The sequence below is a fragment of the Xiphias gladius genome, chromosome 8 (assembly GCF_016859285.1).
Source record: "Xiphias gladius isolate SHS-SW01 ecotype Sanya breed wild chromosome 8, ASM1685928v1, whole genome shotgun sequence".
NCBI lineage: Eukaryota > Metazoa > Chordata > Actinopteri > Istiophoriformes > Xiphiidae > Xiphias > Xiphias gladius.
Window position 1 is genome coordinate 26126442 of NC_053407.1, and position 136489 is coordinate 26262930.

The 136489-nt window shown below is 43.0% G+C and overlaps 8 protein-coding genes and 1 non-coding gene across 20 annotated transcripts in view; 6 read left to right on the plus strand and 3 right to left on the minus strand.

Annotated features, from left to right (window-relative positions):
• Positions 1-3406, minus strand: part of LOC120792784 (rhombotin-1-like) — a 5742-nt gene extending 2336 nt beyond the window's left edge. The window contains exons 1-2 of the mRNA XM_040132116.1: positions 3015-3406; positions 1835-2048 (exon numbers count right to left, since the gene is read on the minus strand). Of these exons, the coding sequence (XP_039988050.1) occupies positions 1835-2048; positions 3015-3036 (236 nt within the window). The 5' untranslated portion in view covers positions 3037-3406. The remainder of the gene's footprint in view (positions 1-1834; positions 2049-3014) is intronic.
• A 13025-nt stretch (positions 3407-16431) lies between these two features.
• Positions 16432-24519, minus strand: LOC120792778 (ras-related and estrogen-regulated growth inhibitor-like protein). The gene is made up of 5 exons (XM_040132108.1): positions 24468-24519; positions 21198-21254; positions 20747-20820; positions 18763-18911; positions 16432-16738 (listed from the first exon to the last, which is right to left on the minus strand). Exons 1-5 carry the CDS (start codon positions 24517-24519, stop codon positions 16453-16455), a joined length of 618 nt encoding a protein of 205 aa, XP_039988042.1. The 3' UTR covers positions 16432-16452.
• A 23529-nt stretch (positions 24520-48048) lies between these two features.
• On the plus strand, positions 48049-51431 carry rpl27a (ribosomal protein L27a; the record flags this gene model as incomplete). The annotated part of the gene is made up of 5 exons (XM_040132301.1): positions 48049-48183; positions 48867-48930; positions 49046-49121; positions 49741-49915; positions 51252-51431. Coding segments are annotated over 5 exons (579 nt in total), but the record flags the coding sequence as incomplete, so codon positions are not given.
• Positions 49374-49502, plus strand: LOC120793859. Its single transcript, XR_005708054.1, has one exon. It is a non-coding gene; the product is annotated as a small nucleolar RNA SNORA3/SNORA45 family (small nucleolar RNA).
• A 115-nt stretch (positions 51432-51546) lies between the features above and the next one.
• Positions 51547-57685, plus strand: akip1 (A kinase (PRKA) interacting protein 1). 8 transcript variants are annotated; one of them, XM_040132654.1, is made up of 6 exons: positions 52494-52698; positions 53986-54178; positions 54295-54369; positions 54467-54586; positions 54787-54888; positions 55404-57685. In XM_040132654.1, the coding sequence occupies exons 2-6, from the start codon at positions 54020-54022 to the stop codon at positions 55449-55451; spliced, it is 504 nt and encodes a 167-aa protein (XP_039988588.1). In that variant the 5' UTR covers positions 52494-52698; positions 53986-54019; the 3' UTR covers positions 55452-57685. The 8 variants fall into 8 exon arrangements, with proteins under 8 accessions (XP_039988595.1, XP_039988596.1, XP_039988589.1 ...); XM_040132661.1 differs by lacking the exons at positions 52494-52698; positions 55404-57685 and adding an exon at positions 51547-51719 and having other exon boundaries at positions 54787-55190; XM_040132662.1 differs by lacking the exons at positions 52494-52698; positions 55404-57685 and adding an exon at positions 51789-51925 and having other exon boundaries at positions 54787-55190.
• On the minus strand, positions 56316-60685 carry LOC120792906 (nuclear receptor-interacting protein 3-like). The gene is made up of 3 exons (XM_040132304.1): positions 59055-60685; positions 57943-58129; positions 56316-56548 (listed from the first exon to the last, which is right to left on the minus strand). The coding sequence occupies exons 1-3, from the start codon at positions 59220-59222 to the stop codon at positions 56316-56318; spliced, it is 588 nt and encodes a 195-aa protein (XP_039988238.1). The 5' UTR covers positions 59223-60685.
• Positions 60686-61207: 522 nt separating this feature from the next.
• On the plus strand, positions 61208-74189 carry znf143b (zinc finger protein 143b). Of its 5 annotated transcripts, none has more exons than XM_040132652.1 (15): positions 61208-61705; positions 64834-64949; positions 65814-66002; positions 66246-66326; positions 67283-67479; positions 67702-67770; positions 67867-67983; positions 68170-68245; positions 68649-68774; positions 69589-69768; positions 70018-70245; positions 71156-71304; positions 71949-72101; positions 72551-72719; positions 73816-73926. In XM_040132652.1, exons 2-14 carry the CDS (start codon positions 64844-64846, stop codon positions 72698-72700), a joined length of 1821 nt encoding a protein of 606 aa, XP_039988586.1. In that variant the 5' UTR covers positions 61208-61705; positions 64834-64843; the 3' UTR covers positions 72701-72719; positions 73816-73926. The 5 variants fall into 5 exon arrangements, with proteins under 5 accessions (XP_039988586.1, XP_039988582.1, XP_039988583.1 ...); XM_040132648.1 differs by having other exon boundaries at positions 61209-61705; positions 72551-72679; positions 73816-74189; XM_040132649.1 differs by having other exon boundaries at positions 61209-61705; positions 64837-64949; positions 72551-72679; positions 73816-74189.
• A 1179-nt stretch (positions 74190-75368) lies between these two features.
• Positions 75369-83295, plus strand: wee1 (WEE1 G2 checkpoint kinase). The gene is made up of 10 exons (XM_040134258.1): positions 75369-76323; positions 77018-77232; positions 77709-77775; positions 78462-78634; positions 79073-79341; positions 79907-79996; positions 80138-80223; positions 80321-80491; positions 81208-81353; positions 82049-83295. The coding sequence occupies exons 1-10, from the start codon at positions 75835-75837 to the stop codon at positions 82203-82205; spliced, it is 1863 nt and encodes a 620-aa protein (XP_039990192.1). The 5' UTR covers positions 75369-75834; the 3' UTR covers positions 82206-83295.
• Positions 83296-84572: 1277 nt separating this feature from the next.
• On the plus strand, positions 84573-119178 carry swap70b (switching B cell complex subunit SWAP70b). Its single transcript, XM_040131887.1, has 12 exons — positions 84573-84858; positions 86969-87109; positions 97550-97723; positions 99599-99826; positions 101259-101405; positions 101524-101632; positions 102843-103024; positions 109111-109218; positions 110067-110233; positions 112922-113120; positions 114477-114573; positions 117838-119178. Exons 1-12 carry the CDS (start codon positions 84763-84765, stop codon positions 117945-117947), a joined length of 1758 nt encoding a protein of 585 aa, XP_039987821.1. The 5' UTR covers positions 84573-84762; the 3' UTR covers positions 117948-119178.
• Positions 119179-136489: the final 17311 nt, after the last annotated feature.

A 136489-nucleotide genomic window follows, 5' to 3' on the forward strand; every position in this document is an offset into this window, starting at 1 on the left:
AAAGGGGCTGTTCAGACAGTCTACAAACATTTATTTTTATCTGAAGTGTTCATAGAGAGTGTTTGAAGTGCCTCCAAGAGTGTTAAGTGTTATAAACTTGCTGCCCTTTTTGGATGGCAGATAGATACACGCATAGTAGACACTTCAGTAGGGCGTTTCCTCGCATTGGAGTAGTGTGCTTCAAGCAATAGTTTGATATTTTCGGGAAAATGCTTATTTGCTTAACTCAACTGATACCGCTCAATATGCAGCTGGAACCAGCAGGCGGCTAGCTTAGCTTAGCGCAAAGACTGGCTCCGCCAAAGGCAACGAAATCCACCTACCAGCACCTCTGAAACTCGCAATAATAAACACATAACACATTCACACAATACATGTCGGTTGTTTAATAAAACAAAGTGTAAAGACAACAATGTGCAGTTTTATGGGGTTTTATTCGACAATCTCTTTCTTGGCTGGGGGGCAAGCGGCAAAAAGTAGGAGGTGACTTGCCCCTGCCAAGACATAGTCCGGCACATAACGCCCCGTAAAACAGCGATTTGCCAATAGACAGAGCCAGGTTAGCTGTTTCCTCCCGGTTCCCAGTCTTTATGCTACGCTAAACCATCCAGCTGCTGGCCCCAGCTACATATTAACTGTACATTGCAGAGAGTGGAATCAAGCTTCTCATCTAACTCTAAGCAAGAAACCGAATAAGCTTATGTCTCAAAATGCTGACCTATTCCTGAACATCCTAAAACTGTTGCACTTCGTTGCATTATCGCGCGTTCACGTCTGTTTTTCCCTCTATGACCACCGGACCCTCGGTTCACTGGATTCTTTCTCTTTTCACCGTTTATTGTCTGGTAAACAAGCAAAGACTGGCGTGAAGGTTCAGCAAAAAGGTTGAGTGAGCGGAGAAGGCTGAGCAATCATAAACCGCGTGCTGCACTGTTGTGGCTTTGATTAAGTCCTTTGACAAACACTTGAAACATGCTGAAAGGTCAACAGTCGTCTTATCCTGTTACTGTACACTGAAAAGAGTTAAGTTCTGGCCCCGACTGTGTAAGCTCACTGTTGACTGTTGCGTTTCTTATCCACTTTCTTGAGCCCTTCACCTTCAAACTAGTTCGGTTTTTGTAATGAATGTGATATTTGTCTTTATAATACACGGATCCAGCAGCCAACCACGTGTCCTTACACGGGATGAACTATTGCCAGCTTGTATGTCAACTTTAGTGCACAGTTCAGAGTCACTATATGATGACTCAAAACAGACTCGAGTAGCACAACCAAGCATGGGTAAAATATGCCTGGACTAAAATTAGATTTATTTGTTGAGGTGTTTTGTAGTATTTCTAAGAAACGGGACACTTCTTCTGTGAGGTTTTGCCAAGTTTGGTCTAAAAACATCTGTGAACGGTTGATTATTTTTTATGATTTTGTACAGTTTGGCTTTCTTTACTGTTTTTGACTGAAAACTTTACTAAATTAAAAGGGTCATCTAGTAAACTACATTTGAAAGATGCTGCTTTATTGTTTTTGTGTCGTATCGGTAAATGCATTATTTTATTTGTACATTTCTCAGTACCTTTCTCTCAGACTGAAGTTAATACGTCTGTTCCAACAGCTTCTTTGATAACCTACATTATCAGATTATTCTCTTTTACTTGGATCCTGAGTGGATCTATAGCCACAACAGTCTGCTTCATTTAGCTCTTTTCATCTGCCTAACCCTTAGTTGTCCGCTGCAAATTCTGCACTTCACCTCTGCGATGATTTGTTTTGAAGCCGCACGATGCACCCAGTCGTTTTCCCCACCCTCCCGATACACCCGTCGAAGGGCCAGGGTTACCTCAGGTAGTCCCTGCGGCAGAGGATGAGGTTGGCCCGGGTGTAGAGGGTGGAGCCCATCCGGCCCAGGTGGCAGTCACAGCAGGCGCACTTCAGACAGTCTTCGTGCCAGTACCTGTCCAGCGCCTGCAGCATGAAGCGGTCCCGGATCCTCCCGTTGCAGCCGGCGCAGCCCCTCGGCTTCTCTCTGGACTGGAGGGACACGAGAGACACACCTGGCGCGGAGACGACAAAAACGGACACAGAGAGAGAGAGAGATGGGTTTAATTTGAGAGCTCGGGAACATGTCGAAGGTCCATCGCGGTTAATAACTACTTTTATAAGAATATGGAAATATTAAAGGCATAACAGTTTTAATGCTGTCGCGGGAGATGCAAAGTGCTTTAAAAATGTCTAAAGCACTATAAAGTCATTATGAGGTACATATAGCCCCAACTTCAAGTTCCCATAAGAATAGATTTTCTGTTAGGACAGAGTAGCAGAGAGTATATCTCATCATTAACCTTAATAAAAGTTTTTCACAGACTTAAGTTTTGATGCTGAAATTGGGCGAGCATCTGTTCTCTGCAGTGGAATAAAATTAAAACTTAATTTTTAATTAAAATGAAAATTTGTTTTTAATTTATTTCTGGCTGCACAGTTGCCCACAATCTTCCAAGTCATCGAAACCTTTTCCTCTGCCTCCTTACTTCATACAGCAGAACACGGAAACACGCACACATTCGCTCGGGGGTCACTTTATTAGGTACACCTCTACAGTCTATTGCAATTCAACAGGACTCTGCCATGAATTCTGCCTTTACCTTTAATTAATTACAGTCTCTGTTTGTAATCGTTCATTTTTATCATGTTTATTATTAAGGTCGTCCTTGTACCGGACTACATTATATTTAGAGGTGCCTGTCATTTTGTGTCCTACCTATTTACAACTGCGAGCTGGGCAGAACATTGGAAACACCTATGTCTAAAGTCCGGTACAAAGCCGGCACTAACTACGACCTCAGTGCTAATACATTTAATTAAACCAACACCCCCCACGACAGTGTCAACGAAAACTGAGCGTAAAAGTAGACTTCCCGGCCCGCACAGTGGCACCGGAGAGCGTCGGGTCGCACCGGCGTGCCTCACAAAGTGGCCGCTGAGTGCAGGTATTTCTATCAGAAACATATCTCTGTACTCACTCTCCTCCTTGTCCAACACCATCCTTCTGGAAAACGACGAGCCAACGGCAGGAGAGGCGCCACCCCTTCTCCTCCCGCGTGCAGGATCAGACCACGAAGAGCGGCCGCGAACGCAGGGGGGGCTTCGACTCTCCGGACAGATTACGGTGTCAAACTCCAGCTCCACTCCTCATGGTCCCCGCGGAAAGCCGAGAGGAACAGTGGCGGGGCGCGGGGGGGGAGGGGGTCGCTTTCTGGGCGCAAAAAAAAATAGCCCGTGGATGGGTGAAGACAGCGTCCCCGGGTGTCACCTTGCCGGCGGGAGAGGTGTCCTCAAACCGGGAGAGGCTGCGCTCGGTCTTAGATGATGTCAGTGTATAAGCATTCCTGCATCTGCACGGGCTGCGGCTGTTCCCCTCAAATGAGCTCTTGTGCACGGACTGAGCCTCCACACGGCTCCCTCTCCCTCCCTCTCCCTCTCTCTCTCTCTCTCTCTCTCTCTCCCTCCCTCCCTCCCCGGCAGAAAAAAAAAAAAAAAAAACTCCCACAGTCAAATGGTTTTTTCAACGCTGCGTGCTAATTATATAAAGTCATTATGCTCAGATCTGATAGTAACCGCCCCCTCCCTCCCTGAATCAATTATTCAATAGACAGTCACACACCGGGACAGCTCGGGCCTGAGGTGTTTTAGAATGAGCTTGTTCAACTCCAAGGACACCAATTATCTCCAGGGCGCCCTGTAGTCAAAGCTGTGGCTTTCCAGCACGGCAGAAGCAGCGCCTTTCGCGCGTGCGTGTCTGCGCGTGCGCGTGCGACGCGCACTCCCGCGTGCGCTCCCGCCTTGTTTGTGCGCTCGTGTTCTCCTTTTTCCAAGTAAAAAAAAGTAATTATAGCCTAGACGAGGGTAAGAATACACAATATGGCAGCAGCACTTCAGGATGAAGCATCGTTTTTGAAGCGTTTAGAAGTTGCAACTACTGGTTTTATCGATGTTAGTAATTAATTGTACTAATGCTCCGCAAAATTGGTCATAAAGCCGTTGATAGCAACAGCGTTTGGGTTGCCAGCTTTGAACGAAAAAATACCATCACGGACCGGAGTGAAAGGCCCAGTGGTCATAGTTTGTTCGTACAGCCCTTCTCGAAAACCAGAACTAGAGAGAGAGAGATTTACGCACAACCAACACCAGAAAATAAAGATGGAGGAATGAAAGACACCGAGGTAAACCAGTAAACAGGCATGAGATGAAACTCCGGAAGCAGCCCTGTAAAAGACACGCTAAGACGTCGGGTAAACACCGTGTGAAATGACTGATAGGCTAATCAATATGTGTGAGCATTTGCCTTCTGTAAAAGGGCTGGTAAGAGGACGTGGACCACAGTATATATTTCAACAAGTTATTTAGCATTTATACACCCAATAGTGTTTCTTATTAATGGCTTATGGCTATTTCATAAAGTATTATTAGATTATTTATTCATAATTAACAAAGCTGTGTACATTCACCTACTGATGCCTCTGGACTCACTGTCAGTGATGTTCCTGGAATCAGGTCTTTCAGCATCATACACCCTCTTCCAGGTGACCCGGCCAGGGGTGATCAGACGCGAGTCTGTGCCCCGATGACCAGCTACTAACGTGATGGCGCCATGGCTCTCGTCTTTTGAGCCACATCCATCTCGTGTCCCTCTCTGCCGCGTCACTGCGGATGGCCCCCCTCTTTCTATCTCCCCCTCGATGCCCAAATTGCTGAAAGCTCCGGGGAAAGAAGGGGCTGAGAGTCCCCTGCATCCAGCTTCGACTGGGGGGCACCTCGCTCTCCATGCAATCTGCTGATAGGTACTGGCCAGTCCTGCTGTACTTGAAGAGCTTCCTTTCATAGGCCTCTACCCGTGGGACTATCAGCTCCAGCGACAGGGCTTTCCTTCAGTGGATTCAGACACGAGGACAATGTCTGGCCGCAAGTTGGTGGCGGCTGCAGTACGGTAGGGGATCTTCAGCTCCCGTTCCACGTCCCCCAACAGCTGACAGTCTCATGCTGAGGTCAGGATGCCTGCCGATGTTCTTCTGGGCAGGTTTTGGCTGCTCCCCAGCTCAAGGGAGATGGCCTGCTCGGAGGGTCAGGACCACCTCGCCCCCGCTCAGCTCCTGCGCTGGTGGCTTCAGCAATGGTCCCTCAGGACCTGATCAGTCCTCCTCAGTGATATTGTAGTATTTACGAGAGATGCCATACTGTAAAGCAGCTGTAGGTCACTATAAACGATAGGAATCAGTAGTAGTCCACTTATACTAAGGGTCTTTGTAGAAATAATTTAATAATAAGATAAAATCACTAAAGGCTTTAATGGGTGATCTGTGACCTATAGTAGAACCGCCACACTACAAGTCCTGAATACTGTAGAAATACTGGTGATAAGACCAGTTAAAAAATGGCTATAAAGTTATATACTTATTAATAGACCTACCACACGATGCAGGGCCTCATAAGAATATTGCAGGAAATACCGTAGATCAAATCTAAATAGCCTCGGAACTCAGTGTTGAGTCCCAGACCTACTGTAAGTCCCTATATTGAGGATTTAGGAATAAAAACACCACAAAGTATGGCAAGGTCATTAGTTAAAGTTAATATTGAGCACCACAGACACATTATTAGTCCCCGTAGATAGATTATTGGAGCATTACAGTGATTTTCATTGGGGTTTTCAAGGCCAGTACTCACCCCAGTCCATAAACAGCAGCCTGCTTCCGCATAGATCATCCGGCCTTAAATCCTCCTCATTATAAGTTGTGGCATAAACAACTGTTCTAACATGGCCCCTGGATCAGGTCACACTAATTAACCGGCACCATCGACCCACTATTCCCTCATTATCCGCCCTCTCATCTGATCGCATGTAGACCGTCAAGACAGCTAACGATCAACAGAGCAATTAATCAGCTGATGAGGTGCAAGTGAAGCTCCAGGTTCCCTCTTCATTTGTCAGACACTTGGGAGCTAATTAGTTCAATTATTAATGCATCTAATTAGATAGTTTCTCTGGGTAATCATGGTTACAGTCTTGTCCTCCATGGGCCGCGTTGATAAATGGATTCGCCGTGCATGAGACCCCTCTTGTCCTTTATTTTGACACACATCAACTCCGATTCAACGGTTGGCCCGGACTGAACATTACAGGCTATTCACCGGCCCGGACCCCATCAGACTAATTGCGCTAAAAGCAGTCTGTGGCTGACATTAAAGGTGAGCTGTGGTTAGGGCTCTAATTAGCAGTCTGTGAAAATAGGAAGCCTTTTTGGCCATCTGCTGCAGCTTGCCTTGCCATCATGTCCTCAGTGTCTCGGTGTGAAAAGGGCAGGGACAAATTTAGAAAGATGCTTTGTGGAAGGGCTGTTTGTCAGACATAATGCCATGAGACGTCGGGTCACTGGGAGCACATTTTAGACAGTAACAGCTGAATTTGGAGGAAGGAATACTAGAAAACTGCTGCAATTTGTGGCTGGCTGCACAAGGTTTTGGAAATGAAACCACAGGCTGCTGTTTCTTGTCAGGCCAGAAGGAGAAAACCAAAGTTATTTTGACATAGAATCAATTTTTCCACCATTTACATTCGCTTTACTTTTCCATAATTTTCTAATACGTGTTTTAATTGGATTTTTTCTTTTCCAACTGGAAAATTTCGGATGTCAGTCCTATTTTGACTGTTGTCCTTGTTAAGATGCAATAGACGTGGATGTGAGACTAAACTTTGTAAATTTGTAGAGATTATTTTCTGGAGTTGCTTCTACTTTTTTAGTGACGCTGTCGTTCAGTGCACCTCTTCATCCCAGACTGAAATATCTCAACAGCTATTGCATGGACCTCCATGAAGGTCCCAGGAGGATGAATCCTACTGACTTTGATGATCCCCTGAGTTTTCAGCAGGTAAAGATTTTTGTTTGTCCAGTAATTTGATTTATGACCAAACAGATGCAAAAAATAATGACACTCCCATCAGCCTCAGCTGTACTTTGTGTTTAGGGCTAATATATAGCAAATGTTAGCATGGCAAGATACTAAACTGAGGTGGCGAACATGGTAAACATAATGCCTGCTTTACATAAGTGTGTTAATATTGTCATTGTGAGCATGTTAGCATTTAACTGCTGTGCCTAAGTAAGGCCTCACGGAGCTGCTAGCATGGCTTTAGACTCTTGGCATTGCTTTTAATATAAATACTGTACTTTTTTTACTTGATTTTTTATTATTACCTAGACTAGACTTTTATTTTTCCTTGAAAGCTGAGCAGGCGAAAGCTCCACACCAACTGAGTCACTGGACCCGGAGTTGGGACTGTTTTATCAACTGCTGTTTCCATGGTCAATAATGAACTGTCAAGCTCCGATTTTCTCTTATTTTCAATTATATAAAAAGTGTTGTCTCAATAAGGATCAAATCGATGGAGCCTTGACCAAACCAAATGAAAACATCACATTTACTGCGATCAGTTATTTACTCCCTTAAATTTGTTTTTCATCCTGGACTGAATGGCCCAAAATGGATCCTTATGAAGGGAGATAAACAGAATCTGATATGCACAGCCATTCATTCGGGATGAATGCAAAGAAGAGCAAAACATACAGCAAAGATACCCTCACAATTTGCATTTTCATCCTAGCTTCACATGCAAAGTGCTTGACGAGGCAACCTTGGCTGTTGGTGATAGAGCTTGCACCTGAACTCCCAGGAGGTTAGACCTGGAGGGGGTGGGGGTGTTGCTTCCCTGGACTGGACGGGACAATTTGGGGAAGAAAAGCAAGTGACATTGTAACACAATCTGCAGTGGATGTGTGTTTAAATACGCTGAGCAACAGACTTTGGCTGATGTGAGGCATCCATGCTTGTTTGGTTTGAAGGCACTTCTGTATTATTAAGCTCTTAAAGTAGCAAGTCAGAAACTGGTATTTACAGTAACTCTGTGTGACATGAACACGGCACCACGACCACTAGTACTATTTACCGCTACTTAGGTGCCCTTGAGCAAGGCCCCTTAAGGGGTCGGTATTCTTCAGCTGAAGTGCTTGTCGGACGGTTGAACAGCGTCTGAGGCCTGCGCACAACAATTCCAGTAATTTTCTCCAACCGACAATCCAGGGTGGCCAGATGTGTGGAGGAGAGTAAGTTTGCCATGTTGAAACTTCACCTACTCTCTTTTTTTTCACTTCTCTTTGTACCATTTCTTCCGTCGCTTTTCATGCGCGCAACCAAGGACCACACACTACAGAAGATGCCTTCCAGGGGACACCGTCCATATCTACATTTTTATTCCATCTATCCCCTCCTAGCTATTCGCTCCGCCTTTGAGCGAGGCTGTTTTCGGGAGGGGCATGAACACTTTTGCCTAAAGATAGGTAGATAAGACAGCACGTATTGAGCACACCGACACCCTTCAGCCCCGGACTGCTCGGAGCTGCTCAGTGGCCAGCGGATCAAACTGTGGTGGCACTGGACAGTTTTCCGGTGTGAATCTGTGTAACTGCGTGAGACAGAACGGATGCTTAAATCATTAGGTATCGTTGTGGTTTTTGAGCTCATGGACGGCTTAGGGCTTTCAATTTAGGGAAGTCAAGTTTTATTCTTGTAGTTTAATTTACTTCAGTATAGAAAACATGCCGTGCATCTACCGTAAACAGAGTGAACGTTAGGGTTGCCTGTCTTGTGTTTTAATGCAGATTTCCTGTCATTATCTACCTCAACGACACCTGTTGTGGCTTTACAGTTAAAGTGATTCCACGGCAAGATGCCGTTTCATACCGGGCGCCTCAACAAGCTCATGGAGACAATGTACAAATCCTTACAAATCGTTTTTTCTTAAGTTCAAAAACCTGCCACATACAGCACTGCAAAGTCCTTTTTCATGGATCATATTTTGGAAAGCATCTATGGCACTTTTTATGACATTTCTGGCAAATGTTCCCCCCGCTGCAGATGCAGCCTGCCGCACTTGAAGGGGACGTCTTTGATCTGCCAGTCTAAATCCTGGCAACACAATGTTAAATACAGTTGTGCAAGCACAAACCTTTCCAGGACTGGAACACATTGCAGTGTAGTGTGGCTCTTAACACCTTCTGAATCTGAATGAGCCAGGCCCCTAATGCTTCCGTGAGGCTGTACAATGCCTACATTTGTGGGGATATTTCTGATTAACTGCAACTCTGCCTCCGCTGCAGCAACAGTTTCACTGTGAATAATATTTCGAAACAGGCGAATCACAAGCCCGAGCTGAACATTAAAATGACTACCTCAAACACATACGGTACATACGGTATCTTACACTTTACAGGGATGACGAGACTCAAAAGTGGCTATTGAATGTGCATCATGTCTCTGTCGTTCCACTTCACACCACTTACGAACAGCCACTTGCGTTCCACTAACTAGCATCAGCCTCTTGAAACAGTCAGATACAACTTTTATAGGTTTCACACGGATGACCTGTCGGTTTTCCTCACACTCGACATGCCGACTTATTTGTATCGGGTCTCTGACAAGAGCAGGAACAGGTTACAACCGTTGTTATCATTATTAGTCACACCCATGAAGGGATTACCGATCGGGCCAACCGGGCACCGGCCCAGGGGACCGAGGGGTCGCGGAGGCCCTGAGCCAGGGCCCCAGTTCGAAGCGATTGGTGATATTTCCTTTCACCTGTCGGTGGAATGCATTGTGTATAGTATGTGTGAGTATTCATAAATAGCATATGTCACCGTAAAAACGCCGTCATAATAATATAGCTAGATGTCATTTAAGCGAAGCACTTACATTTCAGGATGTAAGATTCAAAGGTTTTATCTGACACATGTTCGTACAATATGTGCAGTTAAAAGTGTGGAGGCTGTGCTAAAGAGGCTAGTGGGTTCCAATAATAACAGCTACAGTGAGAGTAAACCTAAAATTTGAAAAATATTAAGGATAAATCTTAAAAAAAAAACAACCCTAAATTCAACTAGACCATTAAAACATTAAAGTGTATTTTGCCCCGGTGTGTAGGTGGATGGTATGAGTTCTCTTTTAAGCTAATGTTTTGCCTAGCTTGGAATTATCCCACTTCAGCCACATTGGAGAAATAAATCTCCATTTTTCTTATTCACTGTGATGTAAAGTGACATCGATGCTCCGATTCAGCAACACGAGCGTCTGACAGCCTCGCTGTGATATCCAGTGCTGCATCAGGTTCGCCTTACTTGCTCAGTTTTGGCAGCACGACTGCAAGAAGATGCCGACATTTTCTGAAACTGAGTCAGTGTTCAGAGCTCAGGCAGCAGGACATCATAATTAGTGCAACAGGAGACTGCAAGACACCGAGTACGCCACAGATAATTCCTATAACATATAATTCCGTCCACAATGCATCCAATTTTTTAAATAAAGTGCCTTAAAAATATGCCATGTGTATAATAAAACCAGATGATCCAGATGTATCTCATCAAAAATGTTAAGTGGAGGTCTCGTGACACCAAAACCCACAAAACTAAACGCAGAATTTCGTTTCTATGGCTCTTTTTTTTTTTTTTTTTTTTTTTCCAGAGGATGCGTCACATTTTTCCTGGTGCGGACAAGGTTTCCATTTTCGAAGCAAACTCATACAGTATAATGCGTACGTATACGGCCAGCAAGCAATCACCGTGTGCACTCATGCCGCGTGACCACAGTACATGAGCGAGTCTTACCAGTTCAGATTGACTTCAAATCCTGTTCCAGAGGCAAAATATATGTTTCAGTGGGGATAATTGAATCTGTATCCTTTTTTTAGTGGATTTAAAGAGGAAACAAGTGATCGTCTTACTGCACCGACACATTGTTTGTAGTTCTACATTTTTAAGGAAAATGAGCTTTTCAGTCAGCACTACAACAACTTGAACTACTATTTATTTTTGCAGTCATGATTGCAGCCACAGAGACGGTTGGTGAGAACTGAGCGAGGTACCATCTGATGTTGCAGACAAACTGTTCCTTCTCTGGCGTGGATCAGTTTCTGTGGAGGGTTCAAGTCTTTGGAAGCCATCCAATCCCCTGTCAGTCTGACTAAGCTGCCGAGTTTTAGATTGGAATGGGGATGTGCTCACCAGCTGTGAGATTAAGGGGAACTGATCGATGGCCTTTCTGATTGGCTCTCGCGGTGTCCCAGCAGCATCCAATCCCCTCGGTTCGGATGGTTGTCCTCGGCCGAGCCAAAACCAATTCTTCCTCCACACAGGGGCCAAATAAGATCACTGACCTGAAGCTACAAGGCCACGCTTGTAGGCTCTGTCTCCATCCGTCTGCACTCCTCATTTCTCTGGAAAAACAGAGACAGAAAGAAGGAAAGAGGAAAGAGGGAGATGAGTTTATTTGAAGCGTATTTTTCACCATCACAGATTTACACTTTCCTTTTTTTATTTAATGTGCATTTTCCTGACATCTTTTTCTATTAAGTGCTAATGGCAGCAGTGTTTCTGCACTGCTCTTTCCACACATTACCTGGCGGCTCAACTCGGTGGGTGGCACCGTGATGTCTTTTTTCCTTAGATTTCCTGTTCACCCACGGTAGCTGTGACTGCTCCTGCCGGTGAGCATATGTTTCTTTCTATTCAAGGCAAACCGCTGTTGCTGCCGCTGGAAATGAAATATGCATGATTTCCAGTGTGGCAAAGTTTTTTTTTGTTTTTGGGGGGGTTTTTTTTGTTTTTTTAGAGGAGAAAATGTCAGATCTTTCAGGAACCGAGCAGGAATTCGTCTCTCTGGAAATGTCAGGGATCGCTGGTTTAAAAAAACTAAAGAGCCTGAAAAACTTTACAACCAAAATACACGCAAGATCGAAATAAGCTGCAAATTAGAGGATTCCTCCATGTGTGTGAGTGCCTAAATGTGTGTCTAAGGAGACAGGGGGCTCTTCAAGAAATAACCTCACGATGGAGCTGAATAGTATTTGAGAGAGAAACGTGTTTGCTTCATTCACTGATTCCTAACAAGTGCCAGAAAGCCTCCTGCCGAGATCCCGCTCCCCTGTGCCACCTGCGCTGCGATGACGGCGGCGATGAACATGAGTGGGGCTGCTGTGCTTCCCGTCTGCTCTTCGCCCAGCGTTCCCTTCTTGGATGTGCGGAAGAGGCCATGAGCAATGGGAAGAGACAGCTTTGTCAGAAAACACAAAGATGTCTCTCCTGATTGTTGTCGTCCATCTGCACAGGAAATCCGTGTTTGCTGTGTTTGAACTGCGCTGGGTTAATATGATGCCGATCTGGCAGGGTCAGATTTTAAGGCCAAGTTTGTTGCAAGGACGAAACCTCAGACATTCTTTGGAAGCGACATATGGTTCTGCATCATATACTGTACGATTGTATGTATGGTTGTGTTTAAGCAGCCCACATTTAACCTCATTTCAGTGTTATTACATGTGTTACATTGTTTTATCCGTTCGTTTTCTCTGCAGCCTTTTATGCCGCTATCTCGCCCAGGTCTCTGTCACAAAAGGTTCCCGACCTCTCTGGGACTTACCTGGTTAAGTAAAGGATAAATAAAGTCACGGAAAATAAAGAAAAACCTCTTGGGCCCCCTTAGGAACCCCACAAATTTTCTCTTTGCAGACTCTGGACTTACAGAAAATACCATTTTTCCCCGCCTGCAGTACTTACGGCTAATTAAAAGAAAAAGCCGTGTACATGGGTGGAGAAACATGTCGAACGCACAAGCTTCCCGACCTGTCACAAGGCGGTCACTGAATACTTTGATGAAAATGATGTGAAAACACTGTACACTGTGTGCTCAAACCCACTGAGCACCTCTGGGAGGTTTAGGAGTGACACATCCAAAATTTTATGTTGGTTTTCCTTTCATTTGTCCCTCACATGTATCTGAGACTTACTCTCAAGCCTCGATTCCGCATTTTCTTCACTTTCATTTATCTCTAAAATTTGAGTTGATTGAGTGTGTAATAGGTCAGGCCCCATGAGCAGGAAATCAGTAAAAATAGAGAGGGGGAAAAAAAAGAAAAGAGCACATCCTTGTAATCTTTAGAGAACTGCGCTGCCATCTAGTGGAAAGCTCGGGCACGTTGCTTCGTTTTGGAGAATTCACTGTGATAATGGTGCATTTCTCACTTCTCCTGCCTCCAAACCTGCTATTTTTAGCAGTTGCACACAGGAAATTCCTCTTTTCTGAAGGCTTTAGAGAAATGCCTCCTCTCACGGTCATCTAATTACAGCTAAGCTCAACTCAAACTCAAACAGGCATCTTATTAGGGCCATGTTTAACTTTAATTTCCTCGGGAACAAGCGATGTTTTTACAGTATTTAAAAAAGGAACGTTCACTTACAAAACACTGGGTACATGTTTTACTTAGCTCCTTTTCACAATGTGTGGTGCATTCTTTCTGCACGGCATCATGGTGACATAACTGGGTTTGGGAAGAACCACAGCAAAGCATTGAATTGAGTTCATGCCCTTCATTGGTATTTGTCAGTGTTTCTTTGTTTTGCTACAAAGTTTTATATAGTTTTACAAGCCTTGAGTTCACATTCAAGATATTTTTTAATTCCTCTGATTCTGCGAAAAGAACAAATACATACAAGAATGGTTACACGTGCTATCAATATATATATGATATATCAGATGAGATGGTTACATGCTTTATTGTACTGGTGAATACATTTAAAAGATGCCTTTAGTCATGGCTTCCATGTGACAATGGGAGCAAAGCAGGCAACTGCCCCAGGGGCCCCCGACAGCAACCAGCGATTGTTTTCCTAATCACCACGCCAGACAAATATTTCCCTCGATGACTGATTGAGTGCTTAGTGTGTAAAGTGTCAGGAAATAGTGGAAAAGGGCCCATCATTATTCCCACAGGCCCTGGTGAACATACTTTATTGCAATTGCTTGTTTTCTACGAGCAACCAAAAACCAAAAACCAGTGAATTTTTAGGCATATTTGCATTTTTTTAAAAATGACCTAAACGATAAATCAATTATCGAAATTGTTGCCGATTAATTTTTTTGTCCATCGAATAATCGATTGATCGACTAACCATCTCTGCTCTAGAGCACCAGGTGGTTTCTGGGTTCCTGGGGAACTAATGAAATTGCCATGTACCGCGGAGGCAGGCCCTGGGAGGTTGAATCCGGCCATGGGTATGACATGTCACGATCGACAGGGTAGTAATCAACTAAAAAAAAAAAAAAAAAAAACTGAACTGAAGAGACATTTTCCACACGTCAGTGCGCAGAAAGGCAGTTTAGCAGTAACCGCACGGCTGCTTAGCCAATGACAGGGCAAAGCTGCAAACAAGGTGCTTAAAGCGGGGCTTAATTAACGTGCCGTGTTGAAACGACCGTGTGGGACGTCGACACGTGGGCCCCGCCACGCTGCCGGCGGCCGGCGACGCGCTGACGAGGGAGGCCGCGCGGTTGCGCGGAGGCTCAACAAATACGCCGGCTCGAGGAAGGAGTCGGCCGGCGGTCCGGCTCGCCAGCCTCCTCCGCGCTAAGACCCGGTCCCGAGATGAACAGACGAACCTGTCTGGTGAGTTTTGGCACAGGTTTTAACGTGGGAAAGCAATAAACCAGCCGGGAATTGCGCTTGGAAAAGCAGCTGGATCTACTCTGGGCGTCAAAAGTAATGCTTTTTATTTTTTATTTTTTTTTAACTGTGTCTGTAACAAAACCTACTAGGTGATTCCTGGTTACACTCTCAGTCTTGTCTACTCGCTGTTTTTTTATTTACATGTTTTTATTTTTATTCTGTTAGTTTTAGGTCATATTTATACATAGTCCTCCTACAGCGGACTGAAGACAACAATGGACACTGAGCTGTATTTGAGAAATACAGCTCCGACCTACAGAGGTGCTTTCACTGTCTGGGTCTGATTAGACCTGGTTGGGGGGGGGCTGCAAGTACAGCCTGTGACTAATGAATCTACCTTTGCCTCATAGCTTCGCTGCACCTGGACGGGACAAACTACACCTTCATCATTCTTTTTTTGGCACGTGTGGTTTAATCACCTCATATAATTGTCAGCCTCACTCAACCTAACTTCAATCTGGGCAGAGCCCTAAGCTCCAGAATAATCTGTTGAAACTCAAAAGGTGTGTGGTGTTGATACTGAAAAAGCTTTAGGCGCCGGTGGGGTCAAAAAGGGTTATATTCTGGTACCCATATTTAAAAAATGTCCAGCGGTTCCCATCCCTTTTGTCTCGTGCCCACGTCGAACTAAGCAGTGTCGACTAGGAACCCACATGTGCCGGCGGGGGGAAGAAGTATTCAGATCCTTTACCTGACTACGTCTAACAACACCTCACTGTGAAAACACTCCACCACATGTGAGAGTCCTGCACATAAAACTTTACCTTGAGCAACACATTGTAACTATTATAGGTCAAATTAACAAGAAGTATCAAAAGTAAAAGTACTCACTATGTAGAAAAATGGACCCCGTCAATGTTTTGGTATTATATATTATATTTTTGGATCAATACTAGTTAGCATTTTACTGCTGTGGTTGTTTATCTCTAAAAAGTCAGTTTTTTATAAGCCCTCTTCAGCTTCGCGGCAATTCCCGGCTAAACCAAGCGGGTTTTTTACGCTGCTTGTTCAGCTTGAGGAGAAGGAGGATTTTCTCAGCCCGTAGAGGAGAAATTCAGCCTTCACATTTATCAGAAACAATTTCAAACCCAATTTCACAAAATCTGGAGATACACGGTTCTCACCGGACAGGCGGGAGGGGTGTGAATAATTGTAATCTGAAAAGTGACTAGGAACTGTAGCTGTCAGACAAATGTAGAGGAGCAAAATATAAGTTGTAGTGGAGTGGTAGTATAAGGTTGCAATAAAAAGGAAATATTGAAGTAAAGTACAAGTAGGACACCTGGAATTTGTACTTTAGTGCAGTACTTGAGGAAATATTCTCAAGTTGTGACCAGTTCAGTTGAAAGGTGATATTTTTGTTTGTTTGTTTGCTTTGAATATATTTTTGAATGCTGAAGAAGTAATTTTGACGAGTAGTTTAAAAAAAAAAAAGACTTGCGAGCCTTTCCTAGGGTCCCGACCCCCAGGTTGGGAACCACTGCCCCATTCAGCAATAACCCTCTTTGTTTTGATCACAACAACCTAACTGCTCCTTTTTCTGAAGAGCTGCCTCGACTCAAAGCACAGGCACCAAAGCAACAAAAAGCAACAAAGCACTCGCCAAATGTGTGTACAGGTCTAACGTTTGCCGGTTATTTCTGGAGTTGCAGGCCCGGGGACACCCTCCAAACCTTCCCGCCGAGCATCCGTGTTGCTCAGAGTCTGAGCACAGGGCTGGTGTTTGGACCGCCGTGTATATACTCAACAGTTTTTAACACGCAGCACGCAACCTCCTGGCCAAGTTCCCTTTAGCATGGATCCGTGCACGCAACATCCCAGTCCCTCCACCCGATTATCCGCTGACCCCACCGGAACCTTCACACCGATTTCCTCCTCTTGCCGAACACATTGTTGATGAGTTTGGCCATAGACTTGGAGCCGCTGTAGCGTCGCCGGTCGGCTCGGTACTTCAGGTGCTCCATCACCTGCCGGATGAGTTGCGTGAAGAGGTTGGCGATGTCCTGGTAGCTCTCGGCCGCCGAGACCTCCTGGAAGTGACAGCGGTTCTCCTGCGCCAGGCAGCGGCCCTCGTCCTCGCGTACCTGCCGGGCGTGGCACAGGTCCTGCTTGTTGCCCACCAGACACACGGGAACCTCCATCTCCCTGAAACAGAGACATTTCAGTGTGGATCGGTGAGCTGAGGAGGATGTGGAGCCATTAAAAGCTTCAGTTTCCTGGGAATTTACTCTCTGCTGAGGAGTCTTTTTAATTTTAAACCTCTTTAACCCTGCGTGACCCATCATTGCAACATTTTGTCTGTAAAACCACTGTTCAAACAAAGACCCAAAGGTTTAAACGACAGTAAAAGTAATTCTGACCTTTGGGGAAATACATACAGTTAAAATGATGCGAAAAACATCCAGAATATTTCCATTTAATAAAATTATGCTGCCTCAAACACCATGGCCTCCTAATCAGTAAAAGTATTGTATAGCTTGAAGTGAGTGTTGGAAGAGGCAGATTCAGAAGTAAGAAAAACACATCTTTTAACTAAAGGCAATTAGAAATGGAAGAAACATTCAAGAAGCTAATGTTTGCAGCACTTGCACTGTACCATTTCTGATTTATAAATTCAACATCGTTTTTACTTCATATAATAATAATAATAATAATAATAATAATATATGCCCATAATGTATTTCTATATTGTGTTAATACTGTATGGTAAACTGTTTTAATACATTATATGAGCTGCTATATTATATTTCTATTAACCCAGACAAATATTTGTTACACTAGATGCTATGGTTTTACTCTTACATACAGCTTGCTGCCACTATGTCCCTTCACGTGAGACAGTACTACACTGTTAGTGGTAGGGGGTGCTGTGTGTTAAATTGGCCTTGTACTGTAATTGTTCTTGCATGGTTTCTATTGTAATTTCTATTCCCATCTTCATTTTATATACTTACAAGTATTTACTTTTTACTTCCTCTGTTTATCTGCACCTATTTCTGTGCATGATTTGCTACATTAGCTGAATTTCCCCTCTGGGGATCAATAAAGGCTTATCTCATCTTATCTCATCTTATCTCATCTTATCTCATCTTATATACAGTGTATAGTATTGTAGTGTTACTATATTTTCTTAACCTTGAGATACTCTTTAGAGTTATTTATCCATTTTTCTCTAGAACTGACTTCAATAATTTCCCTTCCATGCGATTTTCTGATTGTAAATTTTATATGCTCCTTATTCCTCTTAAATACTACTCATGTAATACATTTATTTATGTGCTGCTTCCTAAACAGGTCAAAACTGCATGAGCGAACCACCGAATAAAGCACCTTCCTTGTACGGTAAGAAACTTGCCCTTCCCTTATGTCTGTAAAGCAGACATTTTGGCTTATTGCATTCGATAACATGCACATAGACGTACAGTAAGTGAGTCCGGTATTTCCACTGCTTATCTCCATCACGTACTGATGGCGGATCTACCTTTATACTCATATACTGACTAAATAAATCTCCGAACCCCCCATGTCGTCGGGATACTTTGGCGCACGACAGGCGGCTCGATGGATGTGGTTGGCCCACTTTTGATGCCTGTAGGTTTGCAGGGAATCCCTCACTCGTCATCGTGAATCATTTATCAGTTTGTCAGGGCCAATCAGGACTCCCAGCATTCCTCAAAGTCAAAACTGCATGAGGATAGCTATTCAGCTGCAAAGAAAGTAGGGCAACCGCACTCTGTTCTGTTGTCCTACAGTGTTTACAGCACGTTTTTTCCTGGGTGACGTTTTCAAATACATTATGTTTTTACTCAGCTACAAAGATTCATTTTGTCTGATAATGTCAGACACAATATTCCTAGTTGACTTTTAAACAGACTTTTAACAATGTTTATACTTGATAACCCAAAATTTATTATAGTAAGCCCCAACTGGCCCCCACGTCACTGGAAAATTTGAGAAGATATTTGCAAAAGCTATTTAGTCCCAGTAAAGGATACAGTTCATGTACCCTTGCAGTGTTGGAGCATCTCCAAAGTTACTGGAAATTGCTCTGATCCACAATGTCTCAACTTCCTAAGACCAATTAGTGGTTTTTTGGATAAGGCTCTCCAGCTTCTGCCCACTGTTTGAACCACCTCATCGTGAAACACCCGCACTGCGTTGCTTCTGACCCTTTGCAGTTGTCCGCGCGCGCCTCCCGAATCTGCCGCAGAATGTTCTTGGCGTTGATGAAGGAAGTGCGGTCACTGATGTTGTACACCACCACAAAGCCATCTCCCCAGGTCACGGGCTCCTCCAATATACACCTGGCCTCCGAGCTCTGCCAAGGACAACACATGCTTTTACTCTGGAATCACGTTGACCAATGGTCAACAACTTGGATGTAGATATCTACAACCAAGTTTCAGTCGTTTTTGGATAACCATGACCTGGATGACTGAGAATCTTCCCAGGTACTGTGTATTATCATTGTTGTCCCACTTCTTCCTGTTGTATTTTTAGTGCTGTTACCCTGAACTACAGCAGCAACACACGCAGAGCTAGATAGATAGATAGATAGATAGATAGATAGATAGATAGATAGATAGATAGATACTTTATTGATCCTGAAGGAAATTGAGGCATCCAGTACCTTATTCAGTACGGACAATACAGGAAAGGGCAAACCAAACAACTGCAGTAATAACAACTAAGCTGACAAAAAGGCAATAATAACTAATTACAATCAGATGAAGACTAAAATACTAATAATAATAAAATAAGAATGGGAAATTATGAGTAATAAGTGGACAAAAGACTGAATAATAATAACAAGCGGATAATAATATAATATGACAAGATACGCTAGTAATCAGCACATGAGACATACTAACTGCCGTAATGCTTAAATGGGAACTCTGCACGAATGTGCCGAAGGTCGTGCAGATAGAGGTCGAGTGCAAATGTGTAGCTTCCATTTGTAAAGGTGAACGTGATAGTAGGGCTGACGACGCCAAAAATATGAGAGTCAGGTCTAAACAGAGGAAATATGCCTCTGGACAGTTTCAGTGACCTTGAGGAGAAATTAGCAGTGTAGGAAGGACAAGAGGACCAAGGACGTGTCTGAGCCCTCAAACAGCGATGCCTCAGGACTGTAAACTCCCACTCATCCCTCTCTCTCTTTTGACTACGTGCTTTCTTTATGCAGTCCGGGTCAGGAGGGCAGGACATCGACTGTGTGTTTCTTAAGAGAGGGCGGCGTTACAGTGAGTTTAACCGAAAAAGACAACGACCAGCTCTTGTTCTGCTGAGCCTCGGGGTATTCCAATAAAATACTACCTCCGTAGTAAAAGGCCTCTCGGGTCTTCTGCCCCGGTGAAGGAGAAGTAAGCAGGTTATACGGCTCCTTTTCTTCAAAGAGGCAGCCACTGGCATACGTCGCCTCGGGATACTCTCGTAAACCCTTTGGATTCCCAACTTTTAAGTGCTGCTGGGGTCGTACACGCGCCGTCCCAATGTAAACATCTGACAACGGTTCAGTCAAGGTCACGGGCATGTGCTGCAGCTTCCCCAGCAAACTGAGAGCCAGCCAGGGTTCTATTGTTTTTGTGTGAAATTCCTTGTAGCTCCAAAACAAGAAATGATTATGTTTCCACTTCAGCTGAATGGATTCTGAAAATTTCACCTTACTTGGGCTTTAACAATGTTTTCAGCCTCCCGCGGATTAACTGAAAAATAATGCTAAAAATAAGAGGGCTTCTCTTGGCCCCTGGAGGAGCAGGTTTTTTTCCTCCCAACACTGATGATTTGTCCACATTTTTAACAACAGTAACGTTGCTGTAGGTAGAATAAACATTGTCTGAGCTCAGACCTGTAAACTATGATAATCATAACTCAAGCAAATTGCTGGAATATGACATTTGCCTTTCATTTAGAAGATTTGTGTGTTTTCTTGAAAAGGCACAATTCCCATCTGTCTCAGATTCTCATTTGTTTAACCTATTCCTTCTCAGGCGCATCCATGCACTTAAGTGCATACCCAGTTCACCTGATGAAATGCAGGAGGAAACCAAGGAACTCAACTGCAGCTAGAAAGCAGATAAAATACACACACAGTTAACTATCCAAAGGTTTGGATGGGTTAGCCACATTAGAAGTGTTGGAGATATGCCGTACCTGAGAGCAGGGGTCAAAAACTTCCAGGTTCAGCTGCCTTCCATCGATGGACAGCCTTTTATGGTACAGGGAATCTGTGGTGAGGATTGAAACGGTCAAAAATAAATAACAAAGAGCTGATTGATGTCACAATTCCACATATATCAAAACGATCTTTGTGGTTTGTATGGATTTTAACATGTGATAACGATAGTTACAGCAGTTACGAAATGGAATTGTGCCGAGAAAGTTTCCTTTTCTGTTAAAGAAATAGTTTGACATTTTGGGACATCAAAAAAAGCATACTTCCCAAAAAGGCAAACTGTCCCTTTAGAGTGCTCAGGTGAGATTTACGCGCCTCTAAGTGACTGAGCGGCAACATCCATGGTGTCTGTAGATAAAGTATGTCCCCCCCAGGAGCAAAACCGAGCACCCATCTTAGCACCACCTCATCAAATCTGGAAACACTTACTGGTGTTCGAGGCGTATTCGCCGATGAAGCGCCTGGTCAGGAACCGCACAAGGACAGCTGGAGCGAATAGACAAAATGAAAAACAACAAAATGAATCATGGCATCGTTACGGGGGAAGAGCCTCGTTCACTCCCGCACGCACAACACAGTGCCAACAGTCTCTGGGATTGGAGAGTTGGAAACTTTAGCCTCACGCGAAAGAGGCTGCATGACTTTGTTGGAGACTCTGTGTACATATTTGGCAAGGTGAATGGTTCTATTTCCCCCTCTGCTTCGCCTCCAGACCGAGAGCAACACATAAAACTGACTGCCCGGGCCAGTTTCGCTCCCACAGACAATCAGCTTCAGTTAAGGACTGAAGTTTCAAGCGCTGAACTTCTGAAGAGCTTGTGGCCGGCGGTGGTCATGAGCCTCTGGAGGGATTAAACAGGGGTTATACTTAGGCTAAGGGGGAGGCACAAAAATGGATATGGCACTGCAAGTTACCCATGCATGGATGCTGGAAAACACAAAGGAAAACTTAAAGACACAGTAGCAATTGTTTTTGGCCTTCTTCACAGTAACTGATGTATTTAAAGAGCAAAACAGCGAGAGAATTACAAGTACGCAGTGAAAGCGGCAAGCAGAACGGCAAAGGGCAGAAAAACATCAAATACACACGTGCACGTACGGCCTCCAGAGGCTAAGGCATCTCCACAGCAACAGCTCCGCTTTACTGCTGGGATGTGAGAATGGAGACGTCCCATTGTTTTATGAAGCGCTAACGCAGCACAGAGCCAGTCACTGACACTACAAGCAACACGAGCCCCAGCGGCAACGGGGGTCCTGCAATTCCCCTCTCTGCCTAGGCGGCATTTTTTTCCATACTATACAATACAAAAATGAATCTGGAACGTCATAGATTTAAGGTGTAGTCACATACACTGTTGAAAGTCTTGGAAAATAAGCTGGCGGAAGCTTGCGAAGTTGTTCAGGCCAAAACAAGGATCCATTTTACTTATTACTTATGTAAACAAAGAAAAGTGGCACCAACTATCGGCGCAGTAAGGAAAGCCAGAGTTAAAGGCTTGATCTGGTCACTTGCAACGTAAACAAAACCACTGCTGCTGGTGGGGCATTTCAGATCCCCTCCAGTAGAGCACAGACTGGTTCATTTAACCCTTTCCTTGGGTTTTCCCTTCTCCAACCTCGAAATCAAACCCTGTGACAGATGAGTTTTAGGAGGCAGAAATAATCTCAGTGAATCTCAATGAAAGGAGCCTATAAACCATAGTTTTCTTCTGGTGATGTAACGCGAAACCAAAGACCGGCGAAAAGAATAGCTTAAGTTTGTTACGGGCTTCGAAACATGCCGCTTAACCAGTTGTTAACCTTGCTAGCCTCCAAAGTTCGTGAGCTAACGTAGCCTGTAGAGGTGCCTCGGCCAGAGAGGAGTCTTGCACTTAGTCAGACCTGGAGATAAACGCTCTCGAAAAAGTGGTGATACTGCAGGTCGACCTTTTTTCACTCGCGGACCTTTGTCTGTCGAATCCTTCAAGGACGAACTCTGACGCTTAGGCACCAGTTAGCTACCGGGGAACTCATGGTGTGCGTCTGAGAAATGGGAGCCACTTTGTGTGTGGCTCCGACAACACCTGCTGAAGTAGGCACCTTGGAGCGAGGCATTTAACGGTTCCTTAACAAGACCGTGCGCTTTTTTTTTTTTTTTTGGAGCTGAAACGATTAGTCGATTAATCGACTACTTGATCGACAGAAAAATAATCCGCAACTGTCTTGGTAATCCACTCATCGTTTCAGTCACTCATCAATCAAAAATACTGACAAAATGCGACAATTTCCTAGGTTCCAGCTTCTCGAATCTTGAGAATTCACCGCCGCTCTTTGTCATGAATCCCAGTAACCGGGTACTTTTTCGGTTTTGGACTTTCAGTCGGACAAAACAAGACATTTGAAGACGTCACCTTGGGCTCTGGGAAGTTGCAATCGGCATTTTTTTTTTTTTCACCATTTTTGGACATTTCGCAGACCGAATGGTTAACTGATTAATCTAAATAATACTCAGCAAATTAATCAATTCTGAAAATGTTCAAGTTGTCCTCAATAAATTCAGATTATAACACAACCACCACACACTCTGACATCCTGTTTGAATATTAACAAGTCCAGCTCATCATTGCTCTGTGATAAAGTGCCTTCCGTGCATTTAGAAAGTTTTCTCTGAAGTGTTCACAATGAGACATCGGACTTGATCCGTTTTCATCCTCTATTTCCATCTGTACTTCAGCATACGCTCACTGCTTGTTGATGAAGCCTCCGATGAAACTAAATTATGTAGGACAGGATCTTGGAAAACACAGACCCGTGTTACAGATAGCATTTGTAACTAATCGCAGTTTTATATGTTTTAACTCCCATGATACCTAATCAAAGAAGTAAGTCTAGGATCACTGCCCTTCAGTTTAAATTTAAAGTAACTAATTTGAATGTCAGAGTTGAAATAACTAGTCGAACAGCCGATTAGCTGATTTGAAGAAAAATGCCAAATATTCTCTGATTACGGGCTCTCCAATGCTGAGTCCCGCACCGGTTGGACAAAACAAGGCAGTTAATCATGACACCCGCCAACTGCGGGAACTTGACTTTTATCAGTGTTTTGTGACGCTGACCAAATGATCAATCAAAACAAGAAAATAGTCTGCGGATTAGCCAATAACGAAAATGATCGTCTGCTGCAGCCCTGTTTGGAAGTGATCTTTTTTTTTTTTTTAACCCACCTCAGTTATGTAAAACATCTGGACAAACTGATAGAGTAGAGTCAGGTTTCAAGATGAGTTGAAATTAATGCATCTCATTTGTATGTCTGGATGGGAAAACAGGCAGGTTAACTGCTGTGTGACACCATCCAGTTTCTGACTTCTAATCCAGTCCAGTCCCAAGACGTTATCTGAAACTTATTTGACACCAGATTTGGTAAATCTTGCCGATTTTCCAGAGGTTTCCTACACTCGTAAATTTTGTCTGAAAGTCTGAAAATGTTGTACTGTGATTTAAATGTAGAGTATAAAGAAACTTTCCAGGACAACCAGTGATTTATTATACATCACAAAATATATCTAGCGTTTGAAAAGCACTGTAGTGGCCACTGACTCTGCACTGAAAAGAAAGCAACCAATAGCACTGGGTAAACGGCATCATACTCAGTACAGAGCTGCTGCCTGAGGCATTTTTTCCTACAGCTGTTGGAAGCAGGAGCCACTTCCAGCCGCTCACCTGATTTCCCAGCCCCCGGGCTTCCCAGCAGGGCCAGCTTGATGTCGTTCATGCCTGTGCTCTGTCAGGTCCTCGGCTGGCTGTCTCTGGTCTCTGGTCTCTGGTGTTGTGTCTGTTCCCCGGGCTGGCGTCGGCACGCTGAGCGCTCCTTACAGTCCGGGCTGGCGGGGTGTACGGGACTGGCCCCCCTCGCCTCCTCTTCAGAGGGCTGCTTCACTTTTTAAAGCCAGAGGGAGAGATGGGGGGTCGGGGGGGATCTGTCTGAGTGCCAAGTGCTCTTTTACTCTTGCTCACACCTCTCTTGTCTCTGTTTTCTCTCTCTCTCGCAAGTACCGAACGTAGCTCACTCTGCCCGTTTTTTTTCCCTTCAATCCATCTGTTTTCCTCCTTTCTTTCCTCTCCCCTGCCTACACATCTCTCTTTTCTGCCTCTCCCCCTTCTGCGGAGAGGTTACTCAAAGGGCATGACTGACGAAACCTGTTGTGCTTTTCCAGCTTTAACACTATAACTGCACTGTAGTCCGGCTGTTGCTTTTCAAAAAGAGTGATGTTACGGAAGCCCATTCCTGCCAGGAAAAGGGGAGAAAAAGCAGATGAAATGTTAGGAGTGACAAATGTGAAAGCCCTGGTTAGTCAAAATTATGACATACTGAGTCCAACTCACAAGAAACTAAGTCAGATTAATGCAGCCTTTTGAACTTCCATCGTTATTTCCTGGAAAGCATTTCCTTTATAATTTTCCTAAAAATTGTCTGGTATTTGGCTGCAAAATTGCTGCGGTTATGAAGGACCCGCAATTTATATTCGAGTTTGAAAAACAAAGAAAATAGGAAATGATGCAGTAGGTAAGTGAAAAGTAGTTAGTAAACAGATGTCAATATCCACCAGAGTTTCCTACAGAGACAACAAAAAAATGATTAATTTGGATTCTTCGTGACTTTGAACTGCCATACATTATTGTTCCGCTTGGTATCCGGTAAATATTAGTTCGGTCGACATTGTGCTGCATACTGTTTGAATGGTGTGTTGTACCTGTAGTTTTCAAGCTGCAGCGGAAAAACCCCTAGTTTTTGTGTTTTTTAAACTGATACGATGGTCAACAAATAAACACGCTACATGCCATGAAATAGACAGACTCAGGAGTTTCCACAGACCAGACTTTTAAAATAAAGTGACTCAGCGAGTAAAAATTTCTATCTCATTAAGAATTAAGAAGTTTTTTTTATTTTTCTTCTTAAAAACTCAAATATAATTTACGTGCTAAGTACTTAATAACCGTAGCCACTTTCTCCACTTCCCTTATAAACAGTACTTTTCTGGGGAATATCCTGTTAATTTACAGCTACATACCAGCTAAAGTTTTGGAAATTGTACGTAAAGTTTTCAGTAAATGAGCCTGAAACGGGACAATATGACAAAACAAAGCTTTTTATCAACATAAGGAGGAAAGATTTTTAACGAGCATATCAATCAAGTTGCCAAAAGGTCACAGGTAATGTATCTGCAGAACATTAGATGACCACATATGCTGTAACTTACTCTAAGTATGATTATTGTGTTTTTTTGGTTATATTTGCTGACTTTTTTTTAAGAGTAGGGAAAGATCGTTGTCTTGGTTAAATCCAGAAATACTCGAGACATGAAGAACAGGAGAGCACGCATTTACTTTAATAACATTCAACCACAACCCGTGACCTAAACTTAACCACATGCTGGACTCGGGATGCGAACTTCAGTCTCTGGCGTCAAGGTCCTGCACTTTGCACTGAGTTGGGTGAGTCCAAATTTGAACATAATTTTCCCATAATTACGACTGAACGTGAGTATCCTTCCCAGTTTTTCAACTGTTTTTTCTGTTTTTGTCTGGCAGAAAAGGCCTTCCATAAAACGTGGCTTTTATATCCAGTTAAAATCAAGAAAACTGCGTCTTTATTTCCTTGGGTGGTGGAGTGATAGTTCACCTCTCTGCGATCTGGTGACTTCCTGCTGAGCTCGGCGGCGCTAATATTCTTGCCTCGAGGAAACTCATTTCATCGAAGTTGGTCGAGGTATTTTCGTGGAGCGAAAGGCAGTGACATGATGGGGAAAAAATGTTGATGACTTTGGTTACGTACTTTATCAGCCGTAAGGTCACAGCTCACCGGGCTGAAGCATAAAGTCAAGGCTTCGAGCGCAGTGTAAAAGCAAAACCACGAGAAGGCCGGCAGTAAAAACACTGATTAGAGCATCAGTCACACTCCTGACATCAAACTGAGTCGATTCAGGCGAGCAATCCATCTCCCTCAGCTGCAGCCGCCACACAAAATGTGGCACACACAGCCAATAAATCATCCTGCCGTAGCTTCAGTTTCACAGAAATTAACGTCAGCTGATGGAATAAAAATATTCTTTAGACTAAAACCACATTTTTGTCCCCCCTGGCTGTCTCCCGTGTGCTCGGGCACTTCGGGGCTCGTTTTCCAAACTTCGTTTGATCTTGTATCTGTTTGCATGCAAAGTCAGTGACCCTCTTCCAAAAGAGAGTCTTAAATTTTGCCCCTAACCTTAGCAAAAGCTGTCATGAATTGGCTGCACTTGTCTAGGTGATAATTGCAACGCGGTTTTTAAGCCTTTATTTGGGGGTTGTTTTAGAGCATTTACATAGTTTTGTTATGATTATAAAGGTTGGACTGAAAACCTCAAAACTCCAGATTACCATCGCCTGATCCTTTTAAACATTACAAATGTTTTAAAAAAAAAAAAGGCTCTTACAGTTTGGAAATATATTTAAAACACATGTTAGTCAATGCATCAAGAAACCTGTCAATCAGTTTTAAAGTGAGAAATGTTTGCAAATCTCCTTTTCTAGAGTTGGGGGGTACCCGTCTCTTGTTGACTTTAGGATCATAAATTTGGACCTTTTAATAGTCGGCTGTAACGATGAAATGAAAAAAGCGTGACCACATTGCGTGCGTCCAAATCCATTCATAACGCACGCCATGCAGACATGGATGGGCTTTTGAAATGTTTACCATATTATACTCTTTCCATTCAGTCATGTTTAGATATCATATACCCTGCGAATCAGTTTGCATGGGGCAAAATAATTGGTAACAGAGAGCTCTACGTTTTGATAGTTCAGCTGAGGACTGAAATCACCAACACATCACTTAAGTTCTTCGACTTGCTCATCGGAACAGGGGGGGATGTTGCGTATTGGGAAAATATCCTTGAACCAATCTTGCCTAATTCCAAACCATTAAAGTAAGATTTTAGTCATCCTTGAATGCTGAAACACTTGGTTACCGCAATCAGATGCAAGCACTTCTGATCAGCAACACATTACCCTCCATCAGTGCAAAAAATGTTATTAAAATTGCCTTTTCTCTCATGCTTCTCATCGTTAAAACTTTTCACAGTTTTTTCGACAGTCCTGTTGTAATCAAGAAGAACCAGGCTCTTGTGTTTTCCTTCCGAGGTGAGCTCGCCGTGGAAGACCCAGCCATCCGTAGCAGCTTTTCATCAGGGCAGAGAGGGAGAAACCCTTTCTCCTGAGCAATCCAACACGTGGCTGCAGAGAGGCTTTCACATGGGACGACGTCATGTGCCCACAAAACTACACACACCAAGAAAAAGATTATTCTCACCAGCTGCATACGCACACACACACACACACACACACACACACACACACACACACACAACTTAAACAAATCAAATCAAATCAATCAATACAGCACAGCACATCAGCAACATCATTACATAACATAACCCCTGCACACCAGGGGTCTGACGTTTCTGTTTGTTCATGTGAAATGAGATTATCTGCCATGTGTGACCTGGGAAAAGTTATGTTGGAGTGGAGATTTCAACATGGCTACCAGCCAAACAGGGGATGCTATTTCAACACTAAATGGTCACTGTTACTGGACGTGACTGGAATTAGGCAATTTCTTGGAAAAATGAATCATAACCAATAGTAGCATGGCTTAGTTTAGTTTAGTTTGGTTTTGTTTATCTTGGCTAGTTTAGTTTAGAGTCATTTACAGTGTCTTTAACTTAGCTTAGTGAATTAGTTATGTGATGAAAATAAAATAATCATATAAAAATGCTTGATGTGTAAAAAGTGCAAATATACATTGACATGGTAAATTGGGTGAAGCATGTTTAGTTCATTTTAGCTTGTTTTAGCGACCTTCGCTCATCTTAATTTAGCTTAGTTGTTTAGTTAGTAGCGTACTTTAGCCTTATTAGCTTAGTTAGCTTGACTTAGCAACATAAACAAAATAAACAATAAACAACAAAATAATGATAAAACTGCTCAGTGTGTAGTAAAATCAAATATATTGATAAGCAAAGTAAACTGGGCGAAGCATTTTTAGCAAATTGTAGCTCCGTTTAATGTGTTTTAGTTGTTTGGATTATTTCATTTTAGTTAGACCTACGCTAAGTCAAGCTCCTTCACTGGACTTATTTTCAAATAAGTTAATATATTACAATTTTAGTTCTATCGAGTTTTTCTTCATAATTTTGTCGTACGTCTGAGAAAAATCTTGGTAATACCAATGGTCTCATCTTTTCTCCCTGTCATTATGCCTGTATTTCCTCGCTAGCTTGCTTAATTGTTAGCCGCGAAGAATGACAAGAGAACAACGACGAGTCTTTAGGCATCCATGTTGCTGTTGCCTAGCAGCAGTATTCTCACAACCAATATAAACATGAAAAGCAAATTAAATAGGTTGAAGCTTATTTAGTTGTTTAGCTTATTGTAGCTAGCTTAGCCGAGGCCTCTCATCTTATTTTTAAGATGTTTACTAACTTAGCCTACATTGTGTCTTAGTTTAGTTTAACTATACTTTGGTTAGTGACTTACTTAGCCTATGTAATGAAAACAAAATAATCAACCGAAATACTAACTGTGCCCAAAAAAACAAAGAAACAAAAAAAACCATATAAACATGACAAGCATAGTTCTTTGGGCTAAAATGAATCATGTAACCTTTCATTACCACCTATCCACCAAATCTTTACGTAGTGTTTTACTGACACAAAACAGGCAGATGGTGCTGTCCTTTCTGTTGCAAAATACGTTAAAAAAAAAAAAAATTTTAAAATTAAACACTTCAGCAGCTGCACATGATGGAAGAATTGAAAACATGGAAAAATCACAATCAGGCCCATTTATCTTTTTCAGGAAAGCCAAACACTAAAAGCCTTTGATCCTGTTGCAGGAAATGATGAGTTGTGTGGAAAATGTGGTCCTAATTTTGAGGTCCTTTCACTGGCTTGAAATGGCAGCTATCGATCATTTTGACAACATGTCTCACTTGGTTTCGCTCCAAGACAGTAGAGTTACTGTGACGTTGGTGTTTAAAAAGTTGCTCCTTTAAATCCAGCCCCGCGATCATCCTCTACTGTCCCGTACCTTTCGGTTCAAGTGAAGTCATTCATTCCCTCACAAAAAAAAAAAAAAAAAAAAAAAAAAAAATTCACATAAACATCTTGAACATGTTACTGCACTGAACCAGTAACAGCCACAGGCCTGACTGATGAGGTGCAAAGGCAGCGGCTGTTCGACTCCATGACTTCTCCTGACACCCTTCGTTCTCGTTCTTATGTTTGGCCCCCAGGGCTCCCTCTTCTCCCTCTTCTCCCTCTTCTCCTTCTTCTCCATCTTCTCCATCTCCCTTTTCTCCTTCTCCTTCTCCCTCTTCTCCTTCTTCTTCCTCTCCTTCTCCTTCTCCTCGTTCTTCTCCTCCTTCTCCTTCCCCTTCTGCGTCTTCTCCTTCTTCTCCTTCTCCTTCCTCTTCTCCCACTCCTTCATCTCCTTCGTCTTCTCATTCCCCCTCCAGTTTGATTCCCAAATTTGGGCATCAGAGGTGAATTTTCACCGTGCTTCCATAGCTGAGATGTTGAAATTAGGAGGCGAAATGACTGATGACCGTCGGTGTGTCGGTGGTCTTTGAGCTCTTTCTGTTTTTTTCACGGCTTCCTAAGCATCCAAATCAAGCACACGCTAAATATGAAAAAAAATGATGATGAATTTGTGTGTGTGTGTGTGTGTGTGTGTTACATTCCCAGAGAGTACACAGAGATACAAGTCAGAAATAAGGTTAAAAAAACTAAGTCTTTACAAGATCAGTTTTGATCATAAAACTCTAAGGTGGTACCTCTATTTCCAGGAGTGTGTAATAAACTATCAGCTCTGCTCTCAACACCGTCCAAAGAAAAACAGCTTGCAATTACACCCCATATATATCTATATATATATATATATCTATATATATATAGATATGTATATATATATAGATATCAGTCGTCTGATCGTGGCTAATACAGGCTCCTCCGCTGGGTGTAGACACTGGATGTAGCTCTTATCTCAAATAGGGACGTTCTCCTCTGAAGCTGGATGAACTTTGGCGTTTTCCTTCTTTTTGTGCGTATTAGTGATTCAGGTGGGACGAGGAGGTGGTGGGGGGGGGGGGGGGCTTTCGATGTTTTCAAAAGAAACATCTGCACATTACAACACAAAAGAAAGAGCAGGCTGAGGTTTACTAGACTGGTTAAAGTGGGGTTTTAAAAAGACACAAGCGGGAAATAAACCTCCCTTTGATGACATCTCACGGTCAATTTCCCCCATTTTTCTTTTTTGTTCTTTTTTATCTTCACATCAGCCGCGGGGCTGCTGCGGGCCCCTGCGAGTGGACGTACACACACAGATCAAAGACACCAACAGATTTTGTCCATTTGAGAGTCTTTTACGAAGTAAGAGCTTTTTTTTTTTGTATGAGCCTTCTAGCATCAACTGTCCTGTCTTCTCGCTCTTTTACTGTCTGACAAATTGTCAAAATGAACAAGAGAACAAAATGTCCTGAAACACTTAAAAGAAAAAAAAAAACGAAGAAAAAAAAAAGAAAAAGAATATCATGTTTAAAGGCTGAAAATTGAAAACCACGATCAGACACTGGCAGGAACAAGACACGGTGAGCACCAAGAACTACGGCAGGGTCCAGGGGAAATTCATGAGGCTGAGGCGTCATAAAATTTTTTTTTAAAAAACCCCACACCAGGATGGATGCAGACAGCAGAGGTTTCTGCCAAGATGTATTCATTAAGCAGTAAATCCAAAGAGGACGCAAAATAATCTGACAGTCAGTCAACACGCCGCGCGACGTGAGGACCCCGTTGAATTTGCTCCGTTTCTCGTTGCAACGTGAAAAGTCTTCCGCCTCCGACGAGAATCTTTTTACATCATGGCAGGACATTTTTCATGTTAGTAAGGCACGCTTTCTGTCTTACCGCCGACCAACCCATTCCACCTCTGCGATGAGTCTGCAGCTACGAATGTCGCTAAGTCGCGTTTCTCGGTTTCTAACAAGCCATCAGCAAAAGTTAGTGGGGTTAATAAATGTTAATAATTGTCATTTGGGATTCTCATACTAATCCATCGGTTTTGCAGCTGTAAATGTCAATGTGTTCTTTTTGTGTTTTTTTTTTTTAAATAAATGGATTTCTAGGGTCCAGTTGTCCTTCAGCACTTTTCCAGAAGATAAGTAGTCTTGCAGTCCTTTGGAGGAGTAAGTTTTTATGATGGAGCATTTCCCGCTACCTGGCAACCCAGTTGTTCACGTTAGTGCCGCCATAAAATGATAAAGCATAAAGTATATAAAGCATTAGTAATTGATTTATTAACAGTATTAGTCAATGCTTGTGAACCTTTTATTGAAACTTTCTTGTTATAACAACAAATCACTTTAGCCCGAGTCACGAAACTTCCCGTTAATACACGAAATTGGCATATGTTATTTAAAAAACAAAACAAAACGTTTCTTGTTCACGGGAATAAAGTTAATGATCCCGATAAGGCAATGCATGTTACAGCTTTGAAATGAAGGACTGTCCTGGCCAGTGGAGATGCTGCAACTGTAAACTAAATGGACGTGTGTCCTTACACGGGAGCACATTTCCAAGAGGTGATTTTCATTTTCCCGCCGTGATCGTCAGGAGATTGACTTCAAGCAGAGCGTGGATTACCAAGGAATTCTGACAGGTTCATCTGCAACCTGTGTCCAAACCGAGACGGGGAACTCTAAAAGCCCTCGGAGCTGGGAAGACGCTCAGCTTGGGCGCAGCAGAGGCGGCGAACAAACGAAGGACCGAACCGGACCGTGGCCTCGTGATCGTCAACGGTCCTGCTCCCTGGGTACTTCATTCGTCCCGAGCAAAAATCAGCAGCTGCTGTGTGCAGTGGTCTCCAACTGCGATGGCGGTGTTCAGGAGCCGGCGGGGAGAATGCCAAGGGAGGAAGCAACGCGGACGAGTGTGGCGGGAAATGAAGAAGCGCCGTTTAGTCTCACCGCCGGCACTGTAACTTCAGAGCTTCGATTGCAGGTTCAAACATCGGGCGCCTCCGTTACACAGCCTTAGATAAAAAAAAATCTTTTAAAAAGACGCCCCCTGGTGGTAGTTGTGTTGAGAAACACATTTACCTCAAACCCCTGCTAAAAAACATTTAAAAGAAACATTCAAGTTGTTGTCAGAAACCTTTAAGAAACAGTGATGTTAAAAAAGGGTCAACATTTCAGGGGCATTTCAGTGAGCTACAGCTGTGATTTTTAACATCCAGTTTTAGTTAAGTATGTTGTATGTAAGTGACAACTTAAATGCATCTGTTTTGTTTCACTTTTAGTGGCTCATTTGTTTATTAAGTTATTGTAATGAACAAGATTACAAGTGTTTGGTTTGGGGACCTGGGCAGTAAGACACACAGATATTTGGATTTTCTATGAATTGAAATGAATTGTTAATATGAAAAAGGCTGCTAGAATTGAGAGTATAAAAAGAGCTTAAGTAAGCAAATGACTATACAATACAGTGTTCAAAAGTTAAGACTTATCAGAGATGGATTAAACTTAGAGTCCTGTTCCCCGTCACTCTGCAGATTCCTGCTGCAGTAAGATAAAGTGGGTCATTTATTCACTTGTGGATGACAAAAGCAACAGTTTCCTCGCCGGCTTGCGCTTCTCCCCCCGGCCTGAACGTGAGTGGAAAAAGCTGCTTTCCCATTCTGTCCTCACACTGTTCGGTCTGTCAGCACGTAAAACAGGTGACAGCACCGTAGGGACATATGGCGCATGTAGCCACCGGTAGAGACAAACGATGTTCCCTCATATATGACGTGCAGCGGGTGGTGGGTTACAGCCCAAAGCAAAGGAGTCAAAGTTGTGTTACTAGATACATGAATACGAATCGAATGTACTGCATTTGTATTTCATGTAAAGAAAATGGGAGTTTGTGTGTATACATTTGAATGTGCTTTATAATCAAACTAAACAATCAAAAAATGCTTTCAAATCAGCAAATACAAATTCAGTTTCAGAAAATACAGATACAAATCAAACGTTCGCTTTCACAAGTGCTCATGCAAATTCAGTAAATCGCCTTCGGAGTACACAGCTTTCAACGGCATGAAAGCAAACATAGGCCTGAATGAAGTCCCTGTATCCCTGGCTGGATTAATGGAGGGGGCCCAGCTGGTTAAGGGGGGCCCTGGGCCAGAGCCTCTGTTGGAACTGACTGTTAACATTTCTTTTTGGGAAATCAGTAAAAACCAATCAGACCTCAAGGCGACGCAAAACAATGACGAGGAGATGCAAAACGTACACAAAGGTACGTAAAACATACACAAAGGTACATAAAACGACCACAAAGAGACGAAAAACCGCCACAAAGCGGATGCCAAATGACTGCAAGGAGATGCAAAGCAGTGCTTCGTTTGTAGTCGTTTTGTGCCTCTTACAGCGTTGGAGGGCTGGGGGCTTTTACAGGACCGTGCCCAGGGGTCCGCCGTCTCCTAATCCATCCATGCCCGTATCTAGTGGCAGAACTTTTACAACAGAAAAAAAGCAGGACTCTCTGAAAGAGTCCCAGGATCAAAGAGAGCAGCCACTTTGGAATTACTACGTGTTATTTAATACACTTGCTCCCTCTGTGAGGGTTTTTTCTTTGTACTTGTTCTCTCTCTGTTTGTCACTGTTTAATGTGGAGGAATTTTGTTTTTGTTCCCATTTTTATCTCCATCTAGTTTCATTCTGTGAGCATTTAGAAATCCTGTGTCACTTAAAAGGCTCGACTACACTTGACCTTCACCACGACGTCCTTGCCAGGGGGAAAAGTGTATATTATAAAAAGATGGACAACCCGGTGCATGGTTTCTCCCACGGTTATATTACCACGTATTATACCTGCGTCCGCTACCACCTACACGGGGAGATTTTGAGGCCCTGGTTTTGACCTCAGTACAGTTAAAGTACGATGTAGGTCACATTACACAAAGTAAGAAAACATACATTTAATAAGTAGCTCGACCTTTCTAAAAGTTAGCGTTTTTCCAACGTGCCTCTTCATTTTCCATTCAGTTGAAGAACCCGGAAAATGTTCAATCCGTTAATTGATGAGACGTTTATGACAACATCCTTTCGGAAAATCTAAAAATAATGTGATCAATTTGCATTTGGTGGATTTCGTTCCAACACAGCAATCACTATTTATCCCTCCGAAAAAGTGTTTCTACCCAACATTCTGTGAGAACACCTGAAATGTGAAAACGAGAGACCAGTTATTTTCTCCCCACAACTTTTTTTTTTCTTCATGAAAAGTAAAAGTAGAAACTGTCACGGCTTTCAACGCGTGTTCCGTTCATTAAAAGGCCTTATGGTGACAATGTGTAGCTACAGGTAATATTTATTCCCACTAAACATGCATCTCTTCTTCCTGTAGTTTTCCTTCTTCTTCTTGCTGAGCCACCGGAGGCGAGCTCTGTCCGTTCTGTCCTGGCTGGCCGACGGGAATGTCCGGTCAGGAAAAATCTCCTTCAGTCTGCTCAAGAAAAACACCTCCAGGTTTCGACCGGCCTGAGCCACCTCCGAGTCCGGCTGCGCGGCGAAAGAGAGATAAAAGTTTCAGAAAACGCAGACATTAGAAGTTATTTTTCTTAGCTCAAGTTAAATGTTTATTTATTCAGGGCTGGTTGACCTACGACAGGCTAGTTCACCCCGATAAAGTTACTGTACCTTATGTCACAGGCCTGCGTAATGTGCATTCCGCATTCTGGCAAGTACACATTCTGGGTGGAGGAAGAGGTACTCACACCTTCTACTCAAGTAAAAGTAGCCATACCACAGTGTAGAAACACTCTATTTCGCGTAAAAGTCCTCTATGCAAAATTTTACTGAAGCACAAAAGTATTAGTATCAAAATATACTTAAAGTACCGAAAATAAAAGTGCTCAAAATGCAGAACTTTAAGTAACTACTTACTTAAGTTGCAAAAGAAATATAGTTGAGTCAAGTACAAAGTAGAACAAAATGAAAATACTCAAGTAAAGTACCTCAAAGTACTTGAATAGATGTACTTAGTTACATTCCACCACTGGACATTCTGCAGATATTGCGGCACTTAGGGGCAAGATAGTCAATCAAAGGTTTCAGATCAGAGGGATAATGTTGGAGTAATGGCCCTACAGAGTGTTAAATGTCTGCCTTTGAATATGAGGTGCCAATTTTGGCCACAGTCGGTCGGTCCGTCCGCCACTTTGGTCCCGACTGAGAAATCTCAGCAGCGACTCGATGGATTATTACGAGAACACGAGCAGAGCAGACATTCATGGTCACGGCGGGATGGATTGTGATAACTTCTCCGATCTCCCGGCTGTTCGTCCGGCACCGTCGGCGGGTCAAAAGTTTAAACCGTCCAGTGCTTTGACCAGTTACCTCCGAAACGAATGACGCTCAGCTCAGTTACCCCTTCTCACCGCGTCCCAAATCCATACTACGTACTAACTGCCGCAGTGCGCTGATTTAAAGTTAGTAGACGAAAACATCAACATCACACAGCCAACTAAACTCCCCAAACAGACATCAAAATGTTTCTTCCTGAGATTTAACTCTTGCTTTGTGTTTTTCAAAGATTCACCCTCAGCCACAGTTTATCTAAAACCATTCCAGCCATGAGGAACTCCTCCATTTGACACTCAAAAGTCGATCGTACTGTCTGCTCTGAGCGTACTTCATGTCGTCACTTTTCTAGCCTGAACGCTCTACGCACTCAGAACCTGCGTTGAGTCGGTTTGGGATTGGGACAAAATCTTAGGATCAAAATCGAGCCGGTGATGCCTGGGAAATCGCCGAAGACTTAACACAGACACAACCTGATTGGCAGTCCTTCTACACAAACAAATCAAAGTGGAAAATACCACAGGTATTGACACGACGCTACCTGGGCCCAGTTTGCTGCTACATGTGGAACTTATTCCCACAGGCTACAGTGCAGAAATAATTTGATTACACCAGAAATTAGATTTAAACTGGCGAACCCACTCAGATTCCAACGTCCTTATGACAAACTTACGTAATTGAAAGTAGCGCAGTTCTTGAACATCAGCAGGACGTCATCTACAAACTGCTCGGCGCTGAAGTAGTGCAGAGTGTTGCTCTCGTCCAGTTTCCTGCGGATCAGCGACAGGTCGATGGGCCTCTTGATGATCTGGTAGTAGTTTCGGGCCTGGAGCGCATTCACAGAGATTAGGTCATTGCGGGACAGGCTGTTGTCATTCTAACATCATGGTTTGTTATGAAAGCGAAGTGGAACATTTCACGTCTAAAGAAAGTCAGTGTTTTCTCTACTTGGGTAGATTGTTATGGTCATTACATGATGCAGCCGCTTTGTGCTGTTTCTGCCCTGCAGAGTTTTACATGAGGTCAGCAGCGCAAGTCTCCCTGGTTATTGTCGCTAAACGATTTTTAACCCTCTGGAGTCTGTCTGGTCATAGGAAAAATACACTTTAACTGTTTAATCTATAGCAACCAAAGCATTATTACAGACAAGCTGAGAAAAAACCAGTTGAAAGTGCAGATGTGGGGTTTTCACACAGTATCTCATTTAAGTCAATGCTGGGACGTTGGCATAAAATCACTTTGTCTGTAAATAGAGCGTATTACAGTTTTATTTGTTTCATTTTCTGCTGTATTTGTGTGTATAAATAGTGAAATAATATTTTTTACAACCCTGAACCGCTCTATTATAAGACTTTGAGGGATTATGACTCAAGAGTTTTACATTTTTTATAGGCATCTGTGTCATTTCTCTTGGCTACCCGGCAGCTTTATACTCTGTTGAATTGACGGAATGAGAAGTCGGACTTAAAGCTGACTTTGTGCCGAAATAAAGGACACAGTGCACGTGAGGTAAGGACACTCTAAACGAAGACAAACATGAACAAAAATGAACCTGTACTCCAGGGAGTAAGTAGGTCGCTCTGCTCCATTTGATTTATTGTTTTTGGGACAAGCTTGGGAGATGAGAATTTTAAAAAAAAATCAAGTTATAGCGATAAAAATCTGTCCGCAACAGAAGTATTTTTTCAGTTAAGGTTCAGGTTTGTGTGATATCTGTTGTATAGCATTTGAAAAATTGTACATAAACAACCATATAGTGATATAATTCCATGTAAAATGGGCCCAACAAGTGTCCTGACAAGAAAATTAAAAAATAACGTGGCTACCGGGCTATTTTCTATTTATTATGACATATACATGTATTTGTACATTTCCGTACAGATATGTGATCTTCAGTACTGTCAGGGTGATTTGTTTGATGTGACTCCTATGAGGTAAACATGTTGCAGTGCATCTCTTTAATGAGAACCTCTCCGACTGACCAGGGGGCTGACAGGTTCGTGAAACGGAGCGCTCAGCGGGTGACAGTACAACAGCAGAGTCAGCTTCTCACACCTCTGCAGAGGGAAACACACACAAACACACGCTCATACACCGATTTAAACCAGGGTCGGCGACCCCCCAACCGCAATTACTTTGCATCCTGGCCCTATATAGCGGCCCACAACAGCAACTGCTAGAGAGTAGCATGACTCAATCGCTAAACGTACTCATACAAATACATCGGCATAGAAACCAAACTACTGATTTGCACCACAGCTCACCCTCTGGTCCTGGTCAGACAGCGTGTACGGAGCTTTGGTTCCCCCACTGGAGGGCATGTTCTCACAGTCGTAGGCCTCCACGGGCTCCTGGTCGGACCTGCACAGCGTGCAAACCCAGTCACCTCTGGGGGGGGACACAGGGGCGTCTGTTATTTCACAGTTCGGAGATGAGAAATGTGTTTTCTTTACAGTCATACATTACAGGGAGGGCCACATTTGTGAGACATACTGAGGCCATTTGTTTGTGGAAGGACACAGTTTTCATTCTTTTGTCTTTTATCATCATCGTTCCATGAAAGACCAAAACCAACAATCACTGTATCCTGGTAGCAGATAAATGGACCATATTTTTGCATCTGGTCTGACACGTCCCTTCATTACCATGAACACAGATGTGGAATTTATTCCCGAGAGGTCAAAACTCCAGTAACACCTGCAGTATACAGATGAACTATTGTACAGTTCATCAAACTAACAAAACAGTGTGAGCAGCTCAGAAAGGCAGTCGCTAACTTGTGACAGAATTTGATGAAAATACTTTTTAAAAATGTAACGCCCTTATTTTTTAACCTCTGTTGAAAGCTGCGCGGACGGAGCGTTACCTAAATTTGGCACCTCCTTTAGTAAATCATCTCTTGATTCACTGTAAATGCCCAAAGGAAAATGGAGTCTGGTAAAATCACTGACGGAAAATTGAAGATACAAACAAATATCAACTTTACAAACATTGCCTCAACCTTTCGTTAGCAACCTGGGGAACATCCTTAGGGGTCACAAGACAAATCTGAGGGATAAAATAAGATGGGAAATGGGGGGGGGGGGATACATCAGCCGATGCGAGTTAAGAAACACCGTCAACCTGACCTGGTTTATCGGAAAAATTAAATTAAATTAAAGCGTGAGGCCTCCCCGCTCAGTCCAAATGTTAGTCACAACTCCTTAAACTACAAAATGAAGGTATTCTTATCAACGTATCAGAGTTATGTAAGTGTATATCAGTGATTTATTGTTATTGATTTAACTAACCAATATCAGTATTGCCTCCGTAAGTCCAGTATGAGCCAGGCTCTACCGGCCGAGCTGCTCGTAATGCGGATGAAGAAGCCAAAAGAGTCGGAAACGCCTGTCCTGAGTCGCAGCGAGTGCATCGGTTGTCATCGTAAAAGTGTGCGTGCAGTCGACCTAAAGGTATACGCAGTCTGCAGACTTGGGTGTTCGTGCGGTACTCACAGTGGGAAGCCGACGAGAGGAGGTACGTGGCAGGCCAAGTGGTAAACTTTGGGGCAGCGGTCGCAGCAGAGCAGATCTCCTCCGTTCAGACAAACAGCACAGAAATCTTCGCTCTCCATCTCCTGAGTCCCACCTCCAGGTTCGGGCTGCCGGATGGATGAGTGGCCCTCCTCCTGTGAGCAGCAAAGACCAGGTCTTTGTTCTTCACTCTCCTCCATTTGAACTAGATCCGCTTCACATTTAGATTCAGATTCGTCCTCCAGCAGCAGGGATGGATCCTGATCTGGTTCCGGATCCAGTTGGATCACCATGGTCTGCTCCGGATCCGGATCCAAATAAAACGTTTCACAATCCGTTCTGCCATCCGGGTCACATTCATCAGACTCAGAATCGAACAGGATATAAGGCTGATCCAGATTTGATTGACACTCAAAGCCCGAGTCCTGCTCTGGTTCTTCAGAGGCTGAACTGTCAGGACGGTACGGTTCAGTCCAGGATGTCGGCGTTGTTTCTGGTTGACTGAGATCAGATAACTCTGCCGGTTTAGACTCCTCTGCTCCCGAATCCTCTCTGATCTCTAAAATGTCCGCTTCATTTTGACTGAATCCGTTCTGTGAGCAGAGATTAGATGTAAAGCAAAAAGAAAAATAATCATAAAAGAGAACTCATTTTCTTATCTTTGTCTGAAAATGAAAATGTCTGAACCTTCATCTCCTTACCTGTTGAGGACGACTTAAAGAGACGTGATTGTGGAGCTCAGCCTGTGTTTGGCATGGCAGTCGTACCAGAGACACCACGGGCTGCAGAGATGGTAAGGACACGGACAGGAAGTTCAGACGCTCCAGGCTCACCACAGGTATGTGGGAATTACCCAGCATCCTCTGGGCGTCTGGGTGAACCCTGCGGAAATAAATGAAGGCACGGCTGACATGCAGCGAGCAGATCCATAGAGTGTCCAGCTCTCCTATTGCACCGGCAAGACCTTTTCCGCTCAGTGGAAAAAATAGTTTTACATTCTAACCCAAATTTTAAAATCAGGAATATAATCCAACATGGACAGTTAGACATCATTAATGGAACAGTTCTACATTTTGGCAAATACACTTATTCGCTTTCTTTCCGAGTTACATCGGAAGATGTCACACATATGTGTGTGTGCATTTAATACGGAGATAAGGCTTGTGGGCGATTAGCCTAGCGTAGTTTAAAGACCGGAGACAGAGGGAAACAGCTACCCTGGCTTTGTCCAGAGTTCAAATATACACCCAGCACCACTAACGCACACAAAGTAAACGTTGCATCTTGTTTGTTTGATCCTTTGGTAAACGGACGTATGAAAATGATCATTTGTGCTGCACAGAAGTGCTGAGCAGGTGGATAAACTGCTGTAAAACCGCACATTGTCATGTTTAAAGGCACAGATATGATCCAAAAACGTGCTCACGTGGATCAGTTCATACGACACTGGGTGGTTGCATAGTTGCATGTGTTCACACATTTGTTGGTGCATATAAAGTGTGTGTATTTGGGTAAATGACAACATACACCGTACGTCACACGGACCCTCGCGGCCACGCGGATGAAGAAATAATTATTTCGGCAAAGTTCAAAGGCTAAATCATAGGATCCACAAGGGTTTGCTGGATGTGAATTTCATCATCTACCGCGTCTGTATGCATCAAACAAACCCGTGAGCACATCCATGTATGGATTGGGATAAGAGCCAATCCTTATCCCGAAGTTACAGATCTGATTTGCCGACTCCCCTTAACTACCTCGTTCTATTATATAATGTGAACGAGCTTCTGACTTTCTCTCTGAGTGATCAGTTTACAAGTAAATACAGCACGAAACCACAGCACGGCCGTTGTCTTTAACTTATGCCTGCGACGGTTTTGTCAGACGACGTCACGACAGAATTTTGAGCTTTGGACAGAGCCGGGCCAGCTACTTCCGTCTTTTCCCTGTCTTTATGCTAAGCTAAGCTAACTGTCTCCTGGCTGCAGCTCAGTACCAAATGCACAAACATGAGAGTGGTATCAATCTCTTGATATAACTCTCCAGAGAAGGTGGATAAGCTTATTTCCCAGAACGTCAAACTTTTCCTTTAAATACACCTTTTCCTATTGTGCTGTTGGGCGAGCATGTTCCCCATGTTGTCGTTTATTTCACCTTATTCTCTTCAGCAGAGCTGCTACACTTTTATCGGGTTGCCTTTGTCGTTTGTCAGATGATGGCGAGGCTGCCCTGGTTCTTCCGTTGCAAAACCAGGCCCACTCCTTATTCATCTCACAGAATCCATTACTGCAGAGCTATTTTTAAAAAAAAAAAAAAAAAAATTTTTTTTTTTAGATTTTGTGTCATTCACAAATTATACATCAGTAACTCTTCTCCCACTTACTCAACACTGTAACACACTTCCAGCTGTTGTGATAAGCTTCGCCTCAATCATTAAAGCCTTTATTACAGTGCTCTCAGTGTCTGTATTACGTGTTCTGCTGGGAGGCTCGGCTCCTCTGCTGCGGATGCCGGATCCGGACTAGTCTCAGATGACAAGGCCTCCAGTGCCAGCTGTACTCGACACTTGGCTACCCGTGGCAAGAGGGTGGCCCGCCTTTGGGGGAAGTTGCCATGGCGTCGGTGAGGCAGGTCTGCCATCTCCAGGAGATCGGGCCTCTTGGGGTGAAAAAAGAGAAGAGAAAAACACAGAAGAAGCTGCTGGTTTGAAATCTCCCGTGTGCCCAGTGTTTGACGGCAAAACGCGAGAATCAAAACAAACAGAAAACCGCCAAAGAACCGGCAGAATTACCATTCCAAGATTAATTTGACTGCTCATTTGGCCGAGAAAGAGCACATCTCCAGAGGACGAATGAATGACGATAAGACATACAGCAGGAGACATTGTGTACATAAGGGTTAGTCACAAAACATTAACAACATGCAGGAACCAGTTAGAATCACAATGGTGCCTTACCTGAGTGTGACCAAAAGCAATGGTAAAAACAAGATGTCTGCTGCGGAGAGGCAGGTGAGTGTGTCCTCAGGTGGATGTGAGCTGAAGGCGAGAGGGATGGCACCGTTCCATGTGTCCAGTATCAAGGGGGACACGAGTGATTTGATTGGTGGAAGGCCGATTCAACCGCAGCCCCCTGACATTTCAGCGCAGTTCGCTGAGAGTCTCTGCAAGTGACTGTATCATATTAATTATGCCTCAGAGCGCGTGGCGCTTTTATGTCAGTATTCCCATCATGGTTACACTTTACTTAAGTCCACCCATTAGGCATCTGTAGGCAATATACGAACATTTAATGAACGTTTTATAACACACTATAATGTAGTTATTAAGCAGATATAAGTGTCTATTCATGTATTTGTCAACAACTATAACTCCACCTGCGGGCACCTATATGTGGAGGCTGGTGTATAAACAGATAAGGAATGATAATATAGTAAAACACAGTTGTAATAATATAAAATATTAGTCTTAATGGGAGAAGTTATAATTGTTTACAAATGCTGTATATCAATAAACACTTAAAATGTCCTTAAAGTGACTTTACAACTACATCATAGTGTATTATAAACCATTTTTCAAATGTGTGTACATTGCTTATAGATGCTGAATAGGGAGACATGAAGTAAAGTGTTACCCAGATCCTGTACTTAAGTAAAAGTACCAAAATACTCCATTACATCGACTAAAAGTCATCCATTTAAAAAGCACAGAGGTACCATCAGCTACATGTTCCTAGTGTTCCAAAAGTAAAAATACTTGTTGGGAAGAAAATATGTAACTGAAATATGACTTTATTAGATAAATAACGGATGCATCTGCGCGTAGGCAGCATTTTACTGCTGTAGCTGGTTGAGGTGGAGCTGGTTTTATCTACTTCCAGTACAGGTTTTATTTTAGTGCAGCGGTTCTCAACCTAGGGATCAGGCTCCTCCAAAGGGTCACGAGATAAATCCGAGGGGGTCCTGAGATGATCAGCGAGAGAGGAAAGAAGAAAAAACAGAGTTCTGCTACACAAACTTTCATTCATTTCTATCGAGCAGTTTTATCAGTAACAATGCCTCATATTTTATACGATTATCATCGTACGTTTTCTATCTGAAGTCCTTACCTCAAAAGTAACTAGTAACTGTAGCTCTTAAATAAATGGAGTGAAGTAAGAACTACAGGGTATAAAGTGGCATGAAATGGACATACTCAAGTAAAGTGCAAATACCTCCAAATTAAGTACGGTACTTGAGTAAATGTACTTAGTTACATTCCACCACTGCATTATTTCTCTTCCACACTAGTCTGATATTTTGAAGTTCAGGCGCGAAGCATGTCGAAAGAACTACAGCAACATACATTATTTCTAACTTCAAAACACATGAAAGGACTTGAAACATTAAGTCTTCATTTAAGAAAAGTTCACTCAAAGGTTTGATGAAGCTGAAGCTGAATACCCCCCCCCCCCGAGGCTCAGAAAATCCTCTGGCGCTGTTGTGGAAGTTCGCCTTCGGGGGAAGGGTGAATAAAATCTCAGACTCGGTGACAGGCTGCAAAGTTGACTTAAGCTTTGAAAAACAGAGCTATTGCATGTAAATCAGCTTTAGTCCTGTCTGTTTGCGGCTGCCTGAACTCCAGCTGCTGCAGTATCACGGACACCCTGATAACTTGGGAAGGCGTCTCGCTCTACGCTTACTCTGGCTTTATCATCTCTACAAAATATGCCGCTGAAAATGGACTTTCCTCCTCATGAATAAAAGCGGAAAACTTTTTTATCTCTGCAGCAACTGAAAGAACTGCTGTTTTGCTGAGATAACCGTCGCCAGAAAAGAAAAAAGAAAAAAAACAAACATTCACTAATGCAAAAACAAACATCCCCCTGTGCAACTTAGGGGTGTGTGGCTGTAATCCTGGAGACGGTTGCTGAATGTGAGAGAGATATTAACGTAACTGGGTTCAGTCGTCAGCAGAGGAAATCCGCCATTACAAGCACTTCGGCCCTGAGCTGATACTTGAACCTTGTAGACAGAATGAGCGCATGCATTTCACCATATCAGCGCGTTCAGATGGTTGTGTCGGGGTCTCCGTGACTAAAATATTTCTAAGATATTTGTCTATGCATCTTTTTATTGTTGCATTAGTTATTTATTCATTTCCATGCAGTACTTTGTATTTTATACATACAGAAAGAGTCCCTTTGTAATCGGCAGAGCAGTTTTTAGTTGGTCCGAGAGAGCTCTCATGTTGTTCTACTATTCAATATCTCTTTCCCGTTTTTGAGAAGAATAATGGCGACTTTCCTATGGCAAGAGCACTGAGATCTTTAGTTTATGAACCACAGATGACCTCATTCATGCAGGCTCTGTTTTACAACATACATGACGTAAAAGTTTGAGGAACCTATGTATTTACTATATATAGGTACATCTGGCTAACACTACTGCAGTCTCATACAACAGCCCTGCATTAAATCCTTTGTATTTGTATTTGTTTTTTCTTGTTTTATGTATTTTAAAGGCCCATATAGGGACAGGCTCTGCAAATTAGTTTAGGCTATAACATGTATATTGGTATACCAATAGATACTGGTTTTACGCTACAGACTCGTCCCTATACAAATAACCATTAGATAAATAAATACCGTATTGAGTGTACTATCGTCGATACGGAAGTTGTACCTGCAGCAAAACATCTGTGTACGTTTGAAAAGGACTTAGTAGAAAATTGTAACTCTCACTGCACATGTTGAAAAGTGCAGAGTTTATATTCTCTGATCACAAAGTCATTGAAATATGAGTATGATTATTTTCTACAGTTACCTGAAATATGGAGAGTCCTTTGTAAAAATGTACAGGTGTTTTCCCACTAAAGATTACAATAGTATACTGTTTTACAGGAGGTTTTGCTACAGAAATAATTTCATGGTCCTGGATTCTAGTCACAAAGCCCGACGTTAAAATAAGTGAACATGTTCTGCTTCTTTTAACACGGGGGAACACAAAGGGAAATTCCCTCACAGGCTCCATATAAAGTCTGGTGCACAAGTGAACGTGTCCCATGGTTATTAACAAACGAGCTTAAAGAGACAGAGCTCACCCTCTGTAAACTGGCCAAACATAACCTCCGGCCAGTGTCTGAGCGGGTGTGACCTCCTACAGGGCCGTTTCAGAGTGACGTGAATCAAAGCTGACCCGGTTTCTACCGTGAGTCCTCATATTAGACACAGAAATACAATCCTGGTGAGACAGTCAACGTTGTCTGTTACCCACAGTGAAGCTTAACGTGCTTAGTCATCGCTGCTTGAATACATGTATTTATTTAGAAAGTTTTACTTACGCATAAAAATCTACCGAGCCCTCTACCGGTCTCGTTGACATGTTGTAAATTACAACACCGTCCTGTTCGAATGGATTTTAACGACAGTTAACACAGTGAAAAAATAAATAAAATAAGAGACATTATATTCAGATTATTAGTATTAACACACATCTTGACAGATAAATAAGACATGAAAGGAAAACACCCACAGTCTTAGCAAACAATATAACACACATAAAAGATTTTTTACAAGTTATTTGTAATACAGCGCGTTACTTTATGTACGTGAGGCTTGGAAATAAAAGCAATCTTTCCAAACACCTGTCTTATTCTGTTTAAATAAAATAATCTTAACCTCTGAATAAACTGTTTCCATTGGATATCTACCCTAGAATTCATGAAATCGATAGCTTGCATACAGGTGATGATGAGGGAAGACGCCTTTACTGTCTGTAAAGTTGATGTCTATGTGTTGCCTGCATTCAGCTTGGGGCTGCTGTCTGTATTAAATGCCCACCTCGCTTGCCTCCGTTTTGAAATGTTATAAATCGGGTAATTTAACCAGACTTTTTTGATCATTGGTTTTTTAAGTATATGTGTGTTTTGTCAAAGGTACAATCTTCAAAAGAAAAACAAAGACAAACATTTTGCTAATCCAATTCAGAAATTCATGCGGAAAACTGCTTGTTTGTATCGAGCAACTGATGTAGGTAATATATTTTTTTTTAAATGTGAAAATCTTACATCGCAGTAAAATATTTCTATGTAGCTATATTTTTGTTTGTGTTTAAAACTGAACAGAGGAGACAAATGCCTTGAATATATATATATTTATATTAAAAAATATGAACTGATACTCTGATTGCTTGCTTCTTAATAGTTAAGGGTTCATCAATAATAAACCACAATTAAATCATAGAGTTCTCTAAGAGTGTAGTATTGTTTTTTGTTTTTTTTTGAGTTATATATATTTCTAAGTTAAATCTCAGATTAAAGTGGGCAGATAGTCTTCTCCAAATTAGCTGGGCCTTTAAAAATGATTTCATAAGCAATTTGTTTTAACAAGTCGCCTGCACACACTGACGTCCCCATTTAAACCTAGTACTTTGTCAGTAAATGCGCAGCGCTACCTGGGGACACGTTACCTTATTTAAAACATAAATGTTCTGTATCATTCAGTTAAATTATCTCCTTTCTGTAAGACACCGCCGGGGAAAGCTGAGCCCCACTGTTCCCTCATCGGCTATCCGTCCTTGGAGATTCATTGCGCCTTCCACAGATAACAAGTCCGCAGCAGGAATTAAAAGAGAAACCCTAAACCGGCACAAACTACATCGACCAACACCAGCACCAGATCTTCGTATTTGGAGATGGTTCAGGAGAACCAGGGATAGGTGCTGCATCCCTCATCCCCCATTGTGGGGTGGCAGTGACAAGGAGAGCATCAAACCATCTCTCGGTGTACACAGCTGAATTACTCAGAATACTGTTAGCTCGCTTCTGATAGCATGTCAGCGCTCGTCCAGCGCTAGGTCTGCAGAGGTCACCAAGGTCGAGCACGAAGCCGTTCATCTGCTACTCAGGCTACGTTGCGGAGGACTGGGTAGCTCCTTTCCTTTGTGTTCCTGCTCATGTAGGGCTGGGAGGAAACGAGAGGGTAGACATACTGGCAAAACAATCATTAAAACTACAATTAATTGACATACAAGTAGAGCAGAGGTTAAAACTGCCAGAAAAGGACTATAGGCGCAAAACCCGGCAGGAATAGCGGGACAAACATGACACAGGAAGACATCTTTACAGTGTTCAAAAACATGTAGGCAGGAGCTTAAAGGAGGAGATGGTCATTACCCGTCTGAGAATAGGACATACAGCTTTAAAAACACAATGCTACATTGGGGAATCTGTTATGAAAGGCATCATGGAAAGCACGCAGTCTTCTAATTCATTACTTAAGTGTAACAGGAGTAACAGAGTGAACTTTGTTTTTTTGTTTTTCTTTTTCTTTTTCTGCCGATCCACTGTTCACCACTCCAGTCCAGTGGGTGGCGGTAATGCGCCTGCACGCTGGTTTGCCCACCGCAATTCAAGCGCGAAGATTTCTTTGCACTTTGTTTGTCGGGAACCAAATCTCGCACAAAACCGCGTGACTTCCAAATCCCGTTCCTCTTTCAACTATCCTCCAAGATGGTAGGTGCTATCGTGAATCCCTGAGCACTGAAATAGAGTTAAATCTGTGTCCATCCTTGGTCGTTCTTGTAAAAAAGGGGCCATGCGATGGAAATTCATTGTACACTGATCTCTTACGAACAATTGCTGGTTGTTATTATCCGCATTTATTAACATTATAGGGATTTGTGAGCGGTTCACTGTGCGATAGCTCGGCCATCGGCTGCAGCAGTTAACCCGCAGTGTCTCCAGTTTTTCGCATGATGTAATACATACACAGAACCTCCACAGTCTACATAAATGTGACATAAGAATTAGACGTAAAAAAATGTGAAATTGATCGCGAGTAATGCGCTAAACGCTCATTCTGCTGTCTTCGGTGATCCTTTAAAGTTTGCCGGTTAGCACAAGTGAATTAGCATTAGCTTCCGAGGATGCTAGGCAGCATGTAAGTAGCTGGGGACATTGTGTGGACCCGTTGAGCTCGTTTTAAAGGGGAAAAACTTGCTTCTTGTCGGTTTTTTTAATTTAAAACATTAGCAGATGTCTAGCCAACGCTGACGGGGCTGCCTAGTCTGCCGTTACACCAGAGATTAGAGGCTATTTTAGCTCACGTAAATGTAGCTAGCCAGCAAACTTAAGGAGCAAAGATTCAAATTCAGAGCAATGGGTCATTTTAATCTCTATCAAACCTTTCCTGGCAGCCTACAAAGAAGACCAAGACCAGGAAGCTCCGAGGACATGTCAGCCACGGACATGGTCGCGTCGGTGAGTATAAACATACCCTTATACCTGTCTGCCAGGTGGTTTTAGCTGATGAGTGTTTGTTTCACTGTAGTTGTGATTTTATATGTAATGAACATGAGCTTTTCCTCCCCAACAGGCAAGCACAGAAAGCATCCTGGAGGTCGTGGTAATGCTGGTGGTATGCATCACCACAGAATCAACTTCGACAAATAGTAAGTGCTGCGAAATGTGCTGGGATGTCTGCTGCTGCGTTGGAGGGGTGTTTTTTCCATATAGCAATTCAACTGAACTCACATGAAGCTTTTGTTTTTTTTGTTTTTTAAACCTGTTTTTAACAAAAGCAAATATCTGAAAATTGGTATCTGCCTCTAGAGTTAATATTATCAGCTGTTTTCAGACTTAGTCCTGAGATCAAAAGTCTGTCTCCCTGCTGTTGAGTTTGTCTAGTAATGGTTAATGTTGACGTAGAGACTAGAGTCTCATCTTGACACACATTGTTGTCTTGGTGTGCTTGAGTCCTCTTAGAGTAAAGACTGGTCCTATTCACCGACTGGCTCTCTGTAGGCCAGTCAACCACATGGGCAGTTACAAAGCCTTTGTCATGTCTTGGTCTGACCTTGTCACTCGACTCATGTCTTGCTTGCTCACATTATAATTGGAGTGAATGTTTAATTCAGTCAACTTCTTTCTCAAGGTGGTTTTAATTCTGAGTATTTTAGTGTTCACAAAAAAAGACAGCCAACAGTTTTCTGGCATAATGCAGAGGTTGTCTCCCACTCTGGCTAGTCTGCAGTAGACCTTACGTCTGTCTTTCTCGTTGTTTGTCCTCAGCCATCCGGGGTACTTCGGTAAAGTGGGTATGAGACATTATCACCTGAAGAAGAACACAACCCACTGCCCCACCATCAACCTGGACAAGCTGTGGACGCTGGTGAGCGAGCAGACCAGGCTCAACTATGGCAAGAAGCCTGATGGTCCCGCCCCCATCATTGATGCCGTGCGCGCTGTAAGTGTCGGCCAATATTTTCCTATTTTTTAAAATGTTTGGCTCACATAAGTATTAAAACTGGCGGAGAGTTTGGGTCTTTGGGAGCCTAAATGTCCAAGACACGCAGTCTTGGACATTTAGGCTATGTTTAGCTATGTTGATACGACAGCTTTGGGGTTGTTTATGTATTTTTACTTTTGATGGACTACATTTCCCTGGTCCTAGTCTTTGAACATATTAGTACTTCTCTCTGTACTGGATGGACCGATTTCAGTGTTCCCATCTCTGGCAGGTGGCAAGTGTATTTCCCAAGTTTGAGATTTGTGCGTTGTTCATTATGAATTTCTCAGTTTTAATGAGGGTTGCAACTAACACTTAGTTTTATTTCAATAATCTGCTCTTTATTTTCTCGTTTAGGCGTTTTGTCTTTAACGTGTCAGAGAAATTTCCTATAGCCCGAGTTGACGTCTTGCCAACAGTCCAAAACCCAAAGATACAAAGTCATCTATCATGTATGACAACATAAAGCATCAAATCTTGGCATTTGGAAAGCTAAATTTCTGGCTTTCCCACTTAAAAAATGACAAATGATTTAGATTTTCAGAATAGTTGCCAATACTTTTCTGGCAATCCCTGCAGCTTAATCCCTTAATCTCTGCATCTTTAATATTGATACACATGGGAACGGCTGACACAAAGGGAAAGTTCTTCCAAAATTATTGCTGAAATTTTAAGGATGGGCAAATGCCAACATGTTGCCATGATACTTGTAACCAAGCAAAACAGATTTTCTCTGTAGATATATTTCAGTCCATACTGAAACGTGTTCAGTCCGCACGTGTAGCAAAATTGCTGGCAAATGCGAACAAGGAGTTTAGTGGTAATGTCTCTCAAACGTTCAGACGTCTGAGAAGGAATTGCTCAACAATGTGTTGGATGTAGATATGTAGAATGTACTTAGTGCTGTGCTGGGTGACCGGCTTCACAGGGAGAATTGTAAACTATTGTCTATTAAAGACAAATGTGTAGTTTTGTATATAGACTGTTGCATTGCATGGCCCTTCTTTAATTTTATCAACACCACTGTTAATGTTAAGATAATGGGCTTTGTTTTCCTGTGCCTCCAATTTCAGTCTTTTGAGCAAATTGGTTTCACTATTAGAATGATGTAATGCAAATTAATGTTGGGAACTCTTAAATGCTCAGCCGTTTCCTGTTTGGCATGGCCAAATATTGCGACTTGAGCTACTGTATACTGTCCGTATGTGGAAACAGTTTGGCAGCATTTTGTCAGATAAAAAAAGATGTTTGTTAAGATGTGGTGCACTGAAGCTGTATCTTTTTAATTTTACAGGGCTACTACAAAGTTCTGGGCAAAGGCAAGCTGCCCAAGCAGCCTGTGATCGTCAAGGCCAAGTTCTTCAGCCGACGGGCCGAGGAGAAGATCAAGGCAGTGGGAGGAGCCTGCGTGCTGATGGCATAAAGCTCCTGTCAGTGTTTTTTGCAAAAATAAACTGTATAAATGGGGACTACATGATTGTCGTGTCTGATTTTTTTTTAAAATGGCTCAATGCATGGAACAGTTACTGTACTTTTTTTTTTTTTTTTTTCCGTAGAACTAAGAGCAGCTTTCTTGTTGCGACCACTCATTAAAGTATACACCACAACTTTGACAAGAGTTACATGGATGAAGGCATCCAGCGCATTAAATTCAATTCAAACTTAAGGACCCAGCTCGTGGTGGCTCTGTAGAAGATAGAGAAGTCGGTAAAGCACTGTCGTGAAGTTTATTTGGTCAGTGGGTCACCTGCACCCTTGAAAGGTACGTTTGGACTCACCTGTGAAAACCCACTGATTGAGATTTTGATACAGCAGCTGTTTCAAATTGGAAGTCTGAACCACTGTTGTCGGAGGTTTACTAAAGTGTTTTTGAAAAGTCCTGAATTAAAGTGACTGTGCGGACACTGGAAACAGAAAACGAACGGCAGTGTATTGTAGTTTAAGAATAGAAACACCAGATGGGAAGGAGTAAGCATTTTATGCGTTCTGTCTTCGACTGGTAAACCACCAAAGCCTAGAAATTTACAGAGTCGTATAAAAAGCTTGGCACTAGATCTCAAACTATGGCTTGTGGCCCCTTCAAGAGCACTCTTACTGTGACCTTTTTAAGAAGTCATTACAGTTTTGCATGTAAGTAAACCAGTGATTTGTGTCCTGGTTGTTAAAAATGTATTTTTTTTATAGTACTGAAGAGGCTAAACTACCCAGGGTTTTACGAGAATCAACCAATAATGAGGGAAAAATAGACGCGTATAGCAAAATTAGTGTATATTAAATGTTAGGTTTTTCAAATTTCATGAACCACTGAGTTTTCCTGCCCCCAGATTGGAGACAAGTGCACGGGGTGAACACCAGAGATACAGAGTGCTCTTAAAAACGGGGGGAACAGACGCGTTTTAAATGGAAAGTGGTTAGCAAACCTGCAGGGGAAGCGATTGTCGGCACGGACGCGAATCCTTACAACTCAGCGGAGAAAACTGAAACATCTCCACGTGATTTGTAGGCGTCCGGGAGCTACGCGCCGGGGGGCGGGGTTTAGCGTGCAGGGTTTCCCGTCCTGTCGCTTCAAAACAGCACGGGCACGGCTGCGCGTGAAAAGCTGGACCTAGCAAACGCGTAACGCGGAAAATGTGAGGGCTGCCGCGCCACAGGTGGTTGAATGAAGACGCGCGGGGTTTCTCCAAAAACTGCGTCTTTGCACTGGATGACCCGCGCGGCTTCTCCCTGAACGCGTCGAACAGGTAAACGAGTCGGTAGTCTCTTCGTTCGATTCGTTGACGCAGCGCGCACAACGTTGACGTTAACGTGACGACACGTCGATAGAACGCGACGTGCGCCGCTTGGAACCGTGTGACGTTTTCGGCTTCGTTTTAGTCGAGCTCGCGAAAGCGACGGTTTGCCTCCACGAAAGGAGGCGAGCAGCTACGAAGAGAAGAAACACAACTGTCGCTTCCTGCTGCGGCCCGACGGGGCGTTAATCCTGACGCATGCGCCGTTTCCCCGGATACTGCGCCGCGTTCAGGTTTCCTGTATCAATCGTTGGCTTGTTGGCGTTTAAAAAGTTATCGTTTTGACATGTCCGCTAGGAACCCACCATTAGAGGAGCTTTCCGCATTAAACCATACATTCATATTTAGGGAGGCAACAATTTAGTTGATTAATCGATTGGTCGATCAACAGAAAATAATCAGCGACGTATGGTTTTAAATAATCGATTAGTCATTTACGTCACATTCAAAGCAAAAATGCAAAACTCACTAGCTCCAGCTTGTCATTTGTCATGATTCGCTGCTATTATAGGCTCGTGTGATTTAGTAATTCAGTATCTCTGGATTTTTATAGCATAGCATTGTAGCAACAGCTCGGGCTTTAGGAAACTGTTACCGACATTTTTCACTGTTTCTATCGATTTTACATGAGAAAATAGCCCGCAGATTAACTGATAATGAAAATACTTGTTAGTTGCAGCCCTTATAAGAATTTTACTGATATCATCCTGGACTCCAATTTATACTGTATTGATATCAAATTGGGGATGCTACTATTTTTATTACCAATTAATCTGCCCATTATTTTACAGATAAAGCAATTAAATTAGTCAGTGACGTGTTTGGAAAAAGTACTGGAAAGTGTCAGTGAAATAAGATTGCTCCATGCACAGCTGTCACGAATTGCCCTCTCGGGTGTTGACGGCAGCAAAACTCATACGGCGACAAGAAGAAAAATAATTTATCCCACACTGAGAGGCTTACGTCTTCTTCATAAATGAATTTACTCACAGGTACAGCGGCGGTTTTCCAGCAGCAGTAAAACAGCAGTATTACATATGAGAAGCTGTAAACACTGAAGATGAGCAAAAATGTTGCTGATTATATTTCTGTCAGTGGAAAAATAATTTCACGTTTAAGTCAAATCATTAGAAAAGTCGAGTACATTTGGAATAAAACTCCAGTCTACTGGACTTTGCTGCGAGGTGAGGGAAAAGCAACGGGGCTGATTGATTTCTCTCTACTTGTTCCTCCTCTCAGGTGAGGGTCCCCTTAGTTTTGGCGTGACTTGTTCATGGCAAGCCAGGCCTGGCTGGAGTCTTCCCTTCGGCGCTCGGGGAGTCTGGGCCTGGAGGTGCTGGAGCGGGCCTCCAGGCGTAGCGTAGACTGGACCAGCACTGGCGCATCCCAGACCCCAACTACTACGGATGAAGACACGCAAATCCCTGTCAAGGTGCCGACACGTTTTTTGCATATTACCGCTGCTTCCGTGGAATGGATTTTGATTGTGTTTCATATTAGCTCAACCTTTTTCTCAAGTCATGCTCCTTCCTAATGTTGCTTTTACAGACAACCCACACAGAGCTCAGTGATGCTTTTGCAACCATCGCAGAGTTCATGGCCCAGACGACCTATCAGTGCAAGGTCGGTGACTATCTATGAGGTGTTGGCCTTTGCTCAGTGTGCGCCTTCTTAGCCGGGGACTGGGAAGACTAAAACGTAAATTCTGTCTGTGCTGCAGAGGTTTTATGAGTCGGGCCGTTGCGCTGAGCCCACTGATAGTGAGAGGAACCACGTGTCTAGGTTCCACACTCGACGCGCCGCTGGGAAGACGACACCTGCACTGCCGACCAGGAAACGTGTAAGAGAAAAATATCAGGGTCTTTAGCTCGGTGAATATTCTTTGTACTTCATTTGCCACTTGTTTACTTCGCCTCTGCCACTGTATTTCGCGAGACGGTTAGTAAATACTCAGCTTTTGGGAGAATGTGCGTTTGAAGTGGCTAAGCCAATCGGTGAGAGTGATTTTTGAATTTTTAATTCAAATCTCGTCGCCTTCAGGTTCGCATGTCGGCGGAAGGCGAAGATTTCTACATCGAGGTTTCACCTGGGACGTACGCCATCACTGCCAGCATGCCGGAGTCGCAGCAGCAGACTCAGCTGGTCAGTGTCAAAGCCGGAGAGAGCATCAACCTCACCTTTAACCTCTGACCAAACCAAACCATTAAGCTTCAGTAACAGAACTGACCAATGCTAGTGCTGTGTGTGTGTGTGTGTGTGTGTGTGTGTGTTTTACTGCCGGCTTTACACTGGGTTTTTTTTTTAAATTTCCTGCACAATGAGAAGCCATATTTTTATTGCATTTTACCTGAGTATTATTATGTCAATTTTATTGAAAGTAGAACATTATGTAATGCACTTAACAGTATTTTTACCTGCACTAAAGCTACATCACTGTATTAAAATAAAGTGTTTTGTTTTTTTTAAAATCAATATTTTATTTGTCGTTTGTTTTTACCAACTTTATGGGGACACGGTCAAGTTCATCTGTACGCTGACATGTTACGTGTAAACAAGTAGCATCGTCCCCAGAAAAAAGGCTGCAGTCCCACAGGTGGTCGAGGTCTGAAGTTGGTCGTTCCGAAAACGTCTCTGACGTTCGCTCTTCTTCCTTTTAGCACCTGGAAGTGACTGAAACGGAGAGCTGTGGTTTGGCGAGGCGTTGATCTGCGGGACAGGGAAGCTGAACCTCGCCGGTTGCGAGGTCCTCCTGGGCACTGCACTCTCTGCAGATTAAAATTAAAACTTTATAAACACGAACAGATCTCCTGCAGGTTAAGTGGTGGTACGTTACACTGTCACCGCTTTGCAATGTGCATGTTTTTGAGGGAAACTTAAAGTGCAACACAGTTTAACTATATTTATATATATATGTAAAACATCATATCATATTTCTCTTAATGGTTTTCGTCCTGACAAAGATGTATTTTCCTACATGCCTGAAGGGACTTTTCGATAAACATTTCAATAACCTGAACATCTGGTTCTGTGAAAAGCCGGAACGTGTAGTTCTCTTTGCTCTGGATGAATGGTGCCCTCTTTCGGTTTTTTGTGCTGTAAAGCAGTAAAAGAGGATTTCCCTCAGAATCCATCCTGGTGGAAGAAGCAACAGTAGGTCTGAGCAGTGGTCAGTAACTTTTGAATACCTCAAGCTGGACACGTTACGGATTTTTGTCACCTTAAAAGGTTAAACATAGAACCCTGAACTGTTTTTCAATTTGTGCTCATTTTAGTCGCTTTCGGGGGAAATCAAAGACCAGAATTGATCAGTTTGGTCAGTGTTTGTGTTTCCCACCTGGCTGTCTGTGCTGAGGCTCTGGCCCAGTTCTCCTCCAGTACCTCCAGGGAGGACGTTGTCGTTTTTTACTCCTCAGCCTCACTGCAGGAGGAAACGTTACTCTGGTCTCGTCCTCAGAACGAGATGAAGAGGGCACCTCCGGGTCGCTCTTCCTCACGAGTGTCTCTCTGAGGTCCACCCGCTTATCTCTCTCTCCGCCCCCTCAAATCCATCCATTCTTCCAAGGCTGGACCTACAGCTGGCAAGATGCAGATGCTGAGCAGTCGGTGCAGAACAGCCGGGGAGTGCAGGAGGAGCTGCGAGCGCAAAGCCAGCTGCAATACGGAGCGGGAGCTGATGTTGGGATTTGGAGCTCCCTGACTCTCCTGTCATAGCTGGATGCTGAAATGGGTAAAAACAGGGTGGCAGGAACCAGAGAGACGCAGCCGTCCCACATCAGCGCCCGGAGACTCGTAACACCGGCAACTGCAGAAGAGAAGACTGAGATATCAGAGTGATTTACTGGGGGTGTTGGTGAATAGATATGTGCTTTCTTTATACATTTAAACTGGCACCGTTGCTGAATTATCTGTTTTTTGTTCCTGTGTGCCATGTGCCCGTGGAAGTACAGACAACTATCCCTGAATTACTTTTGATACTTGAGAAAACTTAAAAACGGGATGATTCTCAGGCAAGTTCTGAAGCGTCTTTTTTCTATGATTTGTAATTGGTTTTTTTTCCTTTCCCCTCTTCAATCCACCAAGTCCCATCCAGTACCCATCAATTTCCGTCACGCCTTCCCCAGCGTCCCTTTCGAACCGTCTGTAATCACATAACAGCTCCCTCTTGTGGCCCGAGTCAGACACTGCAGGTAGTCCCTGGCGTTGCCGTCCGTTGCTTTTATATTGTTGTTTTTCTTCTTAACGTGTTTAAAGTCATTTACAGTTGTACTTAGGTATTTTACTTAAACATCAAAATATGCTCAAAGTACCAAAAGTAAAAGGGCTCATAATGCAGAATAATGTATATCATCATAATGTACTATATATTATTGGATTATACGGTAAAGGTTGATGCATTCATGTGTACATCACTTTAATGTAGCAACTGGTAAAGGTGGAGCAAATTTGAATTACTTTAATTACAGCTGGGTGGCCTGTGAACCCCAGCCCCCCGATCTAAAATATCTTATCTTATATCTCATTTTACCATAATACATCATGATTTATTTGTTCATTATATTTTCTATAATGAATCTGAATCTACAAAGTATCTCAAAGTATCAGATAAATGTAGTGTAGTAAATAAAATTACAATATTTGCCTCTGGACTGTAGTCGAATGGAAGTATAAGGTATGAGAAAATGGAAATACTCAAGTGGAGTACCAGTAGCTCAAAACTGTACTGAAATACACTACTTGAGTAAATGTACTTAGTTACATTCCACCACTGATACTGAACCTCGAAAGGCTTAAGACGGTCAGCGTTATCGGTTGTTTATCTGGAAATGTACACAGGAATTTCGACCCTCTCCACCTCTGACTGACAGTGACAGGAAACACAGTGATGGTGTTTGTGTTCTGTCACTGGGAAAATCACCAACAATAAAGGAAGCAGATAAATACGTGACTCTTTTCTCGTTGTTTGCTCTGAGTTCAAAGTTCAAACGGTGATAAGTAGTCAAGACTCCGGACATATCTATAAAAAACTGTATTAAAAAAAAATGGAAATACCTGCTGTTTTACCAAAATAAAAGTACTGTGTTCCGATTGGTGCTACCTGTACGGGCGCAGTATACAGCCTGTGTGACTGACCACACCTGTGAGGAAGTAACCGTAATGGAATACATCACAGGCTAACTGTGGCCTACGTCCCCTCACCTTGCAGGGCACGCAGATGAACTTCCTCCTCCTCCTCCTCCTCCTCCCCCTCTTCCTCCCCATCTTCATGTGCATTGAAATTACTCCCAAGGACCCCTCCGCTGGTTGGTGTTACCCCGCGCATGCCCGTCCTTCCCCGGGACAGCTGGTCCTCCGGCAGGCGCATCTGCAGGATGCGTTGGGGCTGCTGGGGCCAGCAATGGAGAACCAACACAGGCGGGATTAGGGAAATGTGGCCAAGCTGTCGTTTCATCCCTGCGGAGCTGTAGCTCAAAAAACAAATCAACAAGTCTGTAATACTGCTGCCACTGTGACCTTCGGTGACCTCCTTCGATGTCTGGGGAACAGGTAGATAAACCTAAAAAGATGGTGAATCTTAAAAAGTTGTACAACATTAGTTGTAGGCTTAAGGTTCCAGGGTGAGAATGTCAGTAATGTAAATGGTCAGAATAAGAGACAGGGACACAAATTTCATTTCATTTTTCTTTTCATTTTTCTTTTCAAGGTTTGTCTAAGCTGTTAAAATATAAATTTATTGCATTTTCATACACCCATTTGACTAAAAACGCTTAAGAGGAACCCCAGACTATGTTTATGGTTAGTTTAGTGGTGGGAAGGCGACATTTTTATTCATCATTATTCTCCGCAACAACCCGTCAGGTGAGCAAACGTTAGGCTACTTTTCAGTGATTTTTTTTTTCAGTTTATTTTTATTTATACAGGAATCAGTTCATATGTACGTGTTGTACGTTTTAATCTTTTACCCCCCCCCCCTAAAAAAAAAAAAAAAAAAATGAAACTAATGATTTGACACAAAGGTGAGGATACTTTTTAGGATCAATTTAACAGTTAAGAAACAGCAATCACCATCTTAACATTCAAAAAACATCCTTATTAGAGCTTTTATTTTTTCTGTTCTATATTATAGAGGCTAAACTAGTCTGTTATTATATTGGATGAAAACATAAAAGATGAAATCAATAAGATATGAGCTCATTGTAAATTCAGAAAGAAGCAGTGGCTCACCATCCTCATTTGCAAGAGGGTAGGGCCCAAAAAATGAGAATAGTTTTAAAACTGTATAATATAAAGGCCTTTAATGAGAGGCTCACCCCCTGTTTACATGTCCCGAGCTTCTTCAGTCCACCCAGAGGCAGCAGATCAGCCGATTCTTGATGGAGGAACCGGACCGCCTGTTTCAGCCTCCTCTGATGCCTCACAGCCGCAGCATCCAGGACCCCCGGGTCCTCCCGGTCCTCCGTCCGTATCCCGGCGAACATCACGGCGGGTATCTGAGTCAAACCGGGGCGGTTCGTGTTTATCCTGCACTCGGCCTCGTCTGCAAACGACCGGATCCCGTGAGGAAGGTAACAAATAAATTCACTTCTGCTTTAAATTTCAAAATAAAGCTCATATTCAAAAACCCATCAGAATGTTGTGACATTGTTCCTCTAAATAACGTCGCTGTGAGTCCAAAGCAACAAAAAGGTTCAGGTCCAATGAAGCTGCTGAACTGGACCCGAACTCATAAAATCACGGTTATGTTGAAATGTCAATTGCAAATGGGGATTCACAACACTGGTCCATCAGAACAACCCTGCTGCAGTGTTTTATTAGTAGCAAAAGGCACCACAAAGAATGAAAGGATGTGTTTTCGAACTAAAAAAAAAATTTAGGGCCTATCTGTCTTTCTCTGAAGGAACCTCACAGCAACATGGCAATTCAGAGTGCCTTACTTGAGACAAAAAGGGCAAGATATAAAAGAAACACAAGGCAACATAAAGAAAAACAAAAACAATATAAAATACACATATAGGTAGCATTTTATTAAAAACGTAAAACAAAATAAAATAGAAGATAAAACTAAGCTAGAACAGACTAAAACAGATTAAACATTACAATAGAGACTACTGTGCAGTAGATGTGAATGAACAGTCCCCAGTAACTGATTAACTTTGAAAGAATTTAGAGTTGTGGAAGATCTAAAATCTTCTGTAAAATGTTCCAGATATATGGTTTACGAAACTGACTGCAGCACTGAATGAATGTTTGGTTTTGACTCTGGGGAGAGAGAGTAGCAGACGGTGTAACAGACAAACTGAGAGGTCTGGAGGATTCACACGCTCCACGGCAGCAGATTTAAAAAAAATGTATTTTGGCCCTAAACCCACGATATTTAACCTTTTGCAGAACAAGCTCACCAACACAGTTACGGGGTAAACGTTATGCGCATCATAAAAATGACTCTATGGCACAACAGTTGCATTAGATTGTGCAGTTGTACCTAATAAAGTGGCCACTGAGTGTATGTGCTCGTAGAGTCTGTGCTGCTGACTATACCGGTGACTAGCAGCAGGAAAGACCTTCAGTAAAAGCCGCCTTCTGTAGATCTGGACCCAGGCGGTGGAATTTCTTCGTCTCTTGATCCGGGGACAGCAGCGACAATAGAGGCTCCAACTTTGTGCTCATTACGGAGGCTGCAGTTTGTGGCGCTGTTGAATCTCATTACGTTATGCTGAGAGGCGTCTGTATGATTTTCTCCACCTCGAGGCTAAACGACAGAAACACCTCTCCGTATAATCCAGTACAGCACGGCAGCACCACAAACCGCATCCTCCGACGCCTGAATCAACGAGCGACCTCACAGGGCTGCTGGATTAGACTGCATCAGTTTTAGATAAGTGCAGCTCACAATCTGTCGACTGAGTGTATGTTTGTGCACGCAAGGGATATGACGCTGGTTTCTGGGGGCTCTCAATGTACTTACATCACAGTTCTGTGAACTGTAACAATGTCCAGGGAGATACACATGCGCATACAGCCAAAAAAAAAAAAAAAGGACAACAAAGCTGAGCAAAGATAAATGAACATAATCATATAACGTTTATGTATATGGCAGTAGGTGGAAAAAGTCAGTTAATAAGTAAATACAAATAAATAAACATAAAATAATGAAAATTAATAAATATAAAAAATGTACAAATAAATAAAATTATTAAAAATAAAAAGTAAAACACAAATAAACTGAATGAAATAATATAAAGCTAAGAGGAAAAATTAAAAAGATAGAAAAATAAAAAATAAAAGACAGACACACACGCACAGATATATGTTTGTGTCTATAGATACATGGTCCATTTCTGCTGAACCCAGCTAGTATATTATATGTTTTTTTTCCCGTCATTTCAGGAATCCAAGATGTGATGTTTGGTGTCACCGTCAGACAGGTGTCTGCCGGACATTTCCTCTCTTCACTTCATTGCCCACATTCCCTCTGTTTTTCCCACATCACCTTGTTTCCAACATGGAGGCCGAAAAACCTCCCCACACGTCGCTGTTTACGTCGAAAAATCGAACCTAACCCCATCCTTCGGCACAGAGCGGGTCGAAATACACTGTCTCGGTCCGCTGTCGCCTTGTGTTAAAGTTTAAGTACTTATTTTCTACGAGGACGCTTCGCTTTTTCAGTCAAAAGCCTGAGACAATACGAAAACCGACGCGGAATGGCGTCTGGCAGGGGCCCGGGGAGATGAATAACAGCAACGCACGAGCCGAATCGTGAATGAGGGACATATTAATTGACCAATAGGAGTGGGATTTGTGAGTCTCTAGCCAATCACAGCGTCTGGTGTGTATGTAGGCAGGGCGCACAGTTCGCAGGATTGCGCTGGCGTACATGTTCCCGGTGTACGGGCATCGCGGAGCGTTTCCTGCACTGGTGCATGGTGGTCGAACAGGAGGAATTGTTGGAAATTTTTCGGAGGTTAGTTTATAAATTGGTTTTTACCCAGTGTGCATTATTCCCACAGCCATCTCTGAGAGGGGTTGGGGGCGGCAGGCTGCGGCATGGACTCGAAAGACCCCTGGAAAATACAGTTTTAGCAAAAAATAAAGTGACATCCAGCGGGTCAAAATGCTTATGTTATCGTTACTTAGCTCAGCGGTTCCCCGGTCTTGTTTCCGAACTGCGTCGCCAGTTTCACGGCTTGAAGCTTCACGGAGGCAGCTAGCTACCCCTCAAGCTGCCGCACACAGACAGCTCAGCCTTCTGATAGCGACTACAAACAGACGTACGCTTGTTAACCCGAGAATCTTTTGGAAATAGTTTGATGATAGCCGCTGAGAAGTCGTGACAGCGCGGACTGGCGTAGTTACCACAGCTATTAGCATGGTGGCTAACCTGCTAGCTCCGTTATGACAGAGCGTTATAACCGTACCTGACTGCTCTCACATGCTGCCAGTGCTCTAACCGGCCAGGGTCAGCCTTACAACTCAGCCGGCTCACCGCGCTGGTTATATCGTGTAATTTCCCAGTGGCAAATGTGGCAAGTCATAGTTGTGCTACATCGTAGCTAGCTAGCCCCCGATGCTACATTTAAATCATCAAGCGCCAAAAAAAAAAAAACAACGGCGACAGTAGACACTGACATGAGAGGTCAGCCAGGTAAAAACAAGTAAAACATGGCTCACAACTACCCGAAAAAGCCTACAAATGCTTCTCATTTATACGAGTAATACAAGCAGCTAACTGTGTCTGTGAACTGAGGATGTAAACCAGGCTGGATTACAACTGATAACTTCTCCAGAGCTCCCAAGACTCTAGTTTTAGTGTTTTAACTAAACACTAAACCTAAATTTGTAATTAAATGGAGCATGTGTCTGGGATTGTGCCATGAAAGCACAGTTACTGACATGTTAAGGGCCTTAAAGTTGGTTATGTTTTATTGCTTGAACTTGAGGCCTTGACTTGAAGCCAGGTACCAGTGTTGAAATCTAGTTTTAAGATCTTCTTTGTTTCAGTTTTGTGTTCATACTGCATGTTGCAGGGCTGTAATAATTATTTTAATCATCGATAAATCCACCAATTATTGTTTTGATTGTTTGTTAGATATAGTGCCGGAAAATAGTGAAAATTGCCTGTTGCATTTTCCCAGAGTTTCCCAAAGATATTCATTTTCCTCCTGTATATAAGAGAGAACATCGTCACATCTGAGTAACTGGAACTAGAGAAATTTTGCCATTTTTGTTATGATGATTAATCATCAGACAATTAACAAATTGATTAATCGACTAATCGTGGCAGCTTTAGTTTTCACAAATAGAGAAAGGGTTTCACAAATCTGAAACTGCTTTAAACAGTTTTTTACCTTCTGGTTAATTAAGTCCAGATTTGACAAGTCTCCATACAGTGGGTTTTGATCTGGATCTGGTTTGATGTTGTCTAGATGGGGGAAAAAGCAATGTATGTGTGATGTTAAGGGGTTTTTAAGCTAGGCCTGGTCATGTTTTATTTATGTATCCTTTTAATTAAGAATTTTATTTAGAACATTGTCGCAGCTAACAAGTGTGACCTGACAACGACAATCAAGAATCCATTTCACAATTTTTTTTTAGGGATATAGAACATATCAAAAATAAGTTGTACATCACTTGAGTACAAAAAGTCTAAATATACAGAGATCATACATTGAGATACATAAAGACACAGAATGTCCTTAAGAGAATCTATGGTAGGGTATAGAGAAAAGAAAAAAGAAATTGATACACCATAAAAGGAAAAAAAAATGATTATGCTTTACTGTCTGAACTTGAGGCCTTGACTTGAAGCCAGGTACCAGTGTTGAAATCTAGTTTTAAGATCTTCTTTGTTTCAGTTTTGTGTTCATACTGCATGTTGCAGGGCTGTAATAATTATTTTAATCATCGATAAATCCACCAATTATTGTTTTTATTGTTTGTTAGATATAGTGCCGGAAAATAGTGAAAATTGCCTGTTGCATTTTCCCAGAGTTTCCCAAAGATATTCATTTTCCTCCTGTATATAAGAAAGAACATCGTCACATCTGAGTAGCTGGAACTAGAGAAATTTTGCCATTTTTGTTATGATGATTAATCATCAGACAATTGACAAATTGATTAATCGACTAATCGTGGCAGCTTTAGTTTTCACAAATAGAGAAAGGGTTTCACAAATCTGAAACTGCTTTAAACAGTTTTTTACCTTCTGGTTAATTAAGTCCAGATTTGACAAGTCTCCATACAGTGGGTTTTGATCTGGACCTGGTTTGATGTTGTCTAGATGGGGGGAAAAAAGCAATGTATGTGTAATGTTAAGGGGTTTTTAAGCTAGGCCTGGTCATGTTTTATTTATGTATCCTTTTAATTAAGAATTTTATTTAGAACATTGTCGCAGCTAACAAGTGTGACCTGACAACGACAATCAAGAATCCATTTCACAATTTTTTTTTAGGGATATAGAACATATCAAAAATAAGTTGTACATCACTTGAGTACAAAAAGTCTAAATATACAGAGATCATACATTGAGATACATAAAGACACAGCATGTCCTTAAGAGAATCTATGGTAGGGTATAGAGAAAAGAAAAAAGAAATTGATACACCATAAAAAGGAAAAAAAAAAATGATTATGCTTTACTGTCTGAACTTGAGGCCCTGATTTGAAGATGGTACCTGTGTTGAAATCTAGTTTCAAGACCTTTTATTTCATTGTCGTGCTTACATGTTGCACGTTCCTTAACGTGTTTGATCATATTACCACAAAATGTATCTAGACACATGTGCAGTATTTCAGCGTAGAAAAACTGTGCATGTTGCGCATGTGGGAGGAAGAGGGGTTAATAGGGACCCACCAAATTATTTTCGAGCGTCTTTGTATGTGAGCATGGCTTGGAGGTAGTTTGTATGTTGGCTGTACATACAAATTGTAACATGTAACAAGTGTGCTACTATCATCAGTGGACCACTAGATCTGACATCTTGTACAGTATCTCCACCGTCAGTGCTCATCAAGTGTGTTCTCTGTGTTTGTTCACTGGCATGTGGACACCGGTATAAGTTTCAAATGTGTCTCCTGCGTGTGTCGCTCCAGCAGCTAAAGCATGCTCTTGGCCCAGATAAACCGGGACTCGCAGGGAATGGCCGAGTTTCATGATGCAGACGGGCAGCCGGTCACTTTCTGTCTGACAGAGGCCGTGACAGTGGCAGGTGAGCTCCCACGCATGAACTTATAACACTGTTTGATGTCAACAACGTTCGACTACAAACACTGCCTGGGGTGGACAACTTGCCAAATTATTTCGTTATTTTATTTCATAATTTCTTTATCATATGTCGTAATATTGTCGCTGTACCACTGCTGAGTAAATAAGACAAACTTAATAATTCAATAAAGGTAAATTTAATTATCAAACCACAAAAATAAGTACAAGAACGGATGCATACTTTAGTTATAAGACTTGAATACTATATATTTAATGAGCATCTACTATAAACAATATGAACCATGAAAAATAAAAGTAGTGAGTAACTATTTATATTCTTGTCTTATGTCTGCCCTTTGTAAAGCACTTTGAAATAGCTTATTTTGATAACTGCTATATAAACGTTATTCTTATCAATTATGTGTACACCATACATTAATACTAACTATGAAAGTGTGTTGAGATACAAATGACTACAAATAAAGGAGGAGATAAGGATGTTTCAGTAATTAAATATGAGAATTGCTCTTTCTGCAACCACAGTTAACAGCTGGGAAGTGTGACTGGCTCATAGAGAAACCTGGGATTCAGTAGGACAAGTAATACAATATTTTTTGTAACAATGAATCCAAACTGGGGAGGCAATAGAAAAAACATTGCACTCCATCCTCATTAAAAAAACTTTCAAATTTGCCTTAGTTGGCGACTTTAAAGAGTAAAATCCAAACAATGAGTGATTTCTCCAACCAGAGAAAGATTAATCAGTATCAGATCTTGTCCCTTTGGAAAATAACAAGAGATAACACTGTGATCTTCTTACTTCTTAAGCCTACGGTTAAACTATTGTCATTGTCAAATAATTTCCCAGATGGTGATCAGATGGAGAGCATGGACACAGTGAGCCTGCAGGCTGTTACTCTTGCGGACGGATCCACTGCATACATCCAGCACGACTCCAAAGCTTCCTTTTCAGATGGACAGATCATGGACGGCCAGGTGATCCAGCTGGAGGACGGCTCTGCTGCCTATGTTCAGCATGTGTCGATGCCTAAAGCAGGTAAGACACGGAGAATTCTCGTTGTACTCCATTATGTGCAGACATATCACCCGCCAGCCTTGCAAGGCTCTGTGGCTCAGTGGGAAACAACAGTTTGTTTGCATTTCATCTAGATGACATAATGGCATCTTATAGGACTGCGAGCATATATTGACACGTCCAGAAATTTAGCTAGAGCAGAGATTAACCAGTTACTGTTTGTGAGTCAGTAGTGCCTAATTTACTTTTTTTTTTCTGTTGCAGGAGGGGACAGTTTACAGCTTGAAGATGGACAGGCAGTTCAGCTAGAAGATGGAACGACAGCCTACATTCACACACCCAAAGGTAAAAGTTGTTTAATACCTAATAACTTGACTTGCATACCGATGTGAATAATTAAAGAGTAATTCGGATACGAACAGTGTCATGTTTCATCAGTTGGTTATATTCAGTTCATTCTGCAAGTTATTTGTGATCACCAGTTTTTATTCGTATTTTCCTTGGTTTAAAACCAAACGTTACAAACTTTAAACACCACACAACTCAAAAGGAAGGGCAAGAGCAAAGGAGAGAAATTAAGAAAAGAAAAAATGATGAAGAATAATTTAGGGTTTTGGCATAACTACTTCGAATCAGTCTTCTCCTAGAGACGTAATGTACAAGTAACTTGCGGCGTAAAATCAAAGGTTAGCTACCAAGCTGGTTTGTGGACATTGGAGTGTGTCTAGAAACATGTTACACACTTTACTTTAAATGCAGTACATAGTGTCTTGTGGCTGCATTCAGCTCAGATCTGTTTCTTTGAGTGTAGGAGTTTCCTCTTTGTGACACTTTTATGACAGATTCCTTCTCATATGCGCCATGAAATTGGCTGAATATTGGCAACTCTACAAAGACTCTTGTAGTCTGTTGGAGTGACTTGAAAACACATTGTTAGCTGTTTGATTGTAGAGCAGTGAAACATTTTGAAAATTCTTAGGATCTGGCTTTTATGGTCTGTTTTATTCATGGGTATTAAAAAAATGCTCAAACAAATTTAAAGAATCAATTTAGAAATGTACAGTAAATTAATAATAGCTACCTTTTAACAGTGATTACTCATGAGTCTTGATTTTAATAAGTCCACTCTGACAGCTGAGTGACTTTGTACAAAGAAGCAGTTACTTTGTCTGCAGACATGTACAGTAGGAAACAATCCATCCTCTCTGAGCAAAAAGCCATCTCAGGTTTTACACTAAACCCAAGGCCAGTTTCCCTCATTTGATTTCTTTCTCTGCACCCTTCTCTTTGTTTCTGTGCAGATGCATATGACCAGAGCGGCTTGCAGGAGGTTCAGCTGGAGGACGGCAGCACAGCCTACATCCAGCACACGGTGCACATGCCCCAGTCCAACACCATCCTGGCCATCCAGGCTGACGGCACCATCGCAGACCTGCAGACCGAGGCCACTGCCATCGACCCTGAGACCATCAGCGTACTGGAACAGTACACCACCAAGGTGATACTACATTACTGTACTGGTGTTGCACCAGTTTGGCTAATTTATCGTGATACAACATTACAAACATTTTAATGTCATTTTTTAATACTTTTTACCTTTTACCTTTTGGGATAATGTGCTGATGCCGTTAATCACACACACATTCCCCCTCGGCTGTGAATGTTCATGATTCTGACAGTATATACCGTAATATGAAGTGTCGTTTCACCTCCCTGTCAGGTGGAGAATATAGAAAACCCCTTAGGGTCCTTCAGCAGAGTGGAAGCAGACAACGGCGTCCACATGCGGGTAGAGTATCTTAGCATCTTTCTAGAATATTTTTTTCATGACTTTTTAATCCTTCGTTCAGGTTTAACATTGAGGTCTAATTGACGCCTCTTTCAGATTGTGTTACAGGGTCAAGACAACAGGCCAGGAAGGGTTTCAAATGTAGGAGAAAAGTCTTTCCGCTGTGAATATGAGGGCTGCGGAAAGCTCTACACCACTGCCCACCATCTCAAGGTAAGTGTGGGTGTTGTGGTTTTGTGTGACCGCCTATGTTTTGCTGTGTTGCTTTGCTTGTGCCCACTCAAGTGTGTGACGGTATAAAGACAGTATTTTCCTCGCAGCGTCATCCTATTATGTTGTTAGCTACTCGTTTGTTTTATCAGCCTCACTGCTACACAGTTTTGTGTGTGCTTCTCGCAGGTACACGAGCGCTCCCACACCGGAGACAAACCCTATGTCTGCGACTATCCCGGCTGTGGGAAGAAGTTTGCAACAGGTAGCCATGGAAAACGCAATTTTTCACACAGAATTGTCTAATTCATTTTTAAGCAATTTAATATATTTGCACATCGGAACATGTCGTATTTATTTTATCTTTTTCCAGACTGCATAATTCAGAGTAGGAAGAGAGACAGAATACATCAGAACATTTTGGCAGATTACTTTTGAGCTCTTATTGATTGCTGTAATGTTCTGATTGAACACCTTGATGAAAATGCCATTATTACTACTGGATATTGATTTTCTTGAAAAATTAACGCTTAAAAATCAAAGTAAAATGCTGTTATTGGGCTGCAACAAATGATTGAACAGTGTGTTAACCAGGAATAAGGGCTTTGCTGAATGTCAGTGACTCACTTTTGGTTTTTTTGTTTTGGTTTTTTTTTTGGCTATTTAAGGGTATGGCCTAAAGAGTCACTCACGCACACACACGGGGGAGAAGCCATATAGATGCCAGGAACTGAACTGCTGCAAGTCCTTTAAAACATCCGGAGACCTTCAGAAGCACACAAGGACTCATACAGGTGTTCTACCACACCCAGAAACTCACTGACAGGTCATAATTGTGTTGCAACATACAGTGAGACTGAAGGTGTGTAAAAGTGCCATACGTGTCATAAGTCTGGCACAGGGTTTAAATGCAGTTTTGCAGGAGCAAGGAGCCGAAATGATAACTACTAATACATGGCCTCAGGGCTGTTTGCTTAATACAGAAGTGACTGAGTGTGTGTAACTGAAATTCAATCATTTTTATTATTTTGTAACAGGCCAGAGTCAAGCACCATCTGATCTTTGAAACAACACAGATTGTTGTGCAGTGCCAGAATTGGCTGAACAAAGTGCGGCGTTTTGTTGAATGAATGCCTGGAGCGTAATTCTCCCCGAGAGCCAACGAAGTGCTGGGGGAGTTTTCAGGCACACGGTCATCATGAGAAGCATGATGGCAAGATGGTGCTTTTTAATTTCGAAATACAGGATTTTTTCAATTTTGTCATTTATAGAGTGATATGGCCTAATAGAGAGACATACAGTGTTTCACAGAATATACCAGCATATGTTATGTCAAACAATGAAGTATTATCATTGTGTATTTCTCTCTCTTGAACAATTTTAAAATCACCTCCCACTCAGTTCCAAATGGATCCATTTTCATTATTTCTTACACATAAAGCTGGTGACAACATTATTTGAATTGAGAATTGATTTTTAATCTAAATTCCCTTTTAAACACCAAAAAAATATCAACAGACCCGTACAATAAGTTGTGGAAAATCATGAAGATTTCAAACTGGAAACGATAACTCCTTAAACCCTGACATCCCATTTCTTGTATTGCAGGAGAGAAGCCTTTTAAATGCCCAGTCGAAGGCTGCGGCAGGTCGTTTACCACCTCCAATATCCGTAAGGTTCACATCCGAACACACACCGGAGAGCGGCCATACTACTGCTCTGAGCCGACCTGTGGACGGTCCTTCGCTAGTGCCACCAACTACAAGAACCACATGAGGATTCACACCGGTGAGTAGTTTTACACCACCTCCGCTTCTGTTGTCTGTTCAATGTAACTCATAATGTGTCAGCAGGCAGTGGTTTAGTATCCTACTCCAACACTCTCCAGCTTTGCACCTGTACCAAGCCTTAAGTGAAGCATGTAGTAGTTCTTGATTTGCTGTACAACACTTCAATAAAGACAGGAGTTTTCACAACTTCTTCCATTTATATTAAAAAAACAAAACCCATTGTCTGACTACTTTCCTGCGTCTCCAGGGGAGAAACCATATGTGTGCACAGTGCCCGGGTGTGAGAAGCGCTTCACAGAATACTCCAGCCTCTACAAACACCATGTTGTTCATACACCCTGCAAACCTTACAACTGCAACCACTGTGGGAAGACCTACAAACAGATCTCCACGCTCGCCATGCACAAACGCACTGCCCACAACGACACAGAGCCCATCGAGGAGGAGCAGGAGGCGTACTTTGAGCCACCAACAGGTCAGTGTAAAAATAATGATATAGAGAAACTCCTTAACACACGGTTTCACTTTCAAGAACTGTGAGATGTGTAGGATCAGATCAAACTTGGATATGGAACTGCAACAATTAGTCAATTAATCCTTTAGCTGATTGACAGGAATTAAATTGGCAACAATTTCCAAAATCAATTAATAGCCGCAGTCATTTCTCAAGGAAAAATGCCAAACGTTCTATGGTTGCAGCTTCTTCAGTGTGAGAATTTGATGCTTTTCTTTTTCGCATATGGTCGAAAACTGATTATATTTAAGGTCTGGACCATTGGTTGATTAAAAACAAGCAATCTGAATACATGGCCTTGGGCTGTAAAAAAAAAATAAAATAATAATATAACCTTTTTCACTATTTTCTGACATTGTATAGAACAAATGATTAATCGAGATGATAATTGACTGATTAATCGATAATGAAAACATTCTTTAATAGTGGTGTAATTCACAGATAATTGATCAGCAATTAATTGATAACTCGAAAAAAGATTCAGGGGTTCCAGCTTCTCAGATGTGACTATTTGATGCTTTTGTTTGTCGTGATAATAAATGGAATATAATAAAACAATAAATAAAATAAAACAATACAGTGGAATTGGAATATGTAGTACCACAAAGAAACACTAGGATATTAATAAGTGTAGTGAAGACGAGAAGGTTTAAATTGTGCCAACAACAACAATAACGACACTAGAACAAACGAAGCAGAAATAAATGTATATGAAAGAAAAATAGGAAACTGCATGAAGGTTGGATAAGAAATTTGCACTGTGTGAAAATGTACAGGAAATATACACAGATTGAAAATAAACGAAATATGAAATTACATATGAATAACATTTAAAAATACTGACAGACAAAATCTTTCAATCCTAATGCAGACGCCATTGATGACCCTAACGTGAGCTACACAACAGCGGTGGTCGAGGCGGACGACTCCGGCTCAGAGCAGGTTCCAGTTGAGAGCTCGGACATGGTTGGTCAGCAGCACGTTGCCTTGGTAACGCAGGAGGACGGGACGCAACAGCAGGTAACGGAATGCAGTGACATCACTGCAAGTAGTCAACACAGTCCATGGAGTTCCAAGAATTCAGGGCCTCTCTCGAAACGCAGTTCGCCAAGTCCAGACTCCGTTACTTTGAAACTCAGACTTGGCAAGTTCAGCACAGGTGTCCAGACGCCCGAGGATGGGAGGATCATTTGCATTTGTGAACAGCAACGTTCTTGCTAACACCAGCAGCTGAGCTAGGCACTGGTGATTCCGCTTCAACATAAACTGTACCGTACCGTACTGTGACAAAATAATTTCAAATCAAAGGTCCTCTGACAGACTTTTCTGGAAAAAATAACCTAGTTGACAGTGACCTGCAGTCTGAAGATAGGCCCGATATCCAGTCTGTAATATATATTAAAAAAATAAAATGAAAACCGTCCCAGAAATGGTCCCATCTTTCCTAACACAGTGGTTTCTTGTGCCTTGTTTCTATTATGAATTTTGCAGTTAAAACAAAAAAGGAATAAGGCAGACTGATTATGAAACTAATAGTAGATAAAATAATTCAATTCAAAGAGAAAATGACCGGACAAAAAATGTGACCATATTGTTCCACGAAGGTGCCTGAACGATTTACTGTGAATGCTCCTAAATCTGTATTGTATGGTGTCTCACATCAGGTCAGTATCTCCGAAGCAGACCTACAAGCTATGGGTGGCACAATCACCATGGTAACCCAGGAAGGCACAACCATAACCATCCCGGCCCACGAACTGGCAACGCAAGGTGCTCACTCAGTTACCATGGTAACAACAGACGGCTCAGATGAACAGGTAAACAACTGCCTGAATTCTGTGTAGACTGTCCAAAAAAATGTTAGAATAAGCTCCTTTTTTTTCCCCTTTTAATAGGGTTTTCATGTGATGTTGTGTGACGTGTTAATGCATAACTTCACATGACATCTAACTATTGAAGGCCTATTTAGAAAAAAAAAACGATGGGTTACTGTGTCACAGTAACTTGAATTTAGAAACAAAACGTACTTCATGAGACCAGCCACTTTTACTTAAAATGTTACAAACTGGCCAAAAAAAACAAACCACAACAGTCTTTTTCAGGTGTCTGTCCATTTCTAGTCTAATTGTTGGACATTTAATCCTTTTATAGTGCACAACCAATTCTCTGTCCCTCCCTTATGGCATCATATGTGGTCACCAACTGATTTGTGACCCAACATCAAAGCAGACGATTGATTGGCGTACAACAACTCTGTCTCCCCCAGGTGGCCATCATGACGCCCGACATGGCCTCGTTCCAAACTGTGGAGGAGGCAGGCTACAGCCAAGAACAGGATGACATTCATCCTGTCACATTACTGGCCACCTCCAACGGCACTCACATTGCTGTGCAGGTTCGTAGAACGACACCATAGGAGTGAATAGACTGGTGGGGTGAGTTCCAATCTGTGAATTTGTTTAGTTCAATTTATGACGAAGAAGACTGGGTACATTCGCCACTCGATGTTGTTTCAGCGCAGAAAATGTTACATCTGTAAGACTGGTTAGCTTGCTGGGGGAATACAAGTGTAGCAGCAGAGGAATGCCGATCCTACGGAGTCTGCTGCATTTCGGTCTCTTGTTTTTGCTGAGAACTGCACTGAATGTTCTGTTGTTTATGTGATACTGACAGGAGTTTCAGTCAGGACTAAAGGGTACTTAAGTTAGTCCCCCCCACGTAATCACTCCCCAGATCCCACCCTGTTGCTATTTGCCTAAACGCTTAGCTGGAAATCATGGGTAGGTGGGGTTCAGCTCATGGGGTGTAGGTGTGTCTCTGCTTTCTTGCTGGTGCATTTGATTAGGGATCACACCAAACTGAAACTTACCAACAATGGGATGTGTGAGTTTATATGTAATCCACGCTTTCGGGGGGGGGGGGCAGTGCTGTATAAATAAGAATTTACAGTTGGGGTTTCATTCCATTTTGCTTTGACACCAGTACAAAAGGTTATCACCAAAGGCAGAAAGAAATAAGTGGAATTTTCAATACATCAGAGTCAATGTTTTCCATTGGTGGGGTGACCAGGTGATTATGTAACGATAAAAACTGATTGTCCCTCTATCAAACAGATCGCTACATGAAAGGTAATGTTTTATCTATTCAAAGACATTTGCTTTAACCACATATTATACTATTATGTTAACTTTAAACAATATATTAACTATTTAGGCCCTAAAACCCCTGAGGGGTGACGCATCAAAGGTTGCAGGTCCTGATGACTGAGCCTTATTTATCCCGAAAAACATTGTTTCCATTTACCCCCTTCCGCTGCTTCTGTCATGTTAATTACAAAGCACCCTTTTACACCTTTGGCCACCGTGTGACAGTCATCAGCCTTTAACACGCTCAGTTACAGCCAGAGGTGTTGTCTCTCAAAGGGGTGGCAGAGTAAATACATTAAATCAGTAGTACCGACTGATTAACAGTGATTATCAGTATGCCAATCAATGTTTGCATTATGTACATTGTTTTTCCTGTTCTCTGTAGCTCAGTGATCAGCCCTCGCTGGAGGAAGCCATCAGAATAGCATCAAGAATACAACAAGGAGAGTCGCCGGGCCTGGATGATTGATGGACTCACTAAGGACTATGATTTAGGATCAAAACCATCTCAATTGGACTATATCAACGAGATAAATCGAGTCTTCCTCCCCGTTTTTTTTTTTTTTTTTTTTTTTTCTTCTTTCCACAAAAAGAACTTAGCTTTTACGTGTACATAGGATTTTGATAACTGGAGTTCTGCTATGCTATTTTGTCCCTCGACCAAAAAGATGGGAGAGGGGGAAATGCTTTCTAATGTTTATGGTGCACAGTGCACAGTGCAGTGTACAGCTAATGCTATTTCTAATAAAAAAAAAAGGATTGTGTGATTAATTGTGACTGTTCTTGATTTTGAACACCTGATTCCAGTTGAACTTTGTTCACCTTTACTTTTGCTCAGCTGTAAAGGTAAAAATACCTACAGAGCGTACAAAAAAAGAAATGTGAAATATATACTGTAATTGGTTTGAATCTCGGCCAGATTAACTTCCTAGGGGCCCCCCGGTGCAAAAATTTGTTGTTGCGCCCCTGTTAACTCCCCAATGTACATGGCATTTTGATCATTACCCCAGACACCAAGAAACCATCCAGTAGTCTGACATGACCAGTTGATTAATCGATTGGTCCATTGAAAGAAAATTAATTAGCATAAATTTTGATAACGGATTAATAATTTACATAACTTTTAATTCACTGGTACCAAATTCTCAAATGTGAATACCTCCCAGGTTTTCATGATAGCTAACTTAACATTTTTGTGTTTTGAACAAGTTCACTCGGCCTTCAGAGAATGACGATGGGCTTTTTTCAACATTTTCTGACATTTTTTGTACAAAAAACAGCTGAACAGTTGTTAGACCTAATGATAAATAAAGTAATAGTTGATTGCAGCCTTAAATGATGGGATAACTCCACCTTGCCCAAGTAATTTGATAAAAACACAACTATACCGTATGAACAAGAAATATAAAGTAAAACATTTCAGGTCTTTAAAACTAGATTTTGGCTTTGGGGGGATGGGAGACCCATCAGAGCTCGTATTTGTACTTAAGCGGTGCAATTTTACAAGAAGTGACTTATTAATCAAGCGATGTTGACAGGAACTTGCATGGGGTAAACCTGCCCGGTCCGTAGCCCGTCCTCGACCTGCGGTTGTTGTTATGACCCTGGGGTGGTGGTTTGGGCACTTTCAACCGCTGCAGGCCGTTTTTTATTACTATGCAATAAGTTTGGAAGCACTTTGTCGTGCGGAGCGAGACGGGACTCGATTTCGGCTTCTGACTCCGATGTTTTTTCGTGTGCCGCCGCTTCTTTGATCGAGAGGCGCATTGTCTGGAGGTCGATTGTGCGACTCCGGTGCGTTCGCGCCAGATTGTTACCGTGCAACCGATGACGTAGCGCCTCCCGAACGCTCTCTGGAACGCCCATCTTTCAAAAATATCGAAACGCGTCCTGATTGGCCGGTCGCCGCAGCGTGCCCAACGGTCGCGGGAAGTGCTTTGCCACGCGCGTGATAGGAAGAGCCCAGTTCTCGACTCATTCAAACTTTTTTTTTTTTGTAAACATTGGTTTGGTTTTATCGCGTTTCTGTGTCGGTGAGCAATCGAGAAGGTAGTGACAGATACCGATACTCGACTGGACCGGGAAGTTTTGGTATTTTGTTTTTAGTTTAACGCCAACTTCGGACGTTGCTCTTACGGTGAATACGAGCTAACTCCGGGGCCATTTCCTCGGCGCTGGAATGGGCGTGTAGGAGTTAGCAAACACGTTAACTTTTTCTAGGATGTTAACGGAGATTTAAGCGCTTTTCCATTAGTTTTTGGACACTTAAAAAAAATAATCGGTACCTTTCTTCTTTTAAGGTAGTGAAAAGTTTTTGTTTTTTGCGAGAAACGCCATTGCGACAGTAGCGGGGGTCAAACCGCGTGATTTTCTCGTCGACGAAGCAGGGGTTTAAATCCTGAAAATGTCGAGCTACAGTCGCCATCGGCACGGATCCCCCTCCCCGAAAACAATGCCGATTCGTCAAAAATTACAGTTCACATCCAGCGACGGGGAGGACGACCCCATTGAGGACGTTAACAACAGCGCCGGAGCAGAGTCTGGCTTCACGGAGATAGACTCCCCGATGCCAGTGCGACGGGACACCTCCGACAAACGGCTGGACGGCAGCAGCAGCCCCCTGAACCAGTCCGGCGGGGAGGACTACGTGGAACTGTGGGACGAGGACAGCTTCGGCTCGCCATCTCACCTGCGGTCCCCGAGAAGTGTTATCTTTGCCAACTGCTCGCCGTCACCGAGGAAAATTTCTCGGCTGTATGGCGGGTCACCGGAGCAGTCCTACGTCCAGGACGACGGCGAGGGCTCCAGCTCCCCGATCCCAGACTGCCCCGACACACCTCCGCACAAAACCTTCAGAAAACTCCGGCTTTTTGACACACCGCACACACCAAAGGTTAGCAGTTGGCTATAAATAACTTAAATCTATGTTGACTATTTCCGAAAAATAAGTTTATTCGAGATCGGTGGGAGAACTTAGACGCATTTTTTTTAGCAAAGGCCGCAGACCACATATGCAGACTTTGGATATCTACCCATGTGAAATTGTCGGGAAAAAAAACAAAAAGTTCAGTTTCTTCTCCCAAATTCTTTAAAAGTTACATTAACAGTTTGCATCCTCCAAACACTGATCTGGCAGCTCTGTGGATCTTGTCAGGTGCTGGTTTGGGAAGAAAATCGGCTAAAATAAGCAACACCAAGCTTAAACAAACAAATGGCTTCAATTTTTTGAATTCCAGGGGATACTTTTCTGCTGTGCCAGTCAACGACCCAGTGACCCACTTAATTTAAAACTCTGCTTATTGCATAATGCTCTCATTGTAGTCAGCCAGCAAGATGATTTTGGTGACCTGGGGTTTTATGTCTGGGCATGTCTTTATCACTGATTACTGCATTACACAGCATTGCCTTTGAAATCTAGATATGCCACAAAACACTATTTCAGAACTACCAGCCACTGTAGTGTTTGCTAACCAGGCTAATTTATAATCACACTCTTGTTCAAGTAGTCTCCCTTTTAAAATGTTAAACTTGTGCATGTCCCCGCAGCTGCTCTCAGATTAACAAGGCACTAAATCTGTCTCTTGCAGAGTTTGTTGTCCAGAGCCAGGGGCTCTGGCCCGGGATCCTCCAGCAGGAGAGTCGCCCTGTTCAAGAATGTGGAGCCTTCGGGAAAGTCAATCACAGACAGCAACAGGAGACAGCAGACCCCTCTGGTCAACTTTAACCCCTTCACCCCCGACTCCCTCCTCATCCAGTCTGCCACGCAGCAGAGAAACAACAGGAAGCGGGCACACTGGAATGAGTATGTTTTTTCTAAGACTGATACTGTTTTGTTAGAAAAACTTTTGTCCTTTTAGAAAAAATCTCGCGCGTCTAGTTGGTGCACCTGAAAAGACCTGCGGCTTTTAGTACTTTTCCAAAGTGGCTGTGGGAGTGAACAAGCTGCAGTCAATATTTTGGTTACATATTTCCCCACTCTGGTCAGTAGGTGTATGAAAACTTTACAGCCTTGTCACTACAGTAGTAAAAAAGCAGTTAGTCACACGTGCTGAGAGCAGTGGCGAACACCTTTTTTAACTGCTGTCTTGTACAGAGCTCAAGCCCATTGTGATAATAACCAGATACGTTAAAGCCGTTGATAAAGGCCAAGGGTTTTGGCTGGGGACCAAGACCTCATGGTTACTGGTGAACTCTGCCATGTGCTTGTGAAGCCCCCAGTGCTGACCCCTGCTGTACAGAATGCTAACCATCACCCACCATTGTGTTTGATCTTTTTAGCTCTTGCGGAGAAGACATGGAGGCAAGTGATGGTGAGGGAGAGGAGGAGGTCCTCCCACCATCCAAGGTAATAAATGTTTTATATGATTAACAGTAATAACATACACTGATACGTACATTTACTGTCAGGAAAATAATTGGTTTATTTCTCTTCATTAGACAATTGTTATTTTGCAGGAAATTTCATCTCAGACTTGGTTTTAGGACTTTTTAAATTAGTTGATTAATCATATAGCTTATGAAATGACAGAAAATAGCGAGAAAATACCCCCACAATTTCCCAGAGCTCAGGGAGGTGTCTTGAAATTGTTGTTTTTGTTAAAGCTGTTTTCCAAAACCCGAAGGTATTCAATTTACAAAACTTTTAAAACTGAGAAAAGCAGGAAATATTCACAGGAAATAGAACATATTTGGTATTTTTGCTTGTTGTCAAAGTTATTTTATTTCAGAAGACTAAACTAAACTAATTATTTCAGCTCTACTTTGTTTTGTTGTAAAAAGCTGTTAATTTAAACATACCACAAAAGCACAATGCCTGCATTGAGTAAACATGACGAACAAAAACAGAACGATTCACCATCAGACCGGTTGATTTCAGTTGTTATGCTAAATGGCCATTGAGAAGCGACTTTAAAACAAGCTTCATGATGTTACAGAGGTCTGTTAGAAAAACACGTGTTTTGTTTTTGTTTTTTTTTAAAAGGGTAAAGGTTAATAATAGATGCATTGTTAAAACGCTGCTTCTGCCTGCAGAGGATCACCATGATGGAAAGCAACATGATGTCCCGGTACACCTCCGAGTTCCTCGAGCTGGAGAAGATCGGCTGCGGAGAGTTTGGTGCTGTGTTCAAGTGTGTGAAAAGACTAGACGGCTGCATCTACGCCATCAAGAGATCGAAGAAGCCTTTGGCGGGATCAGTAGATGAGTAAGTTGAATTTATAACAATCTAAAAAATAAAAATAAACTCTTACAAAGGATTATGTCTTCATCCTATTTTGGGAACTTGTTACCTGAAAGTCCATCGTCCAAAGTAGCTTATATTTTACAAGGAAATTGTCTGAAGGTGATATGAGTTTGTCAGAAACTTTAATAACATGTAATGTTTGACGGGTCATTTTTACAATAAAGATCGCACTTTTTAAAGTAGTGAAAAGGCAGATTTTAATGGAACTTTCCCTCTTACTGCTCAGTATGTATGGGATAGCACATAGTGCACCAAAAGTTGTCCATGTGCTCCTTTGTATAATTGGACCGACAAGTCGTTAAAGGCTGTTTACCAGAAAGACTAGGGGCACCTTATTTCTCTTACAAAACTTTCCCCAAACACGCCTTAATTAAAATGATCTGTTCCCCTCCTCCACAGGCAGAACGCCTTGCGGGAGGTGTATGCCCACGCCGTGCTGGGCCAGCACCCCCACGTGGTGCGCTACTACTCGGCCTGGGCCGAGGACGACCACATGCTCATCCAGAACGAGTACTGCAACGGTGGCACACTGTCCGACGTCATCGCAGAGAACTACAGACGGCTCAGCTACCTGACGGAGCTGGAGCTGAAAGATCTGCTGCTACAAGTCACACGAGGACTCAAGTACATCCACTCTACATCTCTGGTGCACATGGACATCAAGCCCAGTGAGTATTTAAGAGTTGAAAATCATACAAATAGGAGTCTTCGTAATTGTCGGTTAGCTGAATCAAGTCATGTGAAGTGAGACTGCGATGTAAGGCCACAGCAGTGCAAAAAAACATACAAATTCATAGTAAATGACCTGGATCTGCTCCAAATTTTAATGGTTTCATCCCAAATAAGCTGTTAAACAAAATAAGATAAGCAATTTTATGAAATAGTTGATCATTTCATCCATTTTTTGCTGTATATCCAGGCCCAGTTCATGTTTAATTATTAATTAATGATATCAGGAATTATTGTTATATAGTGCTGGGAAGGAGTGACATAAATGTCAATAAATTCATGCATTTGATAAATAATTGTTGGTCATATCATCCCTACTGGTTTTTACTGATATCTTTCGCACTCTGGGCAGCATGACTGTGAAACAGGTATTACATTGTATGTGGCATTAAAAGTTCTCAAAGTTTTAAGTGTAACTCACGGAAAAAAAAAAACAGAGGCAAAGTCTTAAAGTTGACGTTCTCTGGTCAGAAACTAATGAAAGCATTCATGTCTTTTTCTTAGGCAACATCTTTATTTCACGGAAATCTGGGACAAGCTGTGGTGAATGTGATGAGGATGAAGGTCTGACCACCAGCATCGTCTACAAAATCGGTAAGCTGCGTCCAGGGTCCTTGTATGAGGAGTTCTGCATTTTTAAAGTTTAATCTTTTTAGTATTCATTCGTTTTAATTTACTGAGAGGAAGTGGTCATCTTCACAACTGAAATCTACCTTGTATGTGCCCCGTCTTCAGGTGATCTCGGTCATGTGACAAGAGTGAACAATCCACAAGTGGAGGAGGGGGACAGCAGATACCTGGCCAACGAAGTTTTACAAGAGGTCTGTAATCCTACTCAAAAACTGCTCGCTCTTTCGAACCAGTACAGTTTCAGGCGAGGTCCTTAACTTCCCCATTGTTCTTAATTTTTTTCTTCAGGACTACAGTAACTTGATGAGGGCGGACATCTTTGCTCTGGCTCTGACTGTTGTCAGCGCCTCGGGGGCGGAGCCTCTTCCCACAAATGGAGACAAATGGCACGAGATCCGACAGGGGAAACTCCCCGCCATCCCTCAAGTGCTTTCTCCAGAGTTTCTCAGTCTCCTCAAGGTAACAGTCAGCGCTGTCTTGGTCTTTGTTTTGAACAAGTGAGAGTTTGTGAGACCTGCAGTTACTGTTACAGCCTTTGTTTTGTCCCCCCTCAGAGGGCGTCTGCACGTTCATAACGTTTTTCTAAATTCATTTGATTGTTTTAGATTAACGCTCCAAAGAAAATGTTTGGAATCTATTGATGCACTAATCATTGCAGCTCTATTTTTTTAACTATCATCTATTTTACCTGTAAAATTGTTACTACTTTTGAACTAAATTTAGCAGGTCATTTACATCATGAGTACTGAAATGATTTGTTGATCAAGAGAAAATTACCTGGCAGCGAGTTTTGGTATGATAGAATATTTTATTCTTGCTGGTTTTCTTTGCTCTTCTGTGACAGTAAACTGAATATATTTGGGTTTGAACGGTTTTCAGACAAAACAGGTTATTGGAATAAGTCAACTTGAGCTTTGTATGTTTTTTTGCTGATATTGACCAGCCAATTAACCTAAGCAAATCATCTTCAGATTAAGCAACTATGAAAATCAGTTAATTTCAGCCCTAAACAGAACGTCGTTCTGATAAATTGCATTTACATGTAGAGACCCTGCCTCCATTTATGATGGGAGATGAGTTTGTGCTTTCCTGTGTTTCTTATCACATCCCCCGTTCAGCTTCTTTACCTTTTCTGGGCCCAATCTTCTAATTTTTTTTTCTTCTTCGCATTTCAGCTGATGATCCACCCTGACCCGACCAGACGACCGTCAACTTCGGACCTCATCAAACACCCGGTACTCCTCACCGCTGCCAGAATGAGCGCGGACCAGCTCCGGGTTGAACTCAACGCCGAGAAGTTCAAGAACGCCCTGCTACAAAAGTACGTACACAGCGGCACAGAAAAATTCCCACCCACCGAACTGAGCGTTACTTGTGAGTGGTTAGGACGAGCGAGGCGGATTAATCAGTGGATTAAATGATAATAATAAAAATAATGATTAGCTGCAGTTTTATGTGGTGATAATGTGAATATCTTTGTGCTTTAAGGAATTATAGTGTTTTGTTTTTTTTCCTTCCCATGTGGTATTTTATAGCTCTACCAGTTAATATAAAAAATAGACTGCGGATTATTAGAGTCTAGAGCTGCTGCAATCTTTCAATGAATTGATTAGTTGACAGAAAACTTAACTGTAAACTATCTTGATTTTAAAGAAAAATGCCAATATTCTCTGGTTCCAGTTTCACCGATGTGAATATTTGCTGATTTACTTATTCTTCAGCAGGTTTAAACCGAGCACCTTTTGGGTTTTGGACTGTTGCTCTGATGAAACAAGACATTTTAAGGCATTATCATGTTATGATTTCAGAATCATTATCACGTGGGAACCTTTTTCTGACATTTTAAAGACCAAACAATTAATTGGGAAAAAATTGGGATTAATTTTTAGTGAAAATGTTAGTTGCAGCTCTACTGCAGATTGACAATGGAAATATGCAGTCCTGATTCAGTCAAGGAAACCGACCCGAGCCTCCAGGCCTCATTAATGCTCAACTGTGTCTCTTTGTCTTCCCCAGGGAGCTGAAGAAGGCCCAGCTGGCCAGGGCTGCGGCAGAGGAGAAGGTTTTGTCCACCGAAAGGGTCCAAACCCGCTCCACAGTCCAGTCCAACCCCAGGACCTCCAGACTCATCGGAAAGAAGATGAATCGGTCGGTCAGCCTCACCATCTACTGAGACTTTTGATGCACCCTGACAGGAAGTTGCCTCATGGACCTTTTACTCAGACCTGTTTGGTTGAAGCGGTCGCTTGTTTTTCTATTCGAGGAGGAACCCTGTCGGTCATGGTGTCGGGGCTCCTCGACCCACTGAAGCTGTAGACTGTTGCCACGCCGAACTTGAACTCATCTCTATAAACTCTCATTGCCAACATAGTTCAGCCCTTTTTGCTGATGGACTTTGGAAAAAGACACAAAAAAAAAACCCCATTCCCCAAAGGTAGTTGCTGTACCTTTTTACACTCTGTCATTCCTTAAGTTTGCATAGACGTCGGGCGCTCTCACTGTCTCTGTCCTTGCACTTCCCTCGACAAAGCCGAAGCCTGTTGGCAGCGAATCAAAGCTGCAGTGAAGCTCTCTTCAGTGTGAATGTACTCGCTGTCGCCGTGTGCACCTTACTGCCTGTCAAATGCCTGATGCTGGGTACCAGAGGGTCTGAGAACTGACAATTTCTGTGTTTGTAATGGAGCACTTTGGAGGCAACATGTGGAACTTGCCACATTTTTTTTTTTTTTTTTTTTTTAAAGATAAAACCTGCTGCTATCGATGTTTTGTACGTGTCAGGGTTTGGCCAATTTCAGGTTGGATCGTTCTAGAGGTCATTCGCTCTTATTTTCAAGTAGCAGGAGTCCCCCCCTACCCCCCCACACCTCCACACCCCACCTCCATATAATGTCTTGTATTCTTCTGCCCGGATGGAAAATGCCTCGTGCCGTTTTTGGGAAATCATCCCGCTTGTTTGAAGCACCAAAACCAGTGAGCTGACTCATTATCTGCGAGCTTAGAATGGATCCATACTGTGTTGTTCTTTTTTTTTTTTTTTTCCCTGTTGATTGGTGCTGCCAACCCTGCCTGTAGCATTAGAACAATCATCGTCCCGTTCTTTGGATTCTCACGTATTCTGTTGTTTTTTATTTTTATTTCTTCTGTCATTTCCATGAGGCTCGTCTTCCGTTAGAAAAGTATTCCTCATCTCTTTGTTCTTATAATCTCTAACACAAAAAAAACCTTTGTTGTAACATGTACATATGTTCTTTTAATAAATTCTCACCTTCTACACTCTCTGCCCCGTCGAGTGTGATTTTTATTTTATGGTGTAGAAGAAACTTCCCTCAGCAAACCGCTGTAAATCTGTTACAAATTATTGTGATTTAGTATCTTTTGGGTTTCGGTGGTTGGACAAAATGGACAATTTGAAGACATCACCTTGTGTTTTAGGGAATTCTAAAGGGCTTCCCCCCTTGAAATTCTCGGTGGTTTTACAGACTGAAAGGTGAAGTTAATCATTTTGAAAGTACTGATGGATGAATATGTGGTCGTAGGGGGGTTTTTGCCGAGGTCTGTGTCGGGTGTCATGAAAAGACTGCAACAGGGACACAGGCGATGTAACGTGTCCAATTCAACTTAAGTCCATTTGAACTGGACTTAAACGGAAATGCAGTTTTATTTAGCTTTGGAAAAAATATGTAAAGTAACAAACAAACGGCCACGGTTTGTCATCCAATACATCAAACTGAATGTTTTCCAAGACTTTCTTGAGATCATTGTATCAGTATCCAGGTTGAAACCGGATCGGTTCAATAAATGATTTGAAGGCTTGGTTTATGAAAACACATTTTTATTTATTTATTTATTTTTTAGTAAAACGACTATTAAAAAGAAAATCCTTTGTTTATTTTGTTGTTTAACTTCCAGCAATGAGGCACAAACAGCAGCGTTTGACGCAGGGAGGGTGGATGGATGGTGGTGGTGGTGGGGGGGGCAGGTAGGAACGTCAGTGCCGGCGCCTTGTCCTGTGCACTGAACTACGACTGCTGTAACCGGAAAACCACGCAATTTAAATACCGTTTTCTCTTCTAAAGGGCAGCGGGGCAGCTTCCACTTGTTGGAAGGCTGAGCCCGGAGGCTGATCCCGTCTCACAGAGGGACGTCGATTCGACTCCGTGGCCACGTCAAAGGACGCAGCGTGCTGCGCTGCCGAATTGTGTCGCCCCGCTACCGGCCGGTGTTTTTTTTTTAAATTCAGTCCCAACTGTCCGGAGCTCCTGTCGGTCGGTGTTGAACGAAACGCGCATTTCCCGGCTTCTGCTTGAGCAATTACCACGCGTTGCGTCCCGGCACCTACCGTAAATGTCTAGGTGAACCCACAGCAGCACTTCGCGAACCCGCTCCACACACACACACACACACACGCACAGACACAGACCACCTTTCCGACGCGTGTGTGGTGGTGGTGGTGGTGGTGGTGGTGTTGTGGTTGTGTGTGTGTGTGTGTCCCCTCCTCGCGCTGAGAGGTGCTGCGGCTCCTCGGTCACCGCCGGCGTCATCGTCAAACACTCAGGGCGACGCGTCTCTCAGCGCGTCACGTGACGTTTCCTCGCCGTGTCCCGCATAGACGACAGAGGACGAGTCAGACACACACACACACACACACACTCTCTCTCTCTCTTTCACACACACACACGCGCGCGCACGGCCAGAGAGAGACGCGAGAGGACGGTTATAACTTCACCACCATGGCCCTGCGGGACGAGCTCCTGAAGTCCATATGGCACGCGTTTACGGCTCTGGATGTGGACAAGAGCGGGAAAGTCTCCAAATCTCAGCTGAAGGTAAAAAAAACCCCACTTGTGTCGTCGTCTTTTCCGGAGCCCGTGCTGCTGTTTTCCCTTTGAGACCTCCCCACTTGTCTCCGCTTCTCGTGTTAAAACATCTCGGCCTGTCCGTGCTCAACGCGTTTCCTCCTCCTCTTCCTCGTCGCCGTTTGCTGAAGTTCCTGGAAAAAAAAATAACAAAACCAAAACAAAACAAAACCCGCAAGTGCGCCTCCGTTTCAGACGCACCTGCCGGTCTGTCTCGCAGCAGCGACCGGCACGGTGGAGGCGACTAATGCGACGTTAAACCTCGGCCGGTTCTGGTCCAGCACCGACGCAGGGACGAGGCGGCGAAACCACTGAACGTCGCCGGGGACTGTTAAAACTACTGGCCCCGGTAAACGAGGCACGACGAAGCCGGTGTGAGAGAGAGGAAGCCGGTGTGGTGTGTGTGTGTGTGTGTGTGTGCATGTTCGTGTGTGTGTGTGTGTGTGTGTGTGTGTGTGTTAAAGTGGTGGTGGACGAGACGGCGGAGGCCTTAAAGTAGATGAGGATCATCAGAAACTTCCTGTAGCGCTCAAAAATTAAACGGAATCCTCCATTTTAAAGAGGGAAGCGGGTTTCTGATACCACGAGACAGTGAATAATCTTCCTGCACGGCAGATCGCTCGTCCTCATTATGCTAAAAATAACTTTTAACCTTGATGACAGTGAGTGTTCTCCGTCTGTAAACACGCCGAGGGAAGTCTTCAGCCGCAGTCATGCTAGATAAGTACACACTTTAAAAAACAAAAACAGAGTAGTTCAGTCTGTTGTCCATCAGGGGTGAAGTGGGTCAGAACCAATGGGAAGAAAGTCAAATGAAAAGAGGGCAAAATGAAACAAAACTGAAGCTCTTTGGGGAGAAAAAAGGAAAAAGTTAGAAAAATTTCAACATGTATACAACATTACGTTAGTTAGAAAAATTTCAACATGTATACAACATTACGACACAGGCACTTGTTTCCAGCTCAGTCACTCTGCAGTGTGCCAAGCCTAACATTGTTCACCAGTTTAAAAAAAACAAAACAAAACCAAGAAAAAAAAACAACCCCAAGGTCAATAAAGGTCAGGTTTTTCAGGTCGCCTGCATCTGAGGGAGGAAAAGCATCGTTTCAACATTTGCCTCAATGGGCCAGAAAACGCAATGCAGCCTCCAAGACGTGTCGTGTACGTGGGGAAGAGGTGAAACTCCCTCTCCCCTGACCGGAAGACCCGCCGCTCTCTCTTTCTACATCACATGGCAGAGGACACCCCCCGGGGAAATGGCCGGCCTGAGTAGAAATAAGCAAAACGAGCGGAGGAGCCGTGGGTTCACTGGATGTAAAGAAAATGACCACGCACACTACACACAGCCTACGAACACAGTGGTACAGTCAGGGCTGAAATAGTTAGTCAGTCAACAGGGAGTTAAACAGCAACTCTTCATAAGATTAATTGTTTAAGTCATTTTTAAGGCAAAATGCCCCAAATTTCCGTTTCTAGCTTATTGAATGTGAACATTTGCAGATTTTATATGTCTAATATGACAGTAAAGTGAATGTCTTTCGGTTTTGGACTGGACAGAACGCGACATCTGAAGATGCAACCTTGGACTTTCAGAAACTGCGATGGGCTTCTTTTTTTTCACTATTTTCAGACGTTTTCTGGACCGAACGATTTAGCCATCGGCTAGAAAATAATCGCCAGATTAGTCGATAATGGAAGGAGTTGCAGCGCCCCCTGCGTTTGACGGTTCGTAAAGTCTGAGCAAACGTCTCGGGAAGACGTGGCTGCGACCTGGGGCGCCCACCTTGCAGAGAGGGTCTAGCCAGAGATACTACTGATACCGCTACCATCTTCTCCGTTGTATTATTAAATTGTCAGTTGAATGTTTTGGGGCTGTAGGTTACGCTGATCGATCTATTCGGAGACGTCACGTTGTGCTCTGGGAAACTTTTGATGGACATTTCCCACTGTTTTCTGGCCTTTTATAGACTAAAAACTTAACCTATTAATTGAAGAAATTGACAGATTATTTTAAAAAAAAGGAAAATAATTGTTAGTCAGCCCTCTAATCAGTCATAAACGTTTTTTCCCATCATTCCAGGTGCTGTCCCACAACTTATGTACAGTGATGAATATCCCGCACGACCCCGTGGCGCTGGAGGAGCATTTTAAAGACGACGACGAGGGTCCCGTCTCCAACCAGGGCTACATGCCGTACCTGAACAAGTTCATCCTGGATAAGGTCAGCCACCAACACCGACTCCCGCTGGGGTAGCGGCTGTCGAGCACGTCCGGGCACAGTCGGCTGACGCTCAGAAACGCCGAAAAGCGGCGTTCGAACCCAAAGCAAGTTAGTAAGAGTAGAACGGTTTAAACTCTGGACCGGAGCAGTAGGGCAGAGTCAAAGCAGGCAAACAGCTGAACCTTCTTCGGCTTGAGGCTAAAAACAAGAGCGCGGTGGCTCAGTGTTGTTGCCTCACAGGAAGAAGCGCCTGTTGTTCAAACTATGGCTTTTCTGTTGGAAGTTTGCACGTTTTCTTCATGTTTATGGGGGGGTTTTTTTGGCTTTTTTTTTTTTTAGGCAAAGTGAGTCACCAGTCTGTGCTGTAAGTGACTCTTAGTATGGAAGATGAGACATTATCAGGAGTACAAACACACAAGCTTGACGGCAGCCCCGAAAAGAGATGTAGCACGATGTCCAAGAGTGTGATTTCCCACTGTTGTGTCTCTTCATTTTTTAGGGTTTCAGTCTGATTTTTTTGTCCTCTGACTTTCCCGCCGCTAGAATCCGGATGAGAGAAGCTCTGAGTGGATAAAAATGCGGATGCAATCATCTGGGCTTGTCGTCAGTAGTTACCTTGTGCTCAGAGCAAATGCTGGAGGACTGTAATTTTTACCCCGGGTTTTGCCTCTCAGGCAGGCTGCACTGCTCTCTTACCGCCGGACCTTGTTGGTGGCGTGGACAGCCCCCAGGGGAGGTCCTGCAGACGCTACTCAGGGCTGAAAAATGGCCGCGGCCTCATGTTTTGAAGCAGCAAAGCCTCAGCGACACCCGTACCACTGAAACCAACCTTCACGTTCCACGTCTTTAGACACACCCCTAAGTTAACTTCCAGTTCAGGGTTTCGACTGGTCTTAAATCGCTTGACCGCACACTAAACTCATTCACGGCCACTTACTCACTCAGTTGGCGGTTTATTAGGTACGCCTAGCTAAAAGTTATGCAGTCTTTAACACAACTGTCCTGCAGTAAATCCTCTTTCATGAAGGTTTTATTGTTCAGTTTGTGGTGATTGTTGGTCTCACATTTAACCTGGTGAACCCTGCATACTTGTTTTTTGAACACTGCTGATATGTAGACCAGTAGTTTGTTCAATGATTGTTTTTAAATGAATCTTTTTATGGTCCTTCCATGTTCTGTGGTCATTAAGATCATCAAGGCGAATTTAACAAACCTATAGTAGTTGTTTTAATTGCTCAATTATTAAATGATTAGAACTTAAAGTGTAAAAAGTCTGTACTTTTGCTGTGGCACACCTCAGGCTCCTGTTGAATGTCTCATCTAGGGATGCTCCTCGTGTTTTCATTATCAGTTAATTTGGCAATTAACCTCTCGATTAATCAACCATTTGAAAATGTCAGTAAATTAGTGTTTGTGGGGGGGGGGGTCCATCACAATTACCCAGAGTCCAAGGTGATGTGAACCGATGAATTTTTTTTCTAGTTTTCCCCAGAAATTACTTAATCGATCATCTGAATAGCTGCCGGTTAATCTTCTGTTGATCAAAGAATCGATTTAGCTCTAGCGTCTGTAAATGTAAAGGTTACATTAGCTGTAGTTTGGGGAGTCCTGGTGGTAGAGAACCTCTTCCTGATCTGCTGTGTTGTTCGCTGTGCTGCTGAAAAAGTTTCATGTGGACTCTTTCCATGGTGACATGATGTGATGTCAGGGTTCAGGCCCGTACTGGTGTCACCGTGTTTGGGATAAAGTTTGTTCCACAACAGCACTTTTCCCTCAGAGAGAGCTTAACGGTCTACGGTATTGTGTAACGTTTCCCCCTGCGGGATCTCAAAGTCAAAGTCAAACATGCCGCTGCTGTCTCGTGTTGGGAGGACGGTTCTCATGGTCAGCCGGGATACTTTTTTTAGTTCTTCATTCGACTCAGCGAGTTCTGGGGTTGTGAGTTTCATTAATATCTTCACAGTTGCCTCATTAGTTCCACCCAGACTTGTGTGTGTGTGTGTGTGTGTGTGTGTGTGTGTGTGTGTGTGTGTGAGTCAGACTCGGCAACACACACTTTAACCCTTTCACATACAGTTTCTGACAGTCTATCTGCAATGTTTTTCTTTGAGCTGTTTCGAGCTCTTTGTGATACAAAGAGTGAAATATTCACATCCAAAACTACGTGTTTTATAGCTGTTTTATTTCCGTCAAATGGACATATTCCAGGTATCTTGTGCATCCTTTTATGCACATTTTCCCTCAAATTTACACAAGAATATAAAATAAAGTTATGTGTTTTTGAGCTAAATTTGGCTGGAGAGTGAGAGTTTGTACAGACTGACCCACTGGCTGTTCAGAAACGGTAACATCACCGTGAAACTGGGACACTTTTCTTTTAAGGAAATGTAAATTCTGGATTTAGGTTCAGGAAAAGAAACGTGACGTCGTTGGCAGACATTAATAACCCCCACACATAGTAATTCATACACACTCATACACGGCCACCCCACCCACCCACTGTAGTAGAGGTGACCGGACCGAGGGCGTTGGTCAGCACATTCAACTGCTCTCACTCTTCAGGAAACTCCACCCGGTCACACACACAAGGAAACTGTGTATGTATGTATGAATGCGAGTGTGTGTGTGTGTGTGTGTGTGTGTGTGTGTGTGTGTGTGTGTGTGTGTGTGTGTGTGTGTGTGTGTGTGTGTGTGTGTGTTGTAACCAGAAAGTCGAAAAGCAGCCAAGACGACAACAATACCGTCTTACACAATATAGGAGTTGCTAGTCAAGAAAAATGGAAATCCTTAAAAATAAAATCAGAAAATAGCCTAAGTCACACCTGTATTTGCGTGTGTGCATTTAAGGTGTGAAGTAATGTTGGCTGATACAGTGCGTGTACATGGATGGATTACTGATTTGGCCGACTGGGGCCAGGGGGCCCCTGGACCAGAGCCTCTATTTGGAGGGATTGTTAATATTGCTTGTTGGAAATTCAATCAAATGACTACAAGGAGACAAAATGACCACAAGGACAACTACAGAGAGACGCACAGCAACAACAAAATGCCCTGTAAAAGACACAAAACGAGTACAGACACACAGAAAATGACTACGAAGACAAAAACAACCATACAAACAACTAAGAGACACAAAACAACTAGAAAGATGCAAAAAGTTTATAGTTGACTAAAGATGTAAAACACTCAGTAAGAGACAAAATAAACTCTACAAACGACATTTTTTGTCTCTTTCAGTCTGTGGAGGCGGGGAACCTGTGCCCGGGGGTGCATTTTTGTGTGTGTGTGTGTGTGTGTGTGTGTGTGTGTGTGTGTGTGTGTGTCTGTCATCCCCATCCGCACTGACTCAATCCACTTGTCAGTAACAATGCAGCGGAAAATAAAGGGCAGACCGGAGACATTTCATCGTTATCCAAGTACAGAGACGGTCACGGCGGTGTCGGTACGGTGTCCACCGTTGAGCTCAGTCGCCCGACACTCAAAACACTGAAGGCTGTTTGATTTGGCTGCAGGGACGGGGTTGACGTTAAAGCTCAGGACTCAGCACTTTGCGGTTTGATGGAGCGGAACATTTCTCAGAAACAAGTGATCCTCTGTGACCCTGAAATACCCTGAGTGTGTGTGTGTGTGTGTGTGTGTGTGTGTGTGTGTGTGTGTGTGTGTGTTTGAGAAAGCATCGAAATGAACATGTGAAGACCTGCTTTAGTGAGAGGATAGGATAGGTACACATTAGTTGTGAAGTGTTATCGTCGGCTGTAATCATTCCTCCTGTCCATACGGACTGCAACAGGATTCCTCCCTGACGCTGTTCCATTGGTCCAAGTCCCAATTCGGTGCAAAGAATGTGTTGAAGCCGACGTGAGGTTGAGTAAGACAAATAACGTGAGCATCTCCCCATCAATGTCGTTTTTGGTAGAGTGAATCTTTACGATTTCACGGACAGCGTTCCCGTGCTGCGCTGCGGTAGAGCGACCATGGGGAAGGACATTTTGTCCTAGAAACCACCGTAGAATTGGAAGATACCAACTTGATTTGACACACTCATGCTTCTGAAGTCTCATAAGAGGTAAAGCAAAACTTGTGAATTGATTTTTGCACAGAACGAGGACTGTGGATTATAGCCTGAGTGATATAGGACTTTTGAGGCTGTTATAGTGATACTTGAGTTATTTTTCGTCCGAGGCGAATTTTCTTTTACACAACCCAAAACATAGACAAACATTTTTGATTATTTAAAACTTTAAGATTTGTTTTTAACCCATCGTGACAGAGAAATGTTCTGGGCAGGACATTTTACAGGACATTTAGCCTCAGCGTTTTGATGGTTTTGACATCCCTCCTAATCTTGGCTTCTCATTCCTCTCCAGTGGTTCTGCTCACAGAGGCTAAATGAATTTGCGTGGGGCTTTCCCGTTGAGTTCAAGTTTGGCGAACGATGACACACAAGTTCACGGTGGCGACCACATGCAAACTGTCCCGATAGTGCCGACTCTTGAGGCAAGAGTCCCAGCTGAAGGAAGCTTTTACATTTATTGTCACTCTGTCTAATTTTGTAACACCTTGCTCTGCTGATTTAAAAAAAAACAAAGAAAAAAAACAACTCCATTAGAGCGTCACCAGTCTACCAACACTATGTATTTATGCAAGAACGGGCAGACGACTTTCAGTGTGGTCTTTCTGGTCTAACTGGGCCCTTTTTTAGAAATAAAGTTGGGAAACCCTGAAGTCTCGACACATTAATCACACAATTGTTGATGTTTTGGCTTGGACGAACCACCCAACCAACACCTGCAGATTATTTATGGTAATTTTGTGCTTTGGAGCATTAAAAACTCTACTCAGCTCCTCCTTTTTAAACGACTTTAATTTCATATCATGTCTTAACCCTCACTGAACACTCAACTGTCCCTTTTCACTTGCCACAAAACCCATTGACTTGAATAGCTGTCGATCTTGTTTAACTGGTAACGAGCTAATTGTCTGGTGTTCACTTGTTCTACTCCTGCGCTAGGTCTAAACGCTGCTGCAGATAAGGCCCCAGTCTGGCTCCTGAATCCTAATGAACATGTGGCAGTGGCGAGGAGGGGAGGCAGCGCTGACAAGGCTCTTATTGTTGAAGTGTAGAGACTGAGAGGGAGAGTGTGATGGACGGAGTGAGAGGAGGGACAGAAACAGAAAGACAGAGAGAGAGAGAGAGGGAGGGAGAGTCAGCGAGCCATGAGGACAAAGAAAAACAAGACGAGCATGACACAACAAATTTGAACAAAGCTGCTCTTTCATAACAAGCTCGGCTTTCACAACTCCACCACTCTTCCCCTCCGCGTCTGTTGTTTCTTTCTGCCGACTCATCCAGACCCCGAAAGGCTGAAACCAGCGGGATGGTACAGACGCGTCAGCCACCTGAACGCAACCTTCACCGTCCTCGCAATGAGAGACACATTCATGCTGCTGAGTGATGATGTTGCTTGAGTCGGATCCGGTTTCCGCAGTTTGAAACACGACAACAAAACGTTTACCGCGGGAAGAGCGTTCTCAGCGTTTCAGGATCGAGTTTCCATGACAGAATGAAGGTTTATTGTTTATTTGGATCCTAATTAGCAGCTACTCTTCCTGTGGTTCATGTCAGATACACAGTTCAGTGAACGCTACGTGCAGTAAATAAAAGCTACAATATTCTCATTACGCGAAACCAAACAAACGTATGACGTACAAAGTTTAAACAGAACAATTAACAGTACAACACGAAAATAATAACAAATCTCAGTTAATTTGCATATTCACGCAGCAAAGCAGTTAAAGATGATTTACTTTATTTTATAGGCCAGTCTTCCAGAATAATCACCTTAGTAACTAGATTCTTGAGATATCTAGAATGGCAGACTACCCCATCCAGATGTGTCTCTATACATAACGGTGTTTTCCTTGCATTTTTGTCTTTGGTCGAGGTATCGTGATTAATGACCATATTTACCGTCTATGATTTCGTCCATGCTGTAAATCTGCTGTGTTTCTGTATTCTGTACACGTCTGTCTGGAAACGAGATCCCCCTCCTCTCTCGCTCTTCCTGAGGTTTCTTCCACATATTTTTCCCCCCATTGAAGGTTTTTTTAGGGGTGGCTTCTCCGTATCCAGTTCGAGGGTCTAATGACAGAGGGCGTTGTTTGCTGTGCACATTGTAAAGTGTCTAAAAAGCAAAATATGTAAACTGTGGCCATGCAACGCCGGCCTGTCGCAGTACTATTTGTATTTTCTTCAGCGTCTTAGCAGCTCAAACTTTAAGCTTTGAACGTTATGTTTATGCTCTAAAGACTCGGGTCAAGTTTCAGATCTTAATTTTTGTGATTTAAGTCTGATTTGAATCCTCGTCTCAAGTCTCCAAGCCACTTCTTTGAGTTTACTGGTCCAACAGCAACAAACTTCCCATCAGTCCCTTCTTCATGAAGGTTATAATGTCTAGTTTTTTTTTTTTTTGTTTGTTTGTTTAAACTGTTGTGGAGAGGCTCTTGTTCAACTCAACCATCGCTCTGGTTTGCGTTGTGTTGCGTTTACTGAGAGATGTTTTTAATATTGAATCGACCCACATTGAAATAAAACCAAAATACGGCTGAATACGTTTTTACACCCACCTTTCGAACCCACGGGGGGGGATGAGAGTTTTGGAGATCCTGGGTGGAGTATCAATTCGACATCCAGCCCAGGTTTCCACACAGGCACTCACCCTAAATTAGCACAATAGAGAGTTACATCAGATCCTGTGCAGTCTTAGAGAAGTACAGGCCATTACACCGCAGTCATTCGCTTGGGCCGAACGTCCCTCTCAGCACGGAAAATGAAAATAATTAAACGGCTGTGAGAGAATTCCGGATAAAATTCGCAGAGCAGGTTGAAGCAGCAGTTGATGTGGAAATAATTTGCTAAATTAGTTGCCTGGCTATTTCCAGTGTAGACTGAGCTGTTTTTTGAATTGATGTGACGTCACAACTCTGTGTGAGTGTGTGTGTGTGTGTGTGTGTGTGTGTGTGTGTGTGTGGCATTTTACAAGCAGACTATGAGAGTGTTCGAAGCTTCTCATACACTACGGTCACATTTATTAACATCAGGGAATTTAGTTTGACAGAACAATTCTAACTCAAGATCCACTTACTACGTTTTTCCTTGGCTTTCAACCATACGATACAATCTTCATCAGCAGATGGAATATTAACACGGGCCCAGGAGCGGTTATACAACCACATGAACATTACACCTTATTCTAGACCTTTGAAATAGCAGTCCGACAAAACCATCTCAGCCGAAGCTCCGGAGGATCCGGGGCTTTCAACTATATCCCACGGTTTAATTTTAAGGTCGAGAATGGACTTGGATGCTTGTCAGAAATTTAGAATTAGTTTAATATCACCTCAGTGACCAAACAGCATGAATGTTGGCCCACAAGTTCTGAGGCTGGACAATAACAATAATCGGGGTTAGCCTCGGTTCCAGTAGCTTAAGGTCAGTCAGTGCAACCTCTCGTTCAGCATTTCTGCCATCTGCCTTTTGGAAATAACAAAGTGTTCCCGGGGTTTACTTTCCATATTGTAGGACAAACCGGCGTCCGCCACAACATCCGCTACAGCTCCACCTACAACGGTTGCCACGCGTCAGCGTAACTTAGCCGCGTCCATATCCACGAAACTCTCCAGCGCTCTCTGCCCCGCTGTTATTAAAGGCGTCTGAAGTCACCACGACCCCGCAACTCGCTCCTGGACGTTTAGCCCATGAATGTCCAGGGCTTATTGGAAATGGAGTTTGTTAAAGGCCGCCAACAACAAACAAACGTAAATTTTTAATACACAGTGATCGTTTTTCAATAAACTATTGTACCTATCTAAACACGAGAAGCGAGCCACATGACAAACTGTTGAGAGAGGCTCTTTTCCAAGGCTGGTTTTGTTTAGTAACAAATGTCAGGGGGACTTTGCATGAGGTTTTCTTACTTCTCTGGAACAGAACCTGGAAGATTCTGGTTTCACCTCGGCTCTCGTATCCCAATATGACAAATGTAAGTGCACTGAACAGCCCTTAGATAGTTCTGTAATGGCTACTAACTAATCTGTAAAAAAACAGCAAACGATGATGACCCTTTCTTAAGGGTTCCTTATTAGAAAGTGGTACCATTATTTTCTTATAGTACATCTCCCAGATTTCATCACATTACAGTCGGCATAGATCTCTAGGATCTAGGATCTGTGCCTCACTTTCCCCCTGTGACTGTGAGATTGCTGATACAGAGTTGAAGATTTAACCAAAAAGTCCGGCGAAGCCAAGACGGCACAGTGAGATATCTCAAATTTTGGCCGATGTCGTGTCTCACCCCAAAACATGCCCTTTTTTTTTTTTTTAAATAGCATACCCAGAAATACACAGTATTTCACTATAATACAGTAGCAAGTCACTGAAAAGTCCTTCAATTTTATGTCCGTGTTGGTGCGGTTGTATTAATGTAAATGTACTCGCGATGCATCCCGGTTATTGTACCTTTATAATGCCTTAAGTGATGAGTTTTTTGAGAGTTGTTGTGAAACAGAAATATTATCAGGAGTGTTACGGGTAGATTAAGTACAGATTCATGTTCTCGCTGCTCACATATTTGACTTATCTGTAACTATATAGAAGTTATGAACCCCCAGGTTCTGCGTCTCTGGCTGCTCAAACCCCAATGGAAGGATTGCACCACATTTCTCACAGTGCAAACGGTGGTTGTTTTTGAACAGACAAACTTTTTAGGGTTCAGTTCATGTTGAGATCGGTTTTTAATTACAGCGAGCGTTGGATTTGTTTTTTGGGGCTTGTTTTTTGACGGGACGGCTGCCAGGAGTCTCCATGGAGACACTAGTGTTCACTGGCTCGAGGAAAACACTCCCCCTTCGCAGCACCGACTGTGCCTTTTTTGAAGAGCCTTCCTCCCATTTTGGTCTGGAATTTGAACCTTGGAGATTTTTTTTGTTTTTTTTAAAAACAGAGCACTTCTCTTTTCTCGCTTCTTCTGCCAGTTCGCCGCTGGCAGGGTTTGTGTCATCTCTCTGGCAGAGACACAATGAAAATGTACTTAAAATAAATATAATTGAAAGGACGATGAGGGTCCTCCCTGTTCTTGCTCTGCACTGGTGGCTCAGCATGTCAAGTTACACTCTGTGTATTCAGGATAGTGGAAAGTTGGAACCCCGAGGTTAAATCATTTCTTCTTCTTTTTGATTAGTGGTCGGGGGACCCTCAAGGAGTCACAAGATAAATCAGTCCGTTTGTGAGCTGATAAACAAAACAGAGATTTTTCTTTTTTTCCAACTCCCCTCTAATCTTTCCTTTTTTTTCCATAATTAAATACTGAATATTGATACCTCTCTTTAGGTCTCTATTAACTGTTTAAATAACCAGTCACTTTTTGGTCAAACTGGTCACAACTCATAAAAAATGTGAAACTTGCAGTGGTGAATTTTTGAATTCAGTTAAAGTTGCCAGACCTCAATGTAAAACAGCCTCATTGCAAGTAAAGTTCCTGCACTGACCAGGTACAAAATATTTGCTGTGAAATGTACTGAAAGTATCAAAAGTAACAATGGCATATCTGAACTGCCCCTGTTAGTGTCACGTTGTGTTACTGGATTACTATTACCGATGCATTACTCAGTAAGCAGCATTTCAATGTTGCAGCTGGTTGCAGAAAAGCTCATTTTAACTACTTCACGTACCGTTGCTGTTAGAGCCGGTTATAAAATGGACAAGAGTGTTCGTAAATGACCTGTATTTAATTAGCTTTGGAGAATCAGCTCTGTGGTTTCTTCAGCATGATTAATTACGACTGCAGTCAGCTCTGGCTTCTGGTTCCAATTAGTTAATTGTTAGTTGAAGGTATGAAGCCTGGAGAGCAGACCACGTCTTTGACTGTGCTCATCAAAGAGCCACGCCAGGAGCTGGGTAGTTACATCTACAACAGTGCTTCATATTTTATAAGCTGACTACATGCCTTTGCGAAAGTAAGTAGTAACTATAGCTGTTAAGTAATTATAGTGGCGTGTAAAATAAAATATTTCCCTCTGAAATGTAGAGGAGTGGAAGCATAAGGTAGGATATAAAGGAAATGCTGAAGCAAAGTACAAGTACCGTACTTGAGTAAACGTCTTAGTTACTTTCCTCCACTGGAAACTCGTGTGCTTCAAGTGTTAAAGGATCAGGAGCCAGAAAAAAGTTGGAAACCACTGACCAGGAGGACAGAGCAACAGCTTCGAGTCTGCCCATGTTTTACTCGTGGAAATGTCATCGGGGTGAACGTTTGCCAACTCGGGCAGCTCCATCTGTCTCCCTACAAGCTGCGCCGACGCCACGAAGACACACGTCGCGAATCCGTGGCTCTCCACAGCTGTTTTATTCATTTTACTTATTTATTTCTTGCTCTGCCGCAGGTGACGGATAACTTCGACCGGCAGGACTTCAACAAAATGTGCTGGACTTTGTGCTCCCGGAAAAACCTGGAACCGAGTCAGCTGCTCATCTCCAACGACGACGCCTTCAAGATCTGGTGCATCTTCAACTTCCTGTCTGAGGACAGATACCCGCTGATCATCGTCACTGAGGAGGTGAGCGCTGCCCACAGCATTGGGCCTGAAAGTCAAGTTTTGTGAAAACCACCAAACATCATTTAGTGTCCACAGCCGAACACCTTTCTCTACTAAAAAGTGTATTAACCTAACTTTAGCATTATTTGATGAACTAAAACACCTGCCCGGTTGGCAGTATTTCTGTCAGCACCCTTCACCGTCTAATGCCGCGTTCACGTCGTTCACATTTAAGCTGCAATTACGAGCAGCCGAGTGGAGGGGAAAAAAAACGTTAAGGTCAGCCTCCGAGTCTGAGGCACCAGGAGTTTCCGACAGCGACCGCGTTCTCCCACATTGTGAAAAGAACTCACAGGTGGTGTCAACAAACTGTGAGCACAGTGACTGTGTACTCCATATACATACATGGACAACCAATAGTTTACTCTGTGGTGAGCAGTAGTTTGGTATTTTGAGCCCTTCCTCATTATCATAACTTTTACGTCATCACTAACGGCTGTAGTGTCACACGACTGTAACGTGAAGCATTGCACTGCGGGGGTGTTGGCGGAGAGTAGGGTCCACTTCACATGGACAACCGTCGTTGCCTTGTTGGGATTTTTGAGGCCGGCATATAATTTAAAATTGAGTAAATTTCCCTCGTGGGATTCAGACCCTCTAATAAAATGGTGGACAGTAAATACAGCCATGCTCTGTGTGGTAAATGAGGAGGGATTTCAGACACAGTTTCCAAACCCGAGTTGAAACGTCGGGGTGCCGTATTTCGTCATGTCCAACTGCAATTTGGTGAAGCGGTGAGGAACACCATCTTCGTGCTTCCACAGCACTTAAATAGCCAGGGCTGGGGCCTGGTGGTGGTTGACGATTTTCAACATATCGCCGCCAGCGCTACACCCGACTGCAGCGTTGTTGTACCGACGCGCTACTTCTGCACCTTAGCTTGCGGAATATAAACGTGTGGCAACGCTTCCTTTGTTTAGCAAAATACGCCAAACAGCTCATTGCGTCAGTGTTTTTAATATGTGCAATAAATATGACGAAATAAAACACAGTCTGAAGTTAAGAGAGCTTCCTCACCCAGGATCAGCTTTCGTTGGTTGGATATCCAGCATTAGACAGTTCTTGTTTTCCATAATTCAGCGCTGCAGCCAACAGTTATCTTCATTATCGATGAATCTGCTGATTGTTTTTTGAGAGTCTTTATTTGGTCTACACAACATCAGAAAACAGTTAAAAAAAAAAACTAAAAAAAAAACTTCTTCAAATGTCTTGTTTTGTCCGATCAACAGGCCAAAGCCCCCAAGTCATTCAATTTAATATGATGTGAGACAAGAAAAAGCCAGAAATTCTCACATTAGAGGAGCGGGAATCATCAAAGCTCCTGGTACTTCTTCTCTGAAATGATTGGTTGCCATGGAGGAAGTTACTGATGGAAATGTTCCAGTCATGGCTCATTTAAATGGGCTGCTGCTTTACTTAAAATATCACACACAGAACTACGGTAGATTTTAGTCGCGCTGTGTGTGTATATGCGGTTGTTTTCACTGCTTCAGTGACTGACCAGCTGAAAACGTCTGTTGCTCAAGAACAGAAAAGGAAGTTTCCAGCTTCCTGTTCTTTTTACAAACGCTGGGAGATTTATTGTTGGGTATAACAAACGTCAGAGCTGAATCACAGGAAGATCGTTTGCAAAAGAAATGTAGATTTATATGCTGCAATAAGCCCATGTAGAGAGGAAGAGTAGGAAAAACAAATGATGAGGACAGTCCTCTTTGAATCTAAATGAACAGCTGTATGTTTTAGAGAAAATCAGAAAAATCACGTTTGTATATTTTGCACGATAATATATTCCACTCTTGTGTTTGTGCATAACACTGTATTTGTCCCTACGCACAGATCGAGTACTTCCTGCGTAAGCTGACGGAGGCGATGGGGGGCAGCTGGGTGGAGGAGCGTTTCGAGGACTACAAGCTACAGCTGGACTTGAAGCAAATGTGCCTGAACGCCTGGGAGCTCATCGGCCTGGTGGGGTCGGGTCACTTCAGTAAAGGCATGGACCGGCAGACGCTGTCGATGGCCATCAACGAGGTCTACCAGGAGCTCATCCTGGACGTGCTCAAGCAGGTGGGCGGCACACCTGGACAGACGGGGGCCCTGACGATACAGTCTTCGTAGTCTTTGGTTTCGCACAGAATAAAACAAAACTGTGGCAAAAATAATCTTCGCTCAAAGCTTCGTGCATTAGCTCCTTCTGGAGCTTTAAGCCATAACTCCTAGTTTTCAGCCGTGAACGTAACTGGTTCAGGGTTCAACAGCACCACGAACGACGTCCTCACAAATGATCATACAGTCGCAACAGCACAGTAACACCAAGTTTTATCAAATACTGAACAGTATAACCTTCATGAAGGTAGGATTTAGTGCAGGACTGTTGTATTACACTGCATTTGGCGTACCTAATAAACTGACAACTTAGTGTAGGTTCATATGAAAGTTTCTGTTTGATTTGATCGTCAGTGTGTGGATGTTGCTGAATAATTTTAATTCTTTGAAATACAGTTTATAAGTTAAAGCATGACACTGCTGATATTCTACATCTTTCTTCCTGTCAACAAATCCCAGGAAAAGACCAAAGCCAACAGCAAACCGATCCCATGAACGAGTTACGTCTGTGTGTCCAAAGCCTGACACAGAATAGTTTCACTCCTCTGTGCCACAGAGCTCCATTGTCGTCCAAAAAAAACCATTAAAAACACGTCACACCGTCGCACTCGTTCACATGTTCGTTGGTTACCCTGATCAAACACACGGCACTTTATTTTGACTCAGTCCTACATAGATACTCACTAGAGCACCAAATGTGTGTTAAGCCGCTAATGAAGATAGTCCCCAACAAATGCTGTATTGTAAGATGTAAATACTGTAAATACTACTGTGCCTGATGGCAACTATTTTTTTTTTCATCGTTGTTTTTTTAACATTCTCCAGCCCTGGTTCCAGCTTCTCAGATGTTAGGATTTGATGCTTTTACTGTGTCGTGCTCAATAGTAAACTGAATATTTTGTTTTTGTTTTGTTTTTTTTTGGAGAAATTGTAACGAGCGTTTTTTACTATTTTCTAACATTTTACAGAAAAAAACAGTTCATGAAGGAAATAATCAGCAGGTTATTTGATCATGAAATAATGGTATTTTCAGACCTAATCAGCTGAGAAATTTACTTACAGTATTCTGAATAAAACAAAATGTAAAAGGGTAAAAATGAAAAAAATCATTAAAACTACATTGATTAAAATACACGAGGAAAATATGCAACAATCAAATTTAACAAAAACATTCATTATTGTCATTGTTCCTTAGAGAAAGACAATGAACCCTTATCTTGTACTGCAGCAATTATTTTAAAACACTCTGTTTCCATTTTAGATCATTTTTTCCCCATGAGCTTTAATGTTGAGCATCACACGGGGAATCCAGTCTGTAAATGATCATTTTGTGATGAATGTGTCATGTTAAGAGTAACAGTTGGTGTAAATGACCCTTTCTTTCTCTCTGCAGGGCTATATGATGAAGAAAGGTCACATGAGGAAGAACTGGACGGAGCGCTGGTTCATGCTGAGGCCAAACTGCATCTCCTACTACGTTGGCGAAGACCTGGCCGAAAAGAAAGGAAACATCTTATTGGATGGGAACTGCAGTGTGGAGGCAAGAACCTGCTGTTTTTAATGAAAACTCTTCCCCTTGTTCTCTTCGTGTTGGCACGGACGCGTGTATTTATCAGCTGTCACATTCCCTACCCCCCCCACCCTCGTTTTCCCCTCAGCCTTTACAAGACAAAGAGGGAAAGAAGTGCCTCTTCTTCATCAAGTCGTCACAAAAAAGCTTTGAGATCAGTGCGTCGGACAAGAAGAAGAAGCAGGAGTGGATCCAGGGTGAGTGGCGACATAATTCAAAACTGAAAATCACAACGGGAGATTGAGAAAAAACGGGAAATAGAATTAGATCTAAATACAAAACACTTGCCTCACATTGCAGTTTTTAAAGACTCCACAAAAACTTTAGCAATACAGTGAATTCATTTTGATAACTGTTTTTACTTAACCCATGTTCTTCTTCTTCATTACATGATTCCTTTTTAGAAAATAATTTTTTAATGGTTAAATCTTCGGATTTCTTTCTCAGTTAATCAACTGATCATTTATGCTGTAAAATGTCAGAAAATAGTGAAATATGCACTTTTGCGGGACCCAGGATGACGTCTTCAGAATTCTTGTTTTGTCTGGAAAAACTGTAAAAAAAAACCCAAAGATATTCAGTTTACAATCATATATGACATGGGAGGGGGGAAAAAAAAAAACCCAGTAAATACTCACACGTGAGAGGCTGGAAGCATAAAATATTTGGCATATTTGCTTGAAAAATGACTGAAATCGACCAATCGATTTATTAAAACAGTTGATGTTCTGTCGCCCCAGGTTGACTACATATCATTTTGGGTCTACAGAAATTTAGTTAATTGCACATTTGTTAGAACTTTGCACCACTTAAGTTTAATATAAACCATGACTGTCCGTGTCCTCCATTCTGCATCTTGTGACCAGGATCTAGTTTTAAGATCTTCATTGTTTAAGTTTATAATGAGCTCATTTGTTGTAATGTTTTATTTTATTTTATTTTTTTAATATCAAATTGCTTCAATTTTTTTCTGTGTGTCAGATGATTAAAACACATAAAATTTGGGAAAGGAAGTATTACTCCATCACGGTTGTACTGTGAGGCTGAAACCAGCTGTTGTTTTCATTATCAGTGCATCTGAAAATTATTTTCTTTACTACTCGATTGATTGATCAGTGCATAGAGTGTCAGAAAATAGTTGAAAACAACATATTGACACAGTTAAATTACTTGTTTTGTGTGATCAGCAGTCAAAAACCCAAACCTGCTGTTTATTATCATAGAAAACGGGGGAAACTAGAAAATATTAACATTGGAGAAGCTGGTACGAGAGAATTTTTGTCCGTTTTTGTTTAAAAAATTACTCAAATTATTAATCGGTTATCAAAATTGTTGCCAATTAAATCACAACATGATTTTTTTTTTAGTGTGTGTGTGTGTGTGTCTCCTCCTCGTTTTTCCTCTCAGCCATTCAGACCTGTTTGAGTCTGCTGCGCCAGGGCCGACCGGCGCCGCATCGCGAGGCTCGGCAGAAGCGGCGGGAGCTGCGACTGAAGCAGCAGGCTGAGCAGGAGGAGCTGGAGCTGAGGATGAGGGAGCTGCAGACGGCCAACGAGGCCAAACAGCTCGAGCTGGAGAACATGAGGAAGGTGGGGAGAAAACAAACAAACACACACACACACACGTGGAAAAAATGCTCCCCTGTGGGTCCGGTCCCGTCAGGAAAACATCTGTTCCTTTTTGCAGCGTCCTGAATTTAACATAGCTCAGCGCGGAAGTGTTTCTTTGGCACGAGGAGGGCAGGTCATACGCTGTCACACAGATTTAATTCGATTATATGTTTTAGCACTGAAATTACAAACACCACCTTTGACCTCAGTAATAAACATAAAATTAAATTCAAACATTTACAACAATGTCAATAAAAAATGAACATCATAAACATGGTAGAATTTACGGCAGAGCTGTTGAATTGCCTTGGATTGGAAACGTGTACCTAATAAAGTGGCCGCTAAGCGTAGCTTTTATATTGAATGACAAAAAAAAATGTGTCAAACTACAGTGATTAAAAGTAAGAGACTGAAGAAAGATATTGAGATTTGTTGCCAAAACAAACACACAAAAAACCCACACAAAGACAAGGGGCTGAACAAAGACAGACAGCTGGATCTGCAATGAAAATAGATTTGGACTAAAACAGGAGGGTTGTAAATCAGTGTAAGTGAGGGTGATGTGGTGACTGCGGTTTTCAGAAAGAAAAAAAAGGAAAGGGAACTGAATGCTTCCCATCTACAATTCAGTCTATAGCTGAAACTCTGAGTGTGACAGACCGTTACTGTAACCGCCGAAAACGCACCTGAAACACCAGGGTGTTTTTTCTGTTTAAATATGTGAGCAGCACACAACACAAACGAGGAAATCGTGCACTGGAATTTGTTAGTGAGTTTTTCCCCAGAGGGGGATTTTCTCAATCAGCAACTCTTCAAAAGCACCCGGCTCAGGCAGTTTAAAATGTGAGGAGGAGAGGAGGCGTTCACCTCCCAGGACAGATTACGAAGGAAGAGGACATGTTGTTCCCGAAATTGTTTTTGAAGCAGCGCAGACATCGCGGCGCAGTTTGCAGTTTGCAAGTGACTTTGTGGGTATCTCAGACACGCTGACTCGGCCGTTTGGATACAAACTGTCTGTTCTTCTCTTTATCGGGAAAACACCCGCGGCTGAAAAGTAAACTTACGGGATCCCTATTCATCCACGGTCCTCCGGGGTTTCTTTTGTACTCTGATCCTAGAGAGGCATCAATCACAACTCAACACGAAATGAGGAACCTCAAACTGTGAAGAGGAGTTCTTTCAGCTCTTGTTGATCTTTATTGTCATTATCCTCAGGCACAATGACATTCTGCACGGCCTCCGTGCTACGCAGGTTAAATGAAGCAATAAAAAAAAAAACAGTATTAGAAAGCAGAAGTCAAAGCAGCATTATGTTTTTAGAAGCGACGCTTGTGCAAGTGCAGCTTTAAAATAAAGAGCACTAGTTAAATTTACATGTTTGCAGAGGTTGAGCGTTATAAATATTGACATTTGCAGCCCCCTCGTTCATATAAATACAGCCAGCCAGCCCGATGACGCAGCATCAGCGGTGCCAATGCCGAGGGCTCCGGGGGGGGGGGCGAACCTGGCTCAACCTCCCACTGAAGCCCAGTGCAGCGTCATGCGGCAAGGCGCCACGTTGGTCAATCAAACAGGTCAGGCGGCAATTCCTGGTCGGTTACTTTGTAACACGGATGCTGTGTCTCTGCCGTTTACCTTCCAGCAACATAACGTCATGATTACTTTTCCTTCATATGATTATATAAACCATTGTGCACTGCACGTGTTTGATAAGCCCCTCAAACCCCTGAATCTGACTAGTCCGACATAGCGAGTCACCTCTTGCAAACAAGTCACAGAACCTTAAGAGCATCGTGGTCTCGTGTTTTTTTCAATGTTGTTTTAAATTCCTTTTGTTTCGACTGAGCTTGTCCATTCTGGACGTCAGGGGGAGGATTTCCCAGTGTGGAAAATAGGAAACTACGGCATATAAATATTTCTTTCTGCACTGCAGTTAGGGCTACTACAGCTGACATCGGCACCACTGCAGCTAAACAAGGTCTCAAAGCTGACCGAACAAGATTCCTCAGACACAATGTCAGACTTTGGGAATAACGCGGCCCGAGTGCACGCACGCTATCGTAAATGACAGAGAGTCGTTTTCATAGGACACTCTGGCGGTTTCAGTCGCACACGGCTGCGTCTCACGGCAGTTGAAATTAAAAGTAGGTCACCTAAACACTCCGGTGGGGCTTCTCTGCAACCCACTGCCAGCTCATGAATACCAATAACAGGTCAGCTCCACGCTGCAGCCTCCGACTAATGAATAGTCTGTCACTTACTGCAAACAGAGGGATGTGGATTGAGTTGTGGTCACACTAGTCTCCATTAAACACGTTTTTCCAGTTAATCTCCCTGAACCTGACTCACGCTCCGGCCTGTCAACACTGCTGACTGACTGGCTGGCTCTGTTAAAATTCAGTCATTACGCGGATTCGCCAAAGCCTGATGACAAACGGCTGCTTCCTGTTAACACTTTGAACGTCTTAACGGGAAGTGTCGGTTTTCACAAACAGTAGAGAAGCTGATGTCATGCAGTCGACTGACACAGACCCCTAGTTTTACACTTTCAGCTGTTACTGTTCACTCAGTCATTTTTTTTCGGTTTATTGACAGCACTGTAATATAGTATACACCCAGTGGCCACTTCACTAGACACGCCTGTGCGATTTAATGCAATCCAACGCCAAAGGACCACCACAACTTCACCATTTAGGACGTCAACGTCCCGTTTTCGTCCACACCGTCAGAGAGGGGTTCATTCAACTGTGCGTTTATTTTTGAGGTCACAGTTCGTGGCGGTGTTGTACTGGACTGCGTTCCAGTGGCGCTGGAGGCGGAAATGTGCCAGGGGCTCTGCAGCTTTTGGTTTTTTTTCCATTGGAAGCATCATCAGAAGCCGGCAGAGCTGGCGGGGCAGCGACGGCTGATTTGAAAACGCCAGGTGTGCCGACTGATGGCTCGGGTACATCGATCAGGCTGACAAACTGTTTTTTGAGAATCAACAGCAGCGACACAAATTGACAGTCAGTGCTCACGACGTTATGTAAACGACCTCAGTTCTCTAAAGGCTTTTAAACCACCGTTCAAGGGAGGTTTATACCTGCTGACAGCAAAAGCTTCTTTAAGCAGTGGTTTTTTTGTTCTGTTGTGTCCAATAGTTTCTGTAACTTTCTGAAACAGACGATCCAACATGACACCCAGCTCAGGCCGTGATTGGCCAGCTGTGCAGAGGTGACTCTGCATGCTGTACTTTTCTCTATAGCTTTTTTTTTTCTCATGTGTTACAAACCCATTTGCTGTGTTTTTCATGTGAGAAACTGAGTTGCAGCACTACGAGTGCCTATTTTTTTACCGGAATGACAGTAGATTTGCGAAGCGTTTCGTTAGCCCACAGGGTCAGAAGAATCTTCTCAGAGGATATTATCCCTCAACTGAACTGAAAACACAAGTAGGACGATTTTGGTTCCAGCACGGTGCAAATACAGGGCACTTTGCAGCCACCAGCAGCGCTGTGAAAGACGGTGACATGCAGCAACAGTCAGTCATAGTAGTTCACATTGTAGTTTTGTGGCATACAGCGTGGTACAGGACGACAGTTTGTCTTTGTCGGGGACGACACTACCCCACCACGGGTGCACAACAATCTGCCATTGAGGTGCAAGTCTCCGGCTCACATAGCTGATTGCATGAATGCACAATGAACACACAGGCATGGGCCACAGAGAGAAAGAGGCCCTGGGTCATCTGCGGGAAGTCGCCGGGCTCTCCCTCTCTCACGGGCACACGTGCACAAATTTACAATAGGCGCTCCGCCCCTCACGCCGTGCTGCTATACAGTTAAGTAGTGGACTATCGCAGTCTACAGACAGTTCACAGCTGGGTGACACGAGTTAACATGAGGTTACTGCTCAACCACCCGCAATTTTTCAATTTATCGAAAGATTTGTTCCACCTATTATCTCCGCTTTGACACACCGGACGGGTCTGATATGCACCAACCAAGGAACCTATAAGCCTTACTGGCTTTTTATGCTTTTATCTAAAACAGTTATAAAAATGGAAAATGTCAAACTATATTTTTTTCAAAGGCACTAAGACTGGATTTCTTCACGTGCTCTGTATACTTGCACATTATTCCTATCTCGTTATATTTTAAGCGTTATTTAAATGAAATCCACAGAGATACAGCGACAAATTAACAACACAAGGAGACAAAGGGGGAAAAGGGGTAAAGGCAAAAAAGGAAATGCTACGGCAGCAAGGGAGCTACAGGAAGATCTGGTACACAAGAAGACAAACTGAGTTTGTGTTTCACTATTCCAAATAGAGAGTGTACAAGTAAGGTAAAGGTTGTGATGCACTGCGTTGTACAAAGATTTTCAGTTTGAAATGTGATAAAGGGCTGAGATTGTAGTGAAAGGTACAGCGAGAAGAGGAATCAACTCTCAAGATATTTCAGTAATTCACAAATAATGCAAATTTAGGAATTTGAATCCTTCCTTATGTGGGAAGTTAGGGCAACCAGTCTGTAGTCGTTGGGGGCAGAAGGAGATCACTACCTTGGCACTGGAACAAGGCAGGATGTCTTCCACAGCACCGGAACCTCCTCCTCACTCGGGCGGGGGTTGAAGAGGGGCTGCCCGCACAGCTGGCCAGCAAGGGCCCTCCGGGACTCTGGGGCCAATACCAGACGAGAGACGAGGACAAAACTGAAGTTATTATTCCCTCCAGAGTAATGACCAGGCGAAAAAACCTAAATTGTGGCACTCACATTAAATCAGCGTTCTACCCTCCTAAAGATCAACTGAAAGATCAGAGATTTTTCATGTCAAATCGAGATGTGGAGAAACTGGTTCATGCCTTTTGTCTCTAGAAGGCTGGACTCAGATGTCTCTAAGAAAGCAGTCAGACGGATCCAGCTGATCCAGAACGCTGCTGCTGGAGTCCTAACAAAAACTAAAAAAAGCACAGCCCACAGCCCACATCACACCAGTCCTCAAATCACCTCACTGGTTGCCTGTGTGTCAAAGAATTGAGCTTTAAATTACGACTGCTTGTGTTCATCTCTGAACAGGTCAGGTCAAAAATACATCTCAGATCTTCTCATACAGTACGAACGTCCAGGACCCCTCAGGTCAGCTGGTTCAGGTCTACTTGCAGTTCCTAAAGTCGGCACTAAACGTGGTGAAGCTACTTTAGCTTTAATGCTGCTAACATCTGGAACGGACTACCTGAAGATGTCAGACTAGAGACAATGCCGACTAATTTTTAAATCTAAAATGAAGACACGTCTGTTGTTAATTTAGTTGTCTTTTTTTAATTGTTTTATTGTTCTATTACTTGTACTTGCATCTTTTAGTCTCGTTACCTTTCATGATCTCATTGTGTTTGAATGTGAAGGCTACAAAGAGCTCCTTGGAGGAATACGAAGGAGCTCAGGGGGCTGCTGAGGTCAAATATTTCCGCTCATGGCCCCTTGTTAAAATGTTTGTGTGTTTTGTGACTCTGCAAACATGCCTTTGTGAATTGAAAGGAAATCTCTTGTGACAGAAACGACAGACTCCACCAAGTCCACCAAGATTTTTTTATTTTTTATTTTTTATTTTTTTGTAGAAAATAACAGTGGTTGCGTTTATAGTTTTAAGTACAAATACGATGCCATTCGTTTGGATCTTAGGGCTAAAAATTGAAGTGAGGCCTTTGAGTTTCTGTTTTTAAAACAGCATTTCTAAGCAAGAAATATTATTTTAGCAGTGGGAACTACATATGTTTGGGTTGAATTCCTCTTTACAGCTCGCTGTAGCAGATTTGCTTCTGTTTTATACAGACCACAGATTGCCTCTTCAAGTTGAAACTAAACAACTAAAATAACCACACCGAGACACATTAACAGGGTGTGGTGTCAGTCGAACTGTCTGTGGCTTCATATGAGGTTTTTACCTTCTTTACTTCTGCTGAACATGTGTTTCACTTGGATTTAAGGGTGAGAACCTGTTAGGTTAAATATTCCCAGTAGATGATAGAACCTTCTTTTCTTTTTTCTTTTATTTTTTGGGCTGCCATCTGCTTTTCTTTCTGGCCAGGCTCTGGAGGAGGCAGCGGCTGACGCAGCAGAAGAAGAAAGAAGGCGTCTTCAGACCCAAACTGAACTCCAGGACCGCTACAGGATGGACCTGGAGAGAGAGAAAATGGTACGTGGTCGCTCCCCGGCATCCTTCACTGACTCATTACGTCCCGACAAAATGCAGCTTTTTTTGTTGAAGTGTGTTGTATTTCGGTCGGTAGACTGCCTGAGTCTAGTGCAATACACATTATAAATTACCATTCATCTACAAGGGTCAGGCTAACCGAAATATAAAAATGACACTAGGAGGAACAATTTGAAATAGATTTAAGGTGAAGAACCACTACAGCACTTGGTGAGCGGCATTTAAACCACCCGACAGCAGACGAGCCATTCAAAGTTGTGTTGATGTCCTCACTACACATTAATATTAATACACATTTGCTAATACAGCGTGTGGTGAAGACATTTCCACTTAGCTCAGTTAATAAAGACGGATGTTGTTTGATACTAAATGAGTCACGAACTTGTGAATAACTTCACTGCCTCTGGTGATAACATCTCGACCTGCTCACTGCAGAGCACGAATGTGGCCTACCAGCGGATGATTATCAAACATCACCGACTTTCTTTCTAAAATTTGAGAGACAGCTCGAGTTTCATCTCCTTTAAGACTGAAAGCAATGATCATACGATGCAACCAAGCGTCATCACATGTCTCCCAATGCACATATTTAGACACTAAATCTAACTTTGACTGACTGTGTATAACCTCACCTCAAAACCTTCAAATTTGAAAAGTTTAACATTTTTGTGTCTTTTAAAAGCTGATGTATTCCTTTAGTACCACCTGTTAAATAAAACTATTAAGCAGGACTATTAATATGAATTCTTTATTTACGTATTTATTCTTTATTTTTTTATATTTATGTGAATTCCAGATAAAGTATTGCTCTGTATTTACTTGTACGACAGGTACGGCAGAAGATGGAGGAGCAGGTGGCCCAGAAGTCCACTGAGCTGGAGCAGTACCTGCAGCGGGTCCGCGAGCTGGAGGACATGTACCGTCAACTGGAGGACGCTCTGGAGGACGAGAGGCACGCCAGACAGGACGAGGAGGCCGTCCGAAGGCTGCAGGCACGGTCAGTCGACAGGGAGTGGAGGGTGCATCAAAAATCTGCCATCACGTAGGTCTGTTGGAGATGGCCGTGCACGGGGGGATAAAAAACATTTTTAGAAAAAAAAAATAGGGTTATTTAGGTGTAAGTCAATTCAGTAATTCTATAGATGAAACTTTTTTTTCCCCCAGTTTTGCTGCAGTTAGCCGCTACCGCTCCTCTTGTGCATTTAACAGCAAAGTGAGATGGGCCGTGTGGCCTACAGGCCACTGACAAACTTGGTTTTACGTTTATTTGCGAAAAACCGTCAGTAAGACAGTTCCAGCGAGTAAATGAACAGCGGCCCAATCATTTTACTCCCTCATCGGTGTAGCACTGACAGCCGCTATAAAAGACGTGCTCGCAGTTTATCTGTTGCTGGATTAGTTCGCCACACGGCAACCTAATGCCATGGTTTGTCATTGAAAGACAGCGAAAGGGCTATTAACATATAGCCTTATACTTATTCTGCCTAAGCGACGCAATGGTAAATATATCCTCGACTCGATACAACCGGTGCACTGGAAACGCGCATGATTCTCACCAAAAGGTATTGTACCGGTAGCTCGTCTGAAAAGTTTAAAGCAGTTCCTTCTCAGAATGAAACCACTCATCAGTGGAGGGGGTTAGCTTTTCATTCCGGCCAACACGTTTCAAAACAGCTGGCCAGAGCTGGTAACATTAGAGGGGGAATATTACACCAACAGAAGAACACTAGCAATGAATGAGTGCACATTGAGATTTTAGAGTAAATGACAGTTAAAGCTGATTCAGACACTCCTCATGCCCCATCAGTGACTAAATGTAAGGGATCCTTATCAAAAATCTTTGTGTTTCTGTTAAACAATGAATATCAGCCCATAGAGCGTCATTGGATTTTGTAAACCGCCCCCCCTCCAGGATTGGTATCAGCCTTAATAATCCTGCCTCACTCAGGCTCTAACGCCAACGCTGCCAGAAGGAGCGCAGCAGCGCCTTTCTGTCCCGCGTGGTTCACTGTGATTCAACCCTCTAATGAGACATGACCAGGTACCCACATAATCCGAACCACCTGACACGCTAATATTACACTCGCCAATGCACCAAAACCATCATTTTCAGACTGAAATGAATCACATCTGTGAAGATGCATCGCATCATCCGGACAGCACACGTATATGACGTTACAGGTCCAAGTGAGGTTGGATAAATATCAGTCTGTGGCAACCCCTCAACATAAAACCACCTCCAAACAGCCTGATGGCCTGAGTCTGCTCCTCTCTTTTGAGTCACACACACAAACACAACCAGACAATCGACTTCTACTTCCCTCTCTCCACCGTGTTTCCTCCCTCGTCCTTCCTTCCTCTCTGCTGACATTTGCTTTCCACGTCACGTTTGGCTAACGAGCAGTGAGCATGTCGGCATCAGTGTACCGACTGCACCGCTGAAATTAAACCACTGTGTTAAACAGCGATCGGCCCTTTTATCTCTAGATAATTTAGGCCATTTGGTAGATGCTTTCTTCAAAATAGCCCACAATACAAGGGTTGTCCGTTTTCCTTTTACCACATCAGACAAAGTTCATATAAATCTTTTGTGTGAAAAGCAGATTACAGATTTTTACACTTGAGGTTAGAGCTAAAAGCAGGGTTTTTGAAGTCCATGGACGGAGCCACAGTCTGACAGATGATCATACTGGACTAACCAGAGTAAGTTTTAACAAGTGTATCAACAGAAGTGCAACTGTCAAGTTTACCAACTCAGCTATAAAGGACCCCGTGGTTAGAAGAGAGGCTCTGGGCATTTATCACAGAGACTGGGAGAGAGGAGATGTGCAGTAGAGAGATGCACTAAGGTGGTTATTGTTATAATTTGAACCGGGCCAGCTTTGGTTTTTGTACGTTTTGTCAGTAGCACCAAAGTGTTTCCTGAGTAGGCCAGGTGCCATATGCCCCTTTTTTCTGCTTCTTTCAGTCAGTATTTGATTCAAGATTTAAGATGCCACAAGCCAAACACATTCAATGTTTGTTTGTTTATTTTACAATGAAGTTCATGCTCTTGTGTTTTGAGGAAGACAGGAGCATTAAAATCTTGGCCGCCTTTTTATAGGAATTTGTTTGATAAAGAATATAATCCATGTCAAGGACATTCATTAAGTGCAATCTGTAGTTACATTTACTTGAACCTCAATCTTGAAACCACAGTCAATAATTGCACTATAGCACCACCTGCTGACAAACTGCCATGCCACAACAACCTATTTATCATAAATGTAGTAATTAGTTGCTTAATTTTACTTATTGGACTGAGGAAACATTTCTCAGTCACAAATTTATTGACATTTTGGTACTAGGTTTATCATTTTAAATGTTTCTAGGCCCGTTAAAGTTTAATGTTCTCAAACACTAAGTTAAAACGTATATATGTAGTGATGACGGATTGGATTGTACACGGGCCAATGGAGTCGCAGTATAGAAAGTAGTATTTAACAAATACTACTTAATATAGGTCCGTCATAAAAAAGAAAGAAAGGTAAAATGTATGTGTTCACACTTGGTGCTGAACTTCCATTACTGTATTCCTCAGCATCAACAGTGCTTTAAGAGACACTCTACTGGAAATGAGAAGTCTGCCTCTAGTAAATAGTGAATATAGAAGGAATTATACAGGACTTTCCTGTGTGTGGAGCAGGTTACTGGAGGAGGAGGCCATAAAGAGGGCAGAGTTGGAGCAGATCCATCTGCGGCAGCAGCGGGCCATCTCGGAGACGGAGGCTGAGAAACAGGAGCTGCAGAGGGAGCGTCTGGCCAAGGAGAGCGCTCTGCAGGCTGCAGTGAAACAACTGGAACATCTGGAGCAAGAGAGGCAGGGGGCCCTGGAGCAGTACCAGGTCAGCTGAGAGACTGTGATTGTTGTCTAAAACATGTAGAACCCCGTAGACTCCTCAGTGGAGCAGGAGTGGTAAGAACTGAGAGTGGGGCTGCAAATAATTATTTTAACAAGTTGTCATGGTGTATAAATGATGAAAAATGATGAGGAAATACCCATTGTAAATTAAAAGAACACTCCGTGATTATCACCACCAGATCTCAAGATTTCCTCCAGCTCACTGTTAATGTTTTGGAACTCAGCAGTTGACTCTCATAACATCAGCGAGCTGGGAGGAATTTGTGCTATAAAAAAAAAAAAAAAAAATCAGGGCACATATGAGAAAAACAAACACATGCCCAAGGACCACACTATTAAAAGAACGTGTTTATATCCGTTGCTTTTGTTTCAGGTTCTGCAATTATAAGATGTTTTTGTAGTCATATGACTAGCGCTGTCATATGACAGCCATAATGAACAAGTGTGTTGTGACACTGTGTACCTGTATGTAACAACAAGAACGGGTATCCACAGAAAAACTCCTCCACTGCTGATGTTTAGGAGTGTAAATAAGTCGGAACTGATTAAGGTAAAGCAATATGAAGCAACATTCTGACCTTATATTTAGATCAGTATGTCTGTCAGCATTTACGGAAATAGATTTCGTTTTTGGCTTGACCGCAACAGCGGAGCCAGCCCTATGAACACGGATGTCTACTTTCCGTATTAGAGAGTCGACAGTGTTGCCCCGCGGGCGCGGGGTCTGGCTTTGCCTCCACGCCATGGTCACACCTCTCTACGCATCTCATTCAATTCAGCGCACGGCAGCTGACAGAGACGTGAATGGGCTTCTAACTTGCTCTCTGAGTGATCATTTTACACATAAAATCAGCATCTTAGCAGGGCAGAGCGGCAGCTTGGTCCCAGGCACCATTTCGTACTGGTTCCCTTGTCTGACCAACGGAAACAGAAAAACATATAAATGAGAACAGCTTTATTGGGAATTTGGATGCATTGAAATACTGTATACGTGAGCACAGCGAGTAGGAGAGAAGCAAACAGATAAAGGGTCGGTCCAGCCATATACCCGGTTTTGACCTAGTCTTGTTGAATAAAGCGGTGTCTTCCTTGGCCACATGGTGTCACTATAGGACTGCTAGATGGGAGGCAGCTATTTAGATGTTAGAAAATCATGCAAGAAAGTTACTACAAAATAAATGGTTTCTGTTAATACAATATAGCGAAATGTACTGTTCTTAAATCTTAAGTCGGATTTACTAAGTGCTCTCGGGGAAGAACAACACCCTCCTTGTAGTTTATTACCTGATAATATGCCGTGTGTTCTGACTTTGTCTTTCTGTGTGTGTGTGTGAGCCAGACAGTGATGAAGAAGTTGGAAGATGCAACCAACAACACAAAGACCTGGAAGCACAAGGTGGCTGAACACGAGGGCCTGTTGCGGCTCATTCAACCAGGTAACAACACACTAACCACGGTCTGCTCTGGGACCTATCTTAGGTCCCAGAGCAGACAGTATTTCATTGTTGGCCAAAAAGCGTTGATAAAGCCAGACACGCCCACCAGGATTTGAACCCGGCTCTTCTACTGGATAGAATAGATGTGTTACACACACCACAGGAGTTCAGGAGTAGCTTCACCACCACGCTCAGCCAGCTTCACAACGTCAATTAACTGCACCTGCTCAACCTCCTATATGTAATTTTACATGCATTAGCATTAACAACTCAAAAAGACCAACTGCTATGAACATGTGTCACCTCACCTGGATCACGGCCCCCTCCCGGAGACAGGTCTGGGAGGGGAGCTCACTGGCGAGCACCTTGCGGCTGGGCCTTGACCCAGGGAACCTTGGTCAGGCACGGCCCGAAAATGCTACATGCGGCAGTGGACCCACAGGGTGCTCTTCCTCCGGCTGCACGGACCGAAATCGGGGTCAGGTGCTATGTAAGCCAGGTAGCAGGAAAGAGCGGGAACATCAGTACGGAGTATCTGGCTTACTTGGTGTCTCTGGGTGAGGTCCTGGGTACTCTATAGTCCTCTTGGGGACTTCAACGCTGACGTGGGCAATGATGGAGAAACATGTAGGGGGGTGATTGGGAGGAATGGCCTTGCCTGATCTTAAACAGATTGATGCTTTGTTGTGGGACCTCTGTGCTCCTCGTGGATTGTCACTAACAAACATCACGTTGGAGCAAAGGGTGGTTCATAAGTGTTCCTGGTACAAGAGCAGCCTAGGCCTAGGATCGATGGTTGACTTGTGGGCGCATCATCAGATCTGCAACTGTATGTCTTGGGTGTAGAGAGGAGCAGAGCTGTCAACTGATCACCACCTGGAGGGGAGTTAGATCAGATGGCGGGGGGAGGTTGCCAGACTTGACAGACTTGGTAAACCTAAACTTGAAGTGAACTGGAAATGCCTGGCTGAGTCCCCCCTTCAGCACAGTCTTCAATTCTCACCTCCAGAAGATATGTTTTTGTGAATCCGGGGGCGAGGTTAGGGACATGGAATCCGAGTGGGCCATTTTCTAAGCCTCGGTTGTCGAGGTGGCTGCTCAGAGTTGCGTCCAGAAGGTCGCACACGCCTATTGTGGCATCAAGCTGCAGGAGGAGGCCTTTCGGGCTTGGCTGGCCCAGGGTTTCTCCTGCAGCAGCAGACGGGCAGCGGTGGACACACATACCCAGGTGTGGGAGGAGTTCGGGTAGGCTATGGAGAAGGACTTCGGGTTGGCCTAAACTAAGTTCTGCCAAACCATCTGACGACTCAGGAAGGGAAAGCAGGGCCTGGCCCAGGCTTTGTTCATCAGAAGAGAACTCCTGAACCCAACCAACGTACTGCAAAAGAGTGTCTAAAAACTACTGTGAAAACGATACAGAGTTTTGTATATTTTCGACTGATTTTAAAGTATTAATTCATTACATTTTTTTGAATGCATCAAGTACAGTGCACTAGTGTAACAGTTATGTTTCCCTTTAGGTCTTTGTGACACAGTCAGGTTCAGAGCAACACACACTCTCTGCTAAACTATTTTCTCCCTGGAGCTACAAACTCGTTCCTGCCATGAAAAAATGTAATGGCGCCTCCATCATAATTTCCCAAAAGAGTTTATTAGTAAAATTAGAGGAGAAACAACTTGGCTCTTTTTAATCCCCTCTTCATACTCCCACAGAGTAGGTTACAGCTAAAAACAAAATTCAAACAGGCTGGAAGGAGAAAATGTAACAATGAGATATCTAAATTCTGCAGATGTTTTTGGCTGGAGGCTTCAAATTAAAAATGCTGTTTACTACAAAGTAAAATGAGAACTTTAATAGACATGATATCATTTTTTCCAAACTCTTGGGTTAAACAATTTAAAATGGCCGCATATTTTTCAACAGTTCATCTGATATGAATAAAATCATGCTCAGGTCAAATTTAAGAGGCTAAAGTACAGTTTAAGCTTGAAGTTATGTTTTGTTTTAAGTAATTCAAGCGTTAATGAATGACTTGAATGTTTTAAATCTAATTTTTATAATCAAGAGGCTGACCTCTAAAGAATTCTGGATGAAAAAATAGTTGGGAATCTTTTTCTCCCATCAGATAGAATGAGTGATATGTATCCGAAGAAACGAAAAGCCACAGAAATAAAATAAGACTCACTGAACTAATGTGCAGACATTTCAACTAAACTCAAGCTAAGCAACAAGTCAAAACCAGCATGTGGTTTTTGCTATGATTAGCCAGTCAGATTAGTGCAACACAACACAAACAAACAAACAAACAAACAAAAAAACCCCAAAAAACAGGATACAGTTGTATTTTCTAGCTGCAAAACTGCGAGCAACAGCAGCGGATGAAAACCTTGTTGCTGCTGATCTCCAGTGGTTTAATCTCTTAACTTTCCGCAGTGATGCAGAAGCGTGCTCCAGCGTGCGCTACCACAGCGTGACGTTACTTTTCGAGTGCCACCACAGGTGTCTCACCTCCGACCGCACACGCCAGTGATGTGGTCAGAGGTGAGACGCTTGAAAATGTCAACCACAGGGGGCGGCGAAACACTCGGCTCTCCAGCTAATTGTGATCTCACTTTCCTATTTTAAACGTCAAGATACTGGTCCCGAGCCTCAGAGTTTCTGTCGTTTGCAGTCTAAATTCTGTAAAAGTTTACTGCTGTCATTTTCAAGAATAGAGAATATTGCTGCTACGCCAGGAAACGAAAACTTTCCTTCCAGCAGCGATAACGTCACACGGCACTCGCCCTCCCTTTTACCTGTGACTCCTCCACATATTTGTATTTTCTGTTTGGATTTGGTGGCCCGTGCTCTCCGTCCTTCTCTCCTCAGACTCAGGCTACAAGCTTCATCGCAGGTCCTTTCTTTCCCGCTCTGACCGTGGTTGATTTGGACGTCCACGTTCATGCACATTTAAACCACATTTGTGGTTAAATAACTGAAGAGTTATTTATCCTGATGGTGGTGGTGGTGGTTACACAAATAACCCTAACGCCAAGCTCACCAGGCTGTTGCTATCATTACCCACAGTTTAATACTGAGGCATTCATTTAGAACAGCGAACAAACTGTCCAGTTGAACTTTTGAAATTTAATCCACACCTTTACGCCAATCAGAATCTAGAATTCTCAGTGGCCATGCTATAATTAACTTTTAGTCCTTAGGGGAAGGAAATATTCCTACCTCCTAAAGGTGAATAATCTCTTGAACCTTTTTTTCTTCTGCAGGTTCCAAGGGACAGCGGCTGATCACCAACTGGGGCCCGGCAGCCTTTTCCGAAGCAGAGCTCAGCCTGAGGGAGAAGAAATGGCAGGAGATGAAGAACCAGGCTCAGTAGAGCCGCTGTCAGACCTGAACCTGTCTACGTTTTCTACAGCTCGGAAGAGGAAGACAGGACAGGGCTGCTGGGAAATACTTTCCGTGATAAAAACGTGTCTAAGTAGTGACTGGAAGGAGGTCTCTGGTAACTGGAGTTTCAGTGGAATCTGAATGTGAGATTTACCGGGATAACGTAAGGTATTTTATGTTGAGGGGGTATCAAGTAATCAATTACTGTTGCCCAGTAAGGGACCAGGACTGATAGAACTGGTATACATTAAAACTAGTCTCTGTCGCTGTCGGTCCACCATAGATTTAAAGGAGCAATCACATTTTCACATTATGACGATTACATTCACTAATTCTAGCAGGAGTCCAACAAAAATACTAAATGAAGAAGTGATGACACCCGGATAAATGCTAGAGCCACAGCTCTGTCAGTAAAGGTTTTTTGTTACTATACAAGTATTGATTGGTAGTGAGTTTCAAGTCCAGTGGACAGGATTTAAAATGAGCTGTAAAGGCAAAAGGGTTCACTCGGGTAGTTGGTATTGATGTTTCAGCCTAATGACGACCACAGGTGCAGTCTATTACGGTAATGTTGGGCTACAGAGCAGGGAAATAACTTTACATAGTGTCCCGGCCCTCTTAACTTTCTCCCGCCAACGAAGCTGCCAGTTCCGTTGTCCCAACGCCGTCAGTCGTCAGTATTTCGCGGTCCTGTCAACAGCGGACAGAGCTGACGACCATGGTTAACAATATACATAATGCAAATTGTTGATTCCTAAGATGTGCAGCTTACTCAAATCCAGGAGTGGAGAAGAGTGTGCTCAAAACTGCCGTTCATCGTTTTCCCCTCAGTTTGTCCTCACTGTCAAATGCACTACTTTTGACCCGAGTCTGACCTGTGCAATGAAAATTGCTTGAAGGTGTTTTAGGTTCGGGCCGTTGTAAAGTTGAGAGCCAGTCAACCACATCGATCCTTTTGTAAAATCTTTGAAAAAGTATGAGCTGTCGAAATTGCTAAGAAAAACTACTCTCTTTCTCGTGACCTATTTTCCTCTTAACTCTCTGGGACCATTTTTAGAAATATGGAATAGAAGAGTTTTTGTAAATATCTTAACAATGATCTTCTGTTTTGGTTTTCTGCATCCATAGCAACCGAGGATGACATGTCTAATGTAAAGTCAAAGATGTTTAACAAAGTTGTCTTCTAAAAAAAAAAAAAAAAAAAAAACTAAAACTAACCAGAAAACACAACATCCTGAATTGAAATATCACGTACGAGTCACTAAATCATTTATTGTTATGGTCAACGTGCTTTTCTCAGTCTAACTAACCGGCCCCTAAGCTTTTTCTACCTGTAACCACTGTGTCAGAAATAGGGCTTTTTGCCAGGGCCTCACTCTAAGTAAGAATTTTTTTTAACTGCCGAACAATTGTACTGCGTTGTTGTACTGTAACCTCCAGTGCCTTTGATACTGTAATACTGTGATTTCCTTATATATATATATCTATATAGATATAAATAAAATATAAAAAGCTGAAGACTGAACTATGTAATAAAACATATCTTGAACAACTGGCTTTCACTGCATGCTCTGGCTTTTGTCTTAGACTCACTCGGCACTGCAGGTCTGAGTACAATAGATACAGAAGAATTTTTTAGTTTCTTTTTTTAATTACACAAAGTACATTGGAATTGCAACAATTAGTCAACCGGCAGAGAAAAATCGAGTATTTTGATGATCAAACAATGGTTTTAGGTAATTTTGCAAACTCCTTTTAAAAAAAAAGAGAACCTCAATTATCACTGAAGCAAAGTTGACCATCTGATAGAACTGTCTGACCCGCACATGTTCACCAGGGGGCGCTAAAGTGCCACAAACGACCCCCCCCCCCGGTCACTGCATTGAAGATAGTCACAGACCCACAGTGGGTCTGATGATGTAAAGACAGGGTTAATGTGTAAATTATTTAGACGAACCCTGCGCCGAGCACAGTAATGAAGCAAGACTCGACGATCACGGCTGGGGTCTCTCTCCGGTACCAGCGCCGACCCAAGTAACCGGAGGATCGTCGCTGATACTGACGCAATACTTCGACACCTTATTGAGAGAAATATAACGATGGTTTTAAAAAAAAGAAAAACACAAGCAGTCGAACGAGAGTTTTGGTAAAACAGTCTTAAAATGGCAAAATTGTGATTTAAATCAGCAACAATCAGATTAGCTGAGATTAGTCCTGAAATGTTAAATCAATTAAGCGGTGAGTTAATTAACAGGAAAAGATTGGCCAACACCTGATACTTCAGTCATTGAGAAAAAAAAAAAGGGCAAACGTTTGTTTACGGCTTCTCAGAATTTGCTGCTTTGTGTTTTTTTTTATGACGCATTTTAAGACTGTAAATCGGAGACAAACAAATAAAGCTGCAACTTGAAAATGTCCCTGTGACGAAGGTGCTCCACGCAGTTGAACTCTGAACTGAAAGTTCGGGGGGGGGCCGAGGACGCGGTGGATCCGCAGGTCGGGAACTGTTCCAGCCCCTACAAGATTCGACACACGTAGATGAGAATAGGAAAACCGTCACGCACGATGTCGGAGCATCACGCACAAGAGACCGGCTGGTAAAACGTCCGCTTTTAGATCGGCACCCCCTTAAAAGATCCCCAACTAAGTTAATTCCTTCCATCCTCCCCCCGTATCGTGCAACAGTCGTTAATTTGAGTGAGACCAAACAAACACACACAAAATACGTTCCCAAAAATCTGCGGTCCAGATGCGCTCGGCACATACCACAGCTGCACTAACAGTGCTTTATGCAACAAGATGGCCTGTCATTAACGCCGAGTGCTGCGCCGGATGCGCTCTGTCAACCACCCCCCCCACCCCTCCGCCTCCCAGCTCCCCCCGCAGCCCACCATAACCCCCAGCAGCGTCTGTATCTCATCATCCTTCTCTCTCTTAAACATCCTCACACTCAGCGGCCCGAGGTTACGAGGCTTGTGGCACGCGTGCTGCATTCCTGGGAGGTGATGCGAAACAGAAATGCATTATATTCCCAATCTGGAGTCCATCGCAGGGGGTGTGTGTGTGTGTGTGTGTGTGTGTGTGTGTGTGTGTGTGTGTGTGTGAGAGTGGCGGGGAGGGGGGTTAAAGGATCTCATTGCCCCCTCGAGTACTAGAGTATCTGGGGTACAAAGTGTCTAAAGGCGTCTGAGGAATTCAAAATATATAGGGGTTCGGAAGTTTCAGGAATTCTGGGTATTTCCAGCGACTGGGGTTCTCGGGAGCCCGGGGGCCTGTGGAGGTTTACGGAGCAGGGGGGGGGTTCTCTCGGGACGGTAAAATAAAACGCCTGCAAAACATTTACCTTCCTCCGCAGTGTTGCGTATGACGGATCATGGACCCCGGGGGTGTGATAGGGCCGCATTAGGCGTTCGAGGAAGCATCTGGCGAGAGGGACAAAAATAGCAATATCGCTGCATCTTCACATTATAGATCTCTATGGAAGATTAAAGGGTCCCCGGGGAATTCCTGTAAGGGTCAACGACGCCAACAGATGTCGTCCTCTGCCTCATAAAAATGAAAAAAAGAAAGAAAGAAAGAAAGAAAGAAAGAAAGGAGAAAAAAATAAAAACCCCAAAGTGGGTCCAGAGAGTGAGGAATTAACAGCCGCATTCCACCTCACACCAACTACAGTGACTATTACTGTAGGACGCGGCTCTGCCTGGCTGGTGGAGTTTCACCTTCGACCCCATTTCACCTGTAATGTCGTCCCGCGCTCTCTCGTGCGCCGGCACGCGTTTCCCCCGCGCATCGCCCTCCTGGCGTCCCGCAGCATCACACCGGAGCTGAGCTCGTGTCACGTGGGACCCGCACCAGTGACTGGAGGGGTTTTTTTTGTGTGGGCTTTTAGCGATTCCGTGAGGTTCAAGGGTGCACGGAGACGGAATCTGGGACAAAGGGTCTGGCTCCAATCAGCGCATCTGACTAAGGTTGACTCTGCACCCACAGGAAGGCCGAGCCCGGGGCCACAGCGGGGAAATCAAACCCATCTTTCTCAATTGTTCATTCCAGATATAAATATCTTCTGACAACGCGAAACAGCGAAGCTAAAGGTGAGCCGCGTGCCACTCTGACCTCCCATTTGTATTTTCACCCATATAAGCTAGAGGTTAGTGTGGATACATGCAGAAGCGCAAGCGCGCGCACGCACACGCGCCTCCAACACACACACTTACCCGCTGTAAATCATATGCAAAAGCACGCACACACAAAAAAAAAAAAAAACACACGCACCCGCGTGCATACATAGTGTTCACACCCGGAAGCGCGCGCACACGAAAACGTAGAGTCATCTAAATGCACGCGCCACACACCTGAGGTTCCCACGCTCAAATGAACGAATGCTGCGCGTGCACAAGCACGCACACATAAAACAAACAAAAACAAAAAACACACAAACGCATCAAGGTACACGACGAAATACCTATATCTGAATGTGCTGCCTCCTCACACACACACACACACACACACACACACACACACGGAAACATACACACAGGAAATTCAACCCGAGATGAACTGTAATAAAGAGGCAGCGAGAGGTGACTGGTTGTCTACGTGGTCCCTACTCTATCTGTGAGGAATGCTTTACGTGACAAGTCAGAAAGACTTCAAAAGTCAGCGTCTCATCCTCTTCCTCCCCCATGAACACAAAAGAATGTGTGGCAAGGCGCAAATATAAAACACAAGTGTTTCTTTGGAAAAAAAAAAAAAAACCCTGCAACCCCCATGGACCGCGCTGCGCTCCTGCCAGCACATGAAGTTGTTCATTTTTCAGTTGAAACCGTCTGACTTCTGACGGAGCCAAGTTTGGAGCTTGGCCCGCGACCAGAGCATTGTTTACCGGCATCCGACTTAATGGCACAGGGTATATGAGATGCTGCTATAAATACCCAAGCGCGGCGCGCTTGAAGAAAAGCACCTCTACCGGGTGAGAGGCCACGTGCCTGCCTGCTGGGGCGACACCCGGGGGGGGGGGCAGAGTCACCGGCGGGCTCCTGCACCGGATCGTCCTCTCCCCGGGACACCCGCCAAGTCTCTTCCTCCGGGCGAAGCTGCCGCGGAGCAACACAAACTGCTCCGTGCTGTCAGAGAAGACAGATGACTCCGGGGAGGGGACCTCGTCCTTGGTCCGTCCTGGTCCCACCGTGGCGAGGACGGCAGTTTGGAACAGTTTGAAAAAAAAAAAAAAATTTTTCGTAAGAGGAGAAAGATAAAAATGTATCTGCAACTATTTCCATGATCAATTCATCTTTTTCTTAAAAGATGCACAAAAAAAATGGATAGTTCAAGGTTCTCGAATGTGAGGATTTGCTGCTTTTCTTGGTCTGACATTATTGTGGATTGAGTATTTCTGGGGTTTGGACTGTTGGTTGGACGAAAGAAGACATCTGAAGAAGCTAACGATGAAGATACCGTGAAGGACATTTGTCGCTGTTTTGTAATGTTTTACAGACTGAATGATTAATCAGGAAAATAATTGGCAAATCAATTGATGACGACTAAGTTGCAACAGAATCCTTATCTGATAACAATAAAATGATGATACTGATGATAAAATGTATCAGGGGCATTTACTGTTAGAAGCAGGTGCGAAGCAGGTCCAGCTCTCGATGGTCGTTGATTAAGCTCTCGATGGCAAAATCAAGTTTTAAAAATCCACTTCTCGTGCAGCCTCCGAGAGGACAGAGGACACGCGTCCTTGCCCTTATCATTACTTTATAAGTCACAGTCACCGACCCTGCTCCCTCTCATCCACCGGGAAACAAATATCCTCTGGGGGACCTTTACATAAGTGTCCTGTCACTCCTGCGCAATCACACGAAGGACATTTAACATAATTAACAAACGCGTACTGAAGGACAGAAGGCCATCGCTTTCACCGTCAGGTCACGCCAGCAACGCTATGAAGCAATGAAAAAAAATGCCCGAGAGGAGCGTAACAAATCCTCAAAACCACCAAAACAAGAGTGGTGAGGTGTTATTTGAAAGAGCATATCTAAAAATAAAAGTCAACTAAATTCCTCAAGTTACCCAATCCATCTCTCCCCTTAATTCGAAAGTGATGAAACGTGCATTAAACTATAAAGTCCTAATGAGGACAATGTGACAGTGATCCTTTGGCTCCAACCACCGGAGATAAACTCCCCAATTCTAATGAAGTGTTATACAACCGTTTATCTCACGAGAGCGCCAGGGTCACATTTCAAAAGGTCTGAATCACTGAATCAGTGGGGAGACTGGGGTGAGTGATGGACAGTGATGCCGGCCAGATTCGTCTTTCCGATCCACCGCCAGCGCAGCGACGGGCAGAGACCGCGGCCTTCCGGCGGGCGACGCCGCCGTGACAGCAGAGGACCCCCGGCAGCAGAGCGTGACGGAGCGGGAAACGCCATTTGCAATGACACTCTTGACCTCGCAGGGATAACTACATTAAACACGCTGTTTTTCGAAAACACATTTATGGGCCACTTGTGGGACATCCATCTGGTGGAATTGGAGAAGACGATGTGAAACAAAGCCCCGAAAACTCGGAAATGTGATCTATGTCTGCCTCCCCTCGTTGCCTTGTCGTGAAAATAAAAAGGATAAACCATTGTGGAAAGGTATAGAAACAGTTCAAATTAAGAGTAGTCATAAATGTAGCTATAAACAAGACATCATCAACTTGTGTGTTCCGGCACTTTTTGGTCCCCACAAGTATAGTTGGCTCCCGGTTTTCGGACCCCGCCAATATAGAAAAAAACAAGCCCACACGCACACACACACACACACACACACACACACACACACACACACACACACACTCACACTCACACACACACACCACCTACTGTCTGTGTACCCTCAAAGAAGATAGGAAACCCCCAAATGTGAAGCTGCTCGGTGGCCATGGCCAGAGTGTTGGTCGCACTGGGCAATTACCAAGCGTGAATCCACGTTTCTGAATGAATGCGAAGCTGGGAGTTGCTGGAAAACAGCACATGCACTTGACTTTTTTTCCTGAATAAAATTGCCAGGCAAATTTTCACACAGTTGTGCTTTCAAAGCCAATGTATTACATAAGCATCCTTCGCATGTCGTTGTTTGTTAGCGTGACTCACATGGAGGTGTTTTGACACCAGGCAAAAACACTACACTCACACTGAGAACAGATTGTAGTGGGAGGTTTCTATAAATATTTAAAGGACTTACAAGTCAGGTATTTGTTGGCTGGCGGTGAAAATGGACAATATATCTGTGGTTCGTTGACAATGTTTTTGAACGATTTCAGTGACTCCTCGGCCAAGTGGAGAGATTTCTGGCTCTCAAAACACATTTTCCGTCCTCCACCCCGCCCACTGGAATTTCGAGACTCTCCAAATCGATCCCTGACGTATTCGCAGTTTCAGCGCAACAATGAAAGACAAGCAAGGAACCAACATCACCGGACACGTCAGCCATAAAACGCGAATACGTGTCAGTTGCAGGTCACAAAGTAAATTTAGCACACTGATATATTACCCTCTTCTCTTCTGTTTAAGTAATTGAAAAAGCAACTTGTGTCACACGGTTGTGAAATCCGCGTCCCGTGACTATTGATTTACACCGCCGTGCCGAACCCTCATACACATAATGCTAATCAAACAACACAGACTGCATTGGCAAGCGAAGGGTTCACTACCTGTGTTAGTGGACATTCTGCTGTATAGTACATACAACACTGGCAATCGGTCAGAGGCAAATGAACTGTTGCGCCCCACGCTGCCTGTTTTTCAGCGGCGGACCTAAACACATGTCGCTTCACTTTAGTGACCGCGGAACTTTTGTTTGGAATGAATAAAAAAAAAATTGGTGCAAGTGCAACTAAACAATAACACTTAGTTGATTAATCGACATAAAAATTAATCGGCAGCAATTTTAATCAAACTGGGAATCGTTTAAGTCTAGTCCAAGTCATTGAAGTCAAAGATTTTTAAGAAAAAGTGACTAAGTTTCACTAGTTCCAGTTTATCAGATGAGAATATTTCTGTTTTTTTTAGTTTTCTTAATCCAAAACCCAAAGATATTCATCACATAAGATTGTTGGCCAGTAAAAAAAATGTGGCACAGATGAAAAGTCTGTTTTTTATTCTGAAATTATAGACCAAACCAATAATTAATTAACTATATAGTCAGATTCTACCAATGTTGAAAATAATCATTAGTCAAAGCCCTAGATGAGACTGAGAAAAACTAAAAAAAATCTTATAAAAATCTTTTTTTTTTTTTTTTTTTTTTCATACTAGCAGCAGCATGGATGATGTTAACGACACGTCTGTCTCTGTCATCTGGGTCCACACTACTTTGTTGCAGACAAACTGAATTTAAAAAAAAAACTATTGCAAAATTCACAGTCCCCCCCAGAGAATCAATCATACCTGGGGGGATCCCCTGACTCTTCTCTAAGCGCAACATGGGGTTGACCGTTTCTATGGAAATTCACAGTCCCCCCCCCAGAGATGAATCATACCGGGGGGGGGGATCCCCTGACTCTTCCTCTAGCGCCAACATGGGGTTGACCGTTTCAGGTTTTGATAGAAGAAAATCTCAAAAACCTCTGGATGGGCTGCCGTCAAATCTGTTAGACACCCCCGGTCCACACAGGATCCACTGTCATCACTTTGAATCCCCCGATGTGTCACGGCCATTGCTGCAACTGTTGCCCGTGTTGATAAGTCAAACAAACCAGCGGACAAAAATTACTGCCTTCTACACACACCTGTCCCTTTCGCCTCACGCAGCTTCTCTGCCTCGCATCTCTCCCTCCACACCCCCTCGACTCCCCCGTGTACCCCTGGGGAAGGCGCACCTCACGCTTTGAAAATCTCTCGTCCACCACCGCCATCAGGTCAAAAATGTATCCAATACTCAGGTGTCTGACCATAACCTGCAAAAATAGCGACACCCCATCGCCCTGGGGCTGCACTTTGTGTGTGGCGCTAATTGAAAAATGTCCGCATGCTAGCATAGTAAAATAAGATAGTGAAGATTCCCAGAGACTTGTTAAAAACAGTAAAGCTATCTGAACATCTGGTGCATGATTAAGTCAAAAAGTATGAAATTGCGGGGAACGGTATAAACCACTGAAATCATAACTATGTCATCTGTGTTTATGTCTGTGTTGAAATGGTGCTGCTCCTCCGTGTTTCATGAATTACACAGTAACGCCACTATTTTGGGATACCGACAGTGCTTTAAAAGGGAGGCATCACCGCCTATTACAAAATGGTCAGTGAATCGGATCGACTTACAGCCGCGGTTTAACAATGTGTTGAGATTTTCTGGCCTTCAAAAGTCACTCTCTGGTTTGTTTTGGAAGACGTTTCCCCCTCGCCGATACTCTGACACGCTACTCGCTTTTTTCAACTGCCTAATAATGGAAAGCTGTGCTACAAGAGAGCTACTGGCAACTCATTTTTAGCCTTGAATGATCTTCGTGTAAAAAAAAAAAAAAAAAAAAAATTGAACAGTGTCAGCTCTCACGCAGCATCGTTTTCAACATCTGCACATTGTGTGTCATCCTGGGATATTCGATTATGAGAGGCTGCGAGGATACGTCTAGCTGCCAAAAGTCATGCCACGTGGGTGCCGCAGGACGCTCGGCAGTCGGAGGCCAGGATGGTAGTGAGAGAATAACAATGAGAAATCAGAAATTCAGTGCCGCAAAAAAAAACATTTAACACGGCATCTTTGCCACAGGACAGTTAAGGCAACATGCATCAAACCTCTGAGTCCGGCTCTCTCTGCACGGAGCAGCCGCTGTACGGTTGATGTGGCAGTTTGGATGTCAGGCGTAAAGTTTGGCACCCGCACATTCATCCGTGCCACAGCCCACGTGATCCGACGGCTTTATCTTTGGATATAAATCTAGAGCAGCTTTGACACAATCAAATACCAATCCAACTCAGTAACTGCTCTCATGAAAGAGAGAAAGCAAGACTGGGGGTTTGACATCCGTTTAATCTCTGACACAGCTTGATTCAGTAATGCTGAAGCCCGAAACTAAGTCTGTCTATCAATCATATAACATCCTGCAGTTTCCTTTTGCCAATACTCGCACATACTTGCTAATGCATTGCATTGCCAAATAATGCTGCACAGTGTTGCGGCAAAAGTTGAGCCAGAATATATATATATTTTTTTTTGCCAGATGACCCTGTGTTTTTTTCCTCAACATTGTCATCATTGAAATGCAAAAAGGCAGCTGCAATTTGTAATTTCAGTGTCTTTCAATAGCCAGATTTTAACCAGAAAGTCTGCAAAACAAAACATAAATTAATACAAATTACTGTATCTTTCCATCAGCTACTTTTTATGCAAATACTGGGAGTAGAGCACATCGAGATAAACACTTGGCGGCACCGATTCTCCGGTTGCTATTAAATCATTGCAGAGGAAGAGGGTGCAGAGAACGATTAAAGTGGAAAACGTGTCGGACACACGACACTTGTTTGTTTTGTTATGCTGTTTTATGTTTTGTTTCATATATTAAACAGTTTCTTCATCGCTCCACCAGGATCTGACCTTTTGTCTGCTGGAGTTTTCTTTTTTTTTCCTCTTCAGTGAAGCAGAAGCCTCAGCGGATGTTTTGCTTTACGCACGTCACGATTTATTCGTCGAGGCCTGTTTCCATGGCACTTTGTCACATTCACCGATGGAACAACTCTTCCACCTCAGCCACATCTAAAAATTCGATTGCGAAATTTCTACTTTTTTTACTCCCGAAAATTTGGGGGTTTTTTTACGCAAAACTTAACACGCACATAAAAACAGATGGGAAAGTACCAACAGTCTATCAGCAACTCCGGGGCAACCCTGGAGCCTTTCCAGACAAGGGTGGACATGAAATCTCTCCAGCGTCCTCTAGGTCCGTCAAGAGGGTCTCCTTCAACCTGAGACCGCTCTCCCATTCCATGCCTGAGGGCTTCAATCTCATTCACGGCAACTAATCATAAACAACACACCATACGGGCCATACTGTGGTAGGACCCACCAGACTGTCTTTCTAGCAGCTGGGTCGCCCTGCCAGTTAGGACAGCAGAGGCCTGCTCTGTGCCATCCCTGTGTCAGGATTGAAGCAGTGCGTTGCACGGGTTGCACTGACTAATAAAATGAACAGGACTCCAAAAAAATGTAGGTATGTTCCACCAAAACAAACACACACACATGTTTGGGGCAGGGTCATAGATGGAATGATCAAGACCTTGATCCTAATTCCAAAGTGGAATCTACCTCTGACCTCAGTCTCAACATTACTGACAGAAAACTGGACTCTCCGCATATCCATCACTTGACACAAGAGTTAGTTTAGATTCTGACTAAAGGTTTTACCCTGCCTCGTCCGGCTCTGATGAACTAGTCTCTCAGGGCAGCTGTTGAGACACTGCTTTGCGAGTTTATGTGCTGGAATTCCCATGGCAAACTTCTTAGGACTCACAGGTCCCACATGGTGTAAATCTGAAAATTGCAGGCCAAAGCCAGACTCGCACTGGGCAGGAACAGCGATATTTAGATGAGATCCTGAGAAAAATTTGAGGATTAACTGTCGACTCTGACCAGAGCAGTGGAAAAGATTCCTTATCAAGTAAATATGTAGAGAACTCGTGCTCACGACATTCATAGCACAGTAGGGCTGTAGTCAACCGAAGAAAATCTTGGTGGACCGAAATCGTACCTACTCTTCCTCCAACCGATTGGATGTAGGGGAAAAAAGTAGCCGGCAAGTTATCTCTAGATTAAATAAATGAGCCACAGTGCACGGAGTGCACTCTGCCTTGCAGCCTCATGGGCCTAGATAAAGTATTAATAAACACAAAAAGCTAGTATTTGCAGCATATTCAGTCATTTTAACCTAATTATTTTACACTGAAATGACAACAGGCTCAGAGCCAACCGGCGTGGTCCGGCCCATATTCATGTGATTTCAGAAAACAGAACTACATCAGCTGGTGGTTCCAGCTCAAGAACTTGTGAGGAACATACACCTAAGCCTGAGTCGTTAAACACGAAAGTGGACGGAGCATCCTAACGCGGGCAAGTTAGCCCACCGTCTTGAGATGACACGCCATGCTGGTCGCTGCGCCGTGATGTGCCAACTGCTGTTTGCGAGGTCTGCACTCAACTTTTTTGGTCAGCTGTTTTAACAAAATGCAGCCACCGGCGATTTCCTTGACGTGGTGTCAACTAGTTTGCAGCTGACTCCGGGGGGGTGTCAGTCCCTCTCGCGGCCGCAGTAAATAATGGATTCATCCTGGAAGGCTACTGATGTAGCGCTTTTCTCCTTGTGAAAGCAACACCGGCGATTGTCCGACCAGTGAGTATTTGGTCGGGCGAGAGCATCGACCAACCAACAGACTCCAGTCCCAGAGGTTGACACGGAGAAACTCAAATTCTGAGTGTAAAATATAAAACCTGTGCTGTAGATGAACTAACTCATGGCTGTTAATTATGTTTTGTTGCTGGCCTTATCTTTGAGCTGAACCTATCCAGAGCTGTCATGTGTGCTTGTCATCGCCCCTTTGAGAAGTTGATGTTCAAATTTTAGACTTAAAGCTTTAATACCAAAGCTATTGCATCTACTGCAGAGGAGTTACAGCCGTCGTTACACATAGTGCCGTGTTTTCAGAGGGTCAAAAGTGAGGACAACTCAACATGATTCTAAATCTAAGGATTATTTTTAGTACTTGGATGAAAATCCTTTGCAGGTAGTCACTGCCTGAGGTCTGGAACCCATGGACATAAATATCTTGTATTTTTCCACACAACAACACCGACACACACTGTATTTTTCCGTTGTTTGGAAATGAAGTGAGAGGAATGCCTGAGCCTCACATTTAGACAAGTGCATGTCATTCATTTCCAGGAAGTATTCTCTTTCAGACCCATGAAGAAAGCACCATGGTATTCCATACCAGAGCACTGGTTAATAAAATCCTTATAATCCCTCCCTTTTCATGTCAGTAGTAATAATAACAGAGAATAAAATCTGGAACTATAAATAGACGCTGAATTTCTATTAATATCACATAATTGGTGCCTGCCAGTGTTGATACCACACTGTGCTCTACTGACCACTGATTGTGGAAATCAATCCCAGCTTCATGCATGCCCGAACCAAACACCATCTTGTCTTGATTTCTTTTATATGTAAAAAACAAAACAAAACAAAAAAAAAACAACAAAAAAAAAAGAAACTTCTCCTGCAATAACAATTCAAGGGACAAAAAAAGCTCTTGGCCTGTTGATGTGGATACAGAAACCATTCTTAGCCAAAGGTGGACAGACAGATCTTGATGACGAGTACACTCTGTTTTGCATGCCGACGGCATGCCTCATGCTGCAGAATTTCATTGTTCCAAAACAGATGCAGGGCAAGTAATTTAAGAAATGTAAGGGATCATGTTAAAACACAGATCACTGAATCAGCTTTTGGCCTGTGTTGTTGCCATGACAGTGTTGTGTGTATTTAGTCAAGGCAGATGCATGACTCGTGCCTCTACAGACCCATCAGACCTTTCTGTGTGCCAACGTCAGGTCTGTTTCATATGACTTTATAAAACCCAGTCGCACTCACTCCTACACACCGTGGCCTACGGATGTGATGAGGCTGATGACTGTAGCGGTGGTTGTGGCTGTAACGTTGATTGGGACCACATCAGCTGTGTGCCGGTCAACACAAGTTGAAGCCAAAAAGGTTGTGAACAAACTGGCAAGAACTACCGTTACTTTTTGATCTGTGAACTCTCACTTCATCAAAAGGACGGGCATTAATTGTGCTAATTAAGTTAAGTCTATAAAATCAAGCAATTTCTTAGGGCTCTTTCACACCTGTAGCTCAGTTGACTTGGTCCGAACAAAAGGGAAAACCATTTCACATTACTGCCCTTCAGTTCGGGTCCGGTTCCTGTTCTCTCAAGAGCTGTACACAACAGGTCATACAGACATGACGCGCAACGCGCGGATGTGGCCATTTTGGTGACTGTCATCCGGCATCATCATCATTAGCGCTAAACGGACCCATATGGGGGAATCAAATTCTTGGCCAACAGCGGGGCACATAACACTTTAAAATCTTCTCATGTGTTTATTCGTGTTTTGTGGTGAACTCAAAAGCTCAAAGTCGTACTCAATCAGCAAAAGCCTTTTTATTAGTATTACTATACTGCAAATCGAACACGTTACGTATAATGACAGACATGATGAAAAAAGGTGTTTTGTATGGTAATATTTCGGGAGATATTATTACTGTGTGATCCCTGCACTCACATGCTGTTATCATGGTTGACAATTGATTTGGATAAAAAAAATTATATTATGTTATGTTATGTTATTTATTTATATATGTATATATATATATAAATATATATAAAAGGATTATAAATATTATATGAGATCCTTTTCTAAAAATTTCTACACTGAATAAAGAGTGGAAATGGCACCGAAAAGCAGAATCAGTCGTGACTGAATTCTTTGTTCAGTCAAAACAGGAGCTACTAGTTAAGATATCATGACAGCATCAAAAAAGCTAATGTAACCTCTGTACTTTCCAGTATTTTCAAAATGCGGGTCAGGACGTGCTTTGTATATTCATGCTCACCTTTGCCAGAAAAAACACAAGGCTCTGCCGAAGGTGCGAACACGATTACTCACTGGTTTTCAGGATTAGCTGTTTTAGTGCACATCTCCCTAAACATCCCTCTGTAAAGCCCTCACAAATTGCTCATTAAACTCGTATGCGCGAAATAGGCCTCAATCCCCGATCCAATAACATGCTGCTCTTTAACAAAAAAACAAAAAAGAAACTTCTCCTGCAATAACAATTCAAGGGACAAAAAAAGCTCTTGGCCTATTGATGTGGATACAGAAACCATTCTTAGCCAAAGGTGGACAGACAGATCTTGATGACGAGTACACTCTGTTTTGCATGCCGACGGCATGCCTCATGCTGCAGAATTTCATTGTTCCAAAACAGATGCAGGGCAAGTAATTTAAGAAATGTAAGGGATCATGTTAAAACACAGATCACTGAATCAGCTTTTGGCCTGTGTTGTTGCCATGACAGTGTTGTGTGTATTTAGTCAAGGCAGATGCATGACTCGTGCCTCTATAGACCCATCAGACCTTTCTGTGTGCCAACGTCAGGTCTGTTTCATATGACTTTATAAAACCCAGTCGCACTCACTCCTACACACCGTGGCCTACGGATGTGATGAGGCTGATGACTGTAGCGGTGGTTGTGGCTGTAACGTTGACTGGGACCACATCAGCTGTGTGCCGGTCAACACAAGTTGAAGCCAAAAAGGTTGTGAACAAACTGGCAAGAACTACCGTTAATTTTTGATCTGTGAACTCTCAGTTCATCAAAAGGACGGGCGTTAATTGTGCTAATTCACAAGGGTTAAGTCTATAAAATCAAGCAATTTCTTAGGGCTCTTTCACACCTGTAGCTCACTTAATTTGGTCCGAACAAAAGGGAAAACCATTTCACATTACTGCCCTTCAGTTCGGGTCCGGTTCCTGTTCTCTCAAGAGCTGTACACAACAGGTCATACAGACATGACGCGCAACGCGCGGATGTGGCCATTTTGGTGACTGTCATCCGGCATCATCATCATTAGCGCTAAACGGACCCATATGGGGGAATCAAATTCTTGGCCAACAGCGGGGCACATAACACTTTAAAATCTTCTCATGTGTTTATTCGTGTTTTGTGGTGAACTCAAAAGCTCAAAGTCGTACTCAATCAGCAAAAGCCTTTTTATTAGTATTACTATACTGCAAATCGAACACGTTACGTATAATGACAGACATGATGAAAAAAGGTGTTTTGTATGGTAATATTTCGGGAGATATTATTACTGTGTGATCCCTGCACTCACATGCTGTTATCATGGTTGACAATTGATTTGGATAAAAAAAATTATATTATGTTATGTTATGTTATTTATTTATATATGTATATATATATATAAATATATATAAAAGGATTATAAATATTATATTAGATCCTTTTCTAAAAATTTCTACACTGAATAAAGAGTGGAAATGGCACCGAAAAGCAGAATCAGTCGTGACTGAATTCTTTGTTCAGTCAAAACAGGAGCTACTAGTTAAGATATCATGACAGCATCAAAAAAGCTAATGTAACCTCTGTACTTTCCAGTATTTTCAAAATGCGGGTCAGGACGTGCTTTGTATATTCATGCTCACCTTTGCCAGAAAAAACACAAGGCTCTGCCGAAGGTGCGAACACGATTACTCACTGGTTTTCAGGATTAGCTGTTTTACTGCACATCTCCCTAAACATCCCTCTGTAAAGCCCTCACAAATTGCTCATTAAACTCGTATGCGCGAAATAGGCCTCAATCCCCGATCCAATAACATGCTGCTCTTTAACAAAAAAACAAAAAAAAATGCAAAGACTTTAAAAGAATAGATATTTCTGCCGTCTTGAAATTTTGTCTTTTAAACTAACACAATGACTCACACGTTCTGCCTGTTACATACACCTGTGGTGGCCACAGCAGCTCACGGTGTTTTAAAAAAGAACAGTTCACTCAAATATGTTCAAAATAGGTGCCATCAAGGGTTTAAACAAAGGACTTGCTACAAAGACCTTGTAGGTTTGCTTCCAAATGCAATCATGATGGTGTCACACCACAGGATAGGGAAAGTGTGTATTAATGCGCTGCTGTGTGCGAACATGTGGCCATTTCTCACCCTCACTGATGAACAGTGATCTCTTTCAGACGTCAATGTTATTGTTTGTTGGACAACTGGGAGTTATCGGGCTCACATTGGGAACCAAGTAACTAGATGTCCTGATAAGGTTTTTTTAAAATACCAAAACTGAAGATGTCCCGATCACATATTTTAATGGATCGACAGCTAAAGTAAACCTGATCAATATCCCACCCTTTTTTTTTTTTTTTTGGTGAAAACCATACTCGTATTTCTGTACTCAGCCAAAGGTTGTTTGTGAGGCAGGAACCTCGAATCTTTAACACCAACCACAGGTGTTTCTGCAGTTTCAACAACTCCAACGTAGTGATGCGTCTTCTCTCTAGTGGATCACAGCACCTCAGTTTCAGGATTGGGGCACAAAACGCTTAATCCGGTCACCCCTACCCAGACCACCTGTTTGCATTAGACCACAGACCAGCATGACGCAATCACGGTCGAAAAAATCAATAATTACCATCAATCTGTTAAACACCCATTGACTGATGCAAATCTTTTTTTTTGTGTGAGCGAAATTTAGTTTATCTATTGGTGAATTTAAAAATTATTATAGTGTCAGTATTTTGTCTGTGGTTACATACACTCCAACCAGACTGAAAGCCAAAACTCGAAAACAATCCTGACTCAAGGTACACTGGCTAGCATTTACATCCGCACCCTCTGGTTCAAAGCCCCCCGGTTGAGACCACGCGGGCTCCCATTAAGCGTTTAACATGTCTGATACTGAATGTTGTTTTCACCACACGTACTGAAATCTCACAGATCCACTGTGTAGTCGAAGGGCTTTGATTGTGACATTGGACATTTTTCCCCAAATACTTTACCAGACTTTCTGGGCTGCTCTCAAGTTGATGATTCAACTGACAAATTCCTTGCTAACAATCCGGACTGTTGACGTTTAAGTCATGTAAGTGGGTTTGGGGGCTGTCGGTACGCAATTTTGTGGTCGGCAATTTTCACAACTTTTCTGACATTCCACTGCAGCCCTATTCTCAACTTAAAAATATTATACGACGTGTCCACCTGAAAGTTGAAACCTAGTTTGGGAGTACTTTAACTACTAACTTTAAGTACTACTGTAACAATTGTTTTCAATATAATTTAAAATGATCGAGCCTTTTACACCTTTAATGCCTCTCAATTTCTTACAGCTCAGCGAGAAATCATTGTAGCTAGTGCGGAGGACCTTAATACGTGATTAGTCTTTCCACAGGCAGAAAACACTGCCCTATGTTTCGAATGACTGGAAGTAACTACCGGCGGATGTCAACAGCACTCAGAGAGATGAAACCCATCGTCTGGAGGTGCACAAGTTCAGTACAAAGCACGTGTTCCTCCACAGTGCATGCTGTTGCCATAACAATGCGGCGCTAATTTAAATATACTTACCCGTTGTAGCGATTTGAATTCACAGATGGCTAACTTGGACCGCAACAGAGCCATTCAAAAACACATCTTTAGAAATATTTCAGCTATAACAGCATTTGCACCCAAGTTAACTGCCTTAGAGCATGCGTGGACAATGGAAGTACCCACCTAACCATGCCCCAAATCAATCTGGTGAACAGATGAATATTAAAAGAAAAAAAAAAATGTGTAAATGAACTTGGTGCACATTAGTCTCCCATTTGCAAAAGCCAAGAATAAACCTTTGAGCAAGGGGGGCGGGGGTATTAAGGTCAATTTACAAAACTCTGCAATGAACTAAAGCAATTCTTTCAACACTTTCTC

Bases quoted from the DNA above. Each gene is read 5' to 3' on its own strand.
- LOC120792778 (XM_040132108.1), bottom strand. From the start codon at position 24,519: ATGAACGACATCAAGCTGGCCCTGCTGGGAAGCCCGGGGGCTGGGAAA. The intron at 20,821-21,197 runs GTAAGTGTTTCC...TCCTCACCACAG, and splicing joins CGAATACGCCTCGAACACCA to ATTCCCTGTACCATAAAAGG. The intron at 16,739-18,762 runs GTCAGAAGCAAC...TCTCTGTTTCAG, and splicing joins CGCGCGGACAACTGCAAAGG to GGAGATGGAGGTTCCCGTGT.
- akip1 (XM_040132661.1), top strand. From the start codon at position 54,020: ATGGCAAGCCAGGCCTGGCTGGAGTCTTCCCTTCGGCGCTCGGGGAGT. The intron at 54,179-54,294 runs GTGCCGACACGT...TTGCTTTTACAG, and splicing joins ACACGCAAATCCCTGTCAAG to ACAACCCACACAGAGCTCAG. The intron at 54,587-54,786 runs GTAAGAGAAAAA...CGTCGCCTTCAG, and splicing joins CACTGCCGACCAGGAAACGT to GTTCGCATGTCGGCGGAAGG.
- LOC120792906 (XM_040132304.1), bottom strand. From the start codon at position 59,222: ATGTTCGCCGGGATACGGACGGAGGACCGGGAGGACCCGGGGGTCCTG. The intron at 58,130-59,054 runs GTGAGCCTCTCA...TGCTGGCCCCAG, and splicing joins TCGGGACATGTAAACAGGGG to CAGCCCCAACGCATCCTGCA. The intron at 56,549-57,942 runs GTGAGGGGACGT...TCTCTTCTGCAG, and splicing joins TCATCTGCGTGCCCTGCAAG to TTGCCGGTGTTACGAGTCTC.
- znf143b (XM_040132648.1), top strand. From the start codon at position 64,844: ATGCTCTTGGCCCAGATAAACCGGGACTCGCAGGGAATGGCCGAGTTT. The intron at 68,246-68,648 runs GTAGCCATGGAA...TGGCTATTTAAG, and splicing joins TGGGAAGAAGTTTGCAACAG to GGTATGGCCTAAAGAGTCAC. The intron at 72,680-73,815 runs GTTCGTAGAACG...TGTTCTCTGTAG, and splicing joins GCACTCACATTGCTGTGCAG to CTCAGTGATCAGCCCTCGCT.
- wee1 (XM_040134258.1), top strand. From the start codon at position 75,835: ATGTCGAGCTACAGTCGCCATCGGCACGGATCCCCCTCCCCGAAAACA. The intron at 80,492-81,207 runs GTAACAGTCAGC...TTCGCATTTCAG, and splicing joins AGTTTCTCAGTCTCCTCAAG to CTGATGATCCACCCTGACCC. The intron at 81,354-82,048 runs GTACGTACACAG...TGTCTTCCCCAG, and splicing joins AAGAACGCCCTGCTACAAAA to GGAGCTGAAGAAGGCCCAGC.
- swap70b (XM_040131887.1), top strand. From the start codon at position 84,763: ATGGCCCTGCGGGACGAGCTCCTGAAGTCCATATGGCACGCGTTTACG. The intron at 84,859-86,968 runs GTAAAAAAAACC...CCATCATTCCAG, and splicing joins TCTCCAAATCTCAGCTGAAG to GTGCTGTCCCACAACTTATG. The intron at 109,219-110,066 runs GTACGTGGTCGC...CTTGTACGACAG, and splicing joins ACCTGGAGAGAGAGAAAATG to GTACGGCAGAAGATGGAGGA.